This window comes from Pelmatolapia mariae, linkage group LG15 (genome assembly GCF_036321145.2).
Source record: "Pelmatolapia mariae isolate MD_Pm_ZW linkage group LG15, Pm_UMD_F_2, whole genome shotgun sequence".
NCBI classification, from domain to species: domain Eukaryota; kingdom Metazoa; phylum Chordata; class Actinopteri; order Cichliformes; family Cichlidae; genus Pelmatolapia; species Pelmatolapia mariae.
Window position 1 is genome coordinate 11890970 of NC_086240.1, and position 144179 is coordinate 12035148.

At 39.8% G+C, this 144179-nt stretch overlaps 5 protein-coding genes and 1 long non-coding RNA gene across 11 annotated transcripts; 4 read left to right on the top strand and 2 right to left on the bottom strand.

Moving 5' to 3' along the window:
- The first annotated feature begins 41656 nt into the window (after positions 1 to 41656).
- si:ch211-203k16.3 (angiopoietin-related protein 1) lies at positions 41657 to 48591 on the top strand. Of its 2 annotated transcripts, none has more exons than XM_063494827.1 (9): positions 41657 to 41863; positions 42143 to 42389; positions 42801 to 43016; positions 44045 to 44164; positions 44269 to 44383; positions 44479 to 44616; positions 45414 to 45630; positions 45732 to 45927; positions 46000 to 48591. In XM_063494827.1, the coding sequence occupies exons 2-9, from the start codon at positions 42234 to 42236 to the stop codon at positions 46144 to 46146; spliced, it is 1305 nt and encodes a 434-aa protein (XP_063350897.1). In that variant the 5' UTR covers positions 41657 to 41863; positions 42143 to 42233; the 3' UTR covers positions 46147 to 48591. The 2 variants fall into 2 exon arrangements, with proteins under 2 accessions (XP_063350897.1, XP_063350896.1); XM_063494826.1 differs by having other exon boundaries at positions 41657 to 41839.
- Positions 48465 to 64618, bottom strand: snx9b (sorting nexin 9b). 4 transcript variants are annotated; one of them, XM_063494823.1, is made up of 19 exons: positions 64337 to 64618; positions 62558 to 62644; positions 60677 to 60751; positions 59648 to 59773; positions 59054 to 59131; positions 57888 to 58050; positions 54693 to 54831; positions 54344 to 54428; positions 53982 to 54107; positions 53728 to 53845; positions 53518 to 53648; positions 52487 to 52590; positions 52281 to 52384; positions 52029 to 52106; positions 51706 to 51782; positions 50661 to 50750; positions 49793 to 49907; positions 49614 to 49705; positions 48465 to 49427 (listed from the first exon to the last, which is right to left on the bottom strand). In XM_063494823.1, the coding sequence occupies exons 1-19, from the start codon at positions 64346 to 64348 to the stop codon at positions 49380 to 49382; spliced, it is 1848 nt and encodes a 615-aa protein (XP_063350893.1). In that variant the 5' UTR covers positions 64349 to 64618; the 3' UTR covers positions 48465 to 49379. The 4 variants fall into 4 exon arrangements, with proteins under 4 accessions (XP_063350893.1, XP_063350892.1, XP_063350895.1 ...); XM_063494822.1 differs by having other exon boundaries at positions 54344 to 54431; XM_063494825.1 differs by lacking the exon at positions 59054 to 59131.
- Positions 64619 to 72377: 7759 nt separating this feature from the next.
- LOC134643459 (DBH-like monooxygenase protein 2 homolog) lies at positions 72378 to 81615 on the top strand. The gene is made up of 13 exons (XM_063495826.1): positions 72378 to 72647; positions 74428 to 74574; positions 76318 to 76470; positions 76553 to 76636; positions 76853 to 77008; positions 77633 to 77735; positions 78752 to 78921; positions 78996 to 79084; positions 79187 to 79283; positions 79378 to 79437; positions 80435 to 80550; positions 80644 to 80722; positions 81365 to 81615. The coding sequence occupies exons 1-13, from the start codon at positions 72378 to 72380 to the stop codon at positions 81518 to 81520; spliced, it is 1680 nt and encodes a 559-aa protein (XP_063351896.1). The 3' UTR covers positions 81521 to 81615.
- A 3650-nt stretch (positions 81616 to 85265) lies between these two features.
- LOC135933801 (uncharacterized) lies at positions 85266 to 86209 on the bottom strand. Its single transcript, XR_010573939.1, has 3 exons — positions 86113 to 86209; positions 85515 to 85641; positions 85266 to 85364 (listed from the first exon to the last, which is right to left on the bottom strand). It is a non-coding gene; the product is annotated as an uncharacterized LOC135933801 (long non-coding RNA).
- Positions 86210 to 104469: 18260 nt separating this feature from the next.
- On the top strand, positions 104470 to 112957 carry LOC134643120 (DBH-like monooxygenase protein 2 homolog). Its single transcript, XM_063495354.1, has 13 exons — positions 104470 to 104740; positions 106572 to 106718; positions 107479 to 107631; positions 107714 to 107797; positions 108015 to 108170; positions 108643 to 108745; positions 109395 to 109564; positions 109639 to 109727; positions 109829 to 109925; positions 110018 to 110077; positions 111058 to 111176; positions 111269 to 111347; positions 112472 to 112957. Exons 1-13 carry the CDS (start codon positions 104471 to 104473, stop codon positions 112625 to 112627), a joined length of 1683 nt encoding a protein of 560 aa, XP_063351424.1. The 5' UTR covers position 104470; the 3' UTR covers positions 112628 to 112957.
- A 371-nt stretch (positions 112958 to 113328) lies between these two features.
- Positions 113329 to 136746, top strand: rps6kc1 (ribosomal protein S6 kinase polypeptide 1). Of its 2 annotated transcripts, XM_063495126.1 has the most exons (16): positions 113329 to 113505; positions 114827 to 114862; positions 115946 to 116066; positions 117811 to 117926; positions 118003 to 118096; positions 118209 to 118262; positions 118739 to 119161; positions 119484 to 119608; positions 119826 to 119924; positions 121637 to 121684; positions 122209 to 122341; positions 124199 to 125836; positions 126924 to 127013; positions 132483 to 132565; positions 134295 to 134390; positions 135182 to 136746. In XM_063495126.1, exons 1-16 carry the CDS (start codon positions 113404 to 113406, stop codon positions 135281 to 135283), a joined length of 3360 nt encoding a protein of 1119 aa, XP_063351196.1. In that variant the 5' UTR covers positions 113329 to 113403; the 3' UTR covers positions 135284 to 136746. The 2 variants fall into 2 exon arrangements, with proteins under 2 accessions (XP_063351196.1, XP_063351197.1); XM_063495127.1 differs by lacking the exon at positions 118739 to 119161.
- Positions 136747 to 144179: the final 7433 nt, after the last annotated feature.

Here is a 144179-nt window from a genome sequence, read left to right on the forward strand (position 1 = left end):
GATTCTAAGACCCGACCTGACATATAGATACAGACAAACAGGCACACACAGACACAAACATGCATTCCCACCCTCATGCACACATATACAAACACTCAGCACTCACCCAACGTAGGGATAGACATACATGGACATGTACACACAATCACACTCCCCAAACATACTCTATACCCCGGGTCCAGGTACCCTCGCCCCCAGAGGGGGAAACGGCACCCAGACCCAAGAGATGTGACCCTTTCCCCCGGGGTGGAGGCAAGCAGACCGCCCCAGGCTCCGCAGCAGCAGGGAGGCCGATCGGACAGCCAACACCTCCTCCCAGCCCCCCGCCCCGATCACTAGTAGAGAACGGGGGTGTGTGAAGACCCCATACCTCCCTCCTCCCGCTCATGTGTAGTGTTGCTGCGTGTTGTTCTAAAGTGCATTTAAAACAAGGGAGAGCATGGTGCTGCTGCCGGAGAGCAGCAGGTGTTAGCACGGCCCCTCCCGAGAACCCTCAATGTCTACATGGATTTAAAATTGAGAGGTGGGCACCGGCGCCAGAGGTAGGGTTGAATACAGACCTGTCTGACATCCACCTCTTGGTAGATGGTGAGCTGCTGTGTGAAAAGGGTGAAGAGCATATAGAGTACTACAGAATACTCACCTTAAAATGCATGAATTTTACCAAAATAGGACATTTTTAATAACATTTTGGTGGTAAGATAATAATAATAATAATAATAATAATAATAATAAATAGAGCTGTCTTCTTACTGGACTAAACTGGCAACATCCCAGTCAACGGGCCATATCTCACCTCCAGGAAAAAGCCAGCTTATCAGTAGGCAGAAGCAGAGCCCAGGTTGCAGCTCCACGCTTTGAAGCGTGGCTTTAATTAAATTAATTTGAATTTGTGAGACTGTCTGTAAGGTTTATGTCCCCTGTGTTGCTTGTTATCTTTACCTTGGCATGCAGACGTGACCTCCACATGAAAACCAACACTGACAAGGATTCTCAGTAATTTGATGGTCAGTTGCTGATCAGCTCCTTTACGTGCTCTTGTGTGTGTGTGTGTGTGTGTGTGTGTGTGTGTGTGTGTGTGTGTGTGTGTGTGTGTGTGTGTGTGTGTGTGTGTGTGTGTGTGCAGATGAGACCACAGTATTGATCACATGCATGATCAGCTGCTGCTAATTGAATTGGGGGAGTTCTGTTTTTCTTTCGTGCTTTGACACTGATGTACTGCTGGCATTAGATTGATTCATTAATCAGGAAGGCGTCTTTGAAAGAAAAACGTGATCCCTTTAACAGATGTTTGATTTTCTCCTGTTTTATAAAACAGCTCTAATGCTTTTGTTTTGAGATGCAAAAAACACAATAAAACCAAAAGAACCAAGAAAAAAAAATCAGCTAAATATTATATTTTAAATTTTTTAAATGTTTATTTCATTTTCTAACCAATGCATAATCATAGTATAAATTATACAAGTCATAAATATATGATTGATTTCTACTTTTTTTTCTATTTTGTGCATTTTTTGATGTTTTGTTGGGACAGTAGTTGAGGTTAAAGAGGACAAACTTTTCATTTAAAGAAGGGAAAACGCTAAATGAAAAGAATAGTAAACATGTAGTCTGTAACCACGCTTTAAAAATGCTTTAGATTGCTCTCAATCACTGCGTGTTCTTTCATAGATTTTCAACCATTTGCTCCATCCTTTCCTTTTCCATTATAATCTTTTTCTGGCCATCTGTTCATTTCTCCTTCTCTAAATTACTTTAATTCACTCAAGCATCCAATCTGCACTCATATGCTCAGAGAATCTGGGAGGGTTTTTTTTTTTTTAGGTCCTCCAGGACACGACTTCTAGGGAAGTCGTGGTTTCATTGTTTATGATGGATGCTGGTCACACTGTCAGGATCGAAGTAATCTGTGATTAATCATTTCATCATTTCAGAGCATTAATCACAGAGGTACTGTACATGTGTGACACTTTCATTAATTTCTTCATTCATTCATCATTCAACAGAAGAAAAACCCATTCCTGGATAAAATATGAGAGACTTACATTGCGGCTTTTGTGTCTCACATGCAGTCATATCAGCAATGTGTACTGAAAGGCTCAAGGGATTGCATTTACTCATCAAATATTAACTCCAGTTTACCCAAAGAGAACTGTCATTGATTGTCTGAACCATAATAAATGAGAGACTATGAGTCAGTACAAATTATTTCTTGTCAACATGCTGTTGTGAGCTGGTATCAGTCAGAGGCTGAATTTTTTGGTTCGGCGTGTGTCCTCAGCCAAGTCAGACATCAGTTCAACGAGCAGCAGAGCAGAATTTATTTGCACTCAAGTGGAATACATGCATATAATATAATGTTCGCTCTGCTGCTATAACACCCGCTGCAAAGTCTTTGAGCAGTTAATGCTGTAATGTTCTGTCAAGAGAAACTACAAAACCACTGTAGGTTATGAGTGGCTTTAAATCTTTCTGACTTTGCTTTAAAGCTGTTTTACCCTTAGCTATAGTCATCTTTTTTGTTGCTCTTAGTGTAAAAGCAGCAAGGCTTTTTGACCATCTCACCTCTGCTTAGTGTATAAAGCTACTGAAACATAACATTTGTTTCTTCATGGTTTTGCCATTCTGATTATTTGCAAACCTGAAGAAACTTAAAGGTTACGTCCAAGTTGGCCCTGTACATCTTCAACCTGAGCCTGAGCCTGGAGCGGGTTCCTGAACTGTGGAAGACTTCCTGTGTGGTTCCGGTGCCAAAAATCGCACACCCCAGAGAGCCCAACCACTTCAGGCCTGTTGCCTTGACTTCTCATCTGATGAAGACCATGGAAAGGCTCATCCTGCACCACCTTCGGCCACTGGTGGGCTCAGTGATGGACGCCTTACAGTTCGCCTACCGTTCTGGAATTGGGGTGGATGACGCTGTCATCTACCTGGTACACCGATCCCTCTCTCACCTAGAGCAGGCGAGGAGCACTGTGAGGATCGTGTTTTTTGACTTCTCCAGTGCTTTCAACACCATCCAACCTGCACTACTGAGAGGGAAGCTGGAGGGAGCCGGAGTAGGCAAACAGCTGACTGCATGGACCATCGACTACCTTACCAACAGACCACAGTATGTGAGGCTCCATGACTGTGTGTCCGAGGTGGTAATATGCAGCACGGGGGCACCACAGGGCACGGTTCTCTCACCTTTCCTGTTCAGCCTTTACACTTCAGACTTCTGTTATAATTCGGACGATTGCCATCTACAGAAGTTCTCAGATGATACAGCCATCATTGGATGCGTATCAGACGAGAATGATCAGGAATACAGGGGGGTCATCAGTGACTTTGTTGGCTGGTGTGAGACCAACGTACTCCAAATCAACACCGGCAAGACAAAGGAGATGATCATAGACTTCAGGAGGAAGTCACCCCCTACAACACCGGTGAACATCCAAGGGAAAGACATTGAGATAGTGGACTCTTATAAGTACCTGGGTGTTCACCTCAACAATAAACTGGACTGGACTACAAATACAGACATCCTGTATAAGAAGGGCCAGAGTCGACTCCACCTGCTGAGGAGACTGAGGTCCTTCGGAGTCTGCAGGACTCTGTTAAGGACATTCTATGACACTGTGGTAGCATCTGCCCTTTTCTCTGCAGTGGCCTGCTGGGGGAGTGGATGCACGGACAGGGACAGGAGCAGGATTGACAAACTGGTGCGGAGGTCTAGCTCCGTGCTGGGATGTCCCCTGGAGTCTGTGGAGGTGGTTGGCGAGAGGAGGATGTTAGTAAAGCTGACATCCATCATGAACAACCCACATCACCCACTGCATGAGTATGTGAGTGGGCTGAGCAGCTCCTTTAGTCAGAGACTGAAACACCCTCGCTGCAGGAAGGAGCGCTTTCGCAGATCATTCATCCCAACAGCAGTTAGACTCTATAACTCCTCAATCACGCTGTCATAAGCCACTGGACACTGTGAACATCCACGGTCACCACTTCATGCATAATGGACCTTCCATGTGTATGGACATGTGCAGGTATATATGTATGCATATGTACACATATGTATATTTAGTGTGTACATGTGTGTGTGTACATGTCTATAATAGGAATAGTAGTGGTACAATAGCTATATCAAGCGATATAGTTTGTCTTTCATATTTCCAACCATATCCATAATCACATACTGTGTATGCTACCATTGTATATAGTGTATTATCTTACTTTTTTTCATTGATTGTACTTATTTGTATTTTTGTATTTCCTTCTGATATCTGTACCTGAGCTGAGGTGACGCAAAAATTTCCCCGTCGTGGGATCATTAAAGTCTTATCTTATCTTATCTTATCTTAAGTTAAATGAATGAGGTAAGAGACCATATGTAGTGATGTGCTTCAGCTTTATGTGACATTAACACACTTTATTAGGTACACCATTCAACTTATCATTAATACAAATGCGCCAATCGCATGTAGACTTGGTCAAGTTCAAACTCAGCATCAGAATGGAGAAGAAAGGTGATTTAAGTGACTTGAACGTGGGATGGTTGTTGATGCCAGATGAGTTTGTCTGAGTATTTCAGGATCTGCTGGGATTTTCCCACACAACAATCTCTAGGGTTTACAGAGGACAGCCCAAAAATGAGAAAATATCCAGTGAGCATCAGTTTTCTGTGCCTTGTTGATGCCAGAGGTCAGAGGAGAATGGGCAGACTGCTTCAAACTGATAGAAAGGCAACAGTTACTAGAAAAATCTCTCATTATAGAAAAGGCAGACGAACATTTCTGAAAGCAAAATATGTCCCACCTCGAAGCAGATTGGCTACAGAAGCAGAAGACCATGAGTGCCACTCCTGTTAGGTAAGAACAGGAAACTGTTTCTGCAATTCACACAGGCTAATCAAAAATGAGTAACAGAAGATTGAAAAAATATCGCCTGGTCCAATAAATGTTGATTTCTGTCGCGACATTCTGACGATGCTCAGAATTTGGCATAAACAACATAAAAGCAGAGATCCATTCTGCCTTGCAGCAACAGCTCAGGGTGGATGGAAGTGCGGGGGATAGTTTCGTATCAGTATCTACAGTAGCAAAATCTCTAAGGAATGTTTTCAGCACTTTGTTGCATTAAAGAATGCAAAAATGGAGACCAGCCCGGTACAAGCAAGGTATACCTAATAAAATGTCTGTGAGTGTTTACTACCAGTGTTGTCTAAGTTTTAAACTTTGCGGTAATGCTATTTAGTCAGGAGGATCATTTGGGAATTTGAAGTAGAGCTGTTTAGATATTTCTGGACACGAAGAGGTTTTTTTTTTTTTTCATCTCATTATGAGTCTCCTCATGAAATATGAGCACATGGTTCCTAATTCATCTTAATTTGCTGACTGTTTCGCTCAAGCTGGACAGCACCTGTAACTGGAACATATGGCTTTTGTTACAGACAGCAATCAGGACAGTAATCCTATTATGGGTGACATTGTTGCACTAATGGGCCATATTACCACAGTAATTTCTCCTAATGGTGCAGTGAAATGATGCTGTTGTAGTAAGCCACTTTAGAGTTCACCCATGACCCGTTACAAAAGGTTCTTATGTAATAGTTGCTTACATAAAATTTCTGTTGATTAAAATTTAATCACAAAGGTTTAAAGATTTACATTTCAAATGTATTTTTTGCACATTGTATTTCTATTACCTATATTATAATGAACCCGATAGCATGTTTTGCATCTGGTAATTTGAGTGTACTGTGCATCAACATTATAGGGTGTATTATTGAGGGCATATTTTTCATATTTGGTAGAGATGCAAAAAGTGTAAAATATATCCTGTATCTTAGGAACAGATGGTTGAGGATCTGTTTCTAAATGCTTCAACTCTCGCTGTTATTCCCACATGCTTAGAGATGCAAGGACATGCAGAAATATTGCCTTGGTCAAAAATGTGACTGCAGTAATGTTAGAAAAAGCTCTGGAAACAGATAATCAGCAACATCAGCAAACAGAAATGCTTAAACTTTCATGTGATTAAATCTATATAATATAGTCTTCACTGCAAACTTGCATTGTAAAAGCTCAGAGGGTTTAGTGCTGAACAAATGAACTGCATCTCTGCCCCCAATCCTGCTGAATACACACCTGAATCTTTTCTAATGAGGTTGCATTTTCTTCATCCTGCAGAGCGCTATCAGCAGTTTTTAGGAGCACAAGCCTTTTGAATTAAAAAAACAAGAAAGATCAGATTTAGATCGATCTTCAGTTTTCTGATCTTCATTATTTTACAAAATATATATGACAATGTCAGTATCCACAGAAAGTGTCACTTTGTATTAATAAAATACTGATGTTTCTGTTAGGTAGGTTTAATGAAAGCCCAACACAGACAACAAGTTCTGAAAATAAACTGAATCTCCTGAAAAAAAATAATTAAAAAAGAATTACTATGAAGACAGCACAAATTTTAGAAAGTCTGTTTGAAACAACTTATAAAAAGGAGAATTACACATTGCTCATGGGCGATCGTGGCTCAAGAGTTGGCAGTTCGTCTTGTAATCGGAAGGTTGCCGGTTCGAGCCCCGGCTCTGACAGTCTTGGTCGTTGTGTCCTTGGGCAAGACACTTCACCCGTTGCCTATTGGTGGTCAGAGGACCCGGTGGCGCCAGTGTCCGGCAGCCTCGCCTCTGTCAGCGCGCCCCAGGGCGGCTGTGGCTACAATGTAGCTTGCCATCACCAGTGTGTGAATGTGTGTGTGACTGGGTGGATGACTGAACGTGTGAAGTGCTTTGGGGTCCTTAGGGACTAGTAAAGCGCTATACAAATACAGGCCATTTACCATCTTGCATGGGACAATGCTTTAACAGCCTTGCTCTCTGGGATTCAGTGAAGTCCAGTTAATTGCAGCCTTTTTGCACAGTGTTTTTGTATTGGTTACTCTCACTGTGTTCAGGGGACAGCCAATAATGCATAGTTTGACACACGGTTAGCATTTGTGTGGAAACAATCTTTATAACTGATGTTGCTCTCAAGCGTCTGTCTAATTAACCCTGTGCTTCATGTTCATTGTCAGCTCGAGTTGTTCTAGTCACTGGTTCTTAATGGATAATTAGGCTCAAAAGGAAAAAGGCTGTATTATCCGTCGACTGGAGTCTTTCATCTCCTGCTCAGTCAACTGAGCTCTGCAAAAATCAATCACCATGAACAACTGAGCGAAATGAACTTGTCCAAAAGCGCCTGCTCACACAAAACACCTGCAGGTGCACACAGATGCATACACATAATACGCCCATATTAGGAGAAATACTTATTTGACCCCCTGCTGAATTTGTATGTTTATTCACTTTCAAAGAAATAAAGTCTCTAATTTTCATTGTGGTTTAATTTTAATGTAGAGAGACAGGATATCAAACAAAAACCAAGACTCATCAATTGATTAATCAATTACAGATACTCCTGAAAAACGTATAAAGCAGACCCTCCTGTTAAAAGGGAGTTTTTCCTTCCCACCAAAGTCCTTCCTCAGGGGGGGGGCTTGTCTAATTGTTTGGTTTTCTCTGTATTATTGTAGGGTCTTTATCTTGTACATAGTATATAAAGCACCTTGAGGCAACTGTTGTTGTGGTTTGGCATTATATAAATCAAATTGAATTAAACTTAATTGAAGTAAGTTAAATTTATCATGTCCACAGTATCACTTTGTCCTATTCCAACATCTCCACCACTGTGAGCAAGATGAAAGAGTTGGTAAAGGACATTCAGGACAAGACTGTAGACCTGCACAGTGCTGGCATGGGATACAAGATCATCAGCATGAACCTTTATATTAAGGTGACCATCAATCGCCCTTCGTCTGGAGCTCCATGAAAATCATGGGGTAATGATTATCATGAGAAAGGTGGTGGATATTCCCAAAACTATATGGGAGAAGCGTGTTACACAGGGAACCAAAGTCACAAAGAACATCATCTATAACACACATTGCTGTAATGGATTGAAATCTTGCAGCACCTTACCCTGCTCAAGAAGGCACACGTACAGGCCCATCACAAGTTTGCTAGTGAACATCTAAGTGATTTAGAGAAGGCTTGAGAGAAAGTGCTGTGGTCAGGTGAAACCATATTTGAGCTCTTTGGCATCAACTCGACCCACCATGTTTGGAGGAAGAAAAGATCTGCACAGCATTACCACAGTCAAGCATGGAAGTGCTTGACTGTGGTAATGCTTTGTGGCTGTTTTTCTGCTAAGGGTGGAGGACAACTTCACCACATTGAGGGGCAAATGGAAGGGGTCATGTACTGCAAAATCTTGGGTAAGAACGTCCTTCCCCCAGCCAGAACAAGAAACGTTTCATTGCTGTGCTTGTCAACAAGGGTTTCTCCACCAAGTACTAAGTCATGCTTTGTTTGGGAATCAAATACTTATTTCACTCAGTGACATGCAAATCAATTTATGACTTACGCAATATGCTTTTTCTGGATTTTCAGTCAATATTCTGTCTCTATCTATAAAATTAAACTACCATAAAAATTAGAGACTGCTCATTTCTTTGAAAGTGGTCAAATTTACAAATTCAGCAGGAGATCAAATAATAGTATAATAACAGCTGTAGGAGCTGAGTGGGTTGGTGTAAGCAGTTTGTATTGCCAAAACTATTTCTTGGCTGCCTTTAATAAATGTTTGCAGCATTTCAATGTAATAAAGTGTTAAGTAAATGAATAAGCTAAGTTAAATAACAATAGTTTTCCCCCAGTTCAAATAAATGAGGGTTGCTCTACTTCCCGATAACCTTCTGACAAACATTTCTGCAGAAAAAAATAATGTCCAGGCCTGAAATGGCTTAATTGTTTTAAGAAACTGTTGGATTTGGATCAATGCGGATGTTAGTTCAATCACAATATTTCTCAAAGGTCACTGTTAGAATGACTAAGTCTAAAATAATGTCTCAGGCTGCTGGTAACCAAAAAGCAAATCTATCATCATTTTGTACGTTTGAAGAGAATGTTTTGAAGATAGTTTGGTGCAAGAGTAACACAGTCTGGTCATTACTACTGTCAGCTCTCCCACAGAGGACAAACTACCCGATCATCAATGCTACAGATCTCACTTATATTCAGTATGGTCTTGGACTGGTTTCTGAATTAGAAATCTTTAGTTAGCATACTTGTATATTAGGGTTTTTTTTCCCTTCTATTGTTCTAGTACTTAAAGTTTTTAATTCCCATTTCCCTTATAAGTCTAATACTGGGGGTTGACTTTTTGTAATATTGTTGAGTCTCCGGTTTTGGTTCTTGTCTATTATTCTTATTCTTACTATTATTAATAGTAGTAATTGTAGCAGTAAAAGTCTCTCGGTGTTTCTGTTTGTGTTTTCTTCTTTATTGTTTTGTTTACTTCTTGGTTCCTTTGGGTTTCCTTTTCTCATATATCTTAAGAAGTATTAGTAATCAGGCCTGTACCAGTTCTTTGTTTTTTTTATGCCCTCTACCAGTTTTTTGTGTCTGTTGTCTCCTTATTGTGATGATTGTGTACACCTCTGTCTTATTACCCCAGCTCTGTCTAATGATTCTATGTTTGATATTTTTCTTTGCCAAATGCCATGCCATCATACCTAGGGAGTTCTGCAGGACACGATGTGGACTCGGGATGATAAGTTCTGTGCGGTTATTTACAGTGGATGTTCAACAGTAATGCAAAGGGAAGCAATAGTAATCAGAGGATTTCTTGGCTCCCACAGGTAAACCCACAGAGCTGCTTCCTACAGGAAAATATTCTCTCTGTCTCTCAGTAAGTCGCATCAGAAGGAGAAGCAGGAGTCCTGTGCAGACGAGAAGAAAAAAAAAAGGTAAGACAGAAACAGGAGCAAAATACCACAAAGCATCTAGCAAGAAGAGCCAACAACACTGACTGTTTCCAGCTTAACAATCCAGCATTAGCTGACGGGCTTCCTTCTCCTTAAGTAGTACCAACAGCGGATCACAGGATTGTCAACTGGTGAGTTAATTATCACAGGTGTGCTGTAGCAGGTAGCAAAGAAGGAGGCACAGCTGTAACAGAAGGTGTGATTAGTACGAACACAGAAAGACAGAGAGGAGGAGAGGAGGACTGGAGGATCATGAAACATGCAGACTGCTGCTGTACTCTGTATTGTTTGACCCCCTTTGAAAGGGCAAAATAACAACGACAACCTGCTTGTGTGAACATTTCTGCAACACTCATGAACTCATATTTTATTCACAAATGTTTAAACTAAGACCTTTAAATATTTCGCGATGGAAAAGTTATGGATGTCAGATTATCCCTTACATATCCTTTCCACTTCCTGTTATCTTATAGTTCAGATCCCCCTCCCAGTGTCAGTGTGACCTTTCCCACACTGCTCTGTCACACCTGTACACTCAGCAAGGGAGAGTTAATTCAGATTAATGTGGTGGCAGACAAGGGCATCGCTGACTAAGCTTGCATCTGTGATCATGAACGCTGCATATAAAATCAGCAGGTGTGACAATATCTGCCTTGTTATAGCTTCTTCCATATACAAAGCCAACTACTCCTTTTTTCATAAATAATAGGACATCTAATTCTTTTAACTCTGAAAATCTTGGATTTGACACTTTATTCATCATGCCTTATAATGCCCATCACATTATTCATAAAGCTCATGCATAATTTACTACTGGCTTGAACGCATTTATGCCCCAACCTGCAATAACTCTATTTAATCAAACTCAGTAAATATGAAAATTGTTCATAATAAGTTGAGACTTTACTAAAATCAGCCATCAGAAGATGGGTACACTGTGGTCAGCAACAATATTCGGGTAGTCTACGGTGTTTAAACAATGCTCAGGTGGGACAAAGGTAACTGAAGTGTGCCGAGAAAATATTATCCACACCATTACACCACCACCAGTCTGAACCGATGATACAAGGAAGGATAGAATGTATGTTTTCAAGTTATTTGCACCAAATTCTGACCCTACCATTATAGCAGATATTTCAGAAATTGAGTCATCACCCCAGACTTGTCCCATCGTCCCATCAAGTTACAGTTACCCCCACATCAGCTTGAAGCAGTGTTGCCATTCTCCCCCAACCTCTGGCACCAACAAGGCACTTTCACTCAGAGAACTACCCTCACTGGAGATTTTCTCTTTTTTGGCCCATTCTCTGTAGATGGATGTGTGGGGAAAATCCCATCAGATCAGCAGTTACTGAAATACTCAAATCAGCCTGTCATGCAACTGCCATGTCATGTTCAAAGTCACTTAAATCCCTGTTCTTCTCCATTCTGATGCTCTGTTTGGTGTCTTTACTGAGATGGTGTGTAATAATAAAGAAGCTGGAAAAGCCATATTATATTTAATGAGGTGCAGATGGCAGTTATTAGGCTGTATCTCTGTCAGCCGCTTCTCCTTTTTGGACAAAAAGTGGACCTAGTCGCAGACACTGGAGTCAGGCTGGGTACACTAACACAACAGATATTTAAATGAAGTTACTGGTAACAGAAATCCCATGTGAAACTGGCAGGATAGGATCAAGAAGCACTGATACAAAAAAAAAAACTAAAGGGCTACAAAGAACACTGGGAAAATGCATATATAATACAACAAAGACAGAGAGGCGAGATATGCAAATGAAAGAAAATGAAGCATTGGTGATGTTGGGGGGCAAAGGCAGGAAGTGAAAACCACAATTAGATACACAGGGAAGCCAACATCCATTGTGAAATAGGAAAAAACCAAAAATAAACTCATAAATATCATAAATAACTCATAAATGAATGATTGCAACAAACAAGAAACACAAAGGAGCACAAGAAAACCAACGAGGACAATGACAGGTGCTCACAGAGAGCTGCAGGTGGTCGGGCTGAAGTTGCGTAAGCTATTGAACGCTGCTTGTTCAGAATGGGATGTGCCAAACATACATAACAACTGCACATCACAGAATTAGATTTTCTTCTTTCCAGAGAAATATCACAAAGGGTACCTTCACAATATTACTCATAGATAATAGACAGCGTAGGTGTGTCCTCGACTTAACTGTGACTCTGCTCTTGTCAGCCTTTTCTTCCTTCTGCAGGATCCGAGATTATTATGGGATTGATGGAGCATCCTGTCACGAAAAAAGGGGGAACTTCTCCTCGGGGAGAGAAGACCTATTTGGCGGGAAGGTTTTCAAGCACTTAGATGCACGACTTTAGTCTATTACATCTTCCTACGTTTGTTTTCTAAGGTGTATTCTAACCTTTATCAGATCCACTACTCGCCCAATACTAACCCTTACCCAAAATATTAAAACATTCGTTCACTTTACAATGTAATGACTCACATTGTGGTGCTACCTTTTAGTCTCAATAAAACTTTAGGTCCCCACAACATTGAGTAATACCTGTGTCTCACACACGCAGCAGCAGCAGGACAAATAACACAGAGGTGAAGAGCTTTTTAGATAACAATCTGTGTGGTAAAATTAGGAGCTCTATTACAAACCTGACAGACTGATATCTTTCTGTGTTGCTTTGGATTTCACTGTTGGCATTTGATTGATTCATTAATTAAGCGGGTGTCTTTGGAGAAGTGACGGTTTTAATAATTGTCTCTAGATTCTATTGCTCCTCCTCCCCCTCTGTGCCCACTTTCTTTCTGTATTTATATGTGGTTAAATACATGTGCACAAACACGTGTGCGCATGGGGGAATCTGCCCCTTCCTTGTTCCTTGTGCACTTCCCTCTGTCTTCACAGGAGAGTGACACGCAGCAGTCAGACAAAGATGGACCGATCAATAAACGTCTGAGAGCTGAAGTGGGGAATCCATACAAGTGAACTGAGCTCTCGTATTTAACTCCCACTGTGTCCTTCCCTGCAAACACGACTACTGAGCAACAACATCACCAAACCACAAAAGATCCCCTGATTCCTACTTCTAACAAACCGGATGCTTTTGTAGATACTAATACAGAAATTCAGCTGAAAAAAAAAATCTCTTCACAGTTATGTTTGAATGTGTGTGAGTGTGTGCGTCTGCTGAAGCACTGGGGTTTGCACCTTGTATAATAAGCTGCTGCCCAAGGATATGATTATGTGGTGTGGCTTTGATAAGAAAAAAAAAACCCACAGGAGTCCTCCCTCGCTTCCTATCACATTGACTTTGTGGTTACCCATTTTCCCTTTTGGAGACTTCAACTCGCTGCAGCCCAACAGCTCATTATCAGTTGGATAACATTCATCTCAGTGGCACATACTATACTTGGAAGGCAGCTTTTTGTGTGCATGTGAATTCATTTGCGCCATCTGAAGCCTTTCGAGCCTGCGATTAGGCCTTTATTCTTTTGTTTAAAACTATAAGTACAAAACGAGAGTTGTGTAACGGTTTGTGTGAGAAAAAAAAGATAAACCTTTATGCTGAAATATTCACTTTGGCTTATTATCTGGTGCTTTCAGTGCCTCTCGTTTAAAAATGAGCGGAGAGTGCTTTACATTCTCAACTTGTGCTGCTGCAAAGACATTTTTATTGCTGCTCTCTTCAAACACTCGCTGCGCTGCACGCCAGTCGATGAGTAGTGGGGGTGTTAGATCACATGCTCCCTGCCATGTAGGACAACACAGATATTGCTTACTTTGTCACTCACGCACGCACACACTGCAAATTCTAAAAAGGGGAAATGACTCTGATATATTTGTAGTTCACGTCCAGGTGCTTCTGCTACCTTGTCATGCTCGCCAGAAAGCAGGTGCCACCTGAGTGGAAATGAAACTGTCACAAAATAGATATCGGCCAGCTAGATGTTAATACAAGGTGTCCTGTTTACCTGCAACACTCTGTATGTGACGCTAATCAAGAATTAACTTGTCTGCCTTCACCACAGAGGCACCTCCTATCTTGCCGCATTACATTGGCTTGCTGCTCATAATAGAAATAAAGTCTGATGCATACTTTTTTTTCCTTTATTATTTTTTGCCTGATGAAGAAATGATCATCAGCAGCAGTTTCAGGAAATTAGATGTATTTTTCCATCATGGCTTGCTATGAAAGCAAAGTGGAAACCATGTTATTGACATGAACGCTGACCAAAAGCAGTTCACAAATAGACAGTTATTAGCAGGTTGATGTTTTAAAGTATTGCTTGCAATATTTTCTGTTTCTAGCTCCCACATTTACTTAAACATCACTGAAATAATGAGGCAAGATGCTAAAGGCCAAAGCCTTTCAAGACAAATGCTGATGTTGGCACAGAAATATCCCTGTCTGTGTTTTTCTTCACAAAGCTTATTGTTCTTTTATGTTCTTGAAATTAAATGCAGTCCGTTCTTCTCCTGTGGGTCCTGTGGGGCTCCCCGCACACATCATCTCACATTAATTTTTCTTGTGTCACTGAATGCCAGATGGTATAGTACAGAGAGCCTGTTGATTTCTACAGTAAAAATGATCAATCAAAAAAAATAAATCTGCTGCTAAACCTTCATAAATAATTCAGCTTTTCACCCATTTAGTCCTGTGGGCATGTTTGGTGTGAAATATTGTGCACATATGAGGCTCTGCTTTGGCAGCAAAACTGTTAAAAACAAACAAACAAACAAACTATGATTCTGAATTTGGCAAGAAATCTGAACTCTTGCTTAAAAACGAGATGCTGAAGTTTTACAACATGTTTTTTCTCCCTCATTTTAAGTTATGTAACAGTGAACAGAGAACATGCTTGACTTCTAGTATATGATTCCCTCATATGTGTTCCTAGTTGATGCGCAATTTAGAGGAAACGGGAAGTGGACCTTGACTCACTGACCTGTATTTGCATCTTCAGCGCCTGTGTGCCAGCATCATGTTAAAAGGATCACAATAACTGCAGCTTGTGTTGCTGGGCAACTACCCATCGTCCAAATTGCAGACATACACACCAAGAATAGCAAATTGTGGTGGAAGAACTCTCCACAAAGCATCTGTTGTACACTTTTCAGAAGGTATTTCCTAACTTTGACACATGGAAGTCGAAGAAGAATGGCATGCCGCTGATGTTTTTTTGTTTTTGTTTTTTTTAAAAATCAAGCTTTCAGTTGAACTGCCGTAACACAAAAGGTTTTATATTGAAAAGGTTGCTTAGGAAGGGCAACATTTTTATTCAGTAAATGGAAATGAATTAACTTTTTAGTAATGACCATCTGTTCAGAGCATCAACGTGCTCCAGAAATAATATGTCTTTCATATTTGTACTAAAGTATCTTCCTCTTCCAGCAACTTTCTCTAACTTCTGCAGTTCAGAGAACAATATAAAAATAACTGCACAAGCACCGTTTGCCACAGTAGACAGCTTGCTTACACAATCCCTTCACGCTATTGAGGGCTATTCATTCTTTTCAAGTGTGCATGGAGCTGTCAAGGAGCCGCTAACCAGATCCAGCAGCAGGTTTTTCACAGCCAGATGAACCCGGTACCTCAAATGCCGTTTGCTGAGGTGTTGGAGAAGAACTTTTCCACCCGTGAGACCCAAATGCTGGAACTAATGACGCCGTCTCTCCAGTTGCCAAGAAGATATTTTCCAGTGAAGAGGTTTGAACTATAATTTCAAGCACTTCTTTTCAGAGACACTGATAGCTTCACGAGTTGCATTAGCTGAACCAGGGCACAATGTTGAGGCTGAACAACAATGAGGTGCAATACTGCAAAGGAGCAACAAGGCTCCTGGCTCTCTGGTTTATTACATTATTATTTTAATTTTCATTAACTTGCTGTCAGCTATCCAGAGTCCCCAATAGGCAACAGCAAAATTGATCATAAAAGCTACTTAAATGGCAATCGCTTGCAATATTTTTGTGCATAATATCCCATTAATGCTGTATTGGATATGCAATAAGATAGGGTATTATGCTGTTAAAATCAGGTAGGTTTTTAAATTACATTCAAGATTTGCCTCAACTCCACACAACTCATCTCATGTAGAGTTCAGACTCCATTCCAATCTTACATGTGATTTCATAATCTAGGTGCTGGACATCATATATTCTCCTATGATGGGCATGCATTTTGAATTTTTTGACCTGGAATATTCTGAACTTTCCACTATAAAATTAATCAAATTTATCAACAATTCAATCATGTATTGAACATTCACCTCAGAAATATCTGTGCACCACAAAAATACCCCAAATTAAGGCAGCGGAAGGAAAATCAGAACCTCCTACCTTTCTCAATGCTGCAATTTGTGAGGCGCTAAGAAGAGAAGTGATTTGGGTAATTTGGTGGCATGCAGCAGCCTGTAATTACCTAAACTGTGTGAAACAGATGAGATAAGAAACAGTTTTCCAGCACCCTAATGGAAAAAGTGGATTTTAAGAGAAAATTAAATGTTTATATTTTGGATTATATCACGCAGGGCTGTCACTGTCTGGGACTGGAACACATACTGGGCGAAAACATCTTAAAAACAAAATGCTGAGGCAGCACTAAAACATGCAGCACTTTGCTTTCTTTGTTACATAACCTCTTCCCATGCATGCCCTGTTCTCACAACCGCCTCTGCAGTGTGAGAGAAACCCTTTGGCACTAGCAGAAAATTAAAAAAAAAAAGAACAAAACTGTGATATTAAGAATGTCTGTAAACACACATCAATATTTTATTTAGATCTATCAAAACCAAAACACATAAAATGCATGGGAACGGCGACTCAACCTGAGAAGATGTTTTCTTTGTTACCATGAATGACCCTTGAATTTGGAGAGATTTAATTACCCGTCTTGTCTGGATGGAATATAATCCTTGATTTAATTCAAGAATACAATTTTCTTTATCACTGTCTCAAGCCTGTAAGCTGTGGTGCAGGTTTGAGGCTTTCAGAAAGGAAGGAGGACGACACCCGGTCTCATAAAAGTCTGAAAATGGAAAATGAGCATGAACTTAACTCACTAAAAGCAAGAATTATGTGAATCCCTGCTGTCCTCTTTGTGACCTTTGATCTGCTGTACTTACAAATAAGAAGAATGCAAAATAAGTGGAAAAAGACAGTGAATGCAGATGCTTCCACACAGGGCAAGGAGTTTGCATGTTCCTGTGGAGGTTTTCTCCAGGTACTCTGGCTTCCTCTCACAGTTAGGTTAGTTTTGTGAAACTATATTTTGCATGTGTGTGAATGTGAGCGTGATTGGTTGTTTAGTAGTGATGTGCGGATCGATACTGAAATATCGATTCCTCCGATACCAGTCATTTATGTTTTAGAATCGATTCTCACGTTAAAATATCGATATTTTAGTAATTTAGGGTAAATTTGTAGTTTATCATTAACAGGAACACAGTAGAAAGAAACTATAACATTCGGATTGTCTACATTCGAAGGAACTACTTCCTCTTCCGCCTTTCATAGTCATGTGCGAAATACGGCTGTATAAATGTGTCGCAGCCCCATGGCGTGCGCACTCACAACAATGGCTGAGTGTGAATGGAGTCATGTGTGGACGTATTTTACCTCCACAAACAGCCGAGACGTGGTTTGCGATATATGTGGCAAAAAAGTGAGGTGTTGTGGCAACACCACTAACCTTGTCAAACACCTCAGAGTAAACCATATCACAGAATATGACGAGCTTATGCTGAGGCGAACTGAAGAGGAGTGGACAGGGACAGGTGCTGCTAGGGCGAGAAAGACTCGTGCTGCAGGCAGGCAACGTGTTCAAACTTCAGTTTGTTTTTTTTTCTATGTGATGAATTCTGCATTATTAAGTGATAAGATCAAGCAATCTGATGTCCTGTAATGATTATGATGCTATAATTTAAGATACAATAAAAGATACAATAAATAAAATAAGTTTTTGTACAAAGTATCGGTATCGGATCAGTATCGTCGATACTACCCTGAATTTTACTTGGTATTGGATCGGAAAGGAAATCAGTGGTATCGCACATCACTATTGTTTAGCTCTCTGTGTTTGCTTTGTGATAGACTAGCAATTTGTCCACAGCTCTCGCAGGCTCCAGACATCCTGAATTGGACAAGTGACATTGTTGGATGAATGAATGAAGCCTGCTTTACAAATATCTCACCAGGCTCTTGAGTCAGCTAATTCTTCAGGACAGTTTGTCCTGGTATCTCTGTAATAACAATGAGTTATATCTGTCCATGTCCATGTTTTTGGAAAGACGGGAATGGTAAATGGTAAATGGCCTGTATTTGTATAGCGCTTTATTTAGTCCCTAAGGACCCCAAAGCGCTTTACGCTACATTCAGTCATCCACCCATTCACACACACATTCACACACTGGTGATGGCAAGCTACATTGTAGCCACAGCTGCCCTGGGCAGAGGCGAGGGAATGCACTGCTTCTGTTGTGGTCTTAGATGAGGGTTTCGAATTTCTGGGAAATTTGGGTTTTTCTAGTTTTGTATTTTTTGGATCCTATATTCTGTATTATTTAGTCGTCTGGTTATAATGTTATATTTACATTCCTGGGCTTATGATGATTCTGTTTTCTGTGCTGTTTGTTCTTTGTTACTTGATAGGTTGATTATTCCCCTTTTGGTCTTCCTAGTCTGTCTTTCCACTCTTTTCTCTGTGTTTCTTATCTTCTGTGTTCATCTCTAGTTTGTGCATTTTAGTCCTGGTTTCACTGTTAGTGATTTCCTCATTATTATGATAGCCTCTTGTCCTTTGTTTTGGTTTTCCCTGTCTCATTAGTTAGATTCTGTTTAGCTGTGTTCACCAGATGTCTCCAATCTCCTCATCTCCTAGTTCCTCCTAGTTTCCTCCTAGTTATTTGTTCCTTTGTTCTTAGCATCTAGTTTCCTTCTTTGTCTGAATTTGTGCAAAATTGAGTAGTAACAACAATAAAACTGCTTCTTTTAGGTAATCTCTTGTCTCTAAGTCCTGCAATTTGGCCCTACTTTGCCTCCCACACAGTTAAACCTTGACAGCTTCCTCATGTTTGATGCTTAATGCACATGCCACTATATATGATGTCATGATCAGTGATTGACAGTTTCCATCTTTGAAGACAAGAGCCAATATACATTTTATTCTATACTGTGCACCTCCCTGCTGAAATGCCCAAGCTGGCAGCATTGTGTGTGTTTGCCCATGTGTGAAAGAGTAAACTAGAAGACACCTTAGTTTCATGTTAAAAAACACCACTTTGTGTTTAAAACACAAAGTGGTGCTACTAGCATTTTTTGAAGGGCTGCTTTTAAATGGATGATAAATGGGGAAAATGTGGAAATAACAAATCATGTCCATTTTGAAAGCAACTATACTAATAACTTTGTTCTGGCTTTATCTAATGACTTTATGAAAGTGGATCTGAACCAAACTGCATACATTTTTAATAAGCCCTTTTTACATTGCTGTAACCAATGCTTTTTTTTCTGTATTTCTAATAGCTTCTTCAAGTATTTCAGTAAAGCAAGTCATTGTTTTCATTAAAGTACTAGCAGTCAGCAGATTGTGTAAGATCAGGTAAAGTCTATAGCTATAAAAATAGAGGGTTTAAAAGAAGACACTGAACAGCTGGAAATGTCTTTCTTGTTACCCATTTGTCTAATATCAAAACAGAAGGACTCTAAAGCACGACTCAAGAGACCAGTGACTAGTTTAAAAAGACTTCATTTGAAAGGAGCTCAGGAATCTAGACTCAGAGGCTGACAGATTGAAGTCAGGCAAGGCTTTTTCTGGGACTGGGCAGGTATTCTCCAGGGAGGCCGCTTAAATCTTTTCCTTAGGCTGAAGGTGGAGGAGAACTGCCAGGATAAATTCAGAGGACGAAAAGGTGGAAAGTGGGTAGGCAGGTAACTACAGGTAAAAATGATGAATGGATTACTGAGAACAGCTTGAGAAGATCACAGGTGATTTAGCTGAAAGTAAATCGATTCCTCTGAGGGATCCATCTAAGCACAAGCAGGGACATGAACTAGGAGAGGCCCAAGAGAGTTTTGTCAGGAACAGGTAAGATTTCAGAAACAGGCATACACCTTGTGAGGCCAATTTACCACCATAGAGGCAACAATAATCTGGCAAAAGATGATAAATTAGCATGGCCTTAAATCCATTGAACTAAGGAGTAATGAGAAGAGTTAAGTAAGGATTGGCGTGCCAGCTGGGTCAGAGGGGCAGCGACCGCCCTGCCCAGAGATGGAGCTGAGAACCGGAAAACCTGCTCCGACCACTAAATGAGAGGAAAGGGGAATCTAGAGGAAGAGGAAGAGTGAAAGAGAAAGAAGAGTGGGGCTTGCCAGGACCATGACACCTTTTTTGTTATTTAATTTAAATCTTGTTCTGATATATTGCCTGGCAGGTGGATCTTATCACTTTAATGGGAGCACAGGGCTCCTGTAGTTGAGTGCCTGCACTGTAAAATGTAATATTGTGTTTAATTAAAACTATTAAATAGGCTGAACTCAATTTTTATCAATTTGTTATTAGAACTCAATTTAAATAAGTTACCAGTACTTTTTATGCAAAAATGCTGATAAACTCGATTAATTTGAGTTGTCCTAACTTAGAAAAAATAAGTAAGCTGGAAGTTTTGCTTCTCAGGGCGGAAGGATGAAAGATGTGTTTTGAAAATGCCACGTGACTACCGTCCCCCTCCCTCCCGGATCAGTCCGCATGTTCATGGCGCCAGCATTTGTTATGGAATATATTGAGCAAACCTGGAGATATTATTGTTGTCATTGCTGTGGATCTTTACTGACTTGGTGAGTAAATGTTTACTCTTATTCAAACTGATTTTGTGGCTTCTCTTAGTTTAGCACCAGGTTTATAATCTTGCTAGCTAGTTAGTGTTAGCCTAGCGTTGCTGCTGCCGCTGTGCTCATGTTACTTAAAAATTAACACCACAGCCTTAAAAACCTTACATAGAACTATGTCGGTGATTTTTTTTGTTGATTGTTTGAAATAAATAAGTGAGATAAGAGCCCAGACAAAATTCTTTGGGAGGTGCAGCCGTTAGGGGTAGGGTGGGGTGTGGGGGGTGGATAACGGAGCTCTCCGAAAACGTGGAAGCACTTTTGCAAATATGTGATATTTTGATAAATTAAGTAGATATTTGAGCATTACTCAGCTACATTCTCGCCTGAAAATATCTTAAAAGGTTATTTTTTTTTTTGAGGCAACGAGTTTCCATAATTTTTTTGAGTTCTGGGAACTAATTAGATTTTACAGTGTGGGTAACACTTTTATAATGTTTAAGATGATGAATTGCTGTTAGGATGATCTCATTGTTTTTGGTGTATGACTATAAAATATTGCCTTTTAAATTAGTAGATGATGCTCTAATGAATAGCGAGTCATTTGTAGGATCTCCAGCTTAATGGTAGAATTAGTCTCATGACGCTGAATGAGAATACCCAAGAAAAACTGTATAACAGTCCTAACAGAGGCAGCAGAGGGACACTTTAGATTACCCAAACACATTCGCACACACAAGCACACACTCCTCCTGTCGTTATCATTATGCAAATGCAAATGTGAAAGAAAGCATGGCAGTGTGATTAGCACACAAAGTAGGCTGAGCGAGCTATAAGTTAAAAAGCCAGAGTGGGAGGATAGAGTTATGTAGTGACATGCAGTCTGAGGGATTATGGCAATTCATTACACACTGTCAGTCACAAGAGCAGGGCGCAGCAGCAGCAGAACCTTGTTTTTATGCATCTGTAGTTTGATGCACGCATCCATTATTGGCCGCTCACTGTATTTCATCCATCTACTTTTCTTGTTCCCTTCATCTGAGCAGGAGGGTGACTTTTACTCTGCTACGGATGACCATGCTTGTGTTGTTGCCATGGTTACCAGGTCACAGAGGGCAAAATGTAATCTGTGGCTGCATGCTGCATTCATGAACACATGGCACATGTTCTTCGGTGTAATGTTTGGCAGCCTCTGACATCAGGTTTGCCTGGTGTGTATCTACTTAGCTGTTTGCCATTGTTGGCCGCTGCTCCTTATTCATAGCAAATCAATTTCTTCATGTTAGATTAAAAGTTCAAAGACCGAACAGAACCAGTGTGAATGAGTGGCCTGTCATGTTGCCTTTGGAGACCTAGAAATTACAGGGTGCAAGAGAAAAAAAGTATGTGCAGCTCTATAAGTTCATAATTTCTCGTTTGAGTGGCAGACTTCTCAAAATGGTACATTGAATACAAGGTAGTTGAGCAATATTGCTTATGTTTGTGTCTTACTATTCCTTTTACATATTTTCTACTTAGTTGTGGAGCTAAAATTTGAGATTTTTTGGGGGGGAGGTTATGCAAAGCATTGTGCACGAGTCTTGACTCTGTTTGTTTTTAGAGGAATTTTATTAATTTATTTGTGTTTACTTAATAAACCACTTAACTCTGACCTATGAATCATTCAAGGATAAAGTGATATATCTACACATAACGTCAATTTAGCAAAAAAAAATTGCATTGTATATATAGGCACATTATCAGAAGCCTGTTGCTAAGGCATATTACGTGTTCCCATTTCTTTGGCTGAATGTGTGAAAAAGGCAAAACATAAAACAGTTTGACAGACATGAAAAAATATTTTTGATCCGTCACTTGTAATGGTTTGGGGCTGGATTTCAGACAGTAGTATTGGGAATCTTTCAAAGCACAGAAAGGCAAAGCAGCGTCAGATTTTGATCCACCATGCAATGCCATCTGGACATTGGCAATGGCTTCATTATTTAGCATTACAATGATCCCAAACACACTGGCAATACAGCAAAGGCATACCTGGACAGAAAAAACTCAATAGTCGATTATCAGTTTTTGGGGATTGGCCTCCTCAGAGCCTGGAACTCAACATTATTGAAGCAGTGTGGGATCATCTTAACAGAGAGCTAGACAAAAGGCAGCCGACATCCAAAGAAGAGCTTTGAATGTACTTCAAGAAGCCTGGAGAGGATTTTACTCCAAGAAATGACAAGAAAGCTTGCATGAGAGAGCTCAAGCTGTGTTGAAAAATAAATGTGGTCATACCAAATATTACCAAGAACTGTACTGCAGGTCTGCATTATTTGCAACTCTGTCATGCCAACATTTGCTGCACTGTATGGGAAAGGCTGTTATGGTGGCACATGAGCATTATGGGGAACAACTGTCCATACTCCAGCTCATTCACTCTAACGGGGTGGGGTGAGGTGGGCTTCTTCAGGGGCTTGTTTACAAGCAGGTCACAACTGAATACTGAAGTTCTACCAGTTGGATGCTCCGTTGGCTTTTTTGGCACTTCAAGTAATTATTGTAGGTTATTAGCTGGTGGAGTGTGTTAGCAAATGACTGTTGTAAAAATGTAACAACTGAAAATATGAGAAACAACTTAAAACACGACACTGCACCTCCTTGTTGCAGAAATTCATTTCATTATTCGGTTTTTGTAAAGACATAAGGGGGAAGATAACGCAGGCGGATAAATGATTTTTTCAGAATAATGACATTTGGGAGACAACCACTTCTTAAGAATTTCCGCAGAGTATTATCATTAGCAGGCAACAAATAAAAAGAGGCTTCTGAACCACTGTTTTTAAATGATATATTAGAATGTAAAATAGCAGATGTGTAATAGTTTTCCTTCTATCAGGACATTGCCGTGTAAGTAGGTTACAGTTTGTTGGAAGCATGTTTTGTTGATATCGTGACAGTCCCTGTTGTTGTTCTGTTCCCAGGGCTGCAGACCTGTCAGAGGGTAATCTGCAGCATCAGACACACACAGGTTCCAGCGTGCCTCATGAATAAAATCCAGAGCGGCAGACCTCCTTTCTCCATGAACTATTGTGTTGCAGTGTTTTGATTAGATCCTTTTCTTTTTCTTTTCCTTGGAACAATAATGAATAAACAATGAGCCAGATACATTTATCTGTTGTTTGTTATTAGCAGCATACACATATCAGGTCCTGACAGCTTTGTATTACACAACTTAACTACATTTGTTTCATCCACAACCAAACTCAACCAGCTTTTCACCTTCAACTACTGGACAAAAATCCTGTTTATGTAGCCACAAAAATGTTCAAGGACATTTCTGATCTTTTAATACACTTCTTCCAACAGCTACCTGTTCAAAAATAGTGGCATATCTAGTCAAACTTGTCTCTATGCACATCTATATCCATAGAGCCAGGCGATTTGTAAAAACAAAAGAAATAAATGTCGTCACTGTATTGTGTAGACACTGCAGAGCCACTCTTGGAGAGATATATATGGGTCAGGCATAAAACTTGACATGGAGGTAATGGGTAATAAAGTGGTGATATTGTGAAATGATATTGTCTCTGTTATCGTTTTACCCGTGCCTGTCAGCAAGGCGCACAATTCTGTGTAATATAATATATTGTATAATGAAATCACAGTAACAGTAATGGATCCCCAAACAACAAATGTCGTGACAAACACATTTTACTATGCAATAAGGAAACCAATATCGGGTGCAGATTTACTGTAGAGCATCAGTAAGTGAAGCTGTTATTATTAAATGATGTGAAAACCTCATACCTCCAATTTGATTATGTTTTATTTTTGTTTTTAGGTGGGGTTGACTGGATGTTGTGGAGAACAATAAAATCTGATTCAGCGTTTTATTGATTTTACGTTGGCCACAAAAGCTGTGCTCATGTGTGGGATGCACATACATGACAGATCATGACCTTGTTTACTATCAGGGCACCTGAGCGAAGAGGGCTGGATAGCGTGAACTCATGTGTATTCAATGCGTGTGTAGTGTGGGATGAAGTGTATTTTGACCCCAAACTTATTAATTCCTTTTTAACTACAATATTTTGTTTTCTGTATTTAGGAAAGTGTCAGAATATCTCCTGTACTGTGTGCTGTATAACCCCATGCAGCAACCCCTTAATGCACTTTGGTTAGTCTGATATCTTTTAGGTCTCCAAGTCCTTAGTATAAGTGATACAAGTTTTTTTCACCTACAATGACATTAGCACAATATTCATTTCTTTGTCTGCAGAGAAACCATTGCTGCTAATGCAGCTGCTGCAATTCAGTGTGAAAAACACTGCCATGTGATTAAGCACATTCAGACTGTGAATGTGTGATTAAGCATTTTTATTCACAATACATAATTATTTGACACTTGATTACATAAAACTCTCCAAATGTGAGTCATGACAATGTCCTGCTATGCCCCAAGAACATAATAAAAAGTGGACAAGACACACCAAGTGCCGCTAACTGATTTCATTTCAGTGCTCTAACAATCATAAAACAAAGCCAACTGTTTTGTTTGTTTTTTTTACCCATTATCGGTCCAGTCCTTGTACCTGACCATTTTCAGAGAAATGTTTCTTTTGCTTACTAAGACAGTTAACACTGACCTATGAATAATTCAAGCATTTTACCTATTTCAGGGGATGAACCAGTGTTGAGTTTACATATAGCAGACAACTTAGCAAAGAACCAACTTTAAATTGTATCTTTAGCCACTTTGTTAATAGCAGCTTGTCACAAAAATACATAATTTGTTTTCATTTCTTTGGTTTAATGTTTGAAAAATGAGTGGCAACGGGCCTCAGAGAGTGATTTATCCACATTTGTAATTCAAATCATGTATGAAGGAGGTCAGGCGAGACATACAACAGTTGTCTGTAAAACATGGTGCAGGCTCTGTCATGGTTTGGGGCAGCCAGCAGTGTTGGAGAGCTTGTCACTATTGATGGAATTATGAACTCAGAAAAGTACTGTCAGATTTGGATCCACCATGCAATACCATCTATAAAAGTTCCTACTGGCAACAGCTTCATTTTTTAGCATGACAGAGATTCCAAAAACTCCATTATTGATATCACTTATCGATTCAATTCCTTATTGATTCTCTTATGGACTGTCATTGGGTACCCATTGGCTCTGTTTTGAGAATCACCGCAATTTCTAAGCAGCAATAAAGAAATTACATTAATGCAAATTAATTGCATGCTGTGTGTCAAATGTTTCATGTTTGTTGAGGTATTTCCCCTCTTCTTTGAGATCAGTGTTGGAGTCATTACTCAAAAAAGTAATTATTACACATTTTACACAGAACATGGACCATTTGACCTCAGTAAATCGCATGATAAGGTGGGGCTAGGTTTCGCAATGGGTTCACCCGAAACCTTGGCTGCTTGTGACTACACCGTTTTCACACTTTGGCTCGTGTGATTAGGTAGGACCAAAAGGGGTCCATGGCCCTCTTGGGGACACTCCCATAGGGCTTAAAATCTGGGACTCAATTGCTCTTAGAACTGAAGAAGCTTCTCAGATGAGATGTGAAACGTCTTCAAGGAAACTTAAAGGAGTCCAGACGCTTTTCTTTCCAAGCTCCTTACACTACGATGACCTGGATGACTGAGAACCTTCACAGACATTACACAGAAAACTTTTCTTAAAAGGAATGCAGCATGTTAAAGAGAGGCTACAGCCTGACTGTTCACCTGTTTGTTACCTGAAATTAAGGGTCTGGCTGCTGGGGTCGGCATTCGCTGAGCACTCTGGGTTCTTGGCTAGCTTAGCGTTAGCATGCTGTCTGCACAAAAGCTTGCAAAGAACTGAAGTTGTGTTAGCAGAATAATGCGGTTGTTTCTGTCCCGGAAGCAGTTTTCCCCTTTACCATTTATGTCACCCTTCTGTACAATAAAAATAAAAATAAATGTCCATATCCTCGCTCTACACTGTGTCGCTATCAGCTGATTGTAGCCCAATTGCAGTGTTGGGGAGTAACGGAATACATGTACCGCCGTTACGTATTCAGAATACAAAATATGAGTAACTGTATTCCGTTACAGTTACCGTTTAAAAAGGTGGTATTCAGAATACAGTTACTTTGTTGAAATAAATGGATTACACGGCGGTACTTTCCTGTTTCATATTGTCGCGGGTCAGGACTGTTTGGGTTTGTTTGACAGCTACGTTCTGTTGTTCCAGGCGGCAGCGTTACGGTTGCCATGGTTACAGGGTGACGCTCTCTCTCTGCGTGTTTCCTGGGTGAGAGAGCGCTTTTTTGTTGTTGTTGTTGTGCTAAGCTAAAAGGCAGAATGCTACAGGCATAGCTCTAAAGCATGTAGCCTGATGGGCAGTGTAGTCCGTGCTGCAGGGAGAATGGACTGCCATACCTGTTATGTGTCTGTGAGCGAGGGAGGGAGAGAAAGGAAAAGTCCGAGCTGTCACGGAGCAAAAACGGGAGCTGGAAGCATGTAAATATAATAATAACCACTGCAGCCAAGAAGTGTGCCTGACGAGCCCATTTGTAAGTAAGATATTAAGACTCAACTGTACACTGTGTTCGTGTTTTCCTCCGGAAACAATAAGTTCCGTTGGAGCAGCCTTTCAACGCCTCTCTCTGTCTCCCGCAAGCAAAGTTGACCCAGACAACAAAGTAAAGCTAGTTTTCGGCTACCAGCCCGACACTAACCCGACGTATTAGCCAGATGTCCCTTTACTACGGTTCGGACCTTCAGTAACAGTAATAAATCACAGCAATAGTACATTCACGTAGTTGTAAACAGCATGATAATATATTAAGTATTCCAAAGTATTCAGAATACGTTACTCTCATTGAGTAACGTAACGGAATACGTTACAGAATACATTTTGGGGCATGTATTCAGTATTCTGTAGTGGAATACATTTTAAAAGTAACCTTCCCAACACTGCCCAATTGCAAGAACCAATAAGCGGCATCAAAAGGCAGGCAGACTAACAAAACAAAAGTCAGCCCACATTCAACAACAGCTTTAAACGTCCTAGAACTATTCCTAAAGACTACTTAAAGAAATGAATGAATGAATGAATGAAAGGGGACATGCAGAGGGTTGGTGTGACAGAGGAGAATACTAGTTACAGGGTGAGATGAAGGCATATTATCTGCTGTGGTGAGCTCTAAGAACTGCTGAAAGAAGAAGAAGAAGAAGGATCTAACAGCAATTATCTCATATTTTCTTTTTCAAACCCTTCCCGTCTATAGTAAGATGCTTCACTGGCTGAGACCACATCCTCATTTATTTCTCACAGCATTTCTAGTAGATAATGGCATGAAAATGAGTTGAGTCTACGATTTAGAGAAGGTCTCTGAGTGGACTGGCGATGGCTTCCGGACCGGGCAGATCCCCATGTTTGCCCCAGGGAGGATGGGGCATGAAAATGAGAACAAACTGCTTATAGTGCAGGGGGGTCATATATCAACAGAGAATGGAAAGGGAATGCATGAAGTGTGAGCCTGCTCCTGAAATTCAGATAAATGATCTCCATTTTATTTTATTCATTTTTGCCAATTACTAAATCAGCATCCACACTCTTGTTTTTATCAGCAATGCAGAAAAAGAGCTGCCAGAATAACAGAGTATAATTAAGTATAATAAGAGGAATTAACTATAATACAACAGCTGAATGCAGAATCAATCCTTGCAAAACTAAGCTTCTTCTTTTTCACCCCTGACAGCCTCTCTGGGGTGGGGTGTGGGGGGGTCATTACATCGGCTCATCCACCATTAATATCAAATCTGCCAAGAACGTTGGTATTGTTTTTGACCAGCATTTGAAATGCGCATTTCACATCTCAAAGTTCATCCAATCTTGTTTCGTCTAAGAAACACTGCAAAAATCCAACCTCTAATTTGAAATCTTGAGTATATACACTTTAACTTTCTTCCATCTCGAAGAGATGGCCCATCAAAAAACTAGCTGACACTCATACATCACTCCTCTTCTTTCTTCTCTTCACTGCCCAATCAAATTCTTTATCCATTTAAAAATTTTAATAAAAACATATAAAGCCCGATGGTCAGGCTCCTGCATATATAGCGGAGACCTTATTCCAGCAGTTAGCCTCTCTTAACTCTTAACTGTTTCCCTCTTTAGTATTAAATCCAGAGGCAATCAAGCTTTTGAGGATGAAGTGCCTAAACTTTGTAACAACTTGTCTCCGCCTATCAAGCCATCTAAATCTGTGGTGTTTTTCAAAGACTACTAAAAACTCATTTTTATAGGTCAATTTTTTCTCAGTCTTTCACCCATCTGACTTTGTGTCTCTATGCTGGAACATGTTTACTTATCTTTAATGTGTGGTTTTATTCAAACTGTAGAGCACTGTGTAACTGTGTACTGAAATCAGGGCCCCTACCTTTATCACGCTTCCATTTACCACTGTGCTTTTAAAAGAAGTAGTGGCAGAACCAATTCCCGAAATAGCATCCAAAACAACTTGACATTGAGGGAAAAGAAGGTGGAGGGTAATAATACATTTAGTTACAGTTTGAGTACAGAATAAGCTGCAGTCAGTCAGCTGTTGTGAATGCTCTGTCAGTGGGTCCTAATGTAAGGATCATGATGTCATCATTGAAAGTAAGCCACCCACTCAGCCAAATGACTTCGTTCTTAACACTGTACTTTCTTGGCCTCCTACAGTAAAGTAGATTGGATGATGAGTCACTAAGAAAAGCAGAGGACAGTCATACAGACACACACAGTCATACAGTTAGATTATTAAATTGTACCAAATACATCTTAATTACAGATTTTTCATGGCCTTGAATAACAACCACATGCACCTCATGCAATGCTGATCTGAAAATATAATCACTTGCAAAACCCATGTTTCTAATGGGCTCATCCAATGTCATTATGTTGCCTCATCATAGCACCTCCTGCACACCCTCATCATGAAAATCAGTCAACAGCTAGTTCTGCATATATTTCTTCTTCCTCCAGAAGAGAAATTATGCAATAAGTTTAACAACTTTATAATGAAATTATCCAGATCCTAAAATGATTAAGCAAAACTGTGAACATTCAACATTCTTACACTGTTTAAACCAACCAGTCTGTTTATTTTTAAGATTTTTCAATATTACTAAACTAACAAAGTTTTACTTTGCAAAGAAAAACTGAGATTTTGGCAATGACAGGTTTTTGCACCGAAACATACATCATTACAACAAAAACAACCTGATGTTAACGTCTGCCAACAACTGAGATGGGCAGCGTTACAAGTAACGCGTTACTGTAATCCGATTACCTTTTTCAAGTAACGAGTAATGTAAGGGATTACTATTGCAAAAAAGGTAATTAGATTACTGTTACTTTCCCGTAAGCACGCCGTGTTACTGCGTTACTAAAACTGTGATTTAGTTGCCAGAGTGTCTCATGACAATGACGTAAGCGAGTGCGACATTCGTGGCAACAGCTGTGTGCAGATCAACAATGGATAATCTATCGAGTGCGGGAGAGAGTATGAGCGTGCAGCGTTTAAAGCGTGGAAGTACTGACCTTACTTTGACTTTGATTCCGTAAAAAGTGACAAAAACATTAGCGTCCGCTGCTCACTGCGTGGGAAGAAAACTTCTTTTTACAGCGCAAAAACCCTTAACTTCCGAGCAAGCACCGAGTACGCTACGACTGAAAAAAAGTAGAACAAGTAGAACTGGGCTGAAAGATCTATTGCTTTATTACCTATTCAGGTTGTAAATCGTGTTTTTAAAAAGTAACTAAGTAACTAAGTAATTACTTTTGAAAATAAGTAATCAGTAAACTAACGGGATTACTTTTTGGGGGAAGTAATCAGTAATTAGTTACTGATTACTTTTTTCAAGTAACTTGACCAACACTTGACCAACACTGGTCAACAACAGTCTCCTCAAGGCGCTTTATATTGCAAGGTATACCCTACAACAGGGGTCTCGAACTCCAGTCCCCGAGGGTCGCTGTCCTGAAGCTTTTCCATGTGTCCCTGTTGCAACACGCCTCAGTAAAATTAGTAAAACTAGCAAGAGTATAGAACTTGACTGCATGCTGAAGTGGCAACCCCTAACCCTACTCAAGTAAATTTAAGTGAATGTAAGTGTTTGGAAAAATATACTAAAAGTACTTTTATTGCACCATGTTCATTCACTCATGAGCTGCTGTAACATGAATCCAATGGCTGAATCACCACCTCAGCATGCAGTCAAGTTCTATAGAGTCTTGCTAATGACCTACTAATTGTATTCAGGCGTGTTGCAACAGGGACACATAGAAAAGCTTCAGGACAGTGGCCCTTGAGGACTGCCCTACAATAATACATAGACAGAAAACTGCTATAGGAAAACCAATGAGGTAAATATAAAATAAAAGGTTGTGAGACAAATAACGCTAAAGTATAAAGACTAACACTGTAAACTTATGTGTTTCTGATACTTTTTAGAATTTAACAGGACACTTTGAGGCGGGCACATAGTAGCATTGTGTGGTTTTTCTAAAATGTTTTGTTATATTAATTATGTTTCTCTTTCTTTGAGTTACCTGGGTTTGGGCGGTGGCTGTTTCCTGTCTGGGCAAAAGGCGTGGCTGAGGACTCTGGGAACAAAATGCCTGCTCAGCAGGACCAACCATGGGCTTACCAGGAGCAGGGGTGGTTTAGGTTTAGTTAGGTTATTCTGTGCTTAGTTAATATTAGTGTGTGTTTTTGTTTTCCCCCTATTGTGTGTAAATGGTTTGGCCAAACCACTATAAAAGCTACCCTCATGTGTCTTTGTAATTAGGTCAGTTTGTGAGTTAAGTTGTGTCTCATTTTGTTTGTTTAAGTTTCTGGAAATTACTTTTCATAGAATTATATTTAGTTGACCTCTTTTATGGTCCTGCTAATTATGTTTTTGAATTTTGTCATTTTTTTTAACTTTTTGAGGGTTAAAATAAAGAAAACCCTTTTTGAAGATTTTTTTTTTTTTTTTTTTTGCCTGTGTCCTCTATGCCTTGGCTGCTTGGTCCCTCACAGTTTTGTTATTACTATTATTCCTGTTTTAATTTCCTTCCCAAGTTGTTGTGAGTCCCTTATTTCTTATAGTAATTTTGTTCCATTATTGTTTCTATTTGTTCTATTTACTTAGTTCCCTCTGTGTTCCCTTTCGGTTCTCTCTATACTCTCTTCTCTCTATACTTTTCTATCATTCTTCTGTCCAATACCTGTCTTCCTTTGTGTCAAGCTCTTTCTTGCTCTCCTGATTAGCTGTGGCTAACTTCCTGTTTTGTTTTGGTAGCTGTTTATCGTGATTGTTTTCAGCTGTGTTTAGTTCCCATACTGTCTCTGCTTTCCTTGTTACCTCTTGTTAATATATTGCCTCAGTCTTCCTTTGTCCATCTACATGTCATGCCATCCTCTCTACCGCCACTAAAATAACCACTAACCGCCAGGTTACTGTGGATCAGGAAGTAGAGGAGGTCATCCACCATTTGGAAGATTGCTGGTTTGATCCCCTGGGTCCTGTAATCGAAGTATCCTTGGGCAAGTTACTACATACAGAGTTGGCCCTTTTAGTGTGAATGTAGTTTAAAAAAAAGGGCTTTGAGTGCTCAAATAGAGTAGTAAAGTACTGCATAAGTACCAGCCCATTTACCTTTTGCTCCTGAGATGTTCATAGTATCTTGTCATGTTGCTGGTTTCCCTTGTACGTGTTAAACATTTAGTAGTCTGTGGACTCTGCATTACACTCTAACCTATCCTGTCAATGTCACATCTAAAAAAAATGTATGAAAAGCATCAGCAAATATCAGCATCTGGATTACAGTAAATGTTGTGGTTGAGGACTGATGGTTTAGCACTATTTTTCAGCATCTTGTTACACTTTTAAAGTTTATGTGTAAAGTGATTTTTGTAGGATGGCACATTGATTGTGTTTAAATATCAGAATCAGAATACTCCCATACCTTGGTACCTCTATTCTGCAAGAGTAATTTGGTTTTACAAAAGCAGTTTTATATCTTTTTAAAAACAAGGGTGTTGCAGTGCTCGTGTTTAATCAAAAGACAACTGAGTAGAAGATGCATTTTTATTAAAGAGCTTCCATTCAGTCACTGTAAGCGACGGTTGACATGTCACTTTTGGATTCACCTCTCGTCTTCATCACCCTCATCGCTTTCTTTATTGCCTTCAAGTAGGGAGTCTTGTTCTTCAGAGGCGCTGTCAGCAAATTCATCCCACCAGTGGAACTGTTCGCTGGCATGACTTTTCTCATCGTCACTGTCTTCCTCTCTAAACTGTCTCCTAAATCCTCCAGGAAGCACATCCTCCTCTGCTTCTCCTTCATCCGGGTTGACTTCATAGTCAACCTCAGCAGCAGCAAGGTCATTTTCATCTTGATGAGCTTCATTGCATTCTTCTTCATCGTTGCTGCTGTCAGCATTTTGATTATCATCGGCAAAATTATAATTGCAATAATTGTGGTCATTTTCAGTATCTCTGTTATTGTGGTCATTTCTATCATCAGCATTATTTTCATCATTTCCATCATCAGAGTTGCTGTCATCAATTTCAAAATGAATGTTGAAGAAATTGTTCTGATTGATGTGATCACCATTGTTGTTGTTAAGCTGCTCTGGCTCCCAAAGTCTCGCAACTTCAAAGATGCGTGGTGCAAACATTATAACATGTTCCACAACATTTTCAAAGAAGTTGTCCATATCTCCCCAGTTACCACCTTCAGCCAAGAGTGGTTGCCCTACATGAAAGTTCAGTTAGCAAAGTCACAGCTAATCAAAAGAAACTTCAACACTGCATTACGTTTCTTTTGTACAATAACAGATCAAGTTCTTACCCTCATTGGGCTGAGCATGGGCCCCATCTCCTTGTTCCGTCATCTGAGCTTTAAAGATCCCACAAAGAAATAAGTTATTCAAGTTAAGCAGTACATTTCCCAGCTGTACTGTAGGGCACGCTCAAAACTCTCACTGTAAATATCTACTATCAGCTATCAAAGTTACAGCATCAAAATTAAGTGTAACTTATAAAGCAGTTCCCCCAAAACTCACCTTTTTTTCAAAGAAACTGCTCTATGAAAATGTCCTAGTTCAGCTGTGTGTGTATCTGCTTGTTTTTGAAGTCAAAAATATGTTTCAGTTGTAACATTTAAACCTGCACTGTAACTGTGCAATAGCTGTGATGTCATAAGAACTACCAGAATTCCATCCCATGAGTGTTCCATGAAATTCCATCTCAGGAAGGCCAACTCTGATGGCCTTCATCAGGGCTTATGTAAGCTTACTTCAGGACTGCCAATGTAGCCACTGTACTCCAGGTACCCTATGACCCTGATGGAGGGAGGAGTTAGCCCTTTTCTAACACAAAAATCAGTATAAATCACAATATACTGATATATAAAAAACATAACCATGCTAACAGACAGCCATTTCTAAGTAGTGATGGCACTAAAAATAAAAAACTGAGCTTGGTTCTTTCATTGTGACAAAAAAGTCAGCAATGGCTGGGATGTGAGTCATTTAATTAATATTGCATGTACTTATGTGCTTAAAGTAAACAAACAAAAATAATATTATTACTGTTTTAGCAGTAGTAAAAGCTTTATATATTTAGTCTTCTCATATAAAACTGACAACACAAACATCATAAATAAGAGAAAAAACTGACCTCCTATTTTACACCTGCTCATGAGTGTTTTCATGATGGTGGCAGCCTTGTTTTCTTTCAACAATCAGGAGAAGCAGGAGACCACAGCTGAAGACTCTGTATAGATAATGTAATTTATGGGAAGCTGCATCTCCTTTTACGTCACGGGCAGGGGGAGAGGAGAGACACGAAGACACGCTCATAAAACATTAATTCAGCACTTCATTCTGCTCAAAAGCAGCCACACACGGTGAAATAGGCTGTCAAATACAGTGTGCTTCTGCAGGGAGTTTGGTTCACTTTAGTGTAAGCAGCAGTGGCCTCAAAAATGTTCATGCAGCTCATTTTAGTTCAGCATTTTAGAAAAAAACAAAGTCACTAAATAATTGTGACTCATCAGCTCAGCCATTTCTGTCAAAATTGTTTGGAGTGTGAGTTCTTACATAATTTTTACATTTATTAAAATCAATATGTTTCCCTGTGATCCAGGTTGTGTAAACGCTGTTGTGTAAAAGCTGTGTAAACAGCAGGTTGTCACTTACCTGCAGAAGAAACAGCGTGGGCTTTTTTTTTCTTTTCGTAAGTGTATTGGTGCCTATGTCTTGTTCAGTCTCTGAGTGTTCCCATGCTGCAGGTAGCCAGAGGGTATGTGGACACAGGAACATTAAGTGTTGAGAAAACAAGTATTTATTCAATCAGCAGGTGTCATCAAATCTGAGAAAGAAATGCTAAAAACAGAACATCTGAGATAAAAAAAAAAAACAACAAAAAAAGAGCCAATTTCTAGGAATTAAGGAACACAACATGGCTATGGGGATTACTATATGTTTGTTGTTTTGCTTCATTATTAAACCAGACTGAAACACTGAACAGAGTGCGTGCTTTGTGCTAGCACATCTCACCGAGAGTAAAACCTCCTGAGTCACCTGAACATCCTGCATTAAAAATAATTCTAAATTCTGCTGCTTCCTTAATGAAACCTTCTAGTAATTTCAAACTGTTTAAACTGTTTCTGAAAGTCACACCACTTACTGGCCTTAGCTCATTTCTGCTTTAATCCCAACACTTTAATTTCAAATCAGCTGTGAAAGAAACAAACGTTTAACTTTCAAATGCCATGAGAGCGAGACCCGTCTCAGACGTCTGACATTAAATGTGACAGCAGTTATCAGGAGTGAAATTCGACTGTGGTAGACAGCACTTTTGAATAGTCAAGAATGGTATTTTTATCAGTATGGAAAGTGTCTCTTTTCATCGAATTTTTACTTTGTGCTATTTGTTTAACCTTTTTGAGATTTCAACAGGTAACCTTTAGAAACTGTGTCTAATTTCAGGGTTGCATATAACACTTGTGATGTTCTGTAATGTATGGTTGGCTATGATGGTTTTGATGCCTCGCTCTCTTATAAGGAGATTCGGGCGAGTCGTTGTTTATTCTTTGTCGGTTTACATCAAAGAAAATGTCAGCCATGTGTTTCTGCGCTCGGTGCTCTGAGCAGGTTTTCTGTAATAAGGCATGAAAATGTTGAGGTGACTGTACCAGCACTTGCAAAGTACAAGGGACTCAATTTTTCAGCTAATGCACATTTTGTCAGCCATGTCTTTTCTCACTGTGCAAGACACACACTCACACAGATGTGCACATCAGGACACATATAACCCCACTTTGCACTGGTGCACCAATGCATGAAATGCACACTATGTCTGAAAAGCTTTTTCTGTGATGTGAAGTGAAGGTCAAGAGGATGGGGAACGAATGAATGGCTTTTATTTTAGCTTGACATCATATGCAAGATACCACCTACCTCTTTGTATTTAGCAACAAAAGAAGTTCTTTAATTTAATTGTTTTTTTTAAATACTGAAATTCAAAGTTGTTTTTTGGTTGGATCTAGCTGAGTGATATTTAGTGCATTATGTGTCATTTGTCTGTGCTATATCAGATTAAGAGACCTAGGTTAACAGAGAGTGAGGCGTTTGGGTCGAGTAAGTCTTTCCTCAGGCTAAACAATGAGACACAACCAATGGTGTGCTTGATGAATCTGCTGACGCGTCAGTGTCGTCGTGTAAATAATTCAGAAAGACAATGGAGGAGAACAGAAGAACTCACTGCAGATGGCTGAAGGTCAAAGGTCCTCCCAGCTCCTAGACATGTTGGAAAAACAAACCGCATCACCACACAGTGACTTATCCAGTTGCTCTGCGCGACCCCCTTGAAAAGCTGAAACCTGACGCTGTTATGATCAAAGAGGGCAACTGTCTGTTAGACTGACCCACCTCTTCTATGGAGCTTTGTGTTTTTTGGTAATATTTTTTACATGAGACATGATGAATGGAACAAATTAAATCCCTTATTATTAAGCTGCCCGGGATCACTAAATAAATAAGCCTGTAGCGAGTGATGCAAAATGATTGATACTGATGGACTGATGTGGGCACTCAAAACCTCTCATGAGATTTTCATGACAGTCACATTAGAAAGAAATCAAAGGAAATGGACACTACTGGCAGCGCTTAATAACAATCCATCTATCCACTGTTCGGTCATTTTTATGTACTTAGATATAAAGCTTTTTAAATGGAAGGCAAGTCCAGCATTGATCTGATACTAAAAGCCTCCCTGTTGCTAATGAGGATCATGTCATGCTGTATTTTTCTGAAGAAAATGTCAGCCCATTCAACCGCAGCATTTTATTCACTTACATCAGTGTAGCAAGAACCAGCAGTTTATTGCTGGAATGAAATCCACAAAGAATGATGATTTATTTTTCATGTTATAAAAACTTCACAGTCTTCATTCTTCAGGTGTGATTGCCCACTTATGAAGTTATAAAGTCAGATTTGATTGGTCACTCAAAAATACAAGCCACATGTTAACGTTTCATAGCCAAAACCAAGCTTTTGTTTGGAAACTTTGGCCTGTAATTTTTCACATTACCTTGCAGTGTTCATCTTTACACCTTCCTGTTAAAAGAGAGATTTTCCTTCCCACTGCTGCCAAATACTTTGTCATTGTATTGTATTATTGTAGGGTTTTTACTAAAAACCTCATATAACTCAACTCACGACACAGTTGTAACTGTAATATAATGACTGAATTTAGTGCAATAATGCATTACAGTATGTTACTTTGGAGAGTGTTACACCTGTTACAGAAGGTGAGTATGATGGCAACTACACTTTATTGTTATCTATCTATCTATCTATCTATCTATCTATCTATCTATCTATCTATCTATCTATCTATCTATCTATCTATCTATCTATCTATCTATCTATCTATCTATCTCATTAGATGGTAGAGTTGCAAGTTCAATCACAGGCACTCATAGGCGCATATGTTGAAGTCTAATCACACTAATCACTTATAATCTGTAATTGTACCTATTCAGGGTATGTCTCAGTGCCAGTTGGGATAGACTGCAACCCTACCATTACCGCAAATGGATAAGCTGCTAAGAAAATAAATTTACGGAGTCAAACAACATGTAATTTCTGAGGCTCAATATATATTATTAAAAGAAATGTAATCTGTTTTAGGTGGTAGGGATGCTATCATGACATGACGGCCATAATGCCCTCTATTTTTAAACTCCAATTAGCAGAGGAATCCTCTGAATGGCTGTGAAGGCCATAGCATTTAATTTCATATCTTTTTTTCTCCATACTAATCAAACCTTCTTGTGACCTTATGTCTCCAGTCTAGCAGCATTTGCATACATCATGCATCTTTACTCATTTATTCAGAAATCACTCTTTGTGGGCAAGAGATCACTGGAATTTTTGAGGAAGAATATAAAGCTGAAAAAGCATATTCATCTGCTTTCAAAGGATCTTTGAGACGCTGTTGTGATTGATCTCCACAGAGCTTTTAAAGGAAAGGTCTTTTATTGTTAGTTAGAAGAAGAGAGCTGCATAAATATTTTCAAACTATATTTTTATACCTTTTTTCATGTCGTTTTACAAATACATCATGTTCACATCACAAAGTCACATACCTCCCATCACTACCTCCTGTCTTCCACCCCCATGTTCAACCATCAACACCTACCCTGCATCCTGTCAAACTGTCACATCACTCAGTCTCAGCTCTCAGCTTCATGCCAACATGCTGGAAAAAGCTGCTTAGCATTATGTCAAATGTGAAGCTGTCTTTGTCAGGTGATGAAAATGGTGTTTTCATGTGTTGTTACTGATATACAGTCATTTTAAAGGCTGGCACAGAAGTTTAAAGTTTCGACAAATGAGTGACACCAACAAGTAAATATGCTGATCTGAATATTTCTAGTATTTAACAAATACAGTACAGCAGATAACTGAAATTGTTGTTTGTCTCCCTGGATCCGTTCATTTGAGAAAAGTCCCCATTAGTCAGTCTTTAGACTAGACTTTATTTCCATCTTACAAACAACTGCTTTAGACTTCAAATATGCCAAATTTCTAACTAATGCTAGTTTAGTCAAGTCCACTTCACCTGAATTTCATGTATTTAATGCATGAAGACTTCTTTACATTGTACATTGTATTGTACTGCCTTACAATACAAATGTAATTTGTATAGTGCCAAAAGATTTGGCGCTATATAAATTTAATTTAATTTAATTTAATTCTTTATTCTTGGCCCATCCCTCTCATGCTGGAAGGCTTATCCAATTCATGGGAGTCTATCCCACACATCTGCCGAGAGGCTGGGTACACCCTTCAACAGGCTAACCACCTTACTATAAGGCCAATGTCACACTACTAAGTAAGTTAGTCACCAGTGAACCCAAAGCTGAGTTTTTCTGCAGTGTTCTGTCTGTGCTAGTCCTTGGTAAATGGACTGTAATTTATATAGTGCTTTTTCTACTCTTTTCAGCACTCAGAGCACTCTTTACACGGCAAACTGCATGCATGGAAACAATTCTAATGCTCATGGACATATGCACTCGCAGATGGATACATCAGGGGGTCTTGGGATTTTAGCATCTCGAGATCAGTTCAGCATACAGTATACATCTTCTGAAAAGTAGACAACCCACACCACCATAAACAACATGCTTTTCGGGGGACATAGGTGACAACTGGGTAACCAGTTTCACGTGGGGTGGATTAATATATATATATATATATGTGTGTGTGTGTGTGTGTGTGTGTGTATATATATATATATATATATATATATACACACACACACACACACACACATATGTATATATATATATATATATATATATATATACATATGTGTGTGTGTGTGTGTGTATATATATATATATATATATATATATATATATATATATATATACATATATATAGTTAGATGAAAAAAAATGCAGTTCCGTACTGAAAAATCCATCTTTAGTTTTCAAAATAATTCATTTTTAACAACAACAGTTGCCTCAAGGCACTTTATTTTGTAAGGTAAAGACCCTACAATAATATAAGAAAACAGAGAAAACCCCAACAATCATATGATGATGATGAAAAGGATGGTAGTACTTATATATATAGCTTTAGGTATTTTTTATTTATTGTATTAACATTTTTTGTATTTATATATAGTAAATCATAAAAGAATATATGTGACAATTGTGGTACTTGTACCAACTAGTTCCGGTACTTGTGAATGTGTGGTGTTCCTGGTGCCTGCCCGGCTGGCCCAGCGTGGCCACAAGTGTTATTGTTTTGATTTTGCCATTCTCTCTGTCGCTCGCATCACTCTGCCTGGGCGGAGCTCATCACGGGCTCCCGTTCTTGGCCCACGCACCTGCAGCTAATCACTCACATGTGGTTTATCACTCTATTTGTTGGCCACTTCATAAGGCTGTGGCTCTGATTAACATGTCGCTGGACTATTGAGTAACACACATCTCCCGGACCCGTCTCGAACCCTGAACCCTGTGCCTGAGTGTTGCTTTGGTGTGTATGAGCAGGAATTCCTGTGAAGAGCGAACAAGTTGGCAGTGGAGCGTGTGGAGCAAAGTGCGAGTGTGAAGATCCCGTGTTTCCGAACCCCCGTGAATCCCTGGAACCCTGGCTTCCCCCCCCCCCACTTGTATATAGAGCACTCAGTGTTGAAAATAAAGTACTGTTTACCTGTTATTCTCAAGTCTGCGCCTGAGTCCATCCCGCCTGCCCCGATAGAATGATTCCTCTTTAATCTTAATCATCCCTGAAAATTAGAGAGCATGATGTGAAATTGCTTGCATTTCTTTCCACAGTTTGTAAATCTGCTGACCCCACACTGTTTGTATGTTGCAAAAAAAAGAAGAAAAAAACTCCTTTCCAGGGTGATGAATGGACACTTAAAAACTTTGCAATGCTTAGTGTTCTGTTGTTTACATTACTTTTGTAGCTTATCTCTTTCTTCAGTGCACAGTCCTAATCTCTTGTAAATGTTGTAAAATGTTTCCCATCTTGCCCTTTTTTGTAACTCTGAGTATTTTTTTTTAGTTTGACATGTGAAAGGTCAGTGAGCTCTAGAGAGGCCAGGAGATAATAAAGTGGTTAAGTGGCACCACCATGTGGCCTTACAGACATCATTTTGCTGGCATATACAGCAGGGACACATCTAGTTCCTGAGAGTTTCTATGTGGAATTCACTTTGCATTTATTACATCTATACTTGGAGGTTAAGGCACTGCCTTCTCTTCTGTGTGATTTGCTGAATTCTTTGAAAAGACCAGGTGAATGACTAGTCAGACAATTTGCAATGCACGAGTTTTTCAACTGATATAACACAATTGCGAAGACAATTGGGAAAAGATTTTTTCAATTGAATAACAGCTTAATGAACATGCAATTGAAGGTATGATTTGCAGTTTATTTTTTTCTTAATGAGACCATGCATGCTGAGCTGCAGTCAAAGGTATAAAAATATAAAGACTTTGATACTGTAATAGGATCAGCACCCATCATACCTCGACACACATCATCATTTATTACTAGCTCAGAGCGGGATTACCTGTGGGTGATGTTTGTTTACTGTGTGTGCTGATGCATATTAGTTACATTATGTTCTCTTCTAGTGCAAACAGTCTTTATGTGCGACTCCTACAGCAATCCTTGTCCGTGTGGGTCTATAAGATGATCATTTCATTTATTTAAATATTAATAACAATAAAAATCTATAACCATGAAATGTAACAGTTCAGTGCACATTCTGCTCTGCCACAGTTTGTTTGATGTAATCAGGACAAACAGTAATTTAACAGAAAACAGGGATATTTCTAGTAAATTAAAAGACATTTTTCAGCTCTTGGCACATGTTTGGCTTTTACCCATAATTCCACTATCACTTCCCTCTATGCCTGCCTCCTTCCCACCCCTCAGTCATGTGAATCCTCTTAGAGGTGGATTACTGGACTAGGATGTCCACATCGAGAAGGAAAGCGAGGGTGAGAGATGGCGAGAGAGAAAAGGAGCATGAAGCGTCCAGAGTGAAAGGAACACGCAACAAAGAGAAGAAGAAAAAGACAAAGACAATGGAAAGGACCCCTTGGCCCCATGCAAGCCAGGAATGGGGTAGAAGGTGGTGTTTAGCTAGGGTGAGAACACCTACTTTTCCACAGGTGCTACTGTTTGTTTGTTTTTTCATATCTTCCTTTTAGTTATAGGCTATGGCTATAAAATAGTGGATAACTTTATGAGTTATCCACTGTGAGTGAGACCCTTAATGAGTGGTACACGAAGTCGTCTGACTCTGTTGCTTGTCTGTCAGAGTAATCATATCTTTGTGAGCTTAAAGTGTCTTTATGGCATTGTGAACTATATTCTTTCCTTTCTATATTCTGTTTCTGTTTTCTCGTGGAATGATAATGCACGTGTTGTCTTTCTTTCGCTCCTTGCAGACAGAGCCTCACATGGTGAAGCACACACTCTGGGTGTCCCACGCCCACTCTTGCTGACAAGGCAGGGAAAGACTAACAACCCGTGGCAGCAATGTCTCTCCTGTCCTTAACTGCCCCTCCCGGCTGGAGCATGTGCTCTGCTCTTTATATCCTCATTGTGTTGCTCCCAGAGGCCAAAACAGACGGCCTGAACGCTACCATTATCCGCAACGGTGGGGGCTCCCAGTGTGGGGAGTACACAAACCAGGTGATTACGATAACCATCTTGCAGTGATGTTCTCCAGACAATAGTAGCACAGCCTTATCACTGCAACAGCTTGCTACTTTTACACCAGAGATCCATCAGCTAAGTTAAGGAGCTTTCCATCTGAGCAGAAATCAGAATAATGTTCCCATTAAGTACATTTGAAATGCATAAAAAATATAAAAAATAATACACTAAGGTGGCAAGACACCTATTATTTTTTAAGTATATATATTAAAGAGATTTTAGGGGGGGAAATCAGAGAACTTAAGTGAGGAAAAGATAACACTGTTATGAGTTGAAATAAATCTGAGATTATGTATAAGAGCATTGACAAAAACAAATGAACAAAGACAGCGGCATTGTTCTTTCACGCATCCTGTTGTTTCGGCTGTCTGAACCTGTCCTCAACAGGTGATGGAGAATGGGATGTGTCGCCTGGTGGCCACACTGCCTCAGCTGGACGAGCGTAGATGCCCCGATATGTTTCGCTGCACAGACGAGGTCTCTTACTGGCTGCATGAGAATGAGGAGAGGACGCAGCAGATCATGGCGCTGAAAGAGACCATCTCTGAGCTGCAGGAGGAGCTCAGGAACCATCGGCATCGTATCAAAGTCCTCGAGCTGCAGGTGCGATTTCCATATTTACACTTAAGTAGGTGGGAGGAGAGGGGATGCTATACTTAGCAGACTTGAGTCAACCATCAGCAGCAACTCTTTTAGCTTTGATCGCTATATGGAGAATATTGTGACAGTGTGAAAACATATTTTCTTGTTTTATTTTTAAGACTATACCTGTAGTGGCTCACTTTTTTGCGCTATTATAACTTAATATGTTCTGTCTGTAGTATTAAATATAGCCACTTGTGATCAAATAAGCCTTGATTGCAGTTTTATTTGAAATAAACATGTCCGCCTACGCCAGGAAATGTGCTGCAGTTCTTTACTCTGATGTGGTGCTTGGTCATCAAACTGGCTTCTCTCCCAGCATGCCCTTGACCTTAGTCACTAACAGGATTACTCTACTCTTGCATGTGTTGCCTCATTCGTCTCAGTGTGAGCTTAAACAGAGACACTGGTCGGTGGCCACAGATGAAGTGGCTCGTGTCTTGTGTGTTGCACAGGAAGCACAGGACAAGGGAGAGGGCTCTGGAGTTTGTGGTGATGGGAGTTGTTGGTGGTGGTGTGTCCGAGCTCTGAATAGATTAATCTGGCTTTAAGTATTACAAGTGGACTTGCTCCACACGTTTCCTGTGTGTGGTGTTCTGGGCATGTTATACCCGGAGGAGGCCCTGGGGCAAACCCAGGACATGCTGGAGAGATTATATCTTTTGGCTAGCTTGGGAACGTCTCAGTGTTCCCTCAGATGAACTGCAGAGGGTAGCTGGGGAGAGGGAGGTCTGGGCTTCTGCAGGCCCCATGACCCTTTATGGATGGATGGATGGATCTAGATGTTGGTTTGGCAGATATTGCATGTCCTAACATGTGAATGAAGGGTTCCTGTAACAGACTGATGTATCCATCACAGGAATGTGAATGATTTCTTTCCTTTATTTTTATTTTATTTTATTTTTTAATTTAAAAATGCACTTCTCTCAGTTGTTGCACGTGCTTTCATTCACATGTGAGTCTGTGTCTTTCTACCTCAATGATTTCAGAGTGAAGAGAGGGTCCACTTGAACGTCTCCTTGGAGCAGCGTTTTCATGAGTTGGAGCTGCACTACGCTGAAGCCACTACCCTGCTGCACTTACAGGGGACTCTGATCCTAGACCTTCAGGTTGTTACTGTTTGGGGATTCTTAGAATTTCTTCTCTCTTTTTTTGTCGTAAATGGTAGCAAAAGTGTTTTTCAGTGTTGGCCTCTGTTTGTCTTTATTTTTAGAACCAACTCCATAATCTGACACTTCTGGTGGATAAAGTAAAAAGAAGCCCCGGCTGTTTGATCAACATCGTCCGACCCAATCCTCTCATGAATGCTCACGATGCGCTGCACCCAGGTACATGCTCAAGCACTGATGTTCCAGCAGAGGGTGCCAAATACCACTTGTTGATTTTCTCTGACACTCTCTTGCCTGTTTTACTCTTCTTTCAGAGATACAGCATGTGAGGAACTGTCCTATAGACTGCGCCTCTATCTACCACAATGGTGTCAGGAGATCTGGCCTTTACACTGTGGTGCCATCACTGGCAGGGATGCCTGTGGAAGTCTATTGCGATATGGACACAGATGGTAAGTCATGTGCAAGCAGTCCTGATTAAAGGGAAGCTATGGTGGTAATTTTCAACTCCATGTTATTATTCTGGGACTCTAGTCAGTAGCACTGCATGATTTACAGTCTCACACTCATACTTGGCAAAGTCCCTGAGTTCATTTCCTGTCTAAAACAGTTTGTTTTTACCCCCAATTCCTCCTCTCTTTAAGCCAACTTTCTTCTGATTTGCTGCCCCTCAAAACAGAAGATTCAGACAGCAGGTCTGTGTGCCTGAAATGATCATATGATCATGTCTACGCTTGTGATATCATACAGAGCCAAGAGTAGAAATACCCGACTAAAACAGTATTTGGAGCAGTCTAAAGCCTGAGCTTTAACTGTGTAAACCATCATTATTTGAAAACTTTGGACATGATTAATGTGACCATACAACACCAAATATTGTTATTCATGTTCATAAGTTCAAAAGCAGTGCCATAGATTATCCATTAGTTATTTTCATCCAACACATAAATGCAATACCATTTTTGTGACCAAACCTCCTTTAAAACCAGTTCTACTTGGTACACTTGCATGAAGCCTTCACAGTTCGTCTGTGGATTTAGGCTTTCTGAGCTGATTCAGTCACTTTATATAATATCAGACCGATTACTGAGATCAGAAAGATGGCCAGAGTTAAAAATATGCACTGCCATTTATAATAGCTACTTAACTTTTTCGGCAAACCGTTAAATATTCTGTACCTGACCTATAGTCATCAGCTGAGCAGAAGATAACCCATCAAACATGGAATGAATTTTACACTTTCTCCTAGGTGGTGGCTGGACTGTGATTCAGCGGCGATTTGATGGCTCAGTGAGCTTTGACCGCAACTGGAGGGACTACAGGGATGGATTTGGTGAGCTGCACTCAGAGTTCTGGTTAGGCAATGACCACATACATGATCTGAGTACCCAGGGAGACTACAGCCTGCGGATTGACCTGGAAGACTGGACCAACAAACACAAGCATGCCCTCTACCAGAGCTTCAGGTTAGTGTCAGATGGCAGATGACAAGCTGTGCAGACTTCCATTGGGCTGGATATTCCAAAACATACACAACCAACTGTGTTCCTTACATAATTTCTTGCAGTGTGGAAGATGAGGAGCATCAGTACCGTCTCCATGTGTCAGGCTTCAGTGGTACGGTTCAGGACTCTTTCAGTTGGTATCACGATAAGCAGGGCTTCAGTACACCAGACAGTGGAAACATCTGCGCTGAGATCTCACATGGCGGCTGGTGGTATAACCAGTGCTTCTACGCCAACCTTAATGGAGTCTATTACAGGGTAAGGATACACAGATTACCCTGCATTTTACATTTTTAAAGACAAATTCTTATCTTCTTCTTCCTCATGCAGGGAGGCCATTACACTCCCAAAGGGCGAGGGCCGCTGGGTCCAGATGGAATTGTTTGGCACTCCTGGAAAGACTCTGATTATTATTCCCTACGCAAAGTCAGCATGATGATCCGGCCACGCAGCTTCCAAAGCCGCTCGTCACCATAACAATGGTGAGGACACGGGAACTGGCGTCCTTGGCAGCATTTGTAGGGATGAAGATATCTGATGATGAGGACGATGATGATTACACTTTATTTTATGCTCAGGAAACGTTTTGTGTGTGGAGCAGACCTACCCGGTAACCTCTTTGCTTTTAAATGTTATGTGACTGCGGCTGATATCCATGTTGTATTGTGTGAATATAAACATCATCCTGTTCAATGATTATTTCTTTTCCCCCACTCACTCCTGGTAAGTGAATTCTTCCTTGTTTTATACTTCTTTTTGTACTATAGTTTGTTAACGTTGACATGTAAAATACCAGCCAAAATGTATTTGTGTGATGACAAGGTTTCTTCTAGCCACCATGTGGAGACAACCTGCAACTGGAAAGAATCACATGACACAGTTTGCTGAAAGCTCTGCATGTATGTGCTTATTCCATATTTGTAATCACTCTATTGCCAGTTTTATTATTTTGGAGTTCTTCTACTGTTTTAATCAATGGAAAAAAAAAACACTTTGAAATAAAAAGGGTTTGATATTACTAAACAAAGTCACTTAATATCTGATACATGCTACTGTCTCAAAGTATTAGGTCATGTGCTATCTGAAGACTCCATATACATACACATTAATGTATGAACTGTGCAATAAACACTATATATACTTATAAAATGTGGCTTAAAGACATGTTTCACATTCAGAAACTAGAAGCAGAGCATCCCCTGTCCTCAACTCTCCATCAAGGTCTGATCTGCAATGCATTCTAAGCATCTTACATCATGTGCAGGGCATTATAATACATTTATAACACATTCCACAAGTGTTTAAATTGACAGCTTTTAACGAGCTCTAGAAAAAATTACCATTGTGGGTCATAATTTATTAGAACTTAATAATGCTTTATACCTTTATTCCAAACATTCTGCATAGCATGCAATAGTGTTATATGGAGTTAGAAGAGACATTACATGACTTTGTCAGCTTTAAGTGACAGCACTGTGTGTGTTTATTAACAGCTGTCAATAACACAGTTATTAATACTTACACTTCTTTTTTCGGGGGGATGCAGTAATTACAGCTAAAAAAAAAAAATACAATTATGTAATTGCCAAGTGTTTGTTTTCAAGTGACACAATCGAATCAGTCTCTGTGGCCATGGTGCCAGAAAGAGGTAGTACTGAGCAGCAAATGTGCAGCAGAGCACATGAGCAGGATGTGAGTTGGAAATTAGACTGTGTAATGCAGGACTCAGACTCCTACAGTTGGCACTTTACAGCCTGGAGTCCTGAATGCACAGCACTTTCTATGCCTCATAAGTTATGCATGACTATAGACATCTTTTTTAATGGCATGGCATTCATTGCTGTATAATCATTCTACACATAACACATTCTGTGTTAGTTACTTACATCGTATTGATTTAAACCTGGGGTTTCCACAGACCAATAGCATTTCATGTTACTATAGTATGATAATATGGTATGTGTTTAGCATATATATTCCCAAAAAGCCTCGGGATTGCAAAATATCAGTTCAAATTCTTGCAAAAACTGGAAAATAATTCTGCAAGCTTTCTACATGGTCTTGTGAAGCAATAAACACACTGCGGATTATTCCATTTGATAAGATCTATTCATATAGCCACTGTGGCCTACATGAACAACTGCACCTGATGGCAGCGTGAAATGAGAGCAGGGTAAAAAGGGCTCTTTCACTTCCTTCACTACAAGAATTCACAAAATGCACTCTTCACACAAGCTGCCAGCTCATTCCCATTCCTGTCCATATCTACGCAAGAATCTGCTGCAGCGAATAAAGGCTTTAGTGTGAGGAAATCCGGGTGCGTAGTGCGCCGTCCACTCCGAGTCAGAGAACAAGATGAGGGCTCTTTCAAAACACACAAAGACACACACACACGCAATAAATGACATCCTAATGAGTACAAATCATTGTTTAATAAATCAAACTGAATTTTTGCTTCTTTTTAAATGACACGTGTATTGCAAATAGTTCTATACATAACATATCAATTACAAGAAACCCCTGCTAGGTGCAGTAGAATTATATATTTTCTAACAAAGAGTGAACAAGATTAGAGACTGATTTGAAAACTGGGCGGTGATAAGCAAAAACAAGAACATGGTATAATTCATGGCTCTTCCGAACTCCTCTAATAGTACAAATTCTTACAGATGACTTTACTCTTGTACCATCATGTCAAACACAATGACTGCGTCAAACAAGGGCAAATATTCTTTCGAAGTACTGAGAGAAAATTAACTAGTGTGGCAGGGAAGCACTGATCCAATGACTTTTAGTTTAAATGTTTAAAAAAAAAAAAAAAAAAAAGAACAGAAAAGAAAAAAAGACTCATTCCAGATTCTGTTTCTTAAAATGCAAACTGCAGTGTGTGAGTATGCAGGAGCTTTGGGGTGCCAACCAGGTTGACCATTTCGATTTTTCTCAAAGGGGAAAACAGGAAGAAGGTGGAGCTTCCTGTTCGCTTTTGAGGAAGTGTGGGATGAAGGGGAGCTGGGAGCTGCAAGTGGTGGTCACACACATGGAGGACGCACACACTGCCTTTGCTAACTCTTTCAAGATTTGAATCCTTAAAGGAATGCTTCTGCTAACAATAGTGTGAATTTCTTTTTACATATAAATACTATATATGGTAACAAAATTATTCAAATGAACCTACAGTAAAGCTTGAATACATCCTGGCTGTCCTTATTGGCAGAGCGGAGAATAGCTTTGGTATTTGGCGTCCTTTCCTATATGACTATTAACCTGGAATAAAAGTGAAAAGCTGCAGAGCGCTACCTTGAGATAGATGGTTATGTTTGCACCTGAAGCTGTACAAAAAAACAAAACAAACTGTATCACGTTAAAGAATGGCCAGGGTTTGATTTCATCGCCACTATAACTGCAACATGGATTTTTTTCCCCTGTCTGTGTTACCAGCTCTGAACAGAGGATAAGAATTACAGCTGCTGTTACTCTTGAAGCCTTTTCAGATGTTGTTCGTACTCTTTAACGTCGAAGTAGCGGATACCGCAAAGCAGGGACTGTTGGGATGAGTCGTAAAACGAGGAGATGAGGTAAGAGAAAAACAGAAGTGAAATTTAAATTAAAGAGGACAGGGGTTGAAAAATGCAAAATAAGCAAAATTATTTTGGATCTTGAGCTGGTTTAAATCTTCGCGTCTCTTAGTGCAAGACAGCCAGCGGCCGCTTTCACATTGTAGTGAACTGACTGTGCGCTTGTCTCAGCTTCGCCGCGATCTGGGGGTGGGGGGGTGGGGGTGCAGAGGAAGACAAACGAGCATTAATACAAAAAGGTCATGTGACGCGTTCATATCGTCACTTTGGTATGAAACTACTTTCTTTCCAGGTAATAAGGAAGTGAAAAGGACAAACTGTTTCACAGGCAAATTTACTGTGAGAAATGCTCTATTAAAATGCCTTTACCGTCTCGTAAAACTTGACTTGCTCCTCCAGGTACAACTGCATGACCCTGTTGTAGTCATAGATACGGTTGCTATGGAAGTGGTTCATTTCAGCTGCAGAACAAGACAAGAGAAACCACGGTGATCAGCCTGCATGCAGCGATAAAGCACATTACTTCAGTATCTGTGACTGTGCTGTACCTTGTAATGCGTAAGACATGGTGCTGGCACGTTTAGCCATGGTGACTTTGTCCTGCTGAGTAATTTTACTGGCGGCTACCAGCTTGTCACCCTCCTTCACTTTGTCTATGGCTGCCTGCAGGGACACAAAGTAAACATAAGATACTTTAGACTAAGTTAGACTATTTAAACCTTGAATAATAATATGCACACACTGCTACTTCTATCTGATAAAGGGGACAGTTCACCCAAAAATCAGATATGCATGTTTTTCCCCTGCTGTGCTATTTTTACCCTATCATAGATTGTTTGAGCGTGTGTTGACCAGTTTTGGGAACTTCTGCTATAGTGATTTCTGCAAATAGTACAGGTCCCAGACATCAACAGTCGGGGGCTTCAAAGTATTCACTTTGCAATGATAATAACTACGAAAAACAGAAATTGCTCACATTTTAGTATGGAGTGCATAGGCAATTTTCTTCTACATTACTTAGAAAGTACTTAAAAAAAAAAGCACTGGGTCCCTCAAAAAGACTGTACATGAAAATGTGTGTGCATATACATTCCCAAATTTTTTGTAATCTTAGGCAAAGAAAAGGGATAATAATTAACTTGAACACTTGACATATATTGTAAAGGTGTAGTAGTGATATAGAGGCAGTGACATTTTTTAAACAGGTATCCTTAGACTGAAGTTGAAGGTTGAAAGTGTATGTGTTAGCATGTGGGGGTGTGTGTATATGTAAATGTGTAAATAAAGGAAGATGTTGGTATGATGTCTGTACTATCTATATTGTGGCACGCACAGCACCTCTGTTCCTATCAGATGCCCCATAACGGCAAATTATCACATTCCAGCCCATTTTCTGTGGCATGGGTGTTAGTGTACCTTATGGACTCCAATGGTATCTGGAAAACATCCAAGTAGTCCTTTGTATTCATTGTTGGTCTCCATGAGATGGTGGAGGTCTTTCTTGGGCTGAGAGAAAACAAAAATAGACACAAACATGAAGTATAAATGTAAAAAGGTAAAAGTCACCAGTACTTAAAAATAGAAGAAAGTAAAACAGAGCAGGAAGGAATGCAAGAGCCTGATAAGAGAAAATACAATGAAGCCATAATTCAGTGTAGTTTTTTTTTTGTTTTTGCGTTTTTTTTAAATAGCAGTACTATATATAAAACATCATGTATTCAGAGGAACATCCAGCAGGGAGACACACTGGGATGAGATGGCACAGAAATAAAACACAAAATATTTAGCCAAACTATCATTTTAAATTGTAGTGCTAATTCCTTTGCTCACTATTGACCTTATTCTGTGCGGGAGTGCTGTTTGTATCCATTTTGGATAACATCAGATAAATTGGACTGGTTACTTTTGAGATGAATCCGTGTCTTGTCATCGTCTTTCTCCAACACTAAATAGGTTTTCATAGGTTTCACTCAACTAAAATCAGAATTCTACCAAATCACTAACAAAGCCTGCCTGGAGCAGGACAAGCTTACCAGACAAATCCTTCCTCTGGAAGCTGCTGGGACATCAAAAAGGCCAAGAACGGACTTTATTACTTTGCACACTCATCGGGTCATTCAGTCATAAAAAAAGCCACATTGATACATGAGTCAAAGCAAAACTAAGGAAGCACTAGGAATAAGTTTGCCGTAAGCCTCTTCCTGCAGATAGAAACTCACGAGCAGGACGCTGGGTTAAAGAGGTCAGCAACAGGGGAACTGGGAAATGCTCACAGATATTGAGACATGCAGTGAACACAGATAATGGCCACAGAAAGATGTTGCCCCACCCCTCTCTCTTTATGGTCCGTGTGTGAGTTTCCAGACATAATCACAAGAGGAAAAGTAAGGGTAGACACATTTCTCTTACTTTTAATAGCAGTCACATTCGATTATTTTACAGCAGCGGTCAAAGAACGTACCTGCTCTGCAACCAGCTGAGCTATCTCTTCGTATGTCTTCCCAGCTGCTGTCATGGCATCGGTTAGGGCTGACTCACCTGCAGCGAGAAACACTGTTAAAATACATCCTACTGTTTCCCAACAGTAAATAACGAACACTCGATTTCAAAACCAAAGTCCACATAACAAATTACAGCATAGCTCTGATTGTTACAGCAGCTCCAGATGTCTCCAGCTGTAACCCAAGACATCGGTGTGACAAACACAAAACTCCTTACACCCAGAAAAATGCCTCAAGTGCTCCAAATTACATGTGACGCTCAATCGATATTTGTACTCCGTACCTTGGTATCCGCTGCTGGTGAAGACAGAGGAAAGGTTTTGGAAGGCTTTGCCGATTCTCTGATACTCTTTGGGCAGAGCTATGGTAAAACAAATGAACAAAGAAACAAAGACATTTTTTCCCCCAATCTTTCTAAGTTGACAAAATATTCAGAATAATGAACATTTAATGTAAATAGTAATTACAGCACAGACTTAAGGTGTGGCCTAGGTGTGCTAAACACTTATTTAGCTTGAGTGCAGTGTGAACATACGGCCTGTGCATCTCTTCCAATGTTCATGCCCCACTGTGAGGATTTCCTTCACCCCGTCATCCATGGATTTGGTAAACCTGCTAAACTGCTCACATTTCTGTTCTCTGTGAATGAGGAACGCCACTGGCATGAATTACGCAATACAGTACTACACACAAGTTACATAAACACTTTTTGGTGCTATAGTTTCTCTTGGTAAAACTCACACTTCTATCAGGTCCAGGTCTGGAGCTTCGGGCTCAATTGTGGAGAAGATCATCACTCCTACTGTCTCATCCTTCTCTGCTTTTCTCTTGCCCATCTTCCAGTCCTGTAACAATCAATCGTTTTAATTAAAAAAGAAATAAGTAATGCCACAAAATAAGCCCCAACCCTAAACTATCAGTAATAACAATCTTAGTTTTGATCTGCAACATTTGGCTGAAAGAAAGTAGAATTAACTTCCTGCGGTTGTTTGCTACTTCTTTGCAGTTTATAGTCGTGGCCAGAAAAGGATTTCTGCGATGCATTATAAAGTCAAACTGAAGCTGAGTTTGCACTTTTTGAACAGACATTTCAGTCTGGTGTTGTAATAATTAGCGTAATAATTATCAAGTTATGGTCAAAATCATAACCAGCAAATTCAGTTCATTTGGGGCACAATTAATATTTGTGACAATTTTAAAGAAATTCCTTCATGCCTTTCCAGAGACAAGACTTCCATACAGAAGGCTGGGCAACCGGACAACTATGGGAGTCCATATCCAGCTGTTTCTGCGTGATTTTAATTAGTTTTTGCTAGTTAGGCAGTCCGTCTAGCTGAGAATTTACATCTGTGAGCAATTAACTGAGTAAATGCAACTGCTAAATAGCACCACAAGGTGATGCCTTCCTGTGTGGAGGTCCCAATCCTGGATGAATGGGAGGATTGTGTCAGGAAGGGCATCCGGTGCAAAATCTGTGCCAAATCAAACACGCAGATCCATCACTTAGGAAATAAGGGCTCAGCCAAGAGTACCTTTTTAGTTGTACACCAACATGGACACACCTCACCTCAGTTAACTGGCAATAGCTAGTTATTCTGTAGTTACATATTCCATATTATTTTGTTACATTAGCTTTAAATAACTAACTGACACCCCAAATCATTCATGTAAGACTGATTTCATCAGGAAAAGCTGGCAGATTTCAGCAACACAGTCTTAGAACACACATACTCAAAGACCTTAAAAGATGGGAAGTAGACGTATCAGTTTACCTTCTCATCCTTGTAGGTGACGAAAAGCTGAAATACTTCACTGCTGGAAATGACAGGGTGCCTGCACATCCTGGTCATCCAACCCTGTAACCGCTCCATACGCATCTTAATAAACTCTTCCTCGAAACGGCCTTTTAAAAGAGATCAATGTGTAAAGAACGGAAAAAACGAATATATTCAGCCATACGCATTTATTGGCTAGTTACCTACCTGTAACCTGCTTATCTGGTAAAGAAGGGATGGGAATGGCTGACCCAAATTTTTCCAGAAGCCTTTCATACAACCAGTCAAAGTGTTTATATCTGTGATTGACGGGCCGGTTTGTGGTCTGCATGCCAGGGGTAAAAAAAGTACAGCTTCCATTAAAGAAAGTAAAGATATACATTTCAGTCCTTCTTATATTTATTTATGCGTCTAAAGATTAGCTTAGTGCATTTAGTTGATTTGATAACTTTGATACTTACACTGGGTGTGACTTGGTACTCAATGTAGCTCTTGAGGCCATACATCTTTGAGCCTTTTTTGGGATCAGCTACAACACAGTCTAGCTGGGTTTCTGGGTAAGACCACACTGGACCAACTTCTCCCATCTGAGCACAAAACATGAAGGTTCAGAAGTCTACTGCGCCAGACAAACATATGGCGAGCTGGCAAAAGATGCTACAATACTACTTTATATAAAGGCGAATATTCTGACAGAAATAATTTAGCCATAGGTTTTTAATTATGACTGGTGACTTCTGTGTAATAACTTAATAAGACGCACGTTGATGCTCTAAGAGAACTGAAGAAACACATAATAAAAACATTTTTGGAGATGACCTACATAAATTGGAAGCCTGTCTTTGCCCTTTACAAGCTGCTTGCAAAGGAGGTAAAGCTCCGGACCCGACTTGGAGAACCCAGGGAACCTGCTCAAAGACACAAGACAAAATTTCCTGATTAGTCTTGTGTAGAGCAGTTATTTGATACGATGTTACCATCATTAGAACAAGATTACTCTGTGTTGCTGCAACTCAATTTATTATTTTCTACAGTAAGAGCCTGAACACACTTTGGCTGAAGTAAATTGTGCTGTCCCAACTCTGATCAGCAGCTCAAACTGTACAGTGCAGCTTATTTTATGTTAAAAGCTGATTTGAAGCCAGGCACATTACTGACTTACTAACTCTTACTTGTTGAGGGAGATTTTCATTGAAGTTGCATGTGACCCGCCCCTCTGCAGTGCTCCACTTTCTCCGGGTTCTGACTCAGCATAACCGCCAGTGGATTTCATGTCATCCCATTCATCGTCCCACTCGTCATCCTCTGCCCCTGAGGTAAGATTCGTGTACACCAAGTTGTTTGTTTTCAGATCACATGCACAAAAAAAGCACTGTGTACAACTATTATACTACATTTATAGATGTTCCTACTACAAGAGTTGTGTGAAAATTCACACCTTAATGCTTCACTGAGCTTTACTTGGTGTGGGTCTAAATATAACATAACAGATTTTTCTTGAGATAGTGGAGTCAGTTGTTTGAGCATGAGGGCATGCAGCACACATCTATATCAGAAGCAATGCAAATCTATTAATGCTTCTCATGCTTTAAGATTTTAAGCATCATCACTCTCGTTTTAAATTAAATGGCTAAAAATATTACACACTGCAAAGCTTAAATTTGTCCTTGAGTACGTCTCATTTGTGAAAATAGTGCATGCATACTGAACCAGACATAATATCTAGATCAGTGCTTTTGTCAGAAGCTGCACACTTCATTTCAAAGCTGGCTTCAAAACGCATTGACACAGTTCAAAGCAAAAAAGGGCTGAGCATGATTTGTTAGGATTGGTGCTAGCCAGACCATTAAAGTCTGAATCCGGCAGCAGGCGGTAAGAGAAGAAAACATTTCCACATATACATATAGCTGCACTGTTCCAACACTGCCTTTCAAAGCCAAACTTGGAGACTATATAATAACTTAGTTAAAACTGAAACTGGCATGTAAAATATCATATTATACTAACAAATCACACTGGATAAAACAGCAAAGAAAATACACAAAAATACCCCATAAATTACAGCAACTTTCATTTTATCTCCATGTTGGCCTGCCGAATCACATTTACTCATTAATTTTCATTTTTGTTTTTTTAAATATATGTGTCCTTGTGTCAGATCAGTTAGTTGAGACATGTGTGTTGTGTATGTGTGCCTGTTCACTGCTGATAACGCTACTGCTCCAGCCCCCACAGACAAGCACAGGAGTACAAGCTCAGACCCAGTTCAACTCCTTTTTACTGCAATCGGATCACAATCAAACTGAAAACGAAACACTACAAAAGGCAAAGCAAATGTGCTGCCGTGGTCTGCCACCTGCTCCAAAGCGAGTTGGCCAACTAGGGGTAAACACTTGGGGTAAATTTAACCTGCTAGAAAGCCACAGCCTCAGCCAGTCTCCTCCGCTATCGATCTGTAAATTTAAAATGCATACATTAACCATAAAAGTAAACAATTAAGAAAGGCAGCAAAGGTAGTCCTGCCAAAAGTGTTCTTGTATAAATCTACAAATGTTTAAAAGTTTATTCCTGCACCACTCACCAAAGTCTATAACTGAAAACTGAAAACTATATCTCTGTTTAGTTACTGATCTCTATCTGTGCAGGGCGTCTAACAAAGCTCCTTCATCCTCCTCTTATACAAAGATAATATTGTTAGTCTCAAACTGTACACACATGCTTTAAAAGAAAAGTGTCTTTCTTCATATTATTGGCAGTTCACACACAAAAATGAGTAACAGGCTTCCAAAAAGCAATAAACGGAATACCTGTGTAATCAATAAGGTAAGGATATGGGTAGATGTCTTTAGCAAGAGAGAAACAGAGGAAAAGTCTGTTAATTTCCCCTCTGACCATTTTTCCAATGTACTATTTTTTTATGTTTTTTTGTTTTTTTTACAAAAGAAAGTGAAAAATTTAAAAAGCAGCTCAAGTAATTTATCCTTATGAGTCATGAGTGAGGCACAATTTTCCACAGTCTAGAGAAAACAGAATCATGATTCGACTGTTCTGTCCCCGTGCTGGAGCTTCTCTCTGTGGCGGGACTGCACAAGCAAGAAAAACCACATCGAGGAGTTACAGTCACTGCAAATGTGTGAAAATCTTAGTCACGTAGTATTTTCAAATACAGTATGTGGAGTTCAAGATTACAGGGCCTACTGTACATAGCATGCATTTCTGTTCATATCAGATAACTTGAAGGACAGGATATATATGACGCAAACACCTTTCACTGGCTGCTCAATGAAAAATCATAATTGCAATTTTAAGATTTGTTTCCATAACATCTATTTCTCACGACTCGGGAAAAGAAACATCCAAAATATACATCTGGGTGTTCTTCCTACATCACATATTATTCATTTTTCCTCATACACTCAGCCAGAAATCCTTATTTCAGTAGCACTTTTTTCACAGTAGGACTTTTTTCATATATAAAAAACCTGACCTCTTAAACATCTTATCACTGAAAACAAAGAGTCAATGAACTTTTTCCAACTACTGACAGCAGTTTGTGATTTGTGGAGTAATAAAAACACTTGGTATATCAATTTGTCACAACAATAGTTAAAGAACTTTAAACACCACGTTATCCAATGGTCTGAAAAAATATGCTAAATTAAACACATAATGCCTCACTTGCATATCTAAAAATGAGCTTTTCAGAAAGCATGATTCAAAAACAAAACACTTGATATCAAGCATGAATCAAAAATTTATCTTTTGTATTACCACAGAGGCATTCTCAAACTTGCAAGTTGTCTGTTTGTAATTCAAACACCTTTAACCAAATGTCAGCCGAGCTCAAACACTCATGCAGAATCACTAAAAGCACCAAAGGCTGTTTGAAGCAACAACCTTTATCACATCAACCAATTGTGATTGCAACAAAACAACCTAACTAATCAACGTGAGTCTGACTGTTTGATGCATTAAGTGCGAGGGACTCTGAAGTCACTCGTGTTTGTAGAACTGCTCCCTCCCCTGCAGCCATATATACAGTACAGCTTATGCAGAAGAACAGTTTAACAAGTAAAGAGTGAGCTAAACTGTTTCACGAGGTAGTGTGATGAGCCAAAACCATTGCATAACTTTACCTGTAACCACATTAAGACGTTAAAAATTGCTGTGAAAATGAAGCTTACATACTTCAGAATGACATAAACACAGTAGTGTGCGAGTATTGCCACAAAAGAGAAAGTTGAAATTTCAAACTGTCGCAAAATATTAAAGTGAATTTTATGATAATAAAAGGTTTACATTATACTTCTAACAATAGGACAACCATGGTTCCTGAAGCTATCTGGGTTTTTTTTTTGTTTTTTTACCTGGGCCTTGGTAAGCCTGAGGGTGACCATGTGATACAGGGGCCCAGGGGTCAGGAGCACTCTTCCCAGTCTGTGTGCCCTCTGGATTAGATGCCCAGTTGTTGGTGGAGCCCCCCGATGGGTCCGCGTTCCACGCCGACCAGGGATCATTACCATTAGTAGCCTGCAAGAGTGAAACAGAACCTGTGAGGAATAGAAGACGGGCGGCAATAACAGATCAAACGCGAGAAGAAGAGAAGGTGCAGAGTAAAGTCCAATCCTGTTTGGAGTCTGTTTAATGAGAAGTTGACAGTAGTTTCAAAACAACATCCTTTTCCAAACATTTGATGCGGACCGGGCCTCTCTGAGGGAATCTGCTGAGAGATAAATCAGCCCGGCAGTGAGTGTGTAGTTTGCATATGCTGCTGTACAGAAGGGTTAACTGAAAAGATCAAAATAATACCCGATAATCTGGAGAAAGAGGCACATGCTTGCATACAAAAACTTCCATTTGTGTTTTTACACAACCTATTTTTGTTTACACAGCATTTAAAAATGCTCAAAATGCAGCATGCCATGCTTGCAAGGCAGGCATATACACAATTTTAACAACTCGAAGGCATGCAAAAACACTGCTGTTGTGTGTTTCTCTTCTGTAGGTTAAAAAAAACAAATCACTGAATAAAATAAACAGGCAAACTACTCAAATGACATTAACAAGCAAGTGCATTGAGGAACAACACTCTAAGAGCATGTGCTTTTAAATTTTGCAGCTCTTATACTTGTCATTACAGAGCAGCACTTAAAAAAGTGATTATTACTCATATTTGCATAATTTTCATCATGATTTCAGGTACAAGCGTGTGTTCTGGCCTGATGATTTGTCAGTGTGATTAGTAAAATACATGTGGGGATCATGAACTCTTTTACCACCGATTCATACGGTTTTTCTTTTCTTTTTTTTTTAACAGTGTGTGGGAGCTGATTGGTGGAATGTCTTGTCTTGTGCTGAAGTGCAAGGTGAATGGAGAAGTTGAGATCATGCTTTTTGCAGGCAGTAAGGGTTGCAGGGGAATTTGCCAAAGCAGACCAATCAGAGAGGATCGCTTGGGCAAAGAATGAGTGAGGGCGGGAGGGCTTGGGTTCATGCTTTTAGGCCACTCCCACCACCCCAAACTCACGGTTACCTCATCAGGGGACGAAAGGTAGGGGGAAACTGGGGTGTCGGGGGTTTCCGGCTGGGGACTCAAGCCCCCAGCATCCACCTTGAGGGGAGGGGGAGGGGGAAACAAAGGTGACATCATCACAAAGCGCCAGAAGTGACAGTATACACTGTGCAGGGCTTGTGTTAAAGTGATATAGATGTGTCAGAGGAACAATAGCCGACACATTTCCTGCTTTACCTCACTTGCTGAGCCACAACATATTTTTACTGATCCAGCAGTATGTTCACTATTGTGGAACTTCCTGCCTGCTAACTGAAGATTTGGGTGGACTGCATATCGTTTAAAAATGACATGACAAAGATTAATATCTCCCACACCAGCTGGTCTCACTTCTGCATCTCTGGGGTTGATGGGCTGCATTAACGTCAGTACATTTTTGCCATCGCTCACTTCTGCTTTTTGATTGTTTTCTGTAGCATAACCCTACCATATATCATTTTTGAATGGGAGAATGGAAGCACGCCAGGTGTACTGCTCTATATTTTGTACACATACTTACCCAGCATTGCACTAGACTTGTGAAATTGAGAAATCTTCGCTAGCTGAATGCATTACCTGGTTTTGTGCAGGTGCTGATGCAGGTGCATATGCATCAAAGAAGGACAGGTCTGAAGCTGCAACATTTCCTAAACTTGGAGTAGGTGCTGCAGCTGATGGGAACACAGAAAACTGCTTATTGAGCTGCAAATCAAGAAAAAAGAAAAAAGACAATGGAAGAGAGAGAAAAAATTCCCATTAGTGAACAGATCCAGACATTCCATCATGATCTAATGATTTTTAAAGGTGCATCCTCATGCGGTAATGTGATCGTCTCATTTTTCACTCGGTGGCTTTGCGAAACAGGGTTTTAATTTTCTCAATCTGTCCAAAAAAACAGCAGCGTGATTGAAAAACAGACTGAGTTCTGGTGTTTTTCATGAGGCATTATATAAGCTACAAGTGCAATTGTCATCTGTGGGTTTTATATGATTTGGACACAGAATCAAAACAGTCTGGGAGCAGCTGGGGAGGTAACTCAAGGTCAGACAAACAAGCACGCATCCACCAAAGTTTGCAAAGTTAAGCAGATGTTTAATATCAATGCCTCTCACCCTCACACACAATCGTTAGCTCTTGTGTGGTAAGTGTTTACAGTGATGTTAAGTTGTTAACATCACAGACTTTAGTTTTAAACAACTCTTTCTGTGTCTGTAAATTTCTTCAGAGTGAATCATATCCTCCACATGAAGTCAGAGTTACTGGATCAAGCCATACACCCGCACGCACACACGCACGCTTGCATACACACAAACACCCAAATCAGCAAAACCCTGAATGAGGCACATCCTGTTGTGACTTTAGTTTCACATAAGAGATGGCAAAACAGTATGCCGATACATCTTTGTCCGTGATGAGGTGTCTACAAAATGTCTAGCTGATTAATGTTCCACTGCACCCACATCATGACCTCGGTACAGAATGCTCGTTTCGTTTTTTTATTGCTTAATTTTCTGTGGTAAAGTCACTTTGAATATTCTATGAGTTTGAAAGCTCTGCTGGCATCTCTTCAATACTCTTCACATCAACAGACACAATATAACTCACTTCAATGTAGTCTTCAGGAACCAGTCCCACCTCCCCTCTTGAGTTCTGTGCTTCCACCCAGCCACCTCCAATACTCTGAAAGAGAGACCCAGCTGCATATTAGTTACAGGAAAAAAATTACAAGGCATGTACTTAGGTATTTCTCCCTTCAGGATGTTAGTTTAATAGCCAATAATCAGATTGATTTTTCATTTTACTAAGTCAGTTAATGTTTTAGTTACTTACTTTTTAAAATTTGTATTAAGTTACTGTAAATTATTTGAATCACATTTACAAAGAAATGTTTCAAAGTACAAAATGTTTTGTCTACAGTGTTTCTCTCCGACTACTACTTCTTTAAATGCCACATATTTGTGTAATATGTCCAGTCCTATGGTCAGTTGTTACATTGAGGCCACAATACCACAACATAATGTTCACCTGCACTTTGAAGTTCTGCTTCACATTTTTAAGTAACCTCAATGCCAAAAACTAAAGACGAAGGTAATACTGTAGCACATAGCTTCTGAACGGCTTCTGATTTACTTTTCATGCACAGGTCGTAATACTACAAATTCAAAGAGAACCACATCTTTCCTTAAAAATATCCTTTCAATGCAACAAATGTTGCTTGGCTGATAGGAAGCTCGCACATCTTTTTCAGTCCTGCTCGACCCACAGACAAAACGTGTACTTTTAACTTGGAAGTGTAACTCTCCACTTACCTTTGCGCACTGGATTAAGGAGAAGTTATTTTATATACAAATGGAAAAATCGCTTACCCATAAACCAAATACTCCAGATACATTTAACAGGTGACGGGGCCTTTCCTTTAAGACACCATATTGTCTCTATATTTTCCTCTCTGCTCAATAGTGTGTGAAACTTTATTTATATATTTGAGTTATGTTTTCTTAATGTCAATGCTGTCGCAGCATTTTCATCATCTTCAATTCCCTATTTATATTTTAAGGTCTGGTAGCCTCCTGCTTATTTTTTGTGTTTGTGTCTATTGTGGCAACATATGTATCCTTTACTTTTTCTCTTTTTTTTTTTTTTAAATTGCTTTGATTAATATCTTCACTGCTTACAAAGCTGTCCTGCAAAAACTTTATCCTGTGCCTTACATTTTTAAGAGAAGCTGTATGGTAACTAAAACAGGCTATGTAATAACTTGTACATATGCGATAGCCTATACACAAAAACTACATGTCACCTGTGGGAACCCAACAGATTGTTTATCAGTCACACTTGGATTTGACTCATTGTGAGTCAGATCTCGAGCTTACCATTTACCAACATCATTTAAATGTTTAGTACCAAGCAAAAAATAAATAAACAGGTAACCCAGGTATGTATGTACACACCTGAGACAAATTCCTCATCAGTGAAGTTGATAAAAAAAATAAAAGTTCTGATACGCTGAGTCCTGATAGCCATGACACAGACATCGATTGGAAAACTATGTAGGAGAGCACTTAACCAGTGACCTTTAAACTGTTTGTGGCTGGCAGCAATGACATCATGTTTGCTTTCTGGTTTTTTTTCTTCACCTCTTGTCCTTCCTTCTTTTGTCCACATTTGTGACACACGTGACAACATGAGGTCATGTGCTTTAAGTTTTTTGTTTTTAAATTGGAAGATCCACACTAAACATTTGATTCCGGACTAATGTATGCAATGTTGTTGTAGGCAAAGTAATTTAAAAATGATGGTATCCACAACACAAGCAAGTTTTATGATTTAATGATTACAGGCAGATGCAAAAAAAACCAAAACACACTAAATTAAAAACTCATATCATACACGTCACATCTAGACAGCTTCTTTACAGCTGAGAGTGTGGGACTTTACCCCTGATGCTAAACAGATGGAAAGTAGAGCAGTGTTTGTATTATTTACCTGATTGGTGATAGTAATTGTCTCGCCTTCTTTCACTGACAACTCATTGTTTCCAGGCTCAGCAGTGAAGTCGTATAAAACTTGTGCCTGCAGACAACAACAACAACAAAAAAAAAAAATTAAGGCTTACTAGATAACTGATTAACAAACTTCATACTTATATGAGGCCATAGTGAAACAGGCCAAACTTGTTCTTGGTATGGTATGCTTACTCTCAACTAAATTCTTGCATTAACCAAAACAAGGGCAGACCCACAACGTTACCCAGTTCAGCTTAATACAGGAGCCAACAAGGTCTCTCACAGTGACCCACATGTACTAATCTGTCATTCCTCCATGGCCCCAGAGAAGCTCGCTCACACACACACACACACACACACACACATGTCTGGTTTGCTATCCTCGTGGGGACATCCCATTGACATAATGCTTTCCCTAGCCCCTTACCCTAACCCTAACCATTAAAAATGAATGCCTAACCCTAACCCTTACCCTAAACCTAACCATAACCTAATTGTAACCCTGACAGTAAAACCGCATTTTGAGTGTGAAAATTGCTTTCAACCCCGAGGGGACCTGGATTTTGGTCCCCACGGTGCAGAAAGTCCCCACCAGGATAGTAAAAGTCAGATTTTGGTCCCCACCAGGATAGTACGAACCCGTACACACACACACACACACACACACACACACATCTATCTATCTATCCATCTATACTCATGAATGAATTTGAGACAGTAGACGGAAACCTTTCCAGTATGTTGTAAGTTAAATAAGTACAAACTCACACACAAAGTGTGTGGGGAAATCATTAACCATTGAGATGGAATGCAAGGCTATTAGGAAGCCATCAAAATAACATTTGTTTCAGTGTCCACCAACCACCACCCTGCAGTCCAGGAAGCTGGATGAGGTTTTTGAACAGAAGCATCATACCAGAAAAGGGCAATACATTTTTTCATGTCTGCTGATGATCTTAAAAAAAAATCAAACTGAATTATCAGGTCGTTCTGTCGTTGGTCCCTCGCATACATGTTTTTTACTGTGCTGACTGCTGCATTTTTTATTAGTTTAACATCATTTATTTTATTTTATTAAGGATTACTTAAAATAAAAAGCAGACCTGTGTTATTATTCTCAGTAGGATTTTTTGCATATCATAAACCATATCTAGAGCAGAGGGGGTATTTAACTTCTTAATTTTATTTACAGTTTATCTTCATACACACTCTGCTTCACGTACCATTTCCGGTACTCCTAAAAGAACACTCATTAGGTCCAAATGCGAACAATACTATGAGCAAAATTATGGTGTTTACAGTGCTGCAGCTACATTTATGGCCCTGTAGTCCTCACCTAAGGTAAACAGTAGTCACATATATGGTACGAACAGTGTTTTGAGAAAAGACTGCATTTCCCAGAATTCCGCGGAGGCAGCTATGACCCACACTGGAAAGGTAGTAAAATGTCACAAGACACTTCGTTAATGAGACACATTTTCCATGTATAGCAAAAGCATTCGTTTCTCGCTGAGCGCAAACAGATGTGCGACAAGCGGCCATGACGCTTTTAAAGCAGACTGCCTAAATGCTTCCAGTCTTAATGTGAAGCTCACCGAGTGAAGTCTTCACTGTAAAACTAATGCGAGAAACTACACTTCTGACTGTCCAAGTCTACAGCCCTCAGTATTGGTGAAAAACAAGCTCCAGGGGGAACCCAAGAAGCCAGCGTAGTCGGGCTGGAGGTTTAAAAGAAGCCCAGGAAAGTTGTCAAACCCACCTTTTGCGCCATTATCGAAGCATTGATCAATCATTACAAAAACAGGCCCTGTAGTTTTCAGGATTTCCAACCCTCAGCTGGACATTTCCTCCGCGCTTCTCTTCAACTGGAGGCGAAGAAAACACGATAACTCCTCCCGGTGGAAAGCCGCCGCGACAAAGGCATTAACATATGACTTAAAAACAGTAGGTCGTTTAAAAACTCAAAAAATCAGAGAAAACGAAAGGTGGGAAGGAGACCAGCTGAGTGCGACTACCAAGTTTGAAGCGCGTAACGAGCTGCTGACAGTTCGGAGGAGGGAGTGACCTGCAACACGCACAGAAACCGGAAAGGTAGTCCATGTCCGATATGGTGGCTCCTCCAGAGAGACTACACGACTGTTTAAAATCGCAAATAATTTATTTATTTTTTTAATATAAAGAAATAAAACACTTCATAATTAAACGACGATAAAAAAATACAAAATATATATAAAACGTAGTAACTTAAAAAATTTAACTTGTCGGAAAAAAAAACAAGTAATAACAATAATAATGAAAATAGTAGTAGTAATAAAATTTCTACTGTTTGCGGGATTTCTTTTAATTTTCCAATGAGTTTTTTAATTGTGTGTTTTATGGGGCTGACAGCTCAAAGGGAGTGACCCTGAACCTAAACTTATGTTTATTCTTTTGTTTAAGTCTCCCTCTGCTGGCCTCATTGTGCAAGTGCGTTTTAAACCGAGGTCTGTATTTGCTACCCCAGTGGTCAGGATCGGATACAAAAACCCAGCTACTCTTTAAATTCGTACACCTAGACTTTTTTTTTTACTCAAATGCTTCAATTTATTGTAAGTTTTTATTGTTGGTGGGTTTTTTCTTAACTTTTTCAATAACAGCTCAAACGCCTAAATTGCACATGCCAACAGCATGACACCCGTATTCCTTCTCACCCATTATCACCTTCTCATATATCAAATATTTATTCGAGCCCAAATGATTTCATGGCTGAGGACTGTGAATAGTGTGGTTGTTCTCTGAGTACTGTATTAAAATCCTAATCTCTGAAGGCCACAAAGAGTTTTTGTTATTCAAAATTTCAGCTACAGTATGTCTTCATGTCGTTATTTTTAATATCTGAGTTTCAGCTTTTATAGATTTTCAAACAAATCCTAAACCAATGGTTTGTTCTTTGTGTCCAGCTGATGTTTTGTAATTTTTATACAGCCTTCAGGACAGGTGACAGGGCATTGTACAGCACCGCTTGAGCCAACCTGAGGAGGGGCATCAGGACTGCCAAAGCAGAATACAAGAGGAACATCTCAATGACCCCAGACAGGTGTGGCGGGGCATACAGACTATTACCAACTACAAAGGATGTCCTGTGACACTCAGACACGGGGCTAGCAGAGGAGCTGAACAGCTTTTTTGCCCGTTTTGAGTCTCAAACACTGCACTCAGCCACACCATTCCAACAACCACCACAACCCACATCAGCTTCTAGCAACACCCCACTCACTCTTGAGGCACAGGATGTGAGGCATGTGTTCTGTGCAGTGAACCCCAGTAAGCTGCAGGTCCCGATGGAGTACCTGAGAAGGTGCTCAAGGCATGTCCCAAGCAGCTAGCACAGGTCTTCACTGGCATCTTCAACCTGTCTCTGGAACAAGCCGTCATCACGTTCTGCTTGAAATCTGCCATAATCATCCCCATACCTAAAAAGCCACCCACAACCAGTCTCAATGACTGCCGTCCAATTGCACTAACCCCTGCCATCACCAAGTGGTTCTGGGGCACATCAGAACCTGTCCCCCCCGCTCTGGATTCACACCAATTTGCATATCAGACTAACAGATCCACCGAAGGCGCCATAGCCATTGCTCTTCACACAAGTACTGAGTCACCTGGAGCAACAGGAGAGCTATGTCAGAATGCTCTTCATTGACTTCAGCTCAGCCTTCAACACAATAGTACCGGACATTTTGATCACCAAGTTAGCCAACCTGGGGCTCCCGCCACCCACCTGCTCTTGGATAAAGGACTTTTTGGTCAACAGACCCCAGCGGGGGAAACTGGATCCTCGCCTCTCTTCCTCCCACACTCTCAGCACCGGCTCTCCCCAGGGCTGTGTACTAACCCACTACTCTACTCCCTCTACACATCTGAGTGCAGTCCCGCCAACCCAGAGGACATCATTGTTAAATTTGCTGATGACACAACGGTGGTGGGGCTGATCACAGGGGGAAATGAGGTGGCCTACAGAGATGAGGTCCTAAAACTGAGAGAATGGTGTGCATTAAACAACCTGGCACTTAGCATCACCAAGACCAAGGAACTCATCCTGTCCTGGACTTCAGACGGAACAGAGCTGCCCCTGCCCCCCTGCACATCAACGGTGAGCGAGTGCAATCCTTCAAATTCCTTGACATCCACATCTCTGCAGACCTCTCCTGGTCAGTCAACACCACAGCACTAGTCAAGAAGGCCCAGCAGTGGCTACACTTCCTAAGGGTGCTCAGGAAGGAGCAACTAAACACCCCACTGCTGGTGACCTTCTACATATCCACCATTGAGAGCCTGCTGACCTATGCCGTGTGGCGCGCCAGCTCCACGGAGGCAGACAGGAAGAGGCTGCAGAGGTTGGTAAACACAGCACAAAAAATCATCAGCTGGCCTCTGCTCTCCTTGTCTGCCATCTATAATGCCCGTTGCCTCAGCAGGGCCAGATACATCTTGAAGGATAAGATAAGATAAGATAAGATGACCTTTATTAGTCCCACACGTGGGAAATTTGTTTTGTCACAGCAGGAAGTGGACAGTGCAAAAGTTATGAAGGACAATTAGAATAAAATAAAATAAGAATAAATACAGTACACAACTGTACAGAATAGAATAAAAATAGAATACTATATACAGTAGAATAAAATAGAATAAAATATACAATAGGATAAAAATAGAATACAAATGCTATATACAACAGAGTGAAAAATACAACGGTGCCAGAAAGATTATTGCACATTTGTGTTATTGCACATTTGTGGATGTGTGTGTATGATCAGTTAAAGTCTTTGTTGTGGAGTCTGACAGCAGTGGGGAGGAAAGACCTGCGAAATCTCTCCGTCCCACACCGTGGGTGCCGCAGTCTCCCACTGAAGGAGCTGCTCAGTGCTGTCACAGTCTCATGCATGGGGTGGGAGATGTTGTCCAGCAGGGATGACAGCTTAGCCACCATTCTCCTGTCACTCACAACCTCCACTGGGTCCAGAGGGCATCCTAGAACAGAGCTGGCCCTTCGGATCAGCCTGTTCAGTCTCTTCCTGTCCCCAGCAGAGATGCTGCCACCCCAGCAGACCACACCATAAAAGATGGCTGAGGCCACCACAGAGTCATAGAAGGTCTTCAGGAGTGGGCCCTCCACTCCAAACGACCTGAGTCTCCGCAGCAGGTACAGCCTGCTCTGCCCTTTCCTGTAGAGGGCGTCTGAGTTATGAGTCCAGTCCAGTTTGTTGTTCAGATGAACACCAAGGTACCTGTAGCTGTCCACAGTCTCAATGTCCATACCTTGGATGTTCAGTGGTTGCAGTGGAGGATGTTTGTGCCTGCGGAAGTCTACCACCAGCTCCTTGGTTTTACTGGCATTGATCTGGAGGTAGTTCAGCTGGCACCAGTCCACAAAGTCCTGAGTCAGTCCTCTGTACTCCTTGTCGTCCCCATCAGTGATGAGGCCGACTATAGCAGAGTCATCAGAGAACTTCTGCAGGAAGCAGTGGGTGGAGTTGTGGGAGAAGTCTGCAGTGTAGATGGTGAAGAGGAACGGAGCCAGAACCGTTCCCTGTGGGGCCCCCGTACTGCAGACGACCCTGTCCGACACACAGCCCTGAGTCCTCACATACTGTGGTCGGTCGGTGAGGTAGTCCAAAATCCAGGTAGTGAGGTGATGGTCCACTCCAGAGTTCTCCAGCTTGTCCTTCAGAACCGAGGGAAGAATAGTGTTGAAGGCACTGGAGAAATCAAAGAACATGATTCTCACAGTGCTTCCAGCGGTCTCCAGGTGAGCGAGGGAGCGATGTAGGAGGTGAATGACGGCATCATCCGCTCCAATGCCAGGCTGGTAGGCAAACTGAAGTGGGTCCAGTGATGAGCTCACAAGGCGCCGAAGCTGAGCCAGGACCAGCTGCTCCAGGGTCTTCATCAGGTGGGATGTCAGAGCCACCGGCCTGTAGCTGTTGAGGTCCTTGGGGTGTGAAGTCTTTGGCACTGGTACAACACAGGAGGTTTTCCAGAGCTGTGGGACTCTTCCCAGCCTCAGGCTCAGGTTGAAGAGGTGCTCCATCACACCACACAGTTGGTCCGCGCAGGACCTGACGACCCTCGAGCTGATGCCATCTGGGCCCGCTGCCTTCTTGCCATTAATCCTCCTCAGTTCCCTCCTAACCTGGGTGGCTGAGAGAGACAGTCTGGAGCCTTGTGTTGATTGTGTATTGGATGCTGTTGTTGGGGGTGGGGAGGAGTGAGCAGGGTGAATAGAGGAGGTGTGAAGTGTCTGAGGTGTCAGAGGTGGAACAGCAGCAGTGGGGGTGGTTGAGTCTGCAGCCGATGTTGGAGACTGCCTCATGGCTGAATCAAATCTGTTGAAGAAATGATTCAGTTCATTTGCCCACCTCACATCCCTCCCAGGCAGAGAGTTCTGATGTTTGTGGCCCGAGATGGTTCTGAGGCCTCTCCAGACTTCACCAACGTTATTTTGCTGAAGCTGGTTCTCCATCTTCTGCCTGTAGCTATCCTTCCCATTCCTTATCAGTCCCCTCAACTCTCTCTGCACCCTTTTCAACTCCTCTTTGTCTTTGGATTTGAAGGCCCTCCTCTTCTGCTTGAGGACAGCTTTAATTTCCGGGGTAATCCAAGGTTTGTTGTTGGAGAAACACCGTACAGTCCTGGTAGGTACGGTGTTATCCACACAGAAATTAATATAGTCCGTAATGCATGTAGTAAGGCTGTCGATGTCCTCTCCGTGGTCGTCACAGATCACCTCCCACACAGTCGACTCAAAACAGTCCTTAAGAGCCTCCTCGCTCTCCTGCGACCATCTCTGTACTGTGCGGGTGGCTGGTGGCTCCCTGCGCACTAAGGGCTCATACACAGGGACAAGGTGCACCAGGTTGTGATCAGATCTGCCCAGGGGAGGGAGAGGTGATGAACTGTATGCCTCTTCAGCATTGGCATACAGTAAGTCCAGTGTTTTATTGTCTCTGGTTGGGCAGGTCACATACTGGGTGAAGGTGGGCAGTGTGGAGTCCAGTGAGGCATGATTAAAGTCCCCTGATATTATGAGGAGGGCTCTCGGAGATTGTGTTTGCAGTCTGCTGACCACTGAGTGGAGAGTGTCACAGGCTGCATCCGCGTTGGCCGAGGGGGGGACATACGCTGTTATCGCGATAACATGCGAGAATTCCCGGGGCAGGTAGTACGGACGCATGCTAACGGCTAACAGCTCAATGTCTCTGCTGCAGAGTTGTTCTTTTACAGTGATGTGCCCAGGGTTACACCATCTGTCATTCACAAATACTGCCAGTCCCCCTCCTTTCCTCTTACCGCTGTCTCTTGTCCTGTCCGCTCGCAGCAGCTGGAATCCCGGTAGTGTCACGCTCGTGTCCGGAGTTAGCGGTGTTAGCCACGACTCCGTTAGCATCATGATGCTACATTGCCGGTACTCTCTCTGTGACCAGGTTAGCGACGTGAGCTCATCCAATTTATTGTGCAAAGACCGTACATTTCCAATAATTACAGAAGGAAGAGATGGTCGATAACGTCTCCTTCTCGGGCGACGGCGCTCCTTCCCAGCACGACACCCCCGTCTTTTCCTCCTCAGCTCGCTGGGAATGTCGGGTCTGTCCGCCGGCAGTACTGCTGTGGGACGCAGCGCTAACAGCTGATCCTTACTGTAAACAAAGGATCCCTGCTCTGGGTCCCCACACACGGGTGAAAAAAGTAGAAAAAAACTAAGAAAAACGACCAGAACTAGCACAAAACGGTAGAACATGGTTGCAGAGTCTAATTACTAATACGTTAGTTATAGAAAAATTACGAGAAGAAAAGATAAGAAAGAAAGAAACTCAGAATGAGCAGAGCTGCTGTAACAGGCTGCCGCACACGGGGGGCGCCGGAAGTGATGATATCACCCACCTCGGCTACCACGGGCCAGAACAAACAGACTCAGGGATAGCTTCTTCCCCAAAACTATCACCATACTCAAGTCAAACTTGCACAAAAGTAATTTGCACTGAAATATCTGCACTGACCACTGCACCACTAGACATAAATAACCCCGACCGTTCGTGATCATTCTGATGCTCCTTGGACTCTAGCATGAACTTATGTCTGTGCTTAAAATTGTCGGTGCTCAAATTGTCTGTGTCATTATTCTCTGATTGTCTGTCTCTGTCACCCGGTGCTATGTATTTATATTATGTGTATAGTTATATTATTGTATAGTTTTTTATAATATGCTAAGCACTTGTACACTTTTATGGAGCTGTTTTAAATCTCGTTATACTGTGCATAATGACAATAAAGGCTTTCAGTTCAATTCAATTCAATTTCTGATGCCTGTCAGTTACAATTATCTTTTATTTTGTCTCCTGATTTCCTGGGTTATCATTATTGATAAAGACTTACGGCACTGTGTAAAAGACTTTTTTTATATTTTTCTCAGAAATTGCATTGAAACAAATACAAGCATACATAGAAATACAGGATAAAAGGCAAAAACAGAGCTTGTATAGTTCTAATACGCTTGAACCTTTATTCTTTAACACAGCCTGAACTCTCTTAGGTAAGCTTTCTTTTGATTTTTAAGTAGTCTTCAGAATTAGTTCCCCAGACTTCTTGAAGGACATTGAATGCTGTTCTTTTGCCGCCCTTTGTTTCATTCTCTGTCAAGATGATCTTACACTGCTTCAAAAATGTTGAGCTCCGGGCTCTGGGGAAGTCAGTTTCTGTGATTTTCTATCCAGATATACTTTTACTGCCTTGACAGTGTGTGTTGTCCATCAATCAACCCACTGTCCTAAACAGAAAGTCCAACAAACAATAAATTCTAGCATGCAAAAACCTCTATGAATATTTGTTTGCAATGATCGGTGCTGTCAATCAGTTTGATGATGATGACTAAAGAAATCTTCCTCTCTCCTTATGTGCTTAAGTTAAGAAAATATTGCATATGTTGGTTTAAAAAAAAAAACTAAACTGGTCCTGTGAACAGGATGAGTTGCACAGTTAAATGACTAGAGAAGCGTTGTGTGGAAGAGCACTTGAGTCAGTTGGTATGTAAGTTGTAACTCTACTTGAAGTGTTAGCTGAAGTGCTTTCCTTAAAATATTAGTTCAGCCACTGCATAGAAGAAGAATCTCTCTGAAATGTTCGCTAAAGAATATGAGACTGTTAAAGATTGCACACTGTAAAAATAACACATGAACAAAGAAATAAACCTAAAACTTTTGTATCTTAGGATCTGAGTGCAGCACTCAGAGAATAACTACACAATTCACATTCCTGCGCCATGAAATTGTTTTGGCTCGACTCAAGCCTTTGATATATGAGAACGTGACAGTAGGTGAGAAGAAAGTATTATAACGTTCACTTCTCCTTAGCACCCATTCATATATCAATCACCTGAGCCTGCCAGTTATAAAACAAAACAAAAGAAAGTGTAGGTGAAATCTTCAGCCCACCTGTGGACATTTTAGTGCTGTATGAAAAGCACTGTGGCTGGAGACTGCTCGTACATAAAAGATTCAATTACGGATTTAATACTAAGGCTTTAAAGAAGTTGAGTTTGAAACTCTTTTGTGAGTTTTTACAAGGATGAGAATGTGACAGGGAGCACAGAAAGCCCTGTTTTTATTGTTCAGCAAGGGCAAACAGTAAATGCCTGAGCACTTTTTTTCCCACTATCACTTGAGCTGATCTCGAAACGCAGGTGTGTCTTTGGATGGTGGGAGGGAGTTTGGCAGCCCCGCTAGTATTCAGCTCAGTTTGAAGATTTTCAGTTTTACAGAGACATCATGTGCTCTCTGCTTCCCTTTTTCTCCCTGCTACTGATCTGCGCAACAGGGTCATGGGCGATGGATGTCACAATGCCCTTTATGGAGTACCTGGACCAGGAGCAACTGGTGTGCCTGAAGTGGGGCTTTGACAATCCAGCAGGTGACATTACATTCCAGCTGGCAGTCAACACCACAGGCTGGGTGGGTTTTGGTTTGAGCCCGAACGGAGACATGAAAGGATCAGACATCGTAATAGGAGGAGTTGGATCCAGTCAAAGCTACTTCTCGGTTAGTTATGAAAAAATAACAAATGAGCACCTGTTGTATTTTTACTTATTTAGTATAAACAGCTAGAAGCTTTCATCCTCATTCATCCTGTTTAATTTAATTTTGTGTTTTGGTTTTCCTTTCAGTTGAATATCAGTTGTTTTAGTTTAGATTCTATTGAAACTTATTGATTTTTGTTTAGTTTTTAGATTTGCATAGTTTTAGTTTTTAGTGTTACTGTGTCATGTTCGGTATTTGTCAAAGACAGAAATAGAAAAAATAGATACAGCAGAGTAAAAAAGTGTTTGCCACCTTCCTGATTTCTTATTATTACATGGCCCTGTGTGAAAAAGTGATGGCCCACACCTTATTAAATCACAAATTAACTATGATTAACCCCTTTTTTTTACAAAGCTGAGTTCAGTGTCACTGCCACACCCAGGGATGATTACTGCCAGACCTGCTGAATCAAGAAATCACTTAAATAGAACCTGTCTGACAAACTGAAGCGTGCTAAAAGATCTCAACAAAACATGTCATGATCCAAAGAAAAAGCTGAGAAACAAAGTCACTGACATCTATCAGTCTGGAAAGGGATATAAAGGAATTTCTAAGGTTCTGGGACTCCAGTGAACTATGGTGAGAGCCATTATCCACGAATGGAGAAAACTTGGAACAGTAGTGAAGCTTCCCCAGAGTGGCCAGCCTACTAAAATTACTCCAAAAGTGCATTGATGACCCTTCCAGGAGGTCACAGAAGAAACCAAAACAACATCTAAAGACCTGCAGACCTAACTTGCCTCAGTTAAGGTCAGTGTTAAGGTTAGTGAGTCCACTAAAAAGGGGGCTGGGCAAAAGTGGCCTTCATGGCAGAATTCCAAGATGAAAACTACTGCTGAGCAAAAGGAATATAAAGGCTCGTCTCAGTTTTGCCAGAAAACATCTTGATGATCCCCAAGATCTTTGGGAAAATATTCTGTGGCCTAATGAGACAAAATTGAACTTTTTGGAAAGTGTGTATCCTGTTACATCTGGTGTAAAAGTAACACAGTATTTCAGAAAAGGAACGTCTTACCAACAGTAAATTTGGTGGTAGTAGTGTGATGGTCTGGGGTTGTGTTGCTACCTAAGGGCCTGGAAGACTTGCTGTGGTAAATGGAACCATGAATTACAGTCATCTGCTCGTGACCTCAAGCTGAAGCACACTTGAGTTTTGCAGCAGGACAGTGATCCAAAACACACCAGCAAGTCCACCTCTGAATGGCTTAGCAAAAATAAAATGAAGACTTTAGAATGGTCTAGTCAAAGTCCTGACCTGAATCCGATTGAGATGCTGTGGCATGACCTTAATAAGGCATTTCATACTTGAAAACCCTCCAGTGTGGCTGAATTACAACAATACTGCAAAGATGAGTGGGCCAAAATTCCTCCACAGCGCTGCAGAAGTCTCATGGACATTTATTGCAAACTCTTGATTGCAGTTGTTACTGCTAAGGGTGTCCCAACCAGTTGTTAGGTTTATAGAGAGGAATCACCATGCAGGTTTTGATTTTCCCCTTACTAATAAACAGCTTCATTTAGAAACTGCATTTGTGTTTACTTGTGTTATTTTTTCTAATATTTAACTTTGTCTGATGATCTGAAACAATTAAGTGCGACAAACATGCAGAAAATAAGAAATCAGTAAGTGGGCAAACCCTTTTTCACATCACACGACTTTTGTAAGCTATCTTTCACAAGGACACATCTAACAGTGCCAGAGACGAATGTCTGGCTTTCTGCTGTTGTTTTTTTCCATCAGGATCGATACGCCACGGGCAACTCCATGCCTCTAGAGGATGCACAGCAGAACTACACTCTCCTCTCTGTGCTGGAAAATGAGGGGCAAACCGTCATGACCTTTAAGAGGCCTATTAAAACGTGTGATGATAAAGACTTCCAGATCACTGTAACTATTTTGTTTGCTTGTTTCTTTTATTTTTTCTTTCTTTCCCCTTATCACAGTCTGCATGTGTGGGATTAGTGTAACACAGCCATCACAATTATTTTTTTTATTTTGTTTAATGAAGTTTTGTTTTTTATTTTTTTTTTTGTTTTTTTTTTTGTTTTTTTGTTTTTAAAAAAACAGTTCCCAGAAAAAACATAAAAACAACCAAGTGAATCATGCTAAGAAGAGGTGTAACGTTTCTCTCTTCATACCACACCTATAGGTCTTATATGACACCACAGTTAGACTTTGTTGTTTCAGACATAAGGCCTGAAACAAGTTTAGTCTCTTTGTTGTACCCTTTTCTCTGTTTTCCTTCTTTTTTGTAGTAGATCTAATTCTCCGTCTAATGCTCAAGTTTCACAGTCTACAATCTGCTATTCCAGTTCTTTTGTTAGGCTCCCCAGGCTTTTTTTTCTCCACACATTGCCCTGGGTTTCCAGAAGAATACAATGGCATGATTTCATTTTGAACACATGAAATGCTACACAGTTCCTGGTAACAAGACTCAAAGATTATAGTACACCTTTGCAGTGGCACAGAAATCTGCAGTCAGAGCATTAAATCACTTTATGTAACATGTTAAGTTATTTTACAAGGTATAAAAATATTTTAATAATCAGAAACCTGCCACAATATCACCTTCCACATGAATGTATATATTACTGTATTCAGTGTTGGGAAGGTTACTTTTAAAATGTATTCCATTACAGAATACTGAATACATGCCCCAAAATGTATTCTGTAACGTATTCCGTTACGTTACTCAATGAGAGTAACGTATTCTGAATACTTTGGATTACTTAATATATTATCATGCTGTTTACAACTACGTGAATGTACTATTGCTGTGATTTATTACTGTTACTGAAGGTCCGCGGCTCCGAACCGTAGTAAAGGGACCTCTGGCTAATACGGTGGGTTCCGTGTCGGGCTCGTAGCTGAAAACTAGCTTTACTTTGTTGTCTGGGTCAACTTTGCTTGCGAGAGACAGAGAGAGGCGTTGAAAGGCTGCTCCAACGGAACTTATTGTTTCCGGAGGAAAACACGAACACAGTGTACAGTCGAGTCTTAATAGCTTACTTACAAATGGGCTCGTCAGGTACTCTTCTTGGCTGCAGTGGTTATTATTATATTTACATGCTTCCAGCTCCCGTTTTTGCTCCGTGACAGCTCGGACTTTTCCTTTCTCTCCCTCCCTCGCTCACAGACACATAACGTGTATGGTAGTCCATTCTCGCTGCAGCACGGACTACACTGCCCATGAGGCTACATTCTTTAGGGCCATGCCTGTAGCATTCTGCCTTTTAGCTTAGCACAACAACAACAACAAAAAAGCGCTCTCTCACCCAGGAAACACGCAGAGAGAGAGAGCGTCACCCTGTAACCATGGCAACCGTAACGCTGCCGCCTGGAACAACAGAGCGTAGCTGTCAAACAAACCCAAACAGTCCTGACCCGCGACAATATGAAACAGGAAAGTACCGCCGTGTAATCCATTTATTTCAACAAAGTAACTGTATTCTGAATACCACCTTTTTAAACGGTAACTGTAACGGAATACAGTTACTCATATTTTGTATTCTAAATACGTAACGGCGGTACATGTATTCCGTTACTCCCCAACACTGACTGTATTGCTTCTATACTGTATATTATAAGGGATCACATTGCCTGACCTAAATTACCATCTCTCTCTCTCAGGCTCAGCCCATCAAACTCATCTTTGCCTATGGGAAAACAGATGAGATCTCTTACCACGAGTCCAGACGAGGCACCAAAGAAGTAAATCTACTAAACTATATGCCAAAGTCCATCCCAACCGGCTCCAGCTATCTTAGTGCTACGGTGGACAATGTAAGAATTACTGACAATAACAGTCAGATCAGAAATATCGTATTGTTTGTTGTTTATTTACCTTTATATTTGTTGTTTACAGATCATAGTCCCTTCCAACACTACCTACTATCACTGCAAAGTTATGCAGTTCCCAAAGTTAAATACAAAACATCATATTTACCAGGTAAGCATTATTTCTTTATATTTCTGTCGCCACTGTTCTTTCATTTGTGTCTGATTGGGTAATTAAAATGCATATAAAAGCACACCCACATTAATGTATGTGTAAGCATAAATAATGTAATAAAAAAAGTGTCACAACCAAGTAGACTTTATGATTTATATGCTGTCATTGTGATTTTTATGTTTATTTCAACCTCGTTCTCCTAATTTACCTCAGATCGAGCCCGTGATCAAGCACCTTGACCTCGTTCATCATATGCTGCTGTACCATTGTCCCCCCCAAGTGACAGAGCCTTATGAAAAGCCATGCTACATGGGAGACATAGGAGACAGCTGCTTTGGAGTAGTGGCTTCTTGGGGAGTGGGAGGCGGGGTGAGAGAGACTGTACACTGTAAACCCAAAGAAGTTGGCAGACCTTAAAAAAATTAAGGGAACCGATTGGTCTTAATTTTTTGAAGTTTATGAACTTAAAAGTTGAACCTTATCAGAACTCCAATATTTTGATTGCATTTGACATGTACCTTTTGTCTAAAATAAAAGTAAAATGTTTAATAATTGAATTCATAAATATTTAGTAACAAGAACTTTTTTCGTTTATGACTCCCGTGTGAATAACCTGACATAACTTACGAGGAATGAGTACAACACTTTTTCATTTTTTCAGTTTAGCAAAACTCAATATTTATTGTTCACTTTTATCATCTTTTTTTAAATAAACAAAAGTCAAAAATCAACTTTGAAAACTCAAAAACAAGTCAGACAAAATTATTTATAACTTCATAAGTAGCAGGTACTTAATATCCAAAATATTTGAAGTTCATCAAAATTAGTAAGTTGAACTGACTCAAATGGGAGAAAATATTAGATTAACTTGAGTTTGTAGGACTGTTTTTTTTTTTTTTAATTTAATTTACATCACATAATTTTTTTCTTGTGTGTGTTGTTTCTGTGCCAGTGTTACATCAGTTCTCCTACAATTCATCTCTAAATCTTTAGGTGTACGAGCTTCCGGAAAATGTGGGAATTCCCATTGGAGGAGAGAAGAGCGATGCATTCTATAGGCTGGAAATCCATTACAATAACCCAGAGAGGAAAGAAGGTAAATAGTGAGTTCATTAAAACTAAGGACAAGTTAAAAGAGAAATATGACCCCTTGACCTCTGCAGTGAGGTTGCCGCATTGATCTGGATTCTTTTATTACACTTAAAGTGTCACCGCAAATTAATCCAGAGTTGTTCTAAATGTTCACCTTTCACTATGATGAAACATTTCTCGCCTGATAGAAGCCTTAATGTTTGCCACAAACCCAATCAAACACCATTTTTGGTTTTAACTTTTATTTAACCAGAAAGGAATAATTTTGAGATTTAGAAATTATTTTCTGAAGGTGCCTCAGACTAGGTTGCCTCACAGCAAGAAGGGCCTGAGTTTAATTCCATCATCAGGCCAGGGTCTTTCTGTGTGGAGTTTGCATGTTCTCCCCGTGTTTGGGTGGGTACTCTGGCTTCCTCCCACAGTCCAAAGACATGCACTTTGTGGGGATAGATTAATTGAAAAATCTAAATTGCACATAGGTGTGAATGTGAATGCGAATGGTTGTCTGTCCCTGTGTGTTAGCCCTGCGACAGACTGGCGACCTGTCCTGGGTGTACCCCGCCTCTCGCCCCATGACAGCTGGGATAGGCTCCAGCGCCCCCCGCGACCCTGAAAAGGATAAGCAGAAGTGAATTGATGGATAGATGCCTCAGACTAAAACAGGTAGCATTAATTTTAATCTTACATACCAACGCTGGGAGAAAACCGGCTCCCAGCTAGAGTGGGGGGCACCTGGGGAGCCATGTTTAAATACTGCAGCACAGATGTTTAGACAGATGTGTTATGCTGTGCTTTCCATTGCCACCACCAAATCACCCAGTTAGATTGGTGATCTAGTTAAAGTGTTGAGGCACGCTGAAACTGCTTTGGTGGCACTTTGACACACAGTATCCTACTATGTTTGTCAAAAACTGAATATGCTTCCTATGATCTTGAATTTATTTACGTAACTTTAATATTATTATTATTATTATTATTATTATTATTATTATTATTTGACTGCTCTTTTTCTCTCTACAGGCATTAAAGACAGCTCAGGACTAAGATTACACTATACTGCAAAGCTACGGCAGCATGATGTGGGCATTATGACTACAGGTGTCGCACCAGGAAGAGTGAAGTACGATATCCCTCCAAAAGCCAACCAGTTCCACACCTACGCCATGTGCAACACTGCTTACTTTTCAAAGGTATGCACCTCTGCAATACGGATTCCAAGATGCATTTAAAAAGTCTTTAAAAGTATTTTTTCTCCTTCCCATAGTTTTTGAACCCTGTGCCTGATCTTCAAGTGTTTGCTGTGCTCTTGCACACTCACTTGGCTGGGACGAAAGTCAGAGTTGGCCACTTCAGGTAAAAAACAAAAAAAAGGCAGACTGTATGCAGCTCAACAGCAATCAATGTTGTCTGCATGAATTTAGAGTTGATTGGTTTTCCCGGTGCATCCCACTGCAGAAATGAACAACAGATAGATTTCTTGGGCATAGATGAAAACTACAACTTTGATCTACAACAGACTGTCAGTTTGGGAAGCATAAAGACAATCAAGCAGGTAAGGGTTCATTACACAAGGGTTCACATTTATGAACACGATATAGAAAAATGGAAAACAATTAGCTGTCTATGGTTTTTTCCTTCCACTACAGGGTGATGAAATTGTAGTGGAGTGCACCTACAATACTACCAATCGTGCTTCAGTCACTAAGGTGGGTTAGTAGTGTATGACCTTGTGTCATCATATGGCTTGAATGAAATCAGGACTGTCTGAGTGAAACCAGAAAAAAATGTAGCACAAGTAACCTTAAACAAACAAGCGGTTTACTAGGTTTTGAATCCATATCTTGGAAATGACATGTAATGCACAATGTTCAGCTGTGATTATGACTGTTAAACATGTACTGCTTCCCATAGCAGCAAAATCCTTGTATCAAGAAGTATACAGATATGAACACAGTGTACCTTCCTATTCATTATAATAATATCAAAAATATGACACTGTGATCTGTAGTGAGGATAGGGAGTCAAGCGGAGACCTGGAGGTGTGCTCTGGAGTGAAGATGAATAAAAGTAAAAAATATCTGTAAATGAGAGTGAGACATTTGTAACATGTGAAACTGCAGGGAATAGAGGTAGTGAAGATGAGCTAGCTTAAACACCTGGGGTTAACCAGGAATAGAGGGCAAGTGGGGTGGAGATGAGTGTCAGGAATGATTTGTGATTGAAGCAACAGTGAAAGGGTAAGTTTACAAGATGGTAAACCTTGAAAACCACAATCTTCAAACCATACATCAAATTGAGGCCTGCTGTGGTTTGGAGATCGTGGCTCTGACAAAAAGAAAAGAGCTGGAGCTGAAGATTCTAATATTTTTATGGGAACCACACTGGACAAGATTAGAAATGAGTACATCAGAGGGGCAGCTCAGGTTGAACAGTTTGGAGATAAGGCTGAGATGGTTTGGACATGTGCAAAGGAGGGACAGTTGATTTATCAGACAAAGGATGCTGAAGATGGAGCTGCCAGGAAGGAGAACAAGAGAAAGAACTCAGAAGAGAGAAGAGATGCAGATGGTTGGTGTGACAGAGGAGAATGATCCACTGTGATGACTCCTAAAGGGAGCAGTTGAAAGAAGAAGATCTCACAATCATTTTACACCATGAAAGCAAGTTAGACTGCACTGAATCTCTAATGCATGCTCCTTTCAGATGGGGTTCGCAACTACCGATGAGATGTGCCTTGCTTTCCTGTTCTACTACCCTGCGATCAACATCACCTCATGCATTAGTGTTCCAGATACCAAAGGAGTGACAGACGCAGAAAGGTAAGCTCTGATGCAATGCTTCAGCCACCCTTTTGATTTTGTTTTCCATACATATGTATTTGAGTAAACTAGCTATATACTGATTTTTGACAGAATACCCATGGATAAGATCACTGAGTATGAAATGATATTAAAGAAGGCACCGCAATATCAAGCAATCGTAAACAGCAATGTAAGTATCAGTCTTAGTTATTTGATACTGTGCTTTTTTTCCTGTGGGATTTAATCAAATATTTTTGAAGATTAAAAGACAGATACTGGCACCGACAACACGTTATATTTTATTATTTATAGGTTATATAAAATGTTTATATCAATAAGCTTGTTTCTTTACAACTTCAGACATAAAGTGGCTGGGTTATTAAAGTACAGGAAATAATATGAATGTGAAAGTGATCCCATCATTAACATTTGAACTATTCTTGTTTTTGTTTTTTACATGTATTAATTTTTATCTAACAATCCATTGTTTCCTCCTCTACATCTGTTCTGTATTGTTGACATTTTGCATTTATGCTAAGCATCTTTGGAGTGCTAATTTTTATAATACAATTTGACTGGCCAGTAAGCCAGGCTTCTATACTGTCACACACATCTATGCATGCGTATTTAAGATTTTATAAATGGTTCTTATGGTTTATGATCAAAATATGATAAACATAGCATAATCACAAAGTTGGAGCTTTTATTTGTCTTTCTCTACAGTATGTGGCATTTAAGTGGAAGTCACTGACAAAAAAAGCAAGATATTTCATTGTTTTTTAACTGCAGAAAAAAAGTATTATTGTGATTATCTTTTTTTTCTTATTTGCAGCACATTGCAATCCATTTCCCAAATGGCACTGTAAGGGATCTGATGAAGACACCTGATGCTTGCCAGATTAGAAACAATTCAAACAGATTCAGCACATCCTGGATTGTGAATCTTGCAGGAATCATACGTGTGCTACTCTGGATTATATTAATGTAGCCCAGGGATTGGCAATAGAGCCAGTTGCAATCCCTATAAAGGAAGACAGAGTTGATCAAATCTTTACTGTATCGACATTACATCAGATTTTCCAAGCTTTTGATTTCTCTTTTTATGATATCATTTATCTTTCTTGTTAAATGTTAATCACAGTCATTTTCTTTAGCACCTGATTGATTTTCATACTAAGCACAGGGACAGGGATATTTACATTACACATATTAAGCCATTAATACTGAAGCACAACTTCAGTTTGTAAGATGGGATACTGTCTCTACCACAGCAGCAATAAAAACATTTATTGTTTCTGAAATGGCAATAATAAAAGTTTGCATGATTTTCAGTATGAATGCAGTTTATTTATTTTTCCTTTTTTGCATTATTATTTGCTAATTGAGTAGATCAGAACTTTCTATATTATTAAATCCAAATGTTGGTTGTTAAGATTAACAGTTAATTACAGATCAAGTGTACATGACATAATATGCTTCCCATGTTGCACAAAAAATGACTTTCTGTTTGGTGACATTTATTCTATTGATTAAATGTCTAATTGTTAATTTCTGTGTTTTAAAAAAAATCTGATCACTCAGGTAATAAAGAAATGCACCGGTAGCAAATAGAGATTGACAGACCACGTGACTTTTGCGCATTGCATGCCAGGCACTAGTGGCAAAACAATCAAAGCAATGCATCAAACGCAAGCATTTGCAGCACCGCAAAACGTTCATTCTCCGGTTCCAATACCTTCTTGCTTTTTCTTTGCCCCCCAAAAAAGGTATGTACAAAAACGAAGGAGAACAATGCCGGTCCGTACAAAGACAGACTTGATGAAAAGTCAAAGAAAAGATACGAGGAAAAAATCAAAGGAGTGGAAGGGTTAGACCCTTACGAGCACACACAGTGGACAAAAGACGTTAGCATGCTGCCCAACTTTCACCACGCTCATATTTATAATTATACGGTTCTTGGAGTGAGTGCATACACTCATGAAGTTTTTAGTAACTTCAGGTCACTGCAACAAGCCCAGGTACAGTTTACTGACGGATGGGTACAGGACCTTGAAATGCACACCGCGATCAAGTGAGCCCTCACTTACGAAGTCACAGTCAAGCTAGCCGCACCGCCAGCCGCACCTAAAATGTTGTTGCACTACTCTTACGCATTATACGGTACGGGTGCCGACTGGTTTAGAAATGCAGTCTTTTGTGTCCTGACACTATATTACTTCACAATCCACTCCCAGTTTTGGTTCATCTCCACTTTACACCCTGTCAACCACAGCCCAAATTACTGTACGATTTTTGAGAAAATTAACCATAAAATATACAGTACTGTACTTTTGATATCCTCTTCTTTGACATCAGATTACATATAAACTGTAAGAGGTGACGCAGATATTTCACTGGATTCTGACTCTGGGTGACCCCCACTCTTCACCCTATCATTCACAGCCAAAATTACTGTACGGTTTTCCAGAAAATTGTTAGTAAACTTTGCACATTTTACTCTACTGTACTCTATATACTCTCATCTTTGACCTCACATTACAGGAAAACTGTAAGAGGTGACACAGATATTTCACTGGATTCTGAATCTAGGCTATCTCCACTCTTCACCCTGTCATCTACAGCCAAAATGACTGTACGGTTTCTGAGAAAATTAATACTCAAATTTACCAAATTTACTTTACTGTACTCTATATACTCTCATCTTTGACCTCAGATTACAGGAAAACTGTAACAGGTGACACAGATATTTCACTGGATTCTGACTCTGGGTGACCCCCACTCTTCACCCTGTCATCCACAGCCAAAATTACTGTACGGTTTTCCAGAAAATCAACAGCAAACTTTACCCAATTTACTTTACTGTACTGTATATATTCTCATCTTTGACATAAGATTACAGGAAAACTGTAAGAGGTGACACAGATATTTCACTGGATTCTGACTCTGGGTGACCCCCACTCTTTGCCCTGTCACCCACAGCCAAATTTACTGTACGGTTTCTGAGAAAATTGATAGTAAACTTTGCACAATTTACTTTACTGTACTGTATATATTCTCATCTTTGACATCAGATTACAGGAAAACTGTAAGAGGTGACACAGATATTTCACTGGATTCTGAATCTAGGCTATCTCCACTCTTCACCCTGTCATCTACAGCCAAAATGACTGTACGGTTTCTGAGAAAATTAATACTCAAATTTACCAAATTTACTTTACTGTACTCTATATACTCTCATCTTTGACCTCAGATTACAGGAAAACTGTAAGAGGTGACACAGATATTTCACTGGATTCTGACTCTGGGTGACCCCCACTCTTCACCCTGTCATCCACAGCCAAATTTACTGTACGGTTTTCCAGAAAATTAATAGTAAACTTTACCAGATTTACTTTACTGTACTGTATATATTCTCATCTTTGACCTCAGATTACAGGAAAACTGTAAGAGGTGACACAGATATTCCACTGGATTCTGACTCTAGGCCATATCCACTCTTCACCCTGTCATCCACAGCCAAATTTACTGTACGGTTTTCCAGAAAATCAACAGTAAACTTTGCACAATTTACTTTACTGTACTCTATATACTCTCATCTTTGACCTCAGATTACAGGAAAACTGTAAGAGGTGACACAGATATTTCACTGGATTCTGACTCTGGGTGACCCCCACTCTTCACCCTGTCATCCACAGCCAAATTTACTGTACGGTTTTTGAGAAAATTGATAGTAAACTTTGCACAATTTACTTTACTGTACTGTATATATTCTCATCTTTGACATCAGATTACAGGAAAACTGTAACAGGTGACGCAGATATCTCACTGGATTCTGACTCTGGGTGAGCCCCACTATTCACCCTGTCATCCACAGCCAAATTTACTGTACTGTTTTCTGATAAAATTATAACCTACTCCATTACTGAACAAAATGAGTTCATTCAAGTATTTGCAAAACGTCATTATTATGAAAATATTTTCACACACCACCTCAAATAGCACCTTTAGTTTTAGACATTATTTATACAGCGCTTAATCACAACAATAGTCACCTCAAGGCACTTTATATAATAAGTTAAACCTTACAATAATACATACAGAGAAACACCCAACAATCATATGATTGTGTTTTACACATGTGTTCCTCAAAACACCAATAATAACTATAAGCAGATTATTCTAGTAGCTTTCACTGCATGTGGAATTAGGTTACACAAAGCACACACTTCCACTCTGTCTTCTGAGCACTGCTGAGCTGTTCATTTGTCATGTCCAGGCATTCAGAATGGAACCAGCAGTTGCAGTTATCACAATGAATCTGTAAACAAATAACATATGAGCTTTCATAAACACATGAAGTAAATAATTCTATGATTTAATAAATTACAATCCTTAACAACACAGAGTCAAATACTTTGTTGTAGATAACATAAAACTATTTTTTAAAAACACTACCCAGTCAGTGATGGAGGGTCCTGGATTGGGTGGTTTCGCTGTTGCACACATGGCACAGTTGGTGTCACTGTCAAATACTAAAACATTATATATATATATATATATATATATATATATATATATATATATATATATATATATATATATATATATATATATATATATATATATATATATATATATATATATATATATATATGTTAGTGTTTATCGGTTTGACACAAACAAATATGTCCATTTGAAAAAGATATTACACACCTGAGGCCTCAAGTATTGTCTGTGCAAATGTCCTTCGTGCCTGGGCCATCTCTGTTTTTTGTCGTCAAAAATGTCATTTCTGGTTTATTTGGGAATGCTTCCATTACTGCTTTGGCTATCTGAAATGAAAACAAAAAATAAAATTTAATTGAAAACATCTGCAAATGTTACACTTCCTATTTAAACAGTTTAACCTTTTAAGATTATTTTAACTTATCTTCTTATCTAATTTTACAGAACAATATTATTGCTTTAATGTGGTACCATACCATGATGACCATTACTCCGCAGCTAGAACCATCCCGTTGAAATGAATGTGTCAGTACTCCTCCTCGAAGTCTCACATTCACCCAGTCTGTTTTGTTGTAGCATGTCCTTCTCATTTTGAAGTATTCACTGTGTGAACATAATGTACATGACATTTATATACAAATGAATGATAAAAGTCACACAGAAAAAGAACATTCTGTACTTTTTCATAAATCACATAGACACATATAATACATATCAATGTGTTTTTAATGGTGTGTCAGAAAGCCCTGTGCTCTAGATTATGTTACATGAAGTATCAAAAATAAAAACATGTTCTTTTGAATCTACAAATGTTAACTGTGTCAAATGTCTCACTGCTTAAACACTGTCAGGGTATTTTTATTATTTAAAATTACATATGTGTGTAATTTTGAAGTCATTTTTTTAAATTCTTTATAGAACTGATAACCATGGATTTTATTACACTTTCATCTACAACCATATGTCCACCTATAGAAAAAGAGGTCCTCTGTCCTCCTGTCACTTTTCTAATGGCATTACACAGTACCAAATATTTTATGTTATTATTATATACATGTAATAACGCATAATTACCGGAATCTTTTGGCTGCACGGTCAGACTCTTCCTGCTCCAAAGAGTTTCTTAAATGATCGACCAAATACAGACAGCTGTCATCTGCATTTATGTACTGCGATAGATATATAAATTTAAAAAGTACATAAATTATGAAGAATGTTTTATTGAAACAAACTTTTTTTCACAGAAATGCTGCCAGAAACTTCCAGTGTACATTTCCAATGTTCACAAAGGATAAAATGGCTCTGTAGTTGTCAAAGTTCACCTGTGACATATTAGGAATTAATTACAAATTTGCAACAATACTTTTTTCATTAATCTCAAGAGATTAATAAAATTTAAAAAACTGAATTCTAGAATATATGAAATAAAAATTTACCTTGGACAAGCTTTGTCTCCTGATTAGTTCTCTCTCTCCATAGAGGATCACACCGCTCGTGTAGTGGTTCATAATGTAGATATTATTCCCCAGATTTAGCCGAATGGCCCAGTGGTGCAGGAGACTTTCAATGACCTGAGGAGTATAATAACCTTTTATTACTTTGTAAACATGATAATTTTTTGGAATGCAAAGGTTAATAAAGATTTTTTTACTTACGTATACTCAGTATTCAGTCATGAGGATATGCCTGGAATGTAGATCTAAAGCAGCACTTACTGAATGTGCAGGGAACAACTAATGTTCTGCCCCAGCTTTAACGTTAACCTTATGCAGTACTTTTTTTTGGGGGGGGGGGGGGGGGGGGGGGGGGGGGTTAATACCTGGATTACATACCTCTCCAACAAGCCAGCTGTGTGGTCTAAGGCAGCGGTCCCCAACCTTTTTTGCGCCGCGGACCGGTTTATGCCCGACAATATTTTCACGGACCGGCCTTTAAGGTGTCGCGGATAAATACAACAAAATAAAACTAGTACCGGTACCGAAAAAATGAAGATTTATTCATAACACACGTGAAAAGACCCAGGAAAACCGAGTTAACGATAAAAACGATAACAATATAACGCTAAAAACCGATAAAAACCCTGAAAACCATACATTTCACACCCGAGCCTCAACTCTCGCGGCCCGGTACCAAACGACTCACGGACCGGTACCGGTCCATGGCCCGGGGGTTGGGGACCGCTGGTCTAAGGGTCAGGAACTCACTGTGACGTATGACAAAGTTGTTACCTCTAATCTGAGATGGGACCACAGAAACAACAACTTCCGTTTCCTGTTGTTTCCACAAATATGCGACCTGTGTTTCAACAAGACAATAGTAACTAAATAAAGTTCAAAACATTCTTCTTAGGAGAGGTTTTAAATGTAATTTTTAAAAGTATTTTATGTACCTGATGCAACAACACGAAAACATCTCCAGATTTGACATAAATTTTAATGTAATTTATTTGAGATGTTAAACTACAATAAGAAATTAAAAATTGAGTCAGTTACTGTTGTTCTTGTAAAATTAAGGCCAGTAACTTGTAAATGTTACATTTATTGTTGGACTGACATTTGTCGTTTTTCTATGATCTGTAATTTTCATTCATCAACACATACATATAATAAAATCTAATATATAATTACAAAAATATGTACTAACAAACTTGGTTTTTCAAACACATGACATAGTTATTGAATTAGAGTTTGTTTGTGAAACATCACCTGTGATGCAGTGTCCTTTGTCAGACCGGTTGTGTTTCTCTCAAGGTGCTCTGTCCTTTCCAGTGTAGATGGAGAATCCTCTGGCCCCTTGATTTGTGGGTTGAATTTAAAAGAAAATATTTGTTACTGCTGTGATCATTTTAAGTAATGTTTTATTAAGGAAAACATTGCATTACCTTTTGCATGAATTACACGTTATTAACGCTGATATATTTCACATAATACTCACTAAGTGTGGTGTTTGTTGGATTACAAAATCATAACAAATGAAGAAGAACAACATAACGAATGTATTTAATGACTAGGGATGGGTACCGGTATCCGGTGCCATTATGGCACCGGTTCTGACATAAACGGTAGTAACCAGACCGAAAAGCAGCGCACATTTCGGTGCTTTATTTCGGTGCTTTTTTTTTTTCTTGAGATGTCATACACTTTGGATTCTAGCCAATCATTTTACCTTTACAAGGATAGTAGGCGGGCCCAGGTACGTACGTTCTTTTAGAGCAGAGCTACAGATTAAAAATGCAAAGGCGGTCAAAAGTCTGGCTGTACTTCACAGCAAAAGATGCAAACTCAGCAGCCTGCAACAAGTGCTTTAAGCCCCACGCTCCCGGTACCACGAGCAAAAAGGAGGAGATCACGTTTAATCGGTTATAACACAGGGTGAGAAATATAAGTCCAGACATGTGTGGTATCCACAGAAACCTCTGAATCTCAGCTAAAATGTCATATAAACCATTTCTACAACCACCAAACTCAACGAAAACAAGCCATGATTAAACGAGCAGTTATGTAAATGCGCACAAGTCCGCTAAACAAACAAGGCGAACCAGAAATTCTCCAGACTTCATGTAACCCGCCAAAGAAAAGCTGGTTATCTTCCAGAGCTATCACCAATTCCAAACACCAAGTTTCACCACACTCTGACCAAAATTCACTGAATGAGCCGCAAAGAAGACCACAAAAACACACAGCGGCGCAAATGCGCTAAGACGGAAATTGGCTTACCGTCCAGATTTCCTCCGTTATTTTCGCCGGTAGCCGGTAGCCATGTGATTATCAGCAGTTACCACGCCTACCTAGCCGCATCAGAGTCGTTTTCCGTCAACAACCTCCATTTTAGACCCACCTATAGACACGTGACTGGACAGACTTCACACGCAGTAAATTTGGGCCCACGTGGGTTTTGGCCTTGGAACGTCTGATTGGTTGAAGAATGTGGCATCGTTACTGTGACTCTATTGGCTCAAACAATTAAAAAGAGGTGTCAATCATGCAAATTGACCAAAAGAAACCAAAGTTACAGCCCCTCAGAGTTTAAAGGGCCAGAGGCCAATTAAGCGCTCCATGGCAGAAAAGGCCCATTACCATGTAAATGTGTGGTTAATTCTTCAAAAACGTATTTTAAAAATAAGCATTTTTAGGCATGTTAATAAAATTAATTAATGTCTGCTCTTAAATACCTAAAAAAATCAACTGGCATGGTGTCCAATTGTTTAATATGTGCGTTGAAGGACATGTCCTGGTCAAAAATGACTCCAAGGTTCCTCACAGCATTACTGGAGGCCAAGGTAATGCTATCCAGAGTAAGAATCTGGTTAGATACCATATTTCTAAGATTTTCAGGGCCGAGTACAATAACCTCAGTTTTATCTGAATTAAGAAGCAGAAAGTTAGCGGCCATTCCTGCAGTTTAACTAATTGGTGTGTGTTACCTGGCTTCATGGATAGATAGAGCTGCGTGTCATCTGCATAGCAGTGAAAATTTATGCTATGTCTTCTAATGATGCTGCCTAGGGGAAGCATGTATAATGTAAATAGAATTGGTCCTAGCACTGAACCCTGTGGAACACCATACTTGACCATAGTGGGTGAAGAGGACTCTCCATTTACATGTACAAATTGGAGTCTATTAGATAGATATGATACAAACCACTGCAGTGCAGTACCTGTAATACCTACAGCATGTTCTAATCGCGCTAATAGGATATTATGGTCGACAGTATCAAACGCTGCACTAAGGTCTAGCAGGACAAGCACAGAGATGAGTCCACTGTCAGAGGCCATAAGAAGATCATTTGTAACCTTCACTAAAGCTGTTTCTGTGCTGTGATGAGCTCTGAAACCTGACTGAACCTCTTCAAATAAGCCATTCCTCTGCAGATGATCTGTTAGCTGTTTGACAACTACTCTTTCAAGGATTTTTGATATGAAAGGAAGGTTGGAGATTGGCCTATAATTAGCTAAGACAGCTGGGTCTAGAGATGGCTTTTTGAGTAAAGGTTTAACTACAGCCAGCTTGAAGGCCTGTGGTACATAGCCGATTATTAGAGATAGGTTGATCATATTTAAGATTGAAGAATTAATTAATGGCAGGACCTCTTTGAGCAGTTTTGTAGGAATGGGGTCTAAAAGACACGTTGATAGTTTGGAGGAAGTAATTATTGAAGTTAACTCAGAAAGATCAATTGGAGAAAAAGAGTCTAACTTAACATTGATGGTACTAAAAGTAGCTGTAGATAATATTACATCTGTGGGATGATTATTGGTAATTTTTTCTCTAATGATAAAAATTTTATTTGTGAAGAAGTTCATGAAGTCATTACTAGTTAACGTTAAAGGGATTGTTGGCTCAACAGTGCTCTGACTTTTTGTCAGCCTGGCTACAGTGCTGAAGAGAAACCTGGGGTTGTTCTTATTTTCTTCAATCAGTGACGAATAGTAAGATGTTCTGGCTTTGCGGAGGGCTTTCTTATAAATCAGCAAACTATTTCTCCAGGCTAAATGATGATCCTCTAAATTTGTGACACGCCATTTCCTCTCCAGCTTACGAGTTATCTGCTTTAGGCTACATGTTTGAGAATTATACCACGGAGTCAGGTACTTCGGATTTGAGACCTTAGTTTTCACAGGAGCTACAGTATCCAGAGTCGTACGTAGTGAGGAGGTAAAATTATTAACAAGATAATCGACCTCTGTTGGAGTAGCGTTCAGGTAGCTGCTCTGCTCTATGTTGGTACAGGGCATTGAAGATGATAACAGTGGGTGGATTATATTCTTAAACTTAGTTACAGCACTTTCAGAAAGACATCTACTGTGATAAAGTCTACTCCCCACTGCTGTGTAATCAATTATTGTAAATGTAAATGTTATCAGGAAATGATCAGACAGGAGAGGGTTTTCAGGAAACACTGTTAAATGTTCAGTTTCTATGCCATATGTTAAAACAAGATCTAGAGTGTGATTAAAGTGGTGGGTGGGTTCTTTTACATTTTGAGAGAAACCAACTGAGTCTAATAACAGATTAAATGCCATGTTGAGGCTGTCATTTTTAGCATCTACATGGATGTTAAAATCACCCACAATAATTATTTTATCTGAGCTGAGCACTAAATCAGATAAAAAGTCTGAGAAATCAGAGAGAAACTCTGTGTAAGGCCCAGGTGGGCGATAGATGATAACAAGTAAGACTGGTTTCTGAGTTTTACAGCTGGGGTGGACAAGGCTAAGCATCAGGCTTTCAAATGAATTAAAAGTCTGTCTTGGTCTTTCGTTAATTAATAGACTGATGTGAAAAATTGCTGCCACACCGCCCCCTGGGCCTGTGCTTCGAGGTTTCTGGTAGTTAGAATGACTCGGGGGTGTTGATTCATTTAAACTAACATAATCATCCTGCTGCAACCAGGTTTCTGTAAGGCAGAGTAAATCGATTTGTTGATCAATTATTAAGTCATGTACTAACAGAGACTTGGAGGAGAGAGACCTAATATTTAATAATCCACATTTCACTGTTTTACTCTTTGGTTCAGATGTGGATACTGTATTGTTCTTTCTTTTTGATTTTTTATGTTTAAATTGTTTATTGCTGGTTTTTAGTTTGTTTTTTGTCTGTTTGGGAGCTGATACAGTCTCAATGGAGATGGGTTTTTAGGGGGGGGGGGTAGCAGGAGGAGAGAAGCTGCAGAGAGGCGTGTAAGACTGCAACTCTGCTTCCTGGTCCCAACTCTGGATAGTCATATTTTGGGGGTTTTAATAAATTGGTCCATATTTCTAGAAATGAGAGCTGCTCCATCCAAAGTGGGATGGATGCCATCTCTCCTAACAAGACCAGGTTTCCTCCAGAAGGTTTGCCAATTATCTATGAAGCCCACATCGTTTCTGGGACACCACTCAGACAGCCAGCAATTTAAGGAGAACATGCGGCTAAACATGTCACTCCTGGTCTGATTGGGGAGGGGACCAGAGAAAACTACAGAGTCCGACATTGTTTTGGCAAAGTTGCACACCGATTCACTTGATTACACATACATACTTTTATTGCTTACTTATTTTATCATCTCTTAATTCTATAGCCATAGGCAAATGTTTTCACTTTTTCTTAGTTTCTTGTTCTATTTGTATAAATAGATACATCATTTTCATTATTAGGAAGTTATTCATACCTTTTGTCTTGATTTTTTCATGTCTGCATATTCAAGCAGGAGGGCATCGTGCATTTTTCAAGATGTTTCTTTCGCCCTCACAGTCCAGTGTTGCATTGTCAACAATTGCCTTGAAATGGGTCTTCAAGGGGGCATTCTGAACATCAGTCTGTAAAACAGATATATATCTATATTCAGTAAGTTATCAAAGCAAACAAAAATTAATTATATAAAATGTTATTGTGGTTTAAAATATGTATTTTTTTAATAATGTGAATTCATTAATTCATTTGGGACAGACAAAAGTAAAAAAGTTATTAAAATGATTACTTAAATAATAAATCTTAGCTAACCTTGTAGTCCTCAGCAATCACAGTCTTTTCATCCAAATCCAGGGTCCCCCTTTTTTGCATAAGGATTTTCAAGTTGTTGTAGTGTTTTGTTACGTTCCTTCCACTACAAGGACTGCAAAACACTATTGCTGCACTATGGACAACATCATCCATGTCTTTTAAGTTATCACAGCATGCAAGGAGCCCAAACACATGCATTCCAAGCCTGTAGTTCTCTGGAATGCTGGGAAAAGGAACGAATGAAATCACTGTTAGTAGGACCTTTACATTACAAATCTTGTATTCTTTTTTAATTACTGATATAAATGTACTCACTGTTTTTTTACAAAGGTCCTTGGCATTTTTCATGACATGGCTCAAACATCGATGAAGAATGGGAATGTTGAATTGCTGTGCTGAATGCTGGCCAGTGAGTAAGACATAGTACTTCTGCAGCAGATCCTCTAGACTTGTTCTGCAGAATGTCATGGAAATGGATCGGAGGAGTACTAGGGAACCATCACACATGAACATGACAGGCCTGTTGTAGGCCCGATTACCAAATGCTCTTACCAGATCAGTCTGAAAGGCCTGCAAGAAGTATGTCACAGAGGCTGTAGTGTGGTCACACGTGACATATGTAGCAACTGGAAGAGGAGAAGCACCTTTGGATGGGTTTCTGACAACCAACTCATACACATAGTATGGTGGCCTTCCAGCACTTTCTTTTCTTATTATACTTCCAGTGGCATCAAAGTACACAATGTCTTCTTTGCATCTTTGATGAAAAACTGACAAGGTTTTCTTAGACCATAGCATTATGCCCTTCGGATGCATCAGAATCTTCTGCAGTACGTCCTTTTCAGTGTCCTGATACTGTTGAATTATCTTTTGTAAGCTAATCAACTCGTTGGGATCTGCTCTACTGGCTTTTCTTTCAGACCATGCAATGTTTTTCAAGACTTCTTTTGTTGGAGCATCATCCCTGTTGCCAGATTGGATCACCTTTTGTGGCACTTTCTGTAAAGACTCCAAGTACAAGCTCCTTGGTAATTTGTTTTTGAGGAGTTCTCCAGCACTTTGACGTGATTGTGCACGCACAGGCCGCCTTTTCAGCTCTTTGTTATCATGGCAGACCTAAAAATGACTTGCTTTCAGTGTCTCTTCGTCATAAACCACCACATCCACAGTGACAGGGCAGTCCTGAAATCTGCAATACCCCATACACCTGAAAACCGGTGCCTTTGATCTTGAAGAGAGTTTTTTCACACTGTGTCTCCGAAATCCAAAACTGCAGTACAGATTAAGGGTTCTGATTCCACTAGCAATAATATTTGTCCACTGCAGTCCTTTAAATAGTCTTCCTGACTGATGTTGCCGTAACTCCTTCCATTCATTCTCATTTATGAAAAAGAAAGTTTTCTGCTGTGGCAAACCAGATGTGAAAAATCTTTCTTCTGAACTGCTACTGTCTGTGTTGACCTTAGCTGATTCATCTGATTCATTCCTCTGCAACATACAGATATATATTTCAAAATATATATATAAATACTTTCAATGTACAAGTAAGTGAATATGACTAACAAATATTTATTTTACCTCTAAAGATCATCACAAAAAGATTTTAACTTTAAATTTAAACTTTGGATTACATTTCAAAACACTTGAAATTTTTAATATAATAATTACATGCTGATAGTGTTTAACAAACATATAAACTCCATGTTTTCTTTCTCTGTTGTGCATTAAAAACAGCGAAAGTTATGAAATTACCTTAGCATTTGCATTTGAAGATTTAGAGTCACTCTCGAGGGATTGTGTGTCTGGGGTATGGATGCCGCTCTCTGCAGTTTTTTGAAGTGCATCCTGGGAAGAGAAAGCGTTTTCGTTTATTTACAAATTAATGTTTTTCCAAAGCATCACAATGTAATACTGAATAAAATACAAATAATTACCTCTTTTCTTGAAGGTAAAGGTACATTTCCTACAGATTGTGGAGACTTTGGCGCAACAACAATGTCTTCCTCATTCTAACGAATCACAAATTAATTAAAACATAACAATTAGACTGAAATTTCTATATGTCTTTGTTAACACACATTATTACAAAATATTTTGAAAAGAATCACTATGTAATGACGGTTTTATAAGGGAAAAAATATTCAGCAAAGGAATATAGTACTATAATTATTGTAAATGATAAAGTAATATTCTGATTCAGATTTTGGAACTTGATTGGGCAATAACAAGATCAAATGGAGAAATTAAAAGGGTGGAAGACAAGGAGTGAAAAGTTAGTCAGCAGCAGGAGGATGAGTTGGTTACTCCTTTAAAATGGAGGTCAGATGTGACACTCAGGTCTTTGTGTGGCTGTCCTGTGGGTACTTAAGGCTCTACACCTCATGGTTTGGTGATTTGCTTTGATATGTGTTTACTTGCTGTTAAGTCTATTGTAATCTACTTTTTTGCTCTCCATATGACTCATTATTACTCTGTTTCAAGATTTAAATTATTTTCAAGATGACATTTTGGAGTGAATTTGTTTTATTTGTATCTAAAAAGCTGGATCTCTACTATAGCTGGATAAGGTTGTCATAATGGCTTCAAAATTTTAAATCTGACAGTAAGTGTATGACACATTTCTTACAATGGAAGGAACATCATCTCCAAGTGTTGTCTCTGCAGTAGGAAAATCAGTTTGTAGCAAGGGACCCTCTACCCCTGATGTGGTCTATAAAAATATTTGATTTTTGCATAATAATTTTTATTACAGGAAGTTCTACCAAAGAAAGATCTGTTCTTTTTTTTTTTTTTTTTAATGGACTAAATATAAATACTTTATGAAAAAACATTGCTTACCTTTTCATACTGCAGGACTGCCTTGAGAATTTTTTTCCTATTAAGACATGTATTAGGCACTCCCAAATCTTTTGAGATATTTCCCAAAAGCCATGCACTTTGTGAACACTGTAGGTCTTTAGACTGGTCCCGGGTTCATCATACTTGTGAATGACCTCTAATATATTTGGCAGGGATTTTGAAATTGTCCGTGCCTTTTATGTAAAAGAGAACCGTGACATTAACACATCATACCTTTATTGTGCTGTAAGTGATACAGATTGAACAATGTATCACATTATTGTTTGTTAAATTACCTGCCTTTCCAAAAACTGAAAAAGTGCAGGTCCTGAAATTTTGAGACAAATTAAAATTAATACAAAGAAAAACAAACCATATGAACATATCTGTTATCCTGAGATCAACCTTGCAATACTGATCAACAATAACATATGAAACAGCATAAATGTGAACTCTTCATTTAAGTTTAATAGACTTCAGAAAACATTTTGGGGCACTCCAAGTACCCACACTCTAGTGATGTCCAAAACGCATGATGCAGAAAAATCTTTTTGGTGCATTTTTCTATGCCAACAACATAACAGGTAGCAGTTAGATTTTTGGACATACAAGTGCTAACTAACACAGTCCTTTTTAATGTTTATTTGCTAAGAAACTATCACTAAGTTCTAAGTTTTAAAATTCACAGTGCAAATTACTGTAATTAACACTATAGTTAAAAAACACAAGCACTAATTCACTGTGTATAATATACATTCCCTACCTGATTTATTACTATTAATAATGTTATACTCTGTTACATATACATTTTGAGTGGCCCCTAAACCACAAAGACAAGCTGTTAAAGATCGTTGCTCTGAACGGACTTTACAATCATTATCACAATCACAACGACTTGAAAGAGTCATTGTGTCAAGCCAATGAAAAATTAAAATCTAGTAATACCCAGTGCAAATCGTTGCTTAAAAGAGAATTTATGACCTTATGTGACAAAAACACTTTTGTAAGATGAGTTATTTATCATGGTGAACAGTGTTACTTATTATGGTTGTTTTACAACTAATGCAACCAAACATGGATTTTGTTTTAACGTATTTGTTCGTACTACAAAATGTTATGTATCTTTCAATTATCTCACTTCTTTTTCTTAATGAATATATATATTTAAGAAAAGATACAACACCAAAAGTCAAACGACTGAACAGTTTTCACTACGCTTAAATGGAGTGTGTTACTTTTAAATGTACGCCTAAGAGTACAAAATCTAATCTTAGGTATATGTTATATTTCTATATATATGCTCTCCATCGGTTAGTATATCAATATTATTAAAGTTTTCAAATTCTAAAAATTTTGATTTTAGACACATTTCTGGACAAAGACTATATACAAAGCGCAAACAATCTAAAACAATTTTCTATAATTAGACTGAAGAAAATAACTGGCATTAAATGTCTAGAATGTTCTCGTTTCTTGTTAATAGTCCCATTTTTAAGTTCAGTGTACTAATAATAATTATATGTAATGACAGCGTAACCACATATAACCGTTCCCTGTCGCAATGAAAGCTACGTTATCTGTCCGTGCGATGCAACGACTCAATAAATACCGAAAGATCAAAGGTGGGTTGGCTATATGTCATGTGACTCTTGTCCCACACATCAGTTTGCATTGAATTAACAAATAATACTAATTTAATTCTAATAATGAAGCAAAAACTAAAAAATGTTAAGGCAATGTACAACCTTTTAATGTCATGTATAAAATATAATCAAAATAGTATTGGCAGAAATATTTCTGAGTTACAGTATGAAAAAAACTAAAAAAAAATTTATGAAACCTGTAATCAAAAGGCAAGATATTGTATAGGTAATTCAGAATATTAATGTTAAAGACAATGAGTGTCAGAGAAAAAGACAAAAGCATATTGCTTAAAATATATTGTAAAAGATGTGATTAAAGACTTTCATATAAATTATGAGAATTGAAAATTGTTTTTAGACTTCTAAGACTACTATTACTTATAGTACCATGAAAATTAACGAACAAAAAGGAAAATATTATTTTCTGTTGGACAAGTGAGTTGAGTTAGATTTTCAACATTTGTGCAGTTAACATACTGAGACAATCAAAAATGAGCATGGAACAACATCTGTTACATGCCATGGTATCCAGCTCTGTGTTTTCTGTTACTCTTGTCTTTCAGGTGTCAAGCTTCATTCTATTGTCCAATACAAAGGTAATTGGCACGTCTCTATTGGCTGATCTGGGGAACAGTAGACCAATCGCTTGCCTGGGATAATTTAAAAAAAAAAAAAAACAGCTCCCAGGCCAGGTTGGCTTCTGACTGTCTTTGAAATTTTGTTAGTAGGTGCCGGTGTTTGTGAATAGTGTTTGGGTGTGAGGCTGGACACATAGGGCTTTGGAGTTGACTTCACGCCGCAGTGCATTGTGGGATCGCGGCGCCATGTCAGAAGGCCACAAATCAAAACAAACAGGCTGTGTTGATAGCAGGACTGCCAGAACCATGCTTAAAATCAGCGCAAAAGACAAAGGGCTGTATCGCGAACGATTGCGCCCAGACGCCAAGAGACGGTACATGGAAAAAATAGCGTGCATCGGTAATGTGGACCCGTATGAAAAAAGGCAGTGGAGTGGAAACCCAGACGGCCTACCGCCGTTGTCCTATCCCGATATCTTCGCATACCTTGTCTGTGGAGTCAGCGCATACACGGCGAATCGTTTTCGGAATTATAAATTCCTGGAGGCGCACATCTAATTCACAAACGGTTGGGTACAAGATTTGGCCGTTTTTAAGCCTCCAATTTGTGAGTACGTTGACCATATGACCAAGATACAGCCAGAGATTGCCAGCTGTGCGTTGCCATGTAAATAGTTAGCAAGTACATACACATGAACTGCAAAGTACATGTGAACAGATCTTGAATAAAAAAATAAATAAACATACTTTTCTTTTCTGTTTCATATTTCATATGCTGGTTTGCCTGCAATAATGCCAAATAATAAGCTACTCCGTCAACATGACGTGGTTCTGGAGCATCACACATTAGGATGTTTTATCTAATTATCTATGACCTCAGCGCATTCAAAATAACACTAAAAGCCTATTAAGAGAGATATGAATTTATTTATAACTCACCGGAAAGAAAATGCCGCGAGCAAACCAACAAAAAATTGGGGATGGCAGAGAACTCGATATCCGCTCGTCTGACCGCTGCAATCCAAGCCTGACGTCTTCGTTTAGTAATATCGGATACATGAGATCCCTCCCGTTGCCTCCAGGAGGGGAAACGATGAAAAGAGAGCCAATTTTCCAGCTTCTTGCCTTCCCTATTGTGTGAGCTAACGTTGCAAAACAGCACGTACGAACCATAGCTGACGCTTCCGTGTGCTTTCTTTGGCCTACTGTCATGGCTGGAGGGGGCGTGGCCCCGCTCCCGTGACATCACGCTCCAAAGCCCTATAAGATCGGGGTACCCCAAACACATTCAACTGAGCTTTAAGTGTTAAAAACACTAGGTTAGGCAGGTGATGACACTTTTGTATCCTGTGACTGACCTTATGTGTCAAGCAGCTACACAGGCCTTTTGTTTTGCATATTATTTGATTTCCACTTTAGGGAAGCTGTTGGCATCTTTTTGTTTTAGTAATGTCTTTGATCTGGCTCAGCCGCCCGGTTCTCGTCCCCAGCCTTTTTCTTTTGTTAAGCTTACTGTTATCAAGGCATGGCAAATGAACAGTAAACCTTGCCTGATGACTAATCTTCCCGTTTCCCTCTCATTGATTTATTTGGGTTGTCATGGCAGAAGTATTAAACAATGCCTTTTATTAGAACATAAGCATTTAAATGCAGTAATTGTATTTGAATTAGTTAAATATGAGTGGGCAACTCTGACCATGACAAGACTGCATTTGCTCTAAAAAATTAATAAAAAATTTAGACATATTGTTGTTATTATTTTTACTCTTCAATTTTATGTGTTTTTTCTTTAAGATGGTATCAGAAGTTGCTCCTCCACCGTGAAAAAAAACCATCTGCATGTATTCTTTTACTACATCCACGATTCTCCTCTGTGGTCTTCCTCATTCATCCTGTTTGGAGCTTAATGTTCAACATCCTTTATCTATTAAAATTACAGAAGGAGAAGAAAGTAATCATCAGAGCAGGAATCATGATAAATGATAAATAGATTACCAGTACATACAAACATAACACTTGCATAATTTCTCTGATAATGCTGCATTGGATGGGTTTATTAACGGTGGGCTGAAATTGTACTACAGTATGCTGGTGAGGAACTTTTTTGAGTGTTGAATAAAATGTCCTCCACAATCTGTATATGAATTGTCATTAAAACCATATAGATTCTTACTTATAAAGGAAAGAAAAGTGGGACAATGCCCATCAACATATAATGTATATTTTTTGAAACATTACAAAGATACAGGTAATTCTGGGTTCACCTGAATGACAGATTAGACTGGTGGACAAACAGAGATGTTGTGTACAACTGGTGACAGTATCAGTGACAGGGATGCCAAAAGGAAGAACAAATTAATCAGCAAGGCTGGAAGCAGAATTAGGAGGCGTCAGAGTCAGCGAGGGTCAGAGATCAATGAACAAATTGCCCACCTTCATGGATAATGCATCACCCTCAAAAGGATTCAAAATTTGGGCCATGAAGAACAGTTCAGGAAACCTATTTTATTGTTTCGTCTGTGAAACTATATAAATGAAATGTGAATTATGTTAAAGGCAAACACATTTGTAAGCCATAAGAAACAAACATGCTTTGCATTATACCTTCAAACATCTGTATAGATTTGATACATTATTTATTAACTGAATTTGCTAACATGTCTTACATAGTGAGAGTATTTCTGTTACTGATGATATTTCAATGATATGTATTTTTTATGACTAAATAATGCTCTATCGAACACCTAGCAATAACAGCAGGTGTGGCAATTTTGTAATTTGTTGTTTAAATTTGATATTATTTTAGGCAGTATATTTTCTTAGCCTTTGTCATACTCTGTTAACACAGCAATCTCAGAAACTGTACAGTAATTTTGGCTGTGGATGACAGGGTGAAGAGTGGGGGTCACCCAGAGTCAGAATCCAGTGAGATATCTGTGTCACCTCTTACAGATTTCCTGTAATCTGATGTCAAAGATGAGAATATATAGAGTACAGTACAGTAAATTTGGTAAATTTTAGTTTTTATTTCTGGAAAACCCTACAGTAATTTTGGGTGTGGATCACAGGGTGAAGAGTGGAGATGGCCTAGAGTTAGAATCCAGTGAAATATCTCTGTCACCTCTTACAGTTTTCCTGTAATCTGAGCTCAAATATGAGAATATTCAAAGTACAGTACAGAAATTTGGGAATAGTTTACTATTTCTTTTCTCTGAAATCGTTCTGTACTTTGGGCTGTAAGGCAGAGGAGGAAGAGTGGGGGTCACCCAGAGTCTGAATCCAGTGAAATATTTTCGTCACCTTCAGAAAAGTTTTCCAAATTGGAATAAAAAAGAAGATCAAAAATACAGTACAATAATTTTATTTAGTTGGGGTAAGATGAGGGTGAGAAGACAATTCTTTGGAAATATATTGCCAGCTCTTACAGAATTTAACATTTGTAGTGTAACAATTATCTCTCGCAGGTCTGATGATACGATTACAAAATCGATCATCGACCTGCGGCCTAGAGCGTCCTGGTGCCACGTGCACTTATGGACAGTCTTATGTTCGAACAAGGTGTTCGTTATGGCCAAACTGTGATTTGCACAGAAGTCCAATAACAAAACACCGCTCAAGTTCAGATCAGGGAGGCCGTTCCTCCCAATCACGCCCCTCCAGGTCTCTCTGTCGTTACCCACGTGAGCACTGAAGTCTCCCAGTAGGACAACAGAGTCTCCAGGTGAAGCACCTTCCAGCACCCCACCTAGGGACTCTAAGCAGGCTGGGTACTCTGAACTGGTGCTGCTGGCTCTTCCTCCTCCTCTTCCTCACACACTGCTGAGTTTGTCCTGGTGGATCATCAGGGGTGCAAAGCCTCACAGATGATCTGTAGCAGTGGGTCCCTCAGTCTGTCCTCACTCTGGACACTTGCAGTTGTCACACATGGAAATCAAATGTGTGATAAGCTGCAGGATTCAAACACAAGTGTAACTTAAAAATACATGTTCATACTTTTATTACACAATCAGAGAGAAAGACAGAGAGAGTGCAGGACAGACAGACAGGTGACAGTCTCAGGTGTATACAAAACAGCACAAGAGAAGGAGGATTTAGTGTTTGTGTTATTAAGAGTGGTAAAGAAGAAGAGTTCCCAGATGGTACAGTGGACACATGTGTGACTCCTGTGATTAAAGCATCTTTCTTTCAGCTTAAAGAAGTGAACTGTCAGCTCGTTCAAACACACGTTAAAGTCCGTTTGGCTCAACACCACCGAACAGAGGCAGCAATATAACATAGCTAACATTAACAGTGCAGTGAATCCTGCTTGTGCCGTGATATTCAGGACTGCAAACCGAGCAGTATTCACTTACTTTCAGCTTGTTCTGTTTGTGGATATGTGACTGACTTTAATTATCCACAAAATCATCACATTCTCTGTAAGATTAAAGTCAACTATTGAACGGCGTATATTTTAAAGTAAAGGCTTTAAAACCAAGTTAGTACAAACATCACAATGTTCCATAACTTTGCCGACATGTGGCCAACACTAATGTTTTAATGTTCTTCATGATTAGACATTCGCAGATAAATGAGTGGCAAAATATTCAGTACTTCCTTTTAAAGTTACTCTTCGGCTGCTGCGCTTCAGCCGTCTGCCGTTTTTTTCGGCAAAATTATCCACACCCACCGCCACGCTATGAATTGTGGGATATATGGGATCAGTAGCAGGAAGAAAAAGGGAAGCGACCACACGCTACTCCGGAGCGTGCGGTCGCTGGATTGGGACACAGCCACAGTTCCGATCAAAAACTTCTGCGCTACACTCTGCCCTTACTTGATGTGTGTGTGTGTGTGTGTGTGTGTGTGTGTGTGTGTGTGTGTGTGTGTGTTGCTGGTGGAGTGATTGCGTGTGCTACCCTCTGCCAAGTTCCGCTTTTTCTGTCTGCATCTGTTTCCTGTTCTTAATATACTTACTCTGCAGCTCTGCACAAGACTTCCTGTTCTGCACAGCTCCAGTCTGGCTAAGCAATTGGTTTGTGAGTCAAAGCTGGCCTGTTATTAAAATACATAAACAAAATAATCAGAAAATAAGCACTAAATACATTACCCCTTTTCGTGTCTTCTTTAAGAGACACGACCTAATTCCTCAGTTATCCTATTAATCTGTCCTGCCTGTGACAATAATAGCTAAGAATCTAGCAAGAGAAACCATACTAAACAAAATGAAACCTTTCCATTGCCCAAACATAGATTTCATGCATTCCTCCAACGGGTTGTGCATTCTTCAATCTTCATGTCAATCAGTGCTGTCAATCAGTTTATCACTGACAGTGATGACGATGACTAAAGAAACTTTCCTCTCTCCTTATGTGCTCAAGTTAAGAAAATATTGCATATGTTGGTAAAAAACAACAAAAAAAAAACAAAACAAAAAAAACTAGACTGTGCAACTGAACCTGTGAACAGGATGAGTTGCACAGTAAAATGACCAGAGAAGCGTTGTGCGTAAGAGCACTTTAAAAAAAAAAAAAAATGTTTATTGAGAGTTTTTGATATAAGAAAAAAAAACAAAACAACAGACAACACAACAGCAAGGGCTAAAACACACAAATAAGACAAAATATTACACTGCAATGACAAAAATACTACTTCAACACTGACAATAAACAGAAATAAAACGCTAAGGTGGTAGGCTGAGTTATTGGTGATCGATCAAACAGGACTTTGTTTTAATACATGGTCTAAAAATGGCTGCCACACATCAAAGAAATTACTAAGTTTGTCCGCTAATGTATACCTAATTCTCTCCATATGTAGTAGAGCAGTCAGTTCTGTTAGCCACATTTTGAATTGAGGTACAATATCCGACTTCCAGAGAGTCAAGATAATTTTCTTAGCAATTACCATTCCGAACAAAACTGTAGTTTGTGCAGCAGAGCTGAGGTGTAAAAGGGAAGAGGAAGATCCAAACAATGCAATTATTGGGTCCGGCTCTAATGTGCAATTATAGATACCAGAAAAACATTTAAAAATGTCCAACCAATAGTTATGCAATTTGGGACAAGTCCAAAATAAATGAGTGAGAGAGCCTTCTCCAAGTTTACAACGATCACATATCGGACTAATAGAAGGAAAAATCCTGTGCAGTTTGTGCGTAAGAGCACTTGAGTCAGTTGTTATGTAAGTTGTAACTCTAGTTGAAGTGTTAGCTGAAGTGCTTTTCCTTAAAATATTAGATATTTGTTCAGAATCTCTCTGAAATGTTCACTAAAGAATATGAGACTGTTAAAGATTGCACACTGTAAAAATAACACATGAACAAAGAAATAAACCTAAAACTTTTGTATCTTAGGATCTGAATGCAGCACTCAGAGAATAACTACACAATTCACATTCCTGCGCCATGAAATTGTTTTGGCTCGACTCAAGCCTTTGATATATGAGAACGTGACAGTAGGTGAGAAGAAAGTATTATAACGTTCACTTCTCCTTAGCACCCATTCATATATCAATCACCTGAGCCTGCCAGTTATAAAACAAAACAAAAGAAAGTGTAGGTGAAATCTTCAGCCCACCTGTGGACATTTTAGTGCTGTATGAAAAGCACTGTGGCTTGAGACTGCTCGTACATAAAAGATTCAATTACGGATTTAATACTAAGGCTTTAAAGAAGTTGAGTTTGAAACTCTTTTGTGAGTTTTTACAAGGATGAGAATGTGACAGGGAGCACAGAAAGCCCAGTTTTTATTGTTCAGCAAGGGCAAACAGTAAATGCCTGAGCACTTTTTTTTCCCACTATCACTTGAGCTGATCTCAAAACGCAGGTGTGTCTTTGGATGGTGGGAGGGAGTTTGGCAGCCCCGCTAGTATTTAGCTCAGTTTGAAGATTTTCAGTTTTGCAGAGACAACATGTGCTCTCTACTTCCCTTTTTCTCCCTGCTACTGATCTCCGCAACAGGGTCATGGGCGATGGATGTCACAATGCCCTTTATGGAGTACCTGGACCAGGAGCAACTGGTGTGCCTGAAGTGGGGCTTTGACAATCCAGCAGGTGACATTACATTCCAGCTGGCAGTCAACACCACAGGCTGGGTGGGTTTTGGTTTGAGTCCGAAAGGAGGCATGAAAGGATCAGACATCGTAATAGGAGGAGTTGGATCCAGTCAAAGCTACTTCTCGGTTAGTTATGAAATAATAACAAATGAGCACCTGTTGTATTTTTACTTATTTAGTATAAACAGCTAGAAGCTTTCATCCTCATTCATCCTGTTTAATTTAATTTTGTGTTTTGGTTTCCCTTTAGTTTCATATCAGTTGTTTTAGTTTAGATTCTATTGAAAATTATTGATTTTTGTTTAGTTTTTAGATTTGCATAGTTTTAGTTTTTAGTGTTACTGTGTCATGTTCGGTATTTGTCAAGGACAGAAATAGAAAAAATAGATACAGCGGTGTGAAAAAGTGTTTGCCACCTTCCTGATTTCTTATTATTACATGGCCCTGTGTGAAAAAGTGATGGCCCACACCTTATTAAATCACAAATTAACTGTGATTAACCACATTTTTTTACAAAGCTGAGTTCAGTGTCATTGCCACACCCAGGGATGATTACTGCCAGACCTGCTGAATCAAGAAATCACTTAAATAGAACCTGTGTGAAGAACTGAAGCGTGCTAAAAGATCGCAACAAAACATGTCATGATCCAAAGAAAAAGCTGAGAAACAAAGTCACTGACATCTATCAGTCTGGAAAGGGATATAAAGGAATTTCTAAGGTTCTGGGACTCCAGTGAACTATGGTGAGAGCCATTATCCACGAATGGAGAAAACTTGGAACGGTAGTGAAGCTTCCCCAGAGTGGCCAGCCTACTAAAATTACTCCAAAAGTGCATTGATGACCCTTCCAGGAGGTCACAGAAGAAACCAAAACAACATCTAAAGACCTGCAGACCTAACTTGCCTCAGTTAAGGTCAGTGTTAAGGTTAGTGAGTCCACTAAAAAGGGGGCTGGGCAAAAGTGGCCTTCATGGCAGAGTTCCAAGATGAAAACCACTGCTGAGCAAAAGGAATATAAAGGCTCGTCTCAGTTTTGCCAGAAAACATCTTGATGATCCCCAAGATCTTTGGGAAAATATTCTGTGGACTCATGAGGCAAAATTGAACTTTTTGGAAAGTGTGTATCCTGTTACATCTGGTGTAAAAGTAACACAGCATTTCAGAAAAGGAACGTCATACCAACAGTAAATTTAGCGATAGTGTGATGGTCTGGGGTTGTGTTGCTACCTAAGGGCCTGGAAAACTTGCTATGGTAAATGGAACCATGAACCATGCCGTCTACCAAAACCAAGTGGAGGAGAATTTCCAGTCATCTGCTCGTGACCTCAAGCTGAAGCACACTTGAGTTTTGCAGCAGGACAGTGATCCAAAACACACCAGCAAGTCCACCTCTGAATGGCTTAGCAAAAATAAAATGAAGACTTTAGAATGGTCTAGTCAAAGTCCTGACCTGAATCCGATTGAGATGCTGTGGCATGACCTTAATAAGGCATTTCATACTTGAAAACCCTCCAGTGTGGCTGAATTACAACAATACTGCAAAGATGAGTGGGGCAAAATTCCTCCACAGCGCTGTAGAGGTCTCACTGACATTTATTGCAAACTCTTGATTGAAGTTGTTGCTGCTAAGGGTGGCCCAACCAGTTGTTAGGTTTATAGAGGGCAATCACTTTTTCACACAGGACCATATAGGTTTTGATTTTCCCCTTACTAATAAACAGCTTCAATTAGAAACTGCATTTGTGTTTACTTGTGTTATCTTTTTCTATTATTTAACTTTTTTTGATGATCTGAAACAATTAAGTGCGACAAACATACAGAAAATAAGAAATCAGGAAGTGGGCAAACCCTTTTTCACACCACACAACTTTGTTTTTGTAAGCTATCTTTCACAAGGACACATCTAACAGTGCCAGAGACGAATGTCTGGCTTTCTGCTGTTGTTTTTTTCCATCAGGATCGATACGCCACGGGCAACTCCATGCCTCTAGAGGATGCACAGCAGAGCTACACTCTCCTCTCTGTGCGGGAAAATGAGGGGCAAACTGTCATAACCTTTAAGAGGCCTATTAAAACGTGTGATGATAAAGACTTCCAGATCACTGTAACTATTTTGTTTGCTTGTTTCTTTTATTTTTTCTTTCTTTCCCCTTATCACAGTCTACATGTGTGGGATTAGTGTAACACAGCCATCACAATTATTTTTTTTATTTTGTCCAATGAAGGTTTTTTTGTTTTTGTTTTGTTTTTTGTGTGTTTGTTTTTATTACAAAATAGTTCCCATAAAAGCATAAAAACAAACAAGTGAATCATGCTAAGAGGTGTAACGTTTCTCTCTTTATACCACACCTATAGGTCTTATACGACAATTAGAGTTTGTTGTTTCAGACATAAGGCCTGGAACAACAAGTTTAGTCTCTTTGATGTACCTTTTTCTGTTTTCCTTCTTTTTTGTAGTAGATCTAATTCTCCGTCTAATGCTCAAGTTTCACAGTCTACAATCTGCTATTCCAGTTCTTTTGTTAGGCTCCCCAGGCTTTTTTTCTCCACACATTGCCCTGGGTTTCCAGAAGAATACAATGGCATGATTTCATTTTGAACACATGAAATGCTACACAGTTCCTGGTAACAAGACTCAAAGATTATAGTACACCTTTGCAGTGGCACAGAAATCTGCAGTCAGAGCATTAAATCACTTTATGTAACATGTTAAGTTATTTTACAAGGTATAAAAATATTTTAATAATCAGAAACCTGCCACAATATTACCTTCCACATGAATGTATATATTACTGTATTGCTTCTATACTGTATATTATAAGGGATCACATTGCCTGACCTAATTTACCATTTCTCTCTCTCAGGCTCAGCCCATCAAACTCATCTTTGCCTATGGGAAAACAGATGAGATCTCTTACCACGAGTCCAGACGAGGCACCAAAGAAGTAAATCTACTGAACTATATGCCAAAGTCCATCCCAACCGGCTCCAGCTATCTTAGTGCTACGGTGGACAACGTAAGAATTACTGACAATAACAGTCAGATCAGAAATATCGCATTGTTTGTTGTTTATTTACCTTTATATTTGTTGTTTACAGATCATAGTCCCTTCCATAACTACCTATTATCACTGCAAAGTCATGCGGTTTCCAAAGTTAAATGCAAAACATCATATTTACCAGGTAAGCATTATTTTTTTATATTTCTGTCGCCACTGTTCTTTCATTTGTGTCTGATTGGGTAATTAAAATGCATATAAAAGCACACCCACATTAATGTATGTGTAAGCATAAATAAACTAATAAAAAAAGTGTCACAACCAAGTAGACTTTATGAATTTATATGCTGTCATTGTGATTTTTATGTTTATTTCAACCTCGTTCTACTAATTTACCTCAGATCGAGCCCGTGATCAAGCACCTTGACCTCGTTCATCATATGCTGCTGTACCATTGTCCCCCCCAAGTGACAGAGCCTTATGACAAGCCATGCTACATGGGAGACATAGGAGACAGCTGCTTTGGAGTAGTGGCTTCTTGGGCAGTGGGAGGCGGGGTGAGAGAGACTGTACACTGTAAACCCAAAGAAGTTAGCAGACCTTAAAAAAATTAAGGCAACCGATTGGTCTTAATTTTTTTAAGTTTATGAACTTAAAAGCTGGAGCTTATCAGAACTCATATTTTGATTGCATTTGACATGTACCTTTTGACTAAAATAAAAGTAAAATGTTTAATAATTGTATTCATAAATATTTAGTAACTAGAACAAAAGTCAAACATCAACAAAATGTATAGTTTATTTATATTTTTATGAGTAGCGGGTACTTAATATCCAAAATAGTTGAAGTTCATCAAAAATAATAAGTTGAACTGACTTAAATGGGCGAAAATATTAGATTACTATTACTGTTTTTTTTTTTGTTGTTTTTTTTTAAATTGAGTTTACATCACATCATTTTTTTCTTGTGTGTGTTGTTTCTGTGCCTGTGTTACATCAGTTCTCCTACAATTTATCTCTAAATCTTCAGGTGTACGAGCTTCCAGAAAATTTGGGAATTCCCATTGGAGGAGAGAATAGCGATGCATTCTATAGGCTGGAAATCCATTACAATAACCCAGAGAGGAAAGAAGGTAAATACTGAGTTCATTAAGGGCAAGTTAAAAGAGAAATATGACCCCTTGACCTCTGCAGTGAGGTTGCCACATTGATCTGGATTCATTTATTACACTTAAAGTGTCACTGCAAATTAATCCAGAGTTGTTCTAAACGTTCACCTTTCACTATGATGAAACATTTCTCGCCTGATAGAAGCCTTAATGTTTGCCACAAACCCCTTCAAACAACATTTTTGGTTTTAACCTTTATTTAACCAGAAAGGAATAATTTTGAGATTTAGAAATTATTTTCTGAAAATGCCTCAGACTAAAACCGGCTCCCAGCTAGAGTGGGGGGCACCTGGGGAGCCATGTTTAAATACTGCAGCACAGATGTTTAGACAGAAGTGTTATGCTGTGCTTTCCATTGCCACCACCAAAACACCCAGTTAGATTGGCGATCTAGTTAAAGTGTTGAGGCACGCTGAAACTGCTTTGGTGGCACTTTGACACCCAGTATCCTACTATGTTTGTCAAAAATTGAATATGCTTCCTATGATCTTGAATTTATTTACTTAACTTTATTATTATTATTATTATTATTATTATTATTATTATTATTATTATTATTATTATTATTATTATTATTATTATTATTATGTGACTGTTCTTTTTCTCTCTACAGGCATTAAAGACAGCTCAGGACTAAGATTACACTATACTGCAAAGCTACGGCAGCATGATGTGGGCATTATGACTACAGGTGTCTTACCAGGAATAGTGAAGTACGATATCCCTCCAAAAGCTAACCAGTTCCACACCTACGGCATGTGCAACACTGCTTACTTTTCAATGGTATGCACCTCTGTAATATGGTTTCCAAATTGCATTTAAAAACTCCATAAAAGTCTTTTTTCTCCTTCCCATAGTTTTTGAACCCTGTGCCTGATCTTCAAGTGTTTGCTGTGCTCTTGCACACTCACTTGGCTGGGACGAAAGTCAGAGTTGGCCACTTCAGGTAAGAAACAAAAAAAGGCAGACTGTATGCAGCTCAACAGCAATCAATGTCGTCTGCATGAATTTAGAGTTGATTGGTTTTCCCGGTGCATCCCACTGCAGAAATGAACAACAGATAGATTTCTTGGGCATAGATGAAAACTACAACTTTGATCTACAACAGACTGTCAGTTTGGGAAGCATAAAGACAATCAAGCAGGTAAGGGTTCATTACTTCCATGCACAATTATGAACACGATAGAGAAAAATGGAAAACAGTTAGCTGTCTATGGTTTTTTCCTTCCACTACAGGGTGATGAAATTGTAGTGGAGTGCACCTACAATACTACCAGTCGTGCTTCAGTCACTAAGGTGGGTTAGTAGTGTATGACCTTGTGTCATCATATGGCTTGAATGAATCAGGACTGCCTGAGTGAAACCAGAAAAAAATCTTGCACAAGTAACCTTAAACAAACAAGCGGTTTACTAGGTTTTGCATCCATATCTTGGAAATGACATGTAATGCACAATGTTTAGCTGTGATTATGACTGTTAAACATGTACTGCTTCCCATAGCAGCAAAATCCCTGTATCAAGAAGTATACAGATATGAACACAGTGTTCCTTCCTATTCATTATAATAATATCAGAAAATATGACACTGTGATCTGTAGTGAGGATAGGGAGTCAAGCGGAGACCTGGAGGTGTGCTCTGGAGCGAAGATGAATAAAAGTAAAAAATATCTGTAAATGAGAGGGAGACATTTGTAACATGTGAAACTGCAGGGAATAGAGGTAGTGAAGATGAGCTAGCTTAAACACCTGGGGTGAACCAGGAATAGAATGCAAGTGGGGTGGAGATGAGTGTCAAGAATGATTTGTGATAGAAGCAACAGTGAAAGGGAAGTTTACAAAATAGTAAACCTTGTAATCCACAATCTTCAAACCATACATCAAAATGAGGCCTGCTGTGGTTTGGAGATCGTGGCTCTGACAAAAAGAAAAGAGCTGGAGCTGAAGATTCTAATATTTTCACAATGGTCAAGATTAGAAATGAGTACATCAGAGGGGCAGCTCAGGTTGAACAGTTTGGAGATAAGGCTGAGATGGTTTGGACATGTGCAAAGGAGGGACAGTTGATTTATCAGACAAAGGATGCTGAAGATGGAGCTGCCAGGAAGGAGAACAAGAGAAAAACCTCAGAAGAGATGCAGAGGGTTGGTGTGACAGAGGAGAATGATCCACTGTGATGACGCCTAAAGGGAGCAGTTGGAAGAAGAAGATCTCACAATCATTTTACACCATGAAAGCAAGTTAGACTGCACTGAATCTCTAATGCATGCTCCTTTCAGATGGGGTTCGCAACTACCGATGAGATGTGCCTTGCTTTCCTGTTCTACTACCCTGCGATCGACATCACTTCATGCTTTAGCATTCCGGATACCAAAGGAGTGCTGATAGACACAGAGAGGTAAGCTCTGATGCAATGCTTCATCCACCCTTTTGATTTTTTTTCCATACATATGCATTTGAGTAAACTAGCTATATACTGATTTTTGACAGAATACCCATGGATAAGATCACTGAGTATGAAATGATGTTAAAGAAGGCACCGCAAAATCAAGAAATCTTAAACAGCAATGTAAGTATCAGTCTTGTACGGAAGAGGATTAGGGCCACTGGAAAAAAAATGTGGGCACGTCTTTCTTTTTCTTCTTTTCCTGAATTCTGAGAAAAAAAGTCAGAATTTTGAGAAAAAAGTGAGAATACTGAGATTAAAGTCATAATTCTGAGAAAAAGTTGGAATACTGAGATTAAAGTCAGAATTCTGACTTTAATCAGAAAGTCAGAAACTTTAAGTTTAATCTGAGTTTAATCTCAGAATTCTGACTTTTTCATCAGAATTATTTTTTCTCAGAATTCTGAGAAAAAAGTCAGAGTTCTGACTTTTTTCTCAGAATTCAGAACAGATGTAGAGGAGGAATCAATGGATTATTCTGGATTATTCTGACTTTAATCTCAGAATTCTGACTTGTTTCTCATAATTCTGACTTTTTTCTCAGAATTCTGGAAAAGAAGAAAAAAAAAGATGTGCCCACTTTTTTTTCCCCACTGGCCCTAATCCTCTTCCGTAGTCTTGGCTATTTGATACTGTCCTTTTTTTTCCTGTGGGATTTAATCAAATGTTTCTGAAGATTAAAAGACAGATACTGGCACCGACAACACGTTATATTTTATTATTTATAGGTTATATAAAATGTTTATATGAATAAGCTTGTTCTTTACAACTTCAGACATAAAGTGGCTGGGTTATTAAAGTACAGGAAATAATATGAATGTGAAAGTGATCCCATCATTAACATTTGAACTATTCTTGTTTTTGTTTTTTACATGTATTAATTTTTATCTAACAATCCATTGTTTCCTCCTCTACATCTGTTCTGTATTGTTGCCATTTTGCATTTATGCTAAGCATCTTTGGAGTGTTAATTTTTATAATACAATTTGACTGGCCAGTAAGCCAGGCTTCTATACTGTCACACACATCTATGCATGCGTATTTAAGATTTTATAAATGGTTCTTATGGTTTATGATCAAAATATGATAAACATAGAATAATCACAAAGTTGGAGCTTTTATTTGTCTTTCTCTACAGTATGTGGCATTTAAGTGGAAGTCACTGACAAAAAAAGCAAGATATTTCATTGTTTTTTAACTGCAGAAAAAAAAAAGTGTTATTGTGATTATCTTTTTTTTATTTGCAGCACATTGCAATCCATTTCCCAAATGGCACTGTAAGGGATCTGATGAAGACACCTGATGCTTGCCAGATTAGAAACAATTCAAACAGATTCAGCACATCCTGGATTGTGAATCTTGCAGGAATCATACTTGTGCTACTCTGGATTATATTAATGTAGCCCAGGGATTGGCAATAGAGCCATTTGCAATCCCTATAAAGGAAGACAGAGTTGATCAAATCTTTACTGTATCGACATTACATCAGATTTTTCAAGCTTTTGGTTTCTTTTTTTATGATATCATTTATCTTTCTTGTTAAATGTTAATCACAGTCATTTTCTTTAGCACCTGATTGATTTTCATACTAAGCACAGGGACAGGGATATTTACATAACACATATTAAGCCATTAATACTGAAGCACAACTTCAGTTTGTAAGCTGGGATACTGTTTCTACCACAGCAGCAATAAAAAACATTTATTGTTTCTGAAATGGCAATAATAAAAGTTTGCATGATTTTCAGTATGAATGCAGTTTTTTTATTTTTCCTTTATTGCATTACTATTTGCTAATTGAGTAGATCAGAACTTTCTGTATTATTAAATCCAAATGTTGTTGGTTAAGATTAACAGTTAATTACAGATCAAGTGTACATGACATAATATGCTTCCCATGTTGCACAAAAAATGACTTTCTGTTTGGTGACATTTATTCTATTGATTAAATGTCTAATTGTTAATTTCTGTGTTTAAAAATAATCTGATCACTCACGTAATAAAGAAATGCACCGGTAGCAAATTGAACTGCCATTCCCGTAGACAACGATTACAGTTCAGTTGCTTTCCTAAAGGGGGAGCTCTGATTAATTTGCCTGCATGTTACTGACTGTGCAGTCAGAGAATGAATGTGTACGGCTAGCCGGCTGGTAGCTTCGGCAATGTTGTCAATATCAGAATGATATCGCAGCGGGACAGAGGAGAACTTGCTCGGTTTTATACTGTTACAGATCCCAAGAAGCACCAGAAAGGCTACACTGTGTACAAAGTCACTGCAAGGGTAAGTAAATAGACGATGAGCACTGGGAAGGCTAGGCTAATGCTAGGTGTCAATAGCTAGCAGTGTTAGCCAAGCTGTTATGATTATAAAGGGACCCAAATAAAAACGTCAGGTTAACCGTGTGGCGGTGAATTAAAAGTGGCGACAGCTTTTGAGATCATATGTGTAGCTAATGGGCACATTCATACCCTCTTGTTTCAAAATACATGCTTTCTATTTGCTAACTTACACTGTCGATTTGAGGCGAATTGAATGTGACCCAGAGTTAACCCGGGTGTTAATGGTTTGATGCTAAGCAACTAAGTTAATGTTATATATAGTGTTGTGATACACAGATATTCAGGAGGTGGCAACTCGTTCTTTTTTTTCGCTACATTTTCAGCTAATAAAACTATTTAACACTTCTGTGTTAAAGCCGATGTTAAAGATGAAGTACTTTATGATCCGCATGTTGAGCAGAACCAAAACACAATACGTGTGTACGAATGAGGAGGAGGCAAGTGTAACAGTGAAGCTGCAAGGTGCAGAGTTCGTAAAGGTGGATGAATTTAAATACCTGGGGTAAACCATCTAAAGCATCTGAGTGCAGGCTGGGTGGAGTGGGTGGAGATGAGTGCCAGTGGAGATTTCTGACAGGAGGATAGCAGTAAAAGTCAAAAGGAAGGTTTAGAAAGTTGGAGGTTAGGTTTGGAGACAGTGGAACTGACAAAAAGAGAGAAGGCAGAGCTGACGATGTTAACATTTTCATTGGGAGTGACCAGGATGGACAAGATTAGAAATGATTATATCATGGGGACTGGCTAGCTTGGGTTGTTTGGAGGCAAGGCTGAAATGGTTTGTACTTATGCAGAGGAAGGATAGTGGATATATTGGGCAAAGGATGCTTAATTTGGAACTGCCAGGCAGGAATAAAATAGGAAAACCACAGAGAAAATTAATGGATGTAGTGAAGGAGGACATGCAGAGGGTTAGTGTGACAGGAGGATGCTAGGAATAGGGTGAGATGCGTAGAGCAGCGTGCCTACTGATGATTGAATTTATCTGATTATTAATCAGCACTTATGCGATCACATTGCTACATTCTCATTGTAAAAACTGGACTCGGGCAGGCTGAGTGTCTTTGTCTGGCTGCTGTCCTTGTTATGACTCTGGGTGATGTCTCGTTCTAACACTCAAGACTTCCGTCACTGAACATAATGCCATCATTGTGACACTCAGAGCCTTGACCCTGCTCATACTTGTGACAGCCCTGTAAGGAAGTTGCTCTAGCAAGAGATAGGGATCACTCATATGGATTTTCTCTTCTCCCTCTTTCACACAGATAATCTCCAGGAAGAACCCAGAGGATGTCCAAGAGGTAAGACATGCAGCTTTCTTTCAATCCATTTTTTGAGTGGTCAATGCTTCTTTACCTTTGACAACTGAGAAATACCAAGACAGGGGCTACTGTATTTCTCATCCAAAAATAATGGCAAGGAGATATTTCAGTTTCAGATATTTAGTTTTGCTCGTTTTGATTCATGAATTTCAGAATCTGGCTTTACGGCTTCTTTACACATTATATCTTGTAAACCAAAGCTTAGCTCTTTTAACCTGAAAGATTGTGAAATGTAGTTTACAAATAATTAGGCCTACACCTGGAAACTTCATATCTATTTATTGCACTATTTATTTTAATCTAAATGCTTACTATCTGTATATGCCTTGGTATGGACAGAAATCCACCGAAATTACTCATCAATTATTTTGCTCATTTTACACAGTTTTACAGAGCATTTAACCAACCATACTTGTCTGTGTTGTGCATGCATGCTGTCTTACATTTCAAACACACTGAGGAATGCAGTTAAGCCCACAACCAGTGCTAATGCAACAGGCATGATGTCAATTACTGTATGTGTTTCTAAGAGACAGAGAGATGTTTTGCCAGAAACACACATACCTCCATTACTGAGTAATCTTCCTGTTTGGAGGATGTGATTGGCCTAGTTTTTCCCCACACCATCCAGCAGCCTAAAATTTCCACACACCACAGTAGCATCTCCATATGTGGCCATTATGCTTTTCTTTATTCCACTAAGTAACTGCTTCATTCTGGTTGTTGTGGCTTGTATTTTAAGTTTTGAAACACAAGATGACAGCGAAATGTGGACTACATTGATTTATGTTTTGGCCTAGTAAGAGTCACATAAGGGAAAAGTCTCTGGAGTTTAAGGCTGTGGAGTACTCTGGTTGTTATGTTAGCTATTTTTGAGTTTAACAAGATAGCAGTGATTTAATAGCATTATCGGTGACAATGAGATTGCATTTACAAACAAGTAGAAAATCAGCTGCTTTTGTTTAGTCAACAAAATTGATAATCCATTCAATTAAAGGTAGATAGATCTTTAAACCCCAAATGATTGATTTATCCGTGTCTTCTGTGTCTGTCTTTCTGTAGATAACGGTGTGGAAGAGATACAGTGATTTCCGGAAACTCCATCAGAATCTCTGGCAGCTGCACAAGAATGCATGTGGCCAATCAGAGCTGTTTCCTCCCTTTGCTAAGGCCAAGGTCTTTGGTAAGAAGATGACTTTCTCTATTCCCCTGTGTCACACATTTGCCCTAAAATTATCCAGAGCGAAAGCTTGTCTTGATTGACAGAATTACTCCTCTACAGTTTTGTTCTTCTGTGAGATTTCTTTCGATCCTGCAGTACCTCATCTTTGAGTTGTTGAGATTTTGAACAAAGAAAAATGTGAATGTTAGACTTTGTAGTAAGGGTGCAACTAAAGATTATTTTGTTAGTCGACTAATCTGCCAATTTTTCTTTGATTAGTTAATCGGTCAACGATTATTTCAACAACTCTTATCCCCGCTGTTACCCTGTTGTCTCGTCCCACAGCAAATTAAAATAATGAAATGTGTTTAAACATTACTACAGAGGACCTCCGTGAGAATAAAAATTAAATAAATAAAAAAATTAGGTAATACAAATTAAAGTGTTAGTAGTATTTTGGCAAAAAAAAGTTATGTGCAAATAAGAAACTAAAAATGGCTTCTGTCCATAAGTTTAAATAAAGCTTAAAATTAAATCATAAAGATTTTTTTTCCAGTCCAAAATAAAAAAAATTCCAAAGTTCACAGATGATTTAATTCATGAATGCACGATTGCAGTGAAAATGCTCTGGACTGTTATCTTTGAGATGATGTCCCCAGCTGCTGATAATCATGCTGAGGATCCTCTCTGTCATGACTTCAGTCATTTGAGAGGTGCAAGGGCCTCTTCTCAGGACAAACTCATCTATACGCCTTTGCTTAATACTAGGAAAGCTGAACAAAATAGAATTAGAAAAGACCGTTACTAATCACAAATTTGGTTTTATTTCATAGTTTCTCAGATGGTGTAGTGATCAATGCCAATTACACTGTTTAATCCTGATATTAATGTGAGAAAAAAAACTAGGAAACAGTGTAGCTACTGCTGTTTAATGGTTTTCTATCGCATTTCACTTATTAGCCAACAAAACTGAAACAGTGTTCGCTTAGCAAGCATCATCCATGAGAAGTTTCCGACAGGTAAGCTAATATAAACATTACTGTACAAACATGAACACAAACAAGGCATTAACACAATGTACTAACTTAACTCCTTAAAACGGACCCATTCAGAGTCGACGTCACAGCTCCAGGGTGCCGGTGTTGTGTCAAAAACTGATTTCCAGATTTGTTTTATATGTCAGCGGTCCCCAACCTTTTTTGCGCCACGGACCGGTTTATGCCCGACAATATTTTCACGGACCGGCCTTTAAGGTGTCGCAGATAAATACAACAAAATAAAACTAGTACCGGTACCGAAAAAAAGAAGATTTATTCATAACACACGTGAAAAGACCCAGGAAAACCGAGTTAACGATAAAAATGATGACAAAATAACGCTGAAAACCGATAAAAACCCTGAAAACCATACATTTCACACCTGAGCCTCAACTCTCGCGGCCGGTACCAAACGACTCACGGACCGGTACCGGTCTGAGGCCCGGGGGTTGGGGACCGCTGTTATATGTAACGTCTTTAGTGCATGGTTTTAGAACATGATGCGTCGAGAATAAAATTCCACGGTGACAAATTTTCATAGTTGACGTCATCAATTATATCGACGAATCGTTGCAGCCCTGCTTTGTAGAGATGGATTTGCCCACTTCAGATAGCTTGGTGTTATTATACTGTAAGCAGGCACTAGTTATAATAAATACAGTATAATCACTTGCTTAATGGAAGCATCACTTATGTATGTTTTTTGCATCCGTGTGTGCCTGTCGTAGGTCGTTTTGATGACTCAGTGATTGAGGAAAGAAGACAGTGCTCTGAGGATCTCCTGCAGTTCTCAGCTAATATCCCTGCTCTTTACAATAGCCAGCATATCCAAGATTTCTTCAAGGTATTCTAGTACACATTGACAGAAACACAAGAATAATCACAAAGAACTTTTGACTGAGGTATTTTTTATTTTCCAGGGTGGTGAGGTCCACGACGGCTCAGAGCTCATTGGACCAGCGGAGCCCTTTTCTGAGTTCCTGGCTGACACTCTATCAGACTGTAGCTCTGATGGTAGGGTTGCACACAAAATGTCTTTCCTGTTATTAGTCTTCCTTTCATCTTAGGTGCTGATTAGGAGGTGCTAATTCAAACTTGCTTTGCGATGTCTGGATATGTTTTTCAGTTCAGAGAGATATCAGTGGGGCAGAAGATTTGACTCTCACATCAGAGTATGGAGGTATGTACAATAAACATGTGCACAATTTAAATATTTTGGGAAGTATATGGATCTAATAAATGGTGAGTGTAAAAAAGAGTCAAGACAGGATGGAGAGGGTGAGCATGGGTGATTTGTGACAGAAGAGTGAAACTAAAGATTTACAAAATGGTAGTGACCAGAAGAGACAGGATTAGAAATGAGTACTTGAGAGGAAGAGCTGAGGTGGTTTGAACATGTGCAGAGAAGGAATAGTGGAAATTTTGGACAATCAATATAGGGCTGCCAGGCAGGAGGAAAACAGGAAGACCACAAAGAAGGTTCGTGGATGTAGTGAAGAAGGACATACAGAGGAGGATACTAGGGATGGGGTGAGATGGAGACAGGTGATCTACTGTGGCTACCCCTAAAGAGAGGAAGATGATGATGATGTAGTTTTGTTAAAGGTTTATGTTTGTAGCTGTCCGTTATGACCGCGGGATTCCTGTTATTCCTAGGCCCATCCAGTGACAGCGACTTGACCTCCCTTGCGGTGGACACAGACTCTTTGGCTGAGTTGGATGATGGCATGGCCTCAGGTCACACCTCCCCAAACCAGCCACAAGGGGGAGCCACCAACATTAGCAGCAGCTGCAGCCCTCGCTTGCCCTCCCTGCATGTACGTCGCACTCCATCACCTGCCCCGGTCCCTGCCTCCTCAGCCCCTAACCCAGAGGTTAGCTGGCCAGGTCGAGCACCGCTCTTCCCCAGCAGTCTGAAAAAATCCACTGGCGGAAACTTTAAGGACATTAATTCAGACTACTTGGACAAAGCCAGTGAGCTCATTTGTTTTGCTGTCCAAAAGGAGAAGGAACAGGACTACCAGGCAGCTTTTTCATACTATCGCAGTGGAGTTGACTTGCTGCTGCAAGGCGTGCAAGGTTAGTTTGGCCAAGAGCTCAATAACTTTTCTATATGGTCTCATAGTAGTTTTAAGTTGAGTGACACTTGGGCTCAGGAACTTACCTAGAAAGCTTGCTTTGATGTTGTAGACTGGCAGTTGTTGAAATGCAGAAACAATATTGTGTTATTTAATTCAATTTGTTAAAATTTCACTGTAAATGTACCTTAAAAAGGATCTATTAAGCATAAATGCATCCCTTTTACTTTGTAAGCCATTTAAATTCTATACTTTTAACTTTAGACACCACTCTATTCGATCTACTTTGTTAAAAAAATATTAATTACATTTTTTTTCTTTAGGTGAGCCAAGTGCTACACGGCGAGAGGCCGTGAAAAAGAAGACTGCCGAATATCTGATGCGTGCAGAGCAAATATCTAGTCAGTATCTGAGAAGCAACATGGGTCAAGGGTCAACACAAACAGTGGTGAGTGGGAGTGAAATGCTGGTTCATAGGCTTTCTGTATTGTATTACACAAATGTTCTTTATATGCATGCATCTACCAGGTTCCTCACACACACTGCAGTGAAGACTTAAGTTTTGTAAATGAATTGATTCAATGATTAAAGGAAAGCAGTTTATCTTTTTGAATGAATGATTTAATTGCATATGTATGAAACACTGAAAGGTTTTTCTTTTCAAGGCCTTTGGGGTACAGTGCTGCTCTTCTTTGAACAGAGGAGGGCAGCAGAGTCCATCTGAGGAGCTGAGAGCTTACAGGGTGTTAGGGGTCATAGATAAGGTATGCTTTCAATTTACAAGTGTTGCATCGTCCAAGCAGACTGTATGACTTCATTTAAGTGTTGTTTCATTCACCCAATCACCAGTTTGCCTTTTTTCTACCAAGTAAATCTTTAATGAAAACACATTTCATTTCATGTGATTTAATAGCAGAATTCCCACAAAATAATTACACTCAGGGCTAGCAGACATTCATTAATTTAATGATGACTTCGACCCAGAATATGGATGTTATCCAACTCCAGATTTCTCTTCCTTGTGTGTCCTTTACTTCTTTGACCATCTCTTTTATCAGGGGTAATAAAACGCAGTAGATTTACTGGATGTATGGTAAGGGCTGAGTGTGTGTATGTTTAGCGTCAGTTATGACTACCACAAGGTCAGTTTGGGTTGCTGGTCCTCTCAACCAGCTGCCGGCGAAGCAACTTCTCCACTCAGCCATGAAATGACTTGGCAAGCAGCTCAGAGAGCGACACACAACACTGAATCAATGATGCTCATCCTACACACTCACTCAGACACACTCACACACAACAACAAACCCTAAGGAAAACGTTGACACAATACCAACATGTATAACTCCACTGAGGTGCACTCAAAATACACAATATGTCAGAAGTCTTTGAGGCATTAAAACAAAAAAAAAAAAAACTCAATCAAAGATGACGTTATCCAGCAGTGGTGTTTTCTTTCCTCTTATCTATTTCCACCCCCTCCTCCTTCCTCCTTTTACTTTAAATGGGGACAGCGGGGACAGATGGAGAGAGGTCCTCGCCCTGCTGCCCCCACCAGCACCGCCTCACCCACCCCTCCTATCTATCTCCCCCCTTCCCTGATGTTTGTTTCTTAATTATATTAGCACCCTGGCTAGCACCGCCACTCTGTTTACTCACTGCTCCATTCATATCCATTTAGCCTGCACCTGTTTGGTCCCAGTCAGGGTCACATGGAGAGAACGCACTCTCAAAACATACACATGCACTACACACACACACACACACACACACACACACACACACACACACTGGGTCGCACACATATGCTCAAGCTCTCTCCTGAGACAGGGAGGGAGTAAACGAGCGATGGAGATGTCAGAGAGGAAGGGAGAAATGAGGAAGAAGGGAGAAAATGAAGATCTCAGGAAGGAAAAAGGGGGAAAGAGTGAAAAAGAACAGGGAAATTAAATGGGGGGAAAGGAAAGGATTTGCTTTCCCTTTCTGTTGACATCTGACAGTTTAGTGATGACACTGCTAGTAATTACTGCCTCTGTCATGACAAATTGCATAGCTCTGTGGTGACATGTTTTAGACAGCACATGTTCTCTAAAATTGATGCTCAGTCTTGTATATAAACAGAGTTATAAATGACTCTCACTTTGTTCTGAATGTTTTTTAAGGACCAAGGAATGGCCAGATTTGCTAGAATATTTCCAAGAATATTTAGGTCTTTTATTATCCTTTAAACCTCTGATTCTTGTTTTTCTGTGTAACATCGCTGAGACTGCAGTTTGGTCGGCACACCAGGATCTGACATAGTAATGTCAATTTAGTGTAATTTAGGGGCCTGCATTAATCTCTCTGTAAACCTTATGTGTGTCCTGACCCGGTCATAAAAAAAAAAAAAAAAACTGCTTTGGAGGACATAACCACTACATCATCTTAGTCTGCATATGTCTCTTCATGTCCTGCAATTAATGGTACTCTTCTATCGCAGGTTCTACTGGTCATGGACAAGAGAACACAAGAGACTTTCATCCTGAAAGTAAGTCTAGTGTGTGTGTGTGTGCGCGTTATGTTGTGGTGTGGGTTTTTTGCCCTGCATCCTCGTCGTCCTGACTGTAAGTGTGAAGTGTGCCAGAAGCCCCTGTGTGTGACTGGTGTAATTGATTCTAATGGGCCTGTCCCTGTCAGCTCCTCTGCTCTCAGGTGTGAGACGTGTGCCAGATGCCAACGCACCGCGCAGGCATAAATGACTACACACACGCGTGCGCACACGTGCATGCATGCATACACACTCTCGTACCCGATGTGAACTTTACATGTAGCGCTGATAGATTTGTGCGGCTCTTGTGCTGTATGTAGCTTGATGAATCCAGTGACTTTGGGTTGCCACAGGGCATAACTAGCACTTGGTTAATGGGAAGTTTCTCCTTTGCCACATTTTTTTTCCTCCTATTCATGCACACTCTTTTCTTATCTTCTACTTAAATGCTTGTTATTTGAATCAGTGCATATGTTCCCTTTAAGACTCACCTCTCATCTTTTTTTTTTTTTTTTTTATTGCAGGGTTTGAGGAAAAGCAGTGACTGTGGGCGGACGAAGACAAACATCATGCCTCGCTCTGTGCCCCACATGGTGCAGCTGAGAAAGTTTGTTGTCTCCGAAGACACAGTTTTTCTTCTGCTGCAGTATGCCGAAGGTAAGGGACACATTTCAGTCTCATCTGTTTCATCTTCCCTCATTTGTCTTCTTTACCTCCACCTCTCTTTTCCCCTCCTTCTCCTGACTCTCCGGTCTCCTGCCCCTCTCTGTGCCCTTGTTCCAGACAGATGTTTGATAGAGATGGGTGTGTGTCACAGGTCATTATTCTGAATACCAGGTGGCGCCATGCTTCATTAGCTATGCCAACACCTGGGCATCCTTACATCCCACTCACTCTAGGATGTGTGTGTAGACTGTGTGCGTGGGTGAGTGCATACTATGAATGGCAGCCATATTTTTTAACGCCCTGTAACCTATTCAATCTGGTGTACTCCATAACCATCCTGCGCTAATATTAGTGGACAGTATTGAATTTCATATGGGGATGTTCAGCAGGATTTGATAAAGCCAATCAGAAACCGTTTCACTCATTATGACTCACTTCTGTTACACGAAAAAATCCCGTAGTAGTCCTGCTTTTATAGTATTCAGTTTTTTTCTAACATGGAGGTAGTGGATAGGCTGAATAAGGATAGACGGGCAGACGGAAAGAGGCAGTGACCTGAGTGACATTGGACAAAACAACATGTGGATGGTTTTACTTTCTAAGCCATCGAGCTGCCCCGCTATCATTATCATCACTGTGAACTTCGTATTCATTCTAATTGCACACAGCAGATGCTAGCTCCCAATTACTTACACTACAGCTGCGTGTGATACGTATGTATGTCTGTGTGTATGTAGCCACTCTTTTTTTTGATGTAGCATTTTCAGATTCAGAAAAGTCAGATGCACATCTGGAAAATGGTGTCAAAAAAATGGGGATTTCTACCTGCATAGAAATCCCCAAACTCTCAAACTCATCTGTGTGCCAATACTTTGTTGTACTTAAGTCAGTTATTAATTAAGTAGTTAACAAGTACCAGTAAATTTTAAGTGAAGAATGGAAGAAGAGTGTAGAGGCGCAGAATCAAAGGTGTTTCACATTCAATGTAAAATTTGATGTTAAGGTTAGCTTAGTCACCTGACCTCTCCACATAGACGATCTGTAATGTGTTCTCTAGAGCAGTGGGCCCCTGTTTTATCATGAACTAGAGGGTGGCAGCTTGTAATGTAAATATAACTATTGCACTTTATATTATGCACTGTCAATAATTATTACATGATTATCACATCAATACCAACTCGCCATAATGCAGAATCAGTGGGAGCCCAGAGCTTGTTTCATGGCTTCATTAGCTAGCTGGGCAATATTATACAGAGTAGATGTGGAGTCAGTGAATCACCTGTTGCGAAAGTTGCACCTGAAGCTGCAATTTAAATGGGATTCTTGACATTTTCTTTTAAATACAGTTTTCTTTTCATTGTCCCCAGCTTTTTGTGAGGGTTAGCTTTCAGAGTTACTGATGCATGGGGGGCAAAAAAAAAACAGAACTAAGTTAAGTGCAGGAGTGAAGCCCAACTCGAAAGTGGCATTGTTTTGAAAAGTAAAAATGTCTGGAAAACTAATAAAAAATAAAATACAATACATACAATTTTAAACAATTTTCTTCTGTCTTTGCGGCCTGGTAGAGGTCCTCTGCCCAGTGGTTGGGGACCTCTGGTCTACAGGAAGATAAGTTGTTATTGTTAACACTGGAGCAGAAATGTTTTAGATAAAGAAAACTGTTTCCTAGGAACAAGATTATGTGTTCATGATAATAGTCACAAAGAAAAACAGGAAAGTGATTATCTAGCTAATATTGGCTCATTTGTTTCTGTCTGCTCCCTAAGTTCTACTTCTGATACCTCTGGTTCTCCCCATATTGTGCACTGTTTTCTTTTTAATTCATTTTTAATGCTCTGCTTCTTTCAGGTGGGAAACTGTGGTCTCACATTGGAAAATACATGCATAACTCCAGCCCAGAGGACAGCTTTGACATCCCTTTCATCCAGAAGAGCCACACAACCGCCGTGCGCTCTCCTCAACATACCATGCCACAGCTGGATGTAGATTCAGCCAGCTGTGGTTCGGTGCCTGTTGCTGATTCAGAGTCTGTCTCTGGGCTACAGAAGGAACCCGAGAGCCTCTTTTCTCCTCTTAAAAGCGTTCTTCCTCCCAGGCTTGTGGAGCAAACTGACTCTGGAGCCACTTCTGAAGAAGAGTGCACCAACAGCTATTTGACCCTTTGCAATGAGTACGAACAGGAGAAAGTAGAACCGGATGCACTACAGGAGGAGGAAGAGAAGAGCGAGCAGGAAATGCTATCATTAGAGGTACCTAATGCAACGACCACCACATCGTCACGTAGCCGCTCACTTCTCAGCAATGAAAGCCTTTCTTCACCAATCAGTTCTCAGGAGCTTGGCTTCTTCAGTGAGTTGTCTGATAAAAGCGGTAATGCCCAAGACAGCGATCAAAACCGTGGTGAGGGACAGGATCACAATGAAGTCTTTAGTCCTTTACGTTCCCCCGCTGTGCCTCTGTCTTTAGATGAGTCCAAGAACACGCCAATGGAGTTTTTTCGTATTGATAGCAAAGACAGTGCAAGCGAGGTGATGTGCCTTGAACTAGGAGAGCAACGTCCCTCTCATAAACAAGTCCCTTTCTTTTCTACATCCGACCTGGACTCAGGTGTAACTGAGGATCTTCCAGAGCTGGCTCAGGAGGTCAAAGGTCCCGGGTTGGATCTTTGGGGGTTGGACTGTAGTGATAAAGCCTCCAATGAGTCAGTGCCAGTGATCTCATTTAAAGAAGCAGTAGTGGAGGATGAGGGGCATCCACCAGACCTTTTGGTGAACCTCCCTGTAGTGAGCGGGACTGCAGACTCTTTACAGGAGGAATTGGAGACTTCAGGAGTGTGTCTGGGCCTCGAGGTCACGGCCTCTCCTCAAAAGTTCATCCAGCCAGATGTCTTACAGCTTCATACTCAGCCTGAGGAAGAGGAGGAACAGCCACTGGAGCAGGACCTTTCATCTTTATGTACAGCCTCTGCAACTTGTGACACGAGTGTTGCATCTCCATCTCCATTCAACTCGCTTTTGGATGACTACAGTCTGGCATTGGGACAAGAGGCTTCTGACAAAATGTTTATCCACCCTGAATGCCAAAATAATGACCTCCCTCTTGACACAGGCATTCCAGACACTGACTCTCATAGTGAGAAACTAGAGCCCAGTGCAAGAGTAAACACAGACTTGGTTCCAAACAGCACAGGCTCTGACTCGGCCACAAATGGCACCGAGGCCTGTGGAGCGGTTGAGAATTTATTAGGACTTGATGACGAATCATCAAGAGTTATTAGTAATACAGGTGGTAGCGAATTTGATAAAGAAGTATCCCGGCTGTTTGCCGAGCTGGACAAGCTGTCGTTGGCTGCTTCCCAAGCTCGTATCCCGGAGGAGTTTGTACGGTGCTGGGCAGTAGAGATGGTGACAGCCTTGGATTCTCTGCACCAAGAAGGGATCATCTGCCGGGACCTAAATCCCAATAACATCCTGCTTGACCACCAAGGTTAGACTTTTTTTGTCCATACCCTTTATAATTGTGTTAAGTGTTTTGTTTTTATTCTGTTGGGCATTTAATCAGTCCTGAAAAATCTAGCGAATAAGATCAAAATTAATATTTAGTTATGTTTGATAAGGAAAGAAAGAAGGATATGCAGTTTAATGACAGAATGTTAATAATTAGTCTAGTTTACCAAACTGGTCCAACCTTGGTAACAGCTACCCCAAGTCATCATTCCTGTCACTTCTTGGTGGATTACTGGGTACATGGTAACATGTATGTTAAGGACTTTTACACATGAAACAATAAAATGCACTAAAACAAGAAACCAGGAAAGCAATTTAAACCTTTAACAGTCAATATGAAAATTAAATGCGCACTTGATTAATCTAATCTTGATTAAATCTACCAGAAGCTGGACAAAACCAGGTTTAAAAAGAGATAAATAAATCACCATGAAGCAGCTACTGTATATAACAGTTGTCATGTTTAATTGCCCTTTTTTCCCTTCCCAAACTGGATAACTTGCATTGTAAAGATACAGTCCACAGCCTTCATCAGTCAGCCGTGATCTAATCTGTTTAGCAGAATGAAGTCTCTCTGAGAAGCGAAAGCGTTGTTTTACCATGAGGTCACAGATTCCCCCTCAACTTCTTCTTTTGTCGTCCTACAATCATCTCTCTCCACCTCGTTATCAACAAGCATCTAATTAGCTGAGTGGCTGTTTTCGTCTCCCTGGTGGTAATTATTGTTCTAAAGGGCCCATCAACGGCCTAGTGTGGTGCATCAGTCTGGCTAGCCCAGGCTAATGGCCACGGCTACCTAATGACACCATTAGTTCTAATGATAGCGTTAACGGGTACCCGCTAAACAGGAGTAATCGCTGGGGCTGTGTGCTTGAAAAGTTCACAGAGGGATGTAGAGCGGCAGAAAGGAATGGAGGAAGGAAGTGCTTTAAAGGTGGGGTGAACAGTTTGAAAAGTTGAGTGTCTGGGTGACACTAGACTGTGTGGGTTTGATGAGAGGCAGAGCAACAGATTGATGTTTAACCAACTCCAAGCTGAACGCTTTCTGTCTTTTCTTCTCATGTTAGGTCACGTTCAGCTTACCTACTTCTGCAGCTGGAGTGATGTGGAGGAATCCTGTGACAAACAGGCCATTGCCAATATGTACTGTGCACCAGGTGAGACATATGCAAAGATTTCAGTACATTTTTCTATTGATTTCTTTAGTTTTATCAGTTAGTGGGTTTATTTGCAGTTAATTATATGCTCACTTTTGTTAATTCCCACCACCATAATACATTTTTATATAAACTAATGAAATATGAAGTATTGAAAAACTAACAAAATAAAATAAATGTACAAAAATCTTTTATGGGGTTAAAATACTTCTTATACATTTTATTTACCTTTCTAATTGGTCAGTATATTAAGGATAAATATGAAACACCATTCATTTTTAACTCTTCCTCTACAAATGTGAGTTGCTGAATCTCATTGTAGTTGTTCTGATGTCCTGTAGAGTGCGCTGTTGTGCAGCAGTCAACTGGTAGCACGGCAGCCCTGTGTATCACAGGCCTGGTCGGCTTGTGGCAGCTCTGGCATGCTGTTTAAAAGCTGCCTAAAACAAACTGGTGCTAGACTACAGCACCGAGTCCCTACTTAGCCCTTCAGCGTGCGTGGTTGGGCATTTGTACATGTATGTGTGCCGTCTAATGTATTGGTCCTTTAAGCAGGTGGCTTCACACTAAGGCTGTCGGGTAGAGTGTGCGTGATGTGTTTAATCTTCTCAAAATGTTTTAGCGGTTAGTTGAAAACACTGGATGCATTCTGAGACACTCACAATGACCCTCACACCCATTCACTCTCCCACACACTTATATTTAGCTATTCTTTCATATTCATCCTCTCGCTCAAGTCAGGAAGGTCACTTCAGATTTAAATCCTCCTTTTGTCTAGAACGTACAGTGTCTCACTTTTGTAATAAATCTGAAAGCAACAAATGCTCTCTTTAATATCCAAAGTGTTCATTTTTATTCCCTTGGCAGCAGCTTGTTTAACAGCTTACTAATAGAAGCGCATACATTTTGAGACATGTGTTGTGAGTGATGTGGAAGCTAGCTTAAACTCTTAAATGGTGAGCAAAGACATCCCACTTGTTTATTTTTTTTCAGTTATTGTAAGCAGTGGTAATTTTTACACTAGTCTCAAATGTGTGGTTGATGAGTAAACTGTAATATGCGGATGATGCTTATCCAGTAAATATAGCCTCATTAAAAGATTTTTTTAAGTATTTTACACAAGCTTTTTAAGTTCTATCCTCATGTATCATATTTGCTCAGAACCATAAATATATTTCATTTAAAATGATATAAAAATGTTTCAGTTAAACCAAAATTTACAGTTTTTAGTTTAATGGAAGTCATCCTTGACAGCGTCTGTCAATGGTAAGAGGAGCAGGAGACAGCAACATAATGACACCTTTACTTTATCTAAACCATCTGCAGTTCCTCCTGAAAAAATAATGTGTTTGGCTCACATTAGTGTAATTCATGCCGTAGCATCAAAAACATTTTATGACAAAATGTGACCGGGAAGAAAATGTGGTTCTGTGATAAAAGGCAGATGACTTGTGAACTGAGCTGAAACTGAACCCACCTCGACCTAAGTGTGAAAGGTCTAGTTGGTCAAACAAGTTGATCCCATGTGAATTTAAGGATGTAATGCATTTTAGCTGCCAACAGGGGGTGTGTTACGCTGCTGTTAAATGAAAAGACCGCTTCGACATATATCGACTGTCCTACTCAAATGCTGGCAACTTTCTCTCTCTTTCTAGCGTCTCGTTCTGCCTCATCTTTATTTAAAATTCATCCATAAAGACACATTAAAATGTAGAAGCTGTCACACACTTTGTTTATTTATTTATGTCACACCAGAATACTTCTACATCATGGACATGCATATGTCTTTTGATGTATGTGAACACACAGTTACGTGTGTGTGTGTGTGTGTGTGTGTGTGTGTGTGTGTGTGTCTCCTGCCCTTGTTATGCATTGCTGTTTATCCAGACAGGGTCAACTCATGCAATGGCTTCATTCCTGATGACAGATTTATGACTGTTTGCCAGAAAGCTAGCAGGGGGCCTGCTGTGACTGTGTGTTTGTGTGTGTGTGTGTGTGTGTGTGTCAGAAGGAGAGAAACATGTTTTTAAATAACACATATTCACACCCAAAAAAACACAGGAGTGTTCTTGGAAAATGCATCGGCAGCAGGGCATTAATCCGTTTGTCCAGCACTTCTGCTTATTTATTTTCTCACCATTTTTTTCATTACTGATAAACATCAGATGGCTAATGTTTTGTTCCTGGTAAGAAAAAACAAAACAAAAAAAAACACCTTTGCGCGAACACGACCTAATTTGAGCAGAAATGGGAATTGTTTATTGTTCTGCTGAGAAGGAAGCACAGCCAAAACCGATTGTCTTCGATTTCTAAGAAAAGGGAAATTAAATATTCTTCCTCTCTGAGGTGACAAGGCAGTTCCTGAGGACACGATCATCATAACCACTGTTTGTTTTATTGTTTTTGTTTTGTTTGGTTTTTTTAAGTCCTTTTACCTGCTCAGCCACGCCTGATCTGATTGAAGTTACAGTTTAGTTCTCCTTTTGACACAGAGCCATCATCTCATTATTTTTTGAAAGGTTATACAAAGAAGAACATGTACCCTGAAGCCTTAAAGTACTTCTGCTTTACTATTTCAGTGTGTTTACTCTGCTTGTAAATATGCCAGGAATCTTGATGTGGACATGAACTCTGAGCTACATTAAGGCAACTGCAAATTTATCGACCAGTCACCTCTAGATTATATCATGATTTACCTTATCTTGGTATGTCACTCTAACAAGTCAGATGAAAGACCAGATTCTGAGTGACACTGTCATTGCTCACATTTTTATGTGTGTCAAATAATTCAGCTGCTAATGTTTCCCCAGGCTGAAAGGCTATATATATGTACATGCAGATGGAAAAAAAATTCACCCCCTGCCCCCTAGAGTGGAGGTGATCTGGTGTCTTTGTTGTGATATGGGGTCATTTTACTGGCAACATTTGAGTCATCTTGTCTAATTAGAAGAAACCTTCACTACAAATCAATTCAAAGTTGTTTGGACTTCACAGCTACTGGTTCCAAATGTTGGATGGGGCTTTGGACCCGTGTCATCATAAAATTAAGGGTCAGATTTACTAAATGGCACAGTCAGTTCATTTCATTATCAAGCGCAAAAAATAAGATATCCTTTTTTTCAATGTTAAATGAATTAATGGTAGTTGCAAACGTTAGTAGATCAGTTTGTGCGTTGATACCTTGAGAAAGGAACTCCCAGAAAGACATCCTAAGATTTGTTTGCTTGTTAGTCAGAGTAGTTAAAGACATGAAAGGATTTTATCTGCTTGGCCCAACTTACACGTGATTAGGAGTTTTCAATTAGTTAATCATTGAGATTGCAGGCAAAACTGGACATTGGTCAAAAGTTCACAAGTGTGTGTATATTTGTAGATGTTCGTGTTGATCTAAAGTTCCTTCTTAATCCAGGGATTCCATTCATGCACGGTGTAGGATCTTGGCTTTTTTCTTTTCTTTAGTTTTTCACATAAACCTGAAGTTTATTCACAGTCTCTTTGTGGTTTCATCATATCTTTTTATAATGAAATCTTTTTATACAAATGTATTTATACCTTGTATTTCTTGTGTAAATCTCTTTGTTTTAAATTGTCGAGAGATCCTTTACACACAATGCTCGCCTTGCCTTGCCTTGGAACAGCAAACATCAATCCTTCCTTACTTCCTACCTGCATATACTTGACTTCCTCTTTTGGTAATGACTGTCGGTTAAGTTTTTAGGGAAGTCAGACCGAGAGGAGAAGAGAGAAAGTTCCTTATGGCCCCCAGGAGGGAGGAGATGAAGTGTGATTAAGATACAAAGTAGGAGGGAACTTCATTGTTGAGGGGAAAGGGAAGAAGAAGAGGCCACGAGGTGAACACACTGTATTGTTGTCGCGTTGGAGCCGAACTTGTCTGTATCCCTTTGTTGTCTTAGAATTCTTGTGTGTGTGTGTGTTTTTTGTTTTTTGTTTTTTTTTCTTTCTTTGAGCTGTTGAAGAAATACAATGCAAAGTTAGTTTAAGTATGCTCAGTGTGGAAAATGTGCACATCGTGTAGCACACTGTAACACTGGGCTTTGCACGACCCATGGCCTGTGGATGCAGTTAATTCTCCCATCCTCTCCTCTCTTTCTGCATCTCCCTTTCTCCTGCCTCGCTCTGACAGAGCGGTAAGTGTAGCCAGCTCCACTGTACTCTCCCTGCAGCTCCTTAGACATTAATCCATTGTGATGACATCGACCTTGCTCTGAGATGTACGCGCGTGTGTGTGTGTGTGTCCAGTATTTTCCCTCCAGCTCATAACTACACAGGTATCACTGGTCCATTCAATGACGATCTTCTCTCCTTGGCTGTCAAAACAGTAGTCCTGGGGAGCCCTGAAGACTGGTTGCTCAGTTGGCCGTGCGCGCGCGCGTGTGTGTGTGTGTGTGTGTGTTTGTGAGTATATGAAACATGCAAGTCGTATCATAGCCCTCTCTAACCTTGGCTGCAAGAGAGCTGCACAGTCCCCTGGAGTTCTCAGCAGCCTCCAGGAGACGAGGGGTCTTTGTCTAATATGCTCCTCCAGCTGAGGAGCCAGGTCCCTGGGCGCACACAACCATGACCCTGGGTCCCGGCCCAGTGGGCGACCAGACCCCCTCCCTCTGGACAGGAGAGGAGAGGGACACTAAGCGGCACAAGAGGCCATCTGGTACCCAATGGAGCTGCCGTACACGCTTGACTTTTGCAAACAAGTGTCACTCTTGTTCTCTGTGTCTTAGTTAGACTTATGCTGCGGAGCCTGCCAGATGGGTTGTAGATCAGAGTTATTTCTGTCAGGTTTTTGAACAAAATACATAATGCTGGGATGTAAGCAAAATAGGAAACTAGTTTCTGACACTTTACTGAGCAAAAAAAATACTTGAATGAAGAATTTTTTCTTCAAACAAGCTGATGTCATTAGTTTTAGCCCTGAGCTCAACTAAAAGAAAATGTGGGAGTAAAGAAAAATGAACAACATGTTTTACTCTTTTTTTCCTCAAGTGTTCCTGCTTTATCTTTCTTGATTTGTGTGTGTGTGTGTGTCTGTGTGTTGCATGAGAGTGTGTGTGTTTGTGTTTGAGGTCAGGTCATGCAGATGGCGTGAAGTTGCAGCACAGACGGTTTCCTCAATTTAACTGCTTTTTATTATGCAAATCACCCTTTTATGAGACACACACTTTGTGTGTGAGTGTGGCCACGTTTTTGTGCTCATTTCGAATTGATTGCAACAATTCAGCAAAATATTAATCCAAGTTGTTACTCTGAAACGGTGGCACAAAAGCAAGATCCTTAAAGTTTATCGTAGGCTTAAGATCAACGACTCCACGTCTGTATGCTTGATCATATCCCGACTTCACATTTGTCACTACTTTATTATTGCTACCTGGGTTCCTCTCCCACACACAGATGATTTCTCTGCTTTTTAATTTATTGATCATTTGTGTCTCTCTCCTCTCGCTCTCGCTTCAGAGGTGGGAGGTATTGGTGAGGAGACGGCATCGTGTGATTGGTGGAGTTTGGGCGCCATCCTGTTTGAACTCCTGACAGGCATGGTGAGTCAAAAAGTACAAAAACTGTTTTGTTTTGTTTTTTTATCTTTGTTGCAAAGGTGTTGTGGGATGTCTGTAGGTGTCTTGGCTTTCAACTCTCTCACACTCTTTATGGTCGTGCCAGGTTGTGTGTGATTCTGCGCGCGTGTCTGTATGTGTTTGAGTAGGTGGAGGTTGTTGTTTTGGTGTGTGCGTGTTTGTGTGAGGTGCGTCTTGGCTGCAGTCTCTTACTCTGGTTCTCAGGGAGTGCCAGGGGTGTCGGTGTGACTTTCTCCCCCAGCCTGAGCTCCATCTGCTGGGCCATGGGGTCAGCTCTCCCCGGGCCTCTTTGCTGGCTCCTAGAGCAGCGCTGGGCTTGGAGCACACCGACCTTAGATCGCCGTGGAAGGTGAAGACCAGGGCAGCTCTCAAGGTGCTGCAGCTCGGCTGGTCCAGGATCAGAGGGGACCATCTTTTAAGACCGGCTTGGGAGAAAGGGGAGAATCTCAGAGCCTTTTGTTTTGAAGATAACAGATACATTTATAGCTGTCATGCATGTACACAAACACATGCTAATTATAACTTGCTGCTCTCTTGAAGGACAAATTCGCACACGGATGCAAGCACAAACGGCCAGTGCAGGTGCAGAGCGTCCCTTCAATTTTTCATTGTCTATTAAATTTGAATAAATTCTAACTGATTGCCAGTGGGCACATTTTCATATCAGCCATCAGCGCTTCTTTTCAGTGGCTCAGACATGAGTCGGGGTGTTAGGTTAGGGCCATTGTGTTGGAACAATAAACAACTACTTACCTGGGTAAAAAAAAGAAAAAAAATCCCAAAACAAATAAATAAACAAAAAGCAAACTGAGTGACACAGATGTCTCCTTTGATGATTATGTCTTGGTACAGTCCTGGCAAGGATACACTCACACAGGCACACATAGTGTCTCTTGATCCTTGCAGGATAAGATCTTGCCTGGAGCAGTCTTGACTGCGGCTAGGAACGCAGCCAGAACTCCTGCAGCACGTATCAGGAGAGAGAGAGAGAGCCAACCGACCTAACTGATGGAAAAAACACACAGGGTCCCCCCCCCCCCCCAATACAAACACACACAGTTTAAGGCTTTTGCTTGGTGCACACATTTTGCTCTAGCATTTCCAGCCTGTCAGTGAAGATGCACTGAGAAAAGTGCTTTTACAACAAGCAGCGATTACACTCATTATTGTCAATTATTTCAACAATTGGGCTATATTCTGTGGTTAGGAAAGCATTTGGAAGTCTTACTGCTTACTTTTTCTCTCTTGCAGGATTAGGTTTGCTTTATTTTCCTCTGAGTGAACTGATAATTTGACCTGATCAGGTTTTACCTCTCAAAACATAAAAAACGTTTCGCATTTACCGGTGATGTGCTGCTGTCCCTTCCAGGAAGCTTTCTCTGTGTAAGCGAAGAACAAACTAACCAAACACAATAATGTTTTTGTCATTCTTTCTTTTTCCTGTGATTTTCACTTCATGTGACACACACAGAGGGACGGCTCCAAGAAAGAGCAACAGTGCTGAAATCATTAGCTTGTTGCAGTTGGTGTGATCAGTGTTGTTTCAGGTGCTCTCGCTCTCTGATCTCCTCCCTATTTGTCCAGTCCTGGTGCTTTAACATTGACTTGTGCTCTGCGGGTGTCCGTATATTCTGTGTGTTTACATGATGGTTATCTACCTCTCTTCTTTCCACTCCTCCTTCCCTCTGCACAGTCTCTGCTGCGCTGCCATCCAGCAGGAATCGGTCGTCACACAGCGCTCAACATCCCCGAGTCTGTTTCGGATGAGGCCAGATCTCTGCTAGAGCAGGTGAGAGTCTAGTGTGATTACTACTAACTTAAATGCTGTACACAGAATTAGGTTTCCCTCCGAAACAGATATTGAGTAGGGCTTTCCCAGGAACAAAGGAAGAACAACTAATACTTTCTTATAGTAGTGGTAGTGGTTAGTATGCAACAAATACAGTGGAAGAAATGGGTTGACATTCACTGATGTTTTCCACCAGACATGTTAGTAATCTCTGAGAAGTGCAATGACACAACAGTGAAATCTCCAAATATATTTTTAAAAAAGCCAAGCTTCACTGTAACGTCATTAAATGATAAGGAATATACAGTATGCATTTGTCAGACAGATTATGGCAGATGAACATACACTACTGATGATGGACATGTCCTTAATAACACAGCTGGCACTGTGCTAATATCTTAGAGCTAATTGCAAATCCTCAGAATTGGTAATCTTTGGATATATATTAATGTGGTCAGCCTGGATTTCTCTCTGCTTAATGTAGCATAAAGCTAACGGTAATCCAGTGTGGCTATGCCTACAAGGTGGCAGCATATACAGACTGTACACTGTATTTATTGGATCTACCTGATGTCTTGATTTTGGTATTTTTGGGTGCATCGTATGCAATACAGTGCTTATACTTTTATGGGCAACAGCTAGTGGTAGTTTGAAACTGTCAGATGTACTGTTTTTAACTCAGAAGTTGAGAAAGGCTTTCGGAATAATATGGTTTATTTGTGTCATTTAAATTATTAGTTTCATTAAGGTTTTTTTTTTCTCTTCAATTTCTGTGTTGTGCTCCTGTGCAGCTGCTCCAGTACAACCCGACAGAGAGACTGGGGGCAGGTGTGGGAGGTGTGGACGATATCAAATCCCACCCCTTCTTTGCCACAGTGGAGTGGCCCAAATAGACTCACCCCAGTGTGGAAAGCAGAGTCGCTTGTCGTCAAAAAAAACCTGGCTGTTCTCAGTTAACTTCCTTCTGACCGAACACACAAATACAAATACAGTAAACTGAACTTTGACCCCCTTTTTTTTCCTCTCACTACAGCCACGCAGCCCCCATGTCTGAGTTTTGCCAAGTGGGAGTTTGCTCAGTGCTCATTTCTTTATCTCATTTACTGTGTAACGTTTGGTGCAGGGAACACTTAACACGTGTGGTGCAATAATTTACGCAGTAAGTGTTTGTACAGAGCGATGATCACTGCAACACTGTTGCATTTCCACTCTGCGCATAGTAGCTGTAAGCCAAAATGATCTGAGAGTGAGAGGTGACATTTCTGTTCCCTCATGAAGTACTGTAAGTTATTCAGTTACTTGAGTCAGCTTTCTTAAAGACCCATGTGCAATACGCTCGGTTTGTTTCCATAGACGACACTTACATCATTCCTCATGGAGCCCACTGAGATTAGCTGACATGAGGCTGTGTGTTGTATAATATCTGATTACCTACTTTTTTGTGCGTGTGTGTGCGTGTGTGTGTGTGTGTGTGTGTGTGTGTGTGTGTGTGAGAAATCCTTTTATTGAAGACCAGCCCAAGAACAGTAAATGTAAAATAGACTGACACTATGCAAGGCGAATGAGCAAAATAGTTAAGTGATATGAGTTGAGTGGTACTGTTATATGGAGAATTTAGTTACCATGAGATTAAATTATTTGATAGACTGTAATTCTGTAAGGGCCGGTTGGCTTGAGCCTCCTCCCTGTGTGGTCAGTAACGCTTTCAGTGAAGAATAAAAAAGGGTGAGGCGTGAGCTACACATTTAAAACCAGCCCTTTTGCAGAAGGTTGTTTTTATGATTATCAGAGAAAATTCTCTCTGTATTGTACAACACTGCATTTTGTGCATGTAGGATTAGGATATTTAATACTATAAAGAAATATATAAATAATGCGTATCATGTAAATATACATTTTTAAGGATCCTCTGATAAACAAAAGGACACCAGGTGTCAAAGTTGTGATTACGTTCAACCTGTCAGTCATTTTGGCTCAGTTAAATCCTTTTTCTTTGTGTGCGTTTTGTGGTTGAGCAACACATCTACTAACTTGCCGCAGATACGTTAGCGCTGCCTACGTTGACAGGTTTACATTTTTATGGTCACATGCCATGTATCAGATATAATCATACAAGGCTTTATTGGAGCATTTTCGATACATTTAATACATTTGTCTAATCAATATTCGGATAATCACTCAGCTGTTAGATGCTGCACTCTGTTTTTGCAGTATTCATCCATCTATTAACCATTTTGGTGAGACATAAACATAAATGTGACATGAGTTTTTTTGTTTTTCTAATGCTCACTCTTGTCTGTGGTCAGTGTCGTATCAGTGCACTCTGGAAAACAATAAACATACCTGGATGAGCACATGTACAGTAGTGATGCTTTGTGTGTTTGTGTGTGTACACGGTGATTAAGTGCAAGCAGCTGTGTGTGTGTTTCGATTGTTTTTTCCTGTTCTGAGGCTACAACCTGTCTTATCTGCTGGACGCATGATACTCCTAGAAAGCTGATGTCACGCCTGCTGAGTGTCATGTTGAGCGCAATATGAGACGGCACACAGACATGCCAACACACACACAGTATGGTAAATACCCAGCAGTCACTAATGCACAAGGGACCTTTTTTTGGGTCCAGTTACTATTTTTCTGCCCTCCTTTTGCTTCTACGGCTATTTAAAACTGTCACTACAATTTTTCCAATAAAATTAATATCAGAGTCTTTGTAAAGCAGGAGTGTACATAGAGGTACACTCGGGACCGCAATGAGCAGTTTTCACAGTAAAAAGGCAAACTACTAAGGTTGCACCTGTGTAGAAATCAGGCTCCAGGGCTAAAACACAACAAAAACATAGAGCCAAAAAGCTGCAGTTTCTTGAATGGCCCCTTAACGTTGAATTTGCATGACAATCCTCACAGACTCAGCACAGATATTTTAAACTGCTAACGCTACAACAGAAATGAATAATTTTCTTCTTCATAAGTGCATGGGAATTATTATTTTGATTAGGTTATCCATATAAACTGTTATGGCTCAACTTTGGGGATGTATATACACTCAAAACCATTAAATAATAAGGAAAATTGTCACTAAGGTCACATGCAGGGTGAAAGCTTAAGTTTATTTTCCCACAGACTCATCCCTTGCTAAAAGAAAGAATACAGGTTTAAGGCACTTTCACATTGGCTTCTCTTTACAGTCAAACACACTGGACCCCGTGTTGAGATATGCCAAGTTTTTGACTAATAGCACTTTGGGAATCACCTTGTTGGTGCAGAACTAAATAAATGGAAACAAATTGTACGTTTTTGTGACCGGCTGCTAAAATTGGTTGTTTGCTAAGTTGTCTGTTATCTGTAGACACAATTGGGGTTCATCCCTCGAGGTAGGTACCTTTTTATGCTTGGATGATTCATAGGTCAGTATTACTTGGCTTAAAAAAAAACTAAGAAAGAAAACAAAGCTCTGAAAATGATTAGGTACAAGGATGGAGCTAAAAATGAGTAATACAAAAGCCAATGTCCAAAGAAAAACTGAAAGACTTGATGGGTGGCTCTAGATTTTTGCACAGTACTGTACATAATTACTATAAACATACCTCATGCAGTTAACGATTGGATTATTTTTAAAAGGCCCACAAGGACTGTGATGAAAGAAGGAAGTAATTTAGCTACAGCATAAACTAGCTAAAAAAAAAAATGAGAGCGACATCAGTTTCCTTAACGTGCCTTGACCTGAAAGGTGGAGAAAAAGGAAACTGTAATTAATCGTAAGTTTAGTTTAAAATGTGAGTTGAAGTTACATATGTGTGCTCAAAGGGATGCTTTTATTAAACATCTTAAAGAGAATTCTCTTAGAGATCAATATTCTGGCATTTTTCCATGTTGAGGAAAAAAATTACAGTCTAAGCGCAGTGACCTGAATGCTAAGCATTTCCCGCTTTGTCTCCATTACCTGACGTGCCACACGCTCATCCACGCACAGGTCGCAGCAGTTTGTTAGCAGTGTCGTAGTGCATTCCTCTGTGTCAGCTTAGCCGCCACAGGGTCAAGAGTCTGGGCTTATTAGTGCTTGTCATAAGACCTGTCTCACATTACACACACACTCAGGGCAAGAGGTTCACTTCAGTTCAGAGAAGAAGCCTGTCAATCTTATTCAGTGCAGATGTGAGTTATGCCTTTAGTGGGTTCACAATAGCTGCAGGATCCCTCCAAGCATATTTTTTTGATTTCTCTAGTTCCTGGTTACATTTTCATCAGATTGTGTGATCGGTGTTAACAACTGCTGCAGCTCAGAAATGACTCCTGTTTGCAGTGGGACACTTTCACTTACAAATGTAAAGTAGTTGAAGTTTCAGCTCCAAAGCTTTCTTATGTTCTTGGTGGTTCAGTCTGATCATTAGAGTTCATGTTTGGTTCTGGTGATTGGGCTGACACGTTAGTCTACCTTCTCGTCTATTTAAAAGCTCTTCGGTTGCTTCAGCTCTAAGTTTAGAGTTGCTGTCCAGTTAGTTTCGACTCAGCTGTCTAAATCTGAGCACGCAGAAAGTGCCTGTATACGTCTGCATTCATGCTGTTGCTTCCGTCAGCAGTGAAACCATCAGCAAATGCTGGCGTGCCAGTTTCATTAGCAGGCATGCGTGTCCAAGCCTTAACATAAGCACCACCATGTTTGACAGATAAAAGGATGATTCTTTTTTGTTGTCACCACGCTTTTTGCTTTCCATCCTGTTTGATATAAAAGGAAGATTTTTTTTTTTTCATTGTAGAACTTTGTTCCAAAACTCAACCAGTTTATTTTTCTGTGTTTTCTGCAAGCTGCGACCTGGCCTTTCTGTTTTTAAGGCTCACCGGGGGGTTTGCATCTTGTGGTGAATTCCCTCAGGTTCTGGTCATGAAGTCTTTCCTGGGTTGTTGACAAGGAAACATGTACGCCTACGTCTTGGAGAACATCCTTGAGCAGTCGTAAAGGGCTCGCTGGTCCACCGGGTCATTTGTCATTTCCTGTACCTTTTCAACTTCTTTTTTTCTGAGGATTTACCCAGCTGTTTTACAAAATCAACGATAGTACTGTGCAAAAGTCCTGAGCGACCCATTATTTATTTGTAGTTTATTTGTAGAAAAATGTGAGAGGAGTGCAGTTTTTGTGTTTTACAGACCGCTTTTGACGCTCACTGTGTACGACCTATTGCCACTGATTTTCAGTCTGGTTCTTGTGTAATTTGGCATATGTCAGACTTTTCGTCCTGTGTCCCTTCCTTATCAATGGCTTCTCGACAGCCACTTTTTCACTGAGAAAATTTCCCATGAGTCTTCAGTGGATCCAACAGGGAGTAATTGTTTTTCCTTATTGCTTCAGAACTTTCAGTTAGTGTTTATTTTTACTTCACTTTTATGTGTAGACACAACGCTCATTCATGTTTTTTTTATGCTTGTGTTAAGTGTCTTAACAAAAAAAACGTTATCCACAAATGGTCAGATACTAGGCTAGACTGAAAGTGAGAAGAAACGCAGCCAATGTCCAAAGAAAAACTTTGAAAGACCTTCAGAAAGCCTGGAGAACAAGACCACTTTAAAAATCACAAGAAGAAAAAAATACTTTTCAGACGGAAGCTTGTAGCTGGTAAAATAACCCAATATTTCATAAAAACTGAAAGATTAAAGAAAACTCCAAATGATTTCTCTAGGAGAGATTTGTGTTTTCTTTCCCACCTCATTAATCATTTTTCAGTCCTTCAGATTTATCTGTGACCTAGTTAAGGAGGACCTCACACCTCCAGTTGCTTATTACACCTTAAGTACACAGTATTTTAAAATTGTTGTACTGATACTTTGACTATTCTGCTCTCTCTGTGTTGCTCCCAACATACAAAGAACCAAGGTGCATGTGCTTTATATGTGTATCTGTGTCTTTGTGTGTGTGCAAAGCCACAGGGAGAGACCCGTCTGGTCAGAGGCAAGATTAAGAGGACACACCAAGGACTCCCGTGATGCAACAGAGGCCTCTTTTTCTGAGCCCCGAAAGCATCACCCAGGCCTGCAGGCTGAATTGACCCCTGAACCCAGTCTGCAACTTCCTGCACCTCCCTCTCTCCATTTCTCTCTCTCTCTTGTCTTTTCCCACCTCTCTCTTTCCTTAAATGTACCTCCCTTCAGCTCTCGCACCCATGGCTTCCACACAGAGGCACCAGTGTGCGGGCAGCAGCCAAATGGCCTGCCCTCTGCTTCATATTGCTGGTGGTCAGGTTTTGTTTTTGTCTTTGACGGTTTGACTTTCGTTCACAAAGCCCAGGAGGACTCAGATCGCCCAGGGATGGACACACACACGCTCGCACTCTCTCACACATACACTTACACCAAGCTGAAGAGTTCCGCTCCGAGACCTCAGGCATCTTCTCCAGCTTCTGTCAGAGCCATGATGTCATTATGAGGAGACACAATGCCTCTTCATTATCCCCCCCCCCCCCGCAAACACACACACACACACACCCTCAACATTGCACAGACACGCATACACTACGTGGTCAGTAGCTATAGAAGCCAAGGCACAGGTGAACAGCACTGTAAAGCAGGTGAAAACAGGTACAGGTGGTAAAAATGAATAATTTATTCAATTTTAAGTGTTCCTAGTATTATCAGATGCTGGCTTTTTAAGAATTTGTGTTTTCTAGGATTAAAAACAATATTTAAAATGCAGACGGCAAGTCTGTGTTCTCTGATGTACATCCTCAAATTAGCTTTATTATCTGATGGTACTGCATCTGTTGGATGATGCATCACAGGTTAAGTTTTTATTATATTTAGATCTAAATAACAGAAATGTTTCATACCCCAACAAAGTATCTCCATTGCTTTTTATCTATGGAGAAGTGAATGTAGCTTCGAGGCGCCCTGTAATGAAGAATAAACTACGACGGTCTCTAGTGTCGTCCTTGGGGAGGCCGTCACTAATAAAAGCAGAAGGCCAAACAAACAGAGGTGTGCACAGCTATCATTCAGTTACCAGCAGAATAATTATTTTTTCCTTTCAAAGTTCTATGAAAAATATACAGACGTGTAATCATAAGAACAGGATCTTATATCTAAGAAAAAGATATTTCAACTTTGTACCGTCTACTGTAGTTTACAGTAGCTCAATGGCTTTTAATGAGGTTATTTCAGATAACACAGAAGGTGAACTCTGATTTCACCGGGTTCAAAAAAGGCAAAAGTGGTCCACTAAAGATAAAAATAAAAAGGTCTAACTTAATCTGCTCCTGGTCTGACTTTAATTAACTGCTGTAATACTACTTGTTAAAGCGGGGTCACTGCCCTTCTGCCTTGGGCTGTCTCACACTTTAATCTGATCAGATAGCACAAAGCAGCTCTGTCTCTTACCCTAGCTCCTTCACTAGCCTGAGAAAAAGAAGCTCTGCAGTAGCAGCGTTGTAACTGTACAAAACATTTCCTGCGCCTGCACACAATCACGATTTCAGTTCAGTGTAGACACAGCCACGAGATTAACCACCAATTGGCCTTAAGGCTTTTGGAAACAGATCATTGACCCACTGTGTGCACCACCACCACCACCCCCTCCACCTGCAGTGGTCCTTCATTAGCTGTATTGCTGCAGATTTAAATGATCTGGTTTCTGCCTTAAGATAATGACCAGGGTCAGTGAGAGGCCACTGGAAACACTGTAGGTCTGGTCTGCGAGATCATCAGACGCCACCTTGAAATATTGCATCCTTTGACTTTTGACTCCTGAGATCCTTTTTTTTAAAGATAAGATAAAAGATTTTCAAAGATAATCCCAAATAGCTGTAAGAAATAAAACATTTACCCCAAAGAAGAGACATAAATAACATAAACATAAGACATAAACTGTGTAGATGTCAAGCATAGGTCCCATAGTTCTGTGGACTGGATGAATTTATTAAGTGTGAAAACTGCAGAGAAACAATTAAAGATTCTACCCTTTTAACAAAATTTCAATTATTACTGTCATGCCAACATTACTACACAGGATTGAAAATGTATGGAAAGTTGCAAGTATTTCTGTCAATAGTAAGACATCCAGAAAGGTCCTGAGATGCATCTGTTCACAATTCTTCTTAAGGAAGGAGAACAGGGCTAAAGTATGTAATTACACAGAAACTGGACTAAAAATCAGTGGCAACAGGTCTTACGGAGTGATGGAATTTTTGGTTGAAACCATCCTCAAAGTACAGAGGTCATCAGGAGGAAGGAACAACACAAGTGTCTACAACCATCTGTAAAATTGTGATGTTGTCAAAACTGATGGAATTATAAATGCAAAAAGTACAATCAGATATATATTGATATCATCTAGAAAGTATCTGATAGGCAAAAGTTTAATGTTTCAGCACGGCAATAATCCCAAACACATTGCCAATACGATAAAAGCATCCCTGGATAGAAAAAACACAAAATGAAGCACTATCAGTCATGGGTAGGCCTTCTCAGAGCCTGAAACTCAACGATATTGAAGCAGTGTTGGGTTGGATCATCTCGACAGAGAACACAACAAAAGTCAGCCAACTTCCAAAGAAGATCTTTGAATGTCCTTCAAGAAGCCTGGAGAACTATTCCTGCAGACTACTTAAAGAAATGACAAGAAAGCTTGCCAAAGAGTTCAGGTTGTGCTGAAGAATAAAGTTGGTCCAAATACCAAATATTGACTTTCACGTTTCAATAAATCATTGCACCTATTTACTGTTTTCATAGCAAAATATGATGAAATGAAAGGTGGGTAATTAGGTACTACAAAACCTAAAAAGAAAAAAAAAAGAAAACTGTTACATCATGAAATCAAGTTTTATGTTTTTTTATTTTTGGGCATTCAGGCTTGTTTGATTAGGATGGAAGCATTTTCAAATTCTATGGAAGAACAAAGACTGTTAGGTCCTTACTGTTCGTACACTGTGGGTTTAATGGGGAGAACAGAAAAAACCCACTCCTTATTCACATATTTCTCCAAAGTGGTTAGCATTAAGGCTAACCTTTGGGGCTAATGCTAACTAACAAGTTAAAGTAGATACATTTCCTTCTTTTACTGTGTGGCATATTGTTGTAGCTGGTTGTTACCCACTGAAATTGAGAGTCTGGTAACATGTCTCCAGTTCTTTTCTTTAATGGGATGTCAGCAATTTCCAGTAAGTATCTCTGACTTACAAGCTGAAACACGACAGGAAAAGTTTGTTCTACCTATGTCACTCATAGTTAACGATTTGAACAATATGGCATGAAAGCAACATCGGACTTGTACGTTTTGCCTTATATCAAGACAGGATACACTCAGCTGGGTAAGAGAGCAAGTACAGCCCTGGGAAATGTCTGATCTCGCTTCAAGTCAAATTACTCAGAGTGTCTTGCTGCATAAAGCCTTTTCTGTATACCTCGACTTGAAGTGCCAGTTAGTTTTACCGCTCTGAGCATTGTTCTACCTCACCTTCGCCGCCACATTAGATTTAGGGGTCTCTTTATATAACCCACATGCCTGCATGTGAGTCATGGTACGGGAGGCTCAGATGGTAAAGGAGTCCCAACCGGTGCCCAAAAGATGTGTCACTAGTAATACTTCCCCTCGAGACCCGAGGTGTCTCTTTTCGTTGCGCTTTGGGCCTCTGTGATCTGTGTGGAAGGGCACCGTGCCAGGGCCCAGGCATGCCGTTAGCAGCTCACTAACATAGCATTAGCTCTACAGTCATCTCAGTGGGCCTGCGCTGTCTCAAATGTTTCCTCACGCTCGACTACACACACCTTCTGTGGCTCCACGCCGCTTGTTAGCCACAGACCCCCTC

Bases quoted from the DNA above. Each gene is read 5' to 3' on its own strand.
- snx9b (XM_063494822.1), bottom strand. The intron at 54,832-57,887 runs GTAAAAAAACAA...ATCTTACCTCAG, and splicing joins TCAGGCTTACCAAGGCCCAG to GGGCAGAGGATGACGAGTGG. The intron at 53,846-53,981 runs GTAAGTATCAAA...CCTGGCATGCAG, and splicing joins AGTACCAAGTCACACCCAGT to ACCACAAACCGGCCCGTCAA.
- rps6kc1 (XM_063495126.1), top strand. From the start codon at position 113,404: ATGATATCGCAGCGGGACAGAGGAGAACTTGCTCGGTTTTATACTGTT. The intron at 116,067-117,810 runs GTAAGAAGATGA...TGCCTGTCGTAG, and splicing joins TGCTAAGGCCAAGGTCTTTG to GTCGTTTTGATGACTCAGTG. The intron at 117,927-118,002 runs GTATTCTAGTAC...TTTATTTTCCAG, and splicing joins ATATCCAAGATTTCTTCAAG to GGTGGTGAGGTCCACGACGG.
- LOC134643459 (XM_063495826.1), top strand. From the start codon at position 72,378: ATGTGCTCTCTGCTTCCCTTTTTCTCCCTGCTACTGATCTGCGCAACA. The intron at 72,648-74,427 runs GTTAGTTATGAA...TTTTTCCATCAG, and splicing joins CCAGTCAAAGCTACTTCTCG to GATCGATACGCCACGGGCAA. The intron at 77,736-78,751 runs GTAAATAGTGAG...TTCTCTCTACAG, and splicing joins TAACCCAGAGAGGAAAGAAG to GCATTAAAGACAGCTCAGGA.
- si:ch211-203k16.3 (XM_063494827.1), top strand. From the start codon at position 42,234: ATGTCTCTCCTGTCCTTAACTGCCCCTCCCGGCTGGAGCATGTGCTCT. The intron at 42,390-42,800 runs GTGATTACGATA...TGTCCTCAACAG, and splicing joins GTGGGGAGTACACAAACCAG to GTGATGGAGAATGGGATGTG. The intron at 45,928-45,999 runs GTAAGGATACAC...TTCCTCATGCAG, and splicing joins TTAATGGAGTCTATTACAGG to GGAGGCCATTACACTCCCAA.
- LOC134643120 (XM_063495354.1), top strand. From the start codon at position 104,471: ATGTGCTCTCTACTTCCCTTTTTCTCCCTGCTACTGATCTCCGCAACA. The intron at 106,719-107,478 runs GTAACTATTTTG...TCTCTCTCTCAG, and splicing joins ATAAAGACTTCCAGATCACT to GCTCAGCCCATCAAACTCAT. The intron at 111,348-112,471 runs GTAAGTATCAGT...TTTTATTTGCAG, and splicing joins AAGAAATCTTAAACAGCAAT to CACATTGCAATCCATTTCCC.